Here is a 144,179-nt window from a genome sequence, read left to right as displayed (position 1 = left end):
AGTTCATGATCTGAGCCACAGTCAGCTCCTGGTCTTGTTTTTGTCAACTATATAGAGCTTCTCCATCTTTGGCTGCAAACAATATAATCAATCTGATTTCGGTGTTGACCATTTGGTGATGTCCATGTGTAGAGTTCTCTTGTGTTGTTGGAAGAGGGTGTTTGCTATGACCAGTGCAATCTCTCAGCAGAACTCTGTTAGTCTTTGCCCTGCTTCATTCCGCATTCCAAGGCCAAATTTGCCTGTTACTCCAGGTGTTTCTTGACTTCCTACTTTTGCATTCCAGTCCCCTAGAATGAAAAGGACATCTTTTTGGGGTATTAGTTCTAAAAGGTCTTGTAGGTCTTCATAGACCCGTTCAACTTCAGCTTCTTCAGCATTACTGGTTGGGGCATAGGCTTGGATTATGGTGATATTGAATGGTTTGCCTTGGAAACGAACAGAGATCATTCTGTTGTTTTTGAGAGTGCATCCAAGTATTGCATTTCAGACTCTTTTGTTGACCGTGATGGCTACTCCATTTCTTCTGAGGGATTCCTGCCCACAGTAGTAGATATAATGGTCATCTGAGTTAAATTCACCCATTCCAGTCCATTTTAGTTCGCTGATTCCTAGAATGTCGACGTTCACTCTTGCCATCTCTTGTTTGACCACTTCCAATTTGCCTTGATTCATGGACCTGACATTCCAGGTTCCTGTGCAATATTGCTCTTTACAGCATCGGACCTTGCTTCTATCACCAGTCACATCCACAGCTGGGTATTGTTTTTGCTTTGGCTCCATCCCTTCATTCTTTCTGGAGTCATTTCTCCACTGATCTCCAGTAGCATATTGGGCACCGACTGACCTGGGGAGGTCCTCTTTCAGTATCCTATCATTTTGCCTTTTCATACTGTTCATGGGTTTCTCAAGGCCCTTTGGGGTAGGCACTATTAACTATCTCCATTTTACAGATGAGGAAACAGAGGCTCACACTGTAAGTAACTTGCTTAGGTTTTACAATTAATAAGTGACGAAGCCAGGATTTGAATCTGAACAGTTTGGTACAAATCCATGTTTTATCTTCCTCAGTAGTATATCTCTTTATATAATAAATAAGTAAAACAATTTTGGAGAACGTAGATTTCTAGTATACTGGTGAAATAATTAGCTGTCTGAGATTGTTTCAAGATAGTGACAAGGCTGAGGACAAGAGTAAGTGGGGATATGAAATAAGATTGGATGTAGAAAGATGACTTAAAATTGGGTGACATGTGTATAGGACTTTGTTTTACTGGTTTCTCTACTATTTTAAAAAAATTCTGCTTTATGGAGGTACAAATGGCCATACAAAATTGTAAAATATGTATACATTGTGAAAGATTCCCCCATTTGCTTCATTAAACATCTATCACCTCATATATTTATCTTTGTGTGTGTGTACTGGCAGGGTGGTGGTGGAAATTAAAGTTCTATTCTCTTGGTAAATTTAATTATGCAATACAGTGTTATCATCTACAGTCACCATGTTTTATGTTAAAGCCTCAGAACTTATTTATTTTATATCTGAAAGTTCATACCTATTTACCAACCTCTCCCTATTTCCCTCACCCACCAGCCACTTTTCTATTTTGTTTCAATGAATTTGACTTTAAAAAAAAAAAAGATTCTATGTGAAGTAAGATCATTTTTGTTTTTCTCTGTTTAGCTTATTTCACTTAGCATATCGCCCTCAAGGTCCACCCATGTTTTTGCAAATGGCAATATTTCCTTCTTCCTCATAGCCGAATAATATTCCATTGTACACAAATGCCACATCTTTATCAGTTCATCTGTTGATGGACACTTGAGTTGTTTCTGTATCTTGCCTATTGTGAATAATGTAGCAATGAATATGAATACAGATATGTATGTTTTCAATATTCTGATTTTCTTTCTTTTGAATAAATATTCAGTAATAAGATTGCTGGATTATATGATAGTTTTGCTTTTAACTTTTTGAGGAAACTTCATTCTGTTTTCCATCTTAACTTGTCAGTTTACATTCACACAAGACAATGTACTTTATTGTCTCAGAACATTTGCTTTTAGTAACCACTTCCTATAACTTATTCTCCTATCTTCCATGGCCAGTTGGTTCTATTCTTCATCTGGTAGTCCATGACAATGAGAAAAGGACCTGTGATCCCTCACTTAGCCATTCCTCAAATATTTATTGAGGAACTATTAGGGATGGTGAAGAACTAAGAGAAAGTCCCTCTTCTGTCATGGAATTGATATTTTCAAAACAGAGTTCAAAGAAATAAGCAAAAAAAGGAACAGATGATATGCAAGCAGAACAGATGATATTCATAACAGATGTTATGCTTGAGAATTTTTGTAAAAGTAACCTTATAAAGAATAACAGATGGGTTATCCATCAATACAATTAGATGATCAGGAAAGATATTCTAGAGGAGGTAACATTTAAGTTGAGGTCTAAAATCAAAGGGCAGCCTGCCATCAGAGGTTAGCAGGAAGAACATTCCAGGCAGAAAGACCAGGCAGTACAAAAGCCCTAAGGCAGAGCAAGCATGGTGGTGTTTGAAATCCAGAAAGATGGCTGTTATGATGAGGTTGGGGGGCAAAGGAGATGGAGGCTCAAGATGAAAGCAGAACAAGAGAAACAGAGGCAGAGGACCATTCAAGGCAGACTTAGAAATCCTGGTTAGGACGCTTGACTTGTATTCCAAGCGTGAGAGAAAAACATTAGGAGGGTTCATTGCAGAGGAGCGGCATGACTTGGCTGAAGATTTGAAGCAACACTGTTGCCATGAGACAGTGATCATGGGGCAGGGGTGAATGCAGGCAGACTCATCTGGGAGCTCTTGCTTCAGTCCTGATGAGAGAAGGTCAGGACTGCAGCAGTGAGATGGTGAGAAGGGGTATTTGGGGAGTGGAGCCGACAAGTTTTGCTGGTGGCCTGGATGGAGGTTGGGGGCTGGTGAGGAAAGAGGAACAATTTTTAGATTTGGAATTTAAACATTGGGGTGTATAGAGATGCAGTATTCAAATGGGAAGACTGAAGGGAAACCAGACGTTTTTGGCATTTGGGTGGGTTGAGGGAGTGGGCGTGGAAGTCATCTGTATGCTCCAAGTGGTTAATACCAAGGAACTAACCACAGTTTTGTCATCAAACGTGGGTAGCAGCTTCTTTCGTTGACATTATATTTAGATGCATAAAGAAAACAATCACTTTTCTTTTTTAATTAATTTATTTTAATTAGAGGCTAATTACTTTATTATAGTAGTTTTTGCCATACATTGACATGAATTAGCCATGGGTGTGCATGTGTTCCTCATCCTGAACCCCCCTCCTGCCTCCCTCCCCATCCTATTCCTCAGGGTCACCCCAGTGCACCAGCCCTGAGCACCCTGTCTCATGCATTGAACCTGGACTGGTGATCTATTTCACATATGGTAATATACATGTTTCAATGCTATTTTTTCAAATTATCCCACCCACCCTTGCCTTCTCCCACAGAGTGCAAAGACTGTTCTTTACATCTGTGTCTTTTTTGCTGTCTTGCATATAGAGTCATCGTTACCATCTTTCTAAATTCCATATATATGCATTAATATACTGTATTGGTGTTTTTCTTTCTGACTTACTTCACTCTGTATAATAGGCTTCAGTTTCATCCACCAGTTTTGATTTGCATTTCTCTAATAATGAGCGATGTTGAACATTTTTTCATGTGCTTGTTAGGCATCTGTATGTCTTCTTTGGAGAAATGTCTGTTTAAGTCTTTTTCCCACTTTTTGATTCAGTTGTTTGCTTTTCTGGCATTGAGTTGTGTGAGCTGCTTGTATATTCTGGAAATTAATCCTTTGTCAGTTGTTTCATTTGCTATTATTTTCTCCCATTCTGAGGGTTGTCTTTTTACCTTGCTTACAGTTTCCTTCGCTGTGCAAAAGATTTTAAGTTAATCAGGTCCCACTTGTTTACTTTTGCTTTTATTTTCATTCCTCTAGGAAGTGGGTACAGAGGATCTTGCATTGATTTATGCCATTGAGTGTTCTGCCTATGCTTTCCTCTAAGAGTTTTATAGTTTCTGGTCTTACATTTAGGTCTTTAACCTATTTTGAGTTTATCTTTGTGTATGGTGTTAGGAAGTGTTCTAATTTCATTCTTTTACATGTAGCTGTCCAGTTTTCCTAACACCATTTATTGAAGAGGCTGTCTTTGCCCCATTGTATATTCCTGTCTCTTTTGCCAACAATAAGGTACCCATGGGTTTATTTCTGGGCTTTCTATCTTGTTCCATTGGTCTATATTTCTGTTTTTGTGCCAGTACCATAGTGTCTTGATGACCGTAGCTTTGTAGTATAATCTGAAGCCAGTAAGATTGATTCCTCCAGCTCCATTCTTCTTTCTCAAGACTGCTTTGGCTATTCAGAGTCTTTTGTGTTTCTGTATAAACCGTGAAATTTTTTGTTCTAGTGCTGTGAAAAATGCCGTTGGTAATTTGAGAGGGGTCACATTGAATATGCAGATTTCATTTGCTGGTATAGTCATTTTCACAATATTGATTCTTCCAACCCAGGAACATGGAATGTCTCTCCATCTGTTTATGTTGTCTTTGATTCCTTTCATTAGTGTCTTATAATTTTCTGTGTACAGTTCTTTTGTCTCCTTAGGTAAGTTTATTCCTAGATATTTAACTCTTTTTGTTGCAATGATGAATGGGATTGATTCCTTAATTTCTCCTTCTGATTTTTCATTGTTAGTATATAGAAATGCAAGTGATTTCTGTGTATTGATTTTGTATCCTGAAACTTTACAAATTCAATGATTAGCTCTACTTATTTTCTGATACTATCTTTAGGGTTTTCTATGTACAGTATCATGTCATCTGCAAACAGTGAGAGCTTTACTTCTTTTCCAATCTGGATTCCTTTTATTTCTTTTTCTTCTCTGATTGCTGTCACTAGGACTTCCAGAACTGTGTTGAATAACAGCAGTGAAAGTGAACACTTTTGCCTTGTTCCTGATCTTAGGGGGAATGCTTTCAGTTTTTCACCATTGAGAATAATGCTTGTTGTAGGCTTATCATATATGGCCTTTACTATGTTGAGGTAAGTTGCTTCTATGCCCATTTTTTGAAGAGTTTTAATCATAAATGGGTGCTGAATTTTGTCAAAGACCTTTTCTACATCTATTGAGATTATCATATGGCTTTTATCTTTCAGTTTGTTAATATAGTGTATCACATTGATTGATTTGTGTATATTGAAGAACCCTTGCATTTCTGGAATAAACCCAACTTGATCATGGTGTATGAGCTTTCTGAAGTGTTGCTGAATTCTGTTTCCTAAAATTTTGTTGAGGATTTTTGCATCTATGTTGATCAGTGATATTGGCCCGTAGTTTTCTTTTTGTCTGGTTTTGGTATCAGGGTGATGGTGGCCTCATAGAATGAGTTTGGAAGTGTTCCTTCCTCTGCGGTTTTTTGAAAGTGTTTTAGAAGGATAGGCATTAGCTCTTCTCTAAATGTTTGATAGAATTCTCCTGTGAAGCCATCTGGTCCTGGGCTTTTGTTTTTTTGGGAGATTTTTGATCATAGCTTCAATTTCAGTGCTTGTAATTGGGTTGTTCATAATTTCTATTTCTTCCTGGTTCAGTCTTGGAAGATTGAACTTTTCTAAGAATCTGTCCATTTCTTCCAGGTTATCCATTTTATTGCCATATAGTTGTTCATAACAGTCTCTTATAATCTATTGTATTTCTGCATTGTTTGTTGTAATCTTTCCTTTTTCATTTCTAATTTTGTTGATTTGATTCTTCTCTTTTTTCCTTGATGAGTCTGGCTAAAGGCTTGTCAATTTTGTTTTGTCTTCTCAAAGAACCAGCTTTTAGTTTTATGAATCTATTATTTCTTTCATTTCTTTTTCATTTATTTTCTGCTTGGATCTTTTTTATTTCTTTTCTTATACCAATTTTGGGTGTTTTTTGTTCTTTTTCTAGTTGTTTTAGGCATAAAGTTAGGTTGTCTATTGGATGTTTTTCTTGTGTCTTGAGGTAGGATTGTATTGGTATAAACTTCCCTCTTAGAACTGCTTTTGCTGCAGCCCATAGGTTATGAGTTGTTGTGTTTTCATTGTCATTTGTTTCTAGAAATTTTTTGATTTCCCTTTTGGTTTCTTCAGTAAACTGTTGGCTACTTAGAAATGTATGGTTTAATCTCCATGTGTTTGTATTTCTTACAGTTTTTTTTCTTGTAACTGGTATCTAGTCTCATAGTATTGTGGTCAGAGAAAGAGGATTGATACTATTTCAATTTTCTTAAATTTACTGAGGTTTTATTTGTGACCCAAGATGTGGTCTATCCTGGAGAATGTTCCATGTGCACTTGAAAAGAAGGTATATTCTTCTGTATTTGGATAGACTGTCCTGAAGATATCAATGAGATCCATGTGTTATAAATAATAATAAATAATGTGTTATTTAAGACTAGTGTTTCCTTATTAATTTTCTGTTTTGATGATCTGTCCATTGGTGTGAGTAGGGTGTTAAAGTCTTTTATGTCTGTTCGTGTTTGTCTTATGTATTGAGGTGATCCTATGTTGGATGCATAGATATTTACAATTGTTATGTCTTCCTTTTAGATTGATCCCTTGATCATTATGTAGTGTCCTTCCTTATCTCTTGCAATCTTCTTATTTTAAGGGCTATTTTGTCTGATATGAGGATTGCTACGCCAGCTTTCTTTCGCTTCCCATTTGCATGGAATATATTTTTTCATCCTCTCACTTTCAGTCTATATGTCATTAGGTCTGAAGTGAGTTTCTTGTAGACAGCATATATATGGGTCTTGTTTTTGTACCCATAAAGTCAGTCTGTGTCTTTTAGTTGGAGCATTTAATCTATTTACCTTTAAAGTAATTATTGATATATATGTTCCTATTGCCATTTTCTTAATTCTTTGGGGTGTATTTTGTAGATCTGTTTTCTTCTCTTGTATTTCTTGACTATATAAATCCCTTTAACATTTCTTGTAAAGCTAGTTTGGTGGTACTGAATTCTCTTAACTTTCACTTGTGTGAAAAGTTTTTTATTTTTCCATCGATTTTGAATGAGATCCTTGCCAGGTACAGAAATCTTGGTTGTAAATTTTTCCTTTTCAATACTTTAAATATATCCTGCCATTCCCTTCTGGCCTGAAGAGTTTCTGCTGAAAGATCAGTTGTTAAGCATATGGGGTTTCCCTTGTATGTTACTTTTTGCTTCTCCCTGGCTACTTTTAATATTCTTGATTTGTGTTTAGTCTTTGTTAGTTTGATTAGTATGTGTCTTGGCGTGTTTCTCCTTGGGTTTATCCTGTATGGGACTCTTTGTGCCTCTTGGATTTGATTGACTATTTCCTTTTCCATGTTGGGGAAATTTTCAATTGTAATCTCTTCAAAAATTTTCTCATACCTTTCCTTTTTTTCCTCTTCTTCTGGGACCCCTAAAATTTGAATGTTGGTACATTTGATATTATCCCAGAGGTCACTATGACTATCTTCAGTTCTTTTCATTCTTTTTATTTTTTTCTGCTCTTCAGAAGTTATTTCCACCACTTTATCTTCCAGCTCACTGGTTCATTCTTCTGCTTCAGATATTCTGCTATTGATTCCTTCTAGAGTATTTTTAATTTCAGTAATTGTGTTGTTTGTCTCTGTATGTTTATTCTTTAATTCTTCTAGGTCTTTGTTAATTGATTCTTGCATTTTCTCCATTTTGTTTTCAAGGTTTTTGATCATCTTTACTATCATTATTCTGAATTCTTTTTCAGGTAGTTTACCTATTTCCTCTTCATTTATTCAGACTTCTCTGTTTCTAGTTTGTTCTTTCATTTGTGTAGTATTTCTCTGCCTTTTCATTAATTTTTTAAAATTTAATGTGTTTGAGGTCTCCTTTTCCTAGGCTTCAAGTTGAATTCTTTCTTCCTATTGGTTTCTTCCTTCCTAAGTTTGGTCCAGAGGTTGTGTAAGCTTATAGGGTGAGATTTGTGCTGAGTTTTTCTTTGTTTGTTTGTTTTTCCTCTGATGGGCAAGGCTGAGTGAGGTGGTAATCCTGTCTGCTGATGATTGGGTTTGTATTTTTGTTTTGTTTGTTGTTTAGATGAGGCATTCTGCACAGGGTGCTACTGGTGGCTGGGTGATGCTGGATCTTGTATTTGAGTGGTTTCCTTTGTGTGAGTTCTCACTATTTGATACTCCCTAGGGTTAGTTCTCTAGTAGTCTAGGGTCTTGGAGTCAGTGCTCCCACTTCAAAGGCTCAGGGCTTGATCCCTCTCCAAAAACCAGCCTAGGTACAATCTACCAATTTCACCCAAAATGAAAGGGCCTTATCCAAGAATCTTTTTCTTAGCCCTAGAATCAGAAAATTTTCTCCAATTTTTTTCTAAAAGTTTTACGGTTCTACATTAAGTCCATAGTCCATTTTGAGTTAATTTTTGTGTAAGGTGTCCACTTTGAGATTTATATTTTTTGCTTGTTGATGTCCAGTTGCTCGAGGGCCATTTGAACTGTTTTTGCACCCCTATGTCAAAAGTCAGTTAGACATGCCTGTGTAGTTTTGTTTCTGGATTGTTTACTGTATTTGTCTGCTAAGGCACTAAGTATTTAATTCTTTTTTAAGATAATGAAAATGGTATTGTATTTCTAATTTCAGTGTTTGCATATTCATTGCTAGTATATGGAAATACAATTAATTTGTATATACTTATCTTGTATCGTGTGTCCCTGCAGAACTCACTAATTAGTTCTAGGAGATTTGGGCAATTCTCCATAAAGGTCCATCTAGTCAAAACTATGGTTTTTCCAGCAGTCATGCATGGATGTGAGAGTTGGACTATAAAGAAAGCTGAGCACCAAAGAATTGATGCTTTTGAAATGTGGTGTTGAAGGAGCCTCTTGAGAGTCTCTTGGACTGCAAGGAGATCAAACCAGTCAATCATAAAGGAAATCAGTCCTGAATATTCATTGGAAGGACTGACACTAAAGCTGAAGCTCCAATTCTTTGGCCACCTAATGTGAAGAACTGACTCCTTCGAAAAGACCCTGATACTGGAAAGACTGAAGGCAGGAGGAGAAGAGGATGACAATGAGATAGTCGGATGGCATCACTGACTCGATAGACCTGAGTTTGAGCAAGCTCTGGGAGTTGGTGATGGACAGAGAAGCCTGGCATGCTGCAGTCCATGGGGTTGAAAAGAGTCAGACACAATTGAGTGACTGAACTTAACTGAACTGGGATTTCCTACATTGACAGTTATGTTATTTGCAAGCAGGAATAATTTTATTTCTTCCTTTTCAATTTGTATGCCTTTTATTTCCTTTTTTAACTGGTTAGAACTTCCAGACTATGTTGAATTAGAGTGTTGGTCAAACATCTTTGCCTTGTTCTTGATCTAGGAGAAATATGTGCAGCATTCATCATTAAGTATCATCATTAATGATATCGTTCATCAATGATACCTAACACATCATTGCTGCTGCTGCTGCTAAGTCGCTTTAATTGTGTCTGACTCTGTGTGACCCCATAGATGGCAGCCCATCAGGCTCCACCATTCCTGGGATTCTCCAGGCAAGAACACTGGAGTGGGTGCCATTTCCTTCTCCAATGCTTGAAAGTGAAAAGTGAAAGTGAAGTCGCTCAGTCGTGTCCGACCCTTAGCGACCCCCTGGACTGCAGCCTACCAGGCTCCTCCATCCATGGGATTTTCCAGGCGAGAGTACTGGAGTGGGGTGCCATTGCCTTCTCCAAACACATCATTATGTGTTAAATAATCTTTATCAAGCTGAGGAAGTTCCTCTGAGCTGTTCTTTTTTCTGAGAGTTCTTATCATGAATGGATGTTGAATTATGTGAAATGCTTCTTTTGATTAATATAATCCATGTAATTTTTCTTCTTTAGCTTGTTAATATGGTATATTATTGGAGATATGTCTGTATATTGGAGATATGTATATTATATTGATTGATTTTCAAATAGTGAATCAGCCTTGCATCCTTGGGATAGATTCTACTAAGTCATAATGCATAATTCTTTTTATATTTTTCTTTTAAAAAATATCTATTTACTTGACTGTGCCAGGTCTTTAGTTACATCACACAGGATCTTCAGTCTTTGTTGTGGCATGTGGGGTCTTCAGCAGTGGCATGTGGGGTCTTCAGCTGTGGCATGTGGGGTCTTCAGCTGTGGCATGTGGGGTCTTCAGCTGTGGCATGTGGGATCTAGTTCCCTGAATAGGAACAGAAAGAACCCCAGGCCCCCTGCATTGAGAGCACAGAGTCTTAGCCACTAGACCACCAGGGAAGTACCCTTTTTATATTATTTTGAGTTCTTTATCGTAATATTTTGTTAAGGACTTTTGTATCTGTAACTATGAGTAATATTGGTTTTTTTTTTTTTCTTTTTGGTACTGATTTTGCTATCAAGGTAGTATTAACTTTATACAATGAATCATGACATATTCATTCCTGTTCTGTTTCCTGGAAGAGCCTGTATAGAATTGATGTTAATTTTTTAGACCCTGAAATTTCTTTTTAAAATTATGAATTCAATTTACTTGATGGTTGTAGGGCTCTTCAAATTTGGGTGGAGTTTGAAGTCCAGGCTTTCCACTCACTCCATGGACACCCAAGAAAATAGTGGTGGAGGGTCTTGTTACTGCTGTGGGATTCCAGCTCCATTTGTGGTCTTCACCAACTCTGAGGCAGGGGCGGCCTCATTACTTCTGGTAAATCTTGAAAGTCCTGGTATCTCCCCACCCATCTTCCCTAAGGGATAGATGCCTCATCACTGTGGGTGAGGAGGAAAGGCCAGGCTCCCCATGTGGTCTCCATCTGATGCCACAGGCAGGTCTCATTGCAGGCTTTCTATTCGGCTTTTACTGACACTGCCTCTAAGAGGGGTGTTAAGGCAACTTGTGTCAGCCTTGCATGGGTGGAAATCCAGGCTTTCCACTCAACTATATTGCCATGGGTGGGGAGGGGGCAGGTCACAGCTTTTTCTGAATTATTTAGCTAATGAAGAGTAGTTATTATACACAAGTTTTCTGTCTTGTAAGGTTTCACCTTTCCTTTGGGGAAAAGGAAAGGAGACACCTTCTCGTAGTCTTGGGCTAAAGAGAGTAGGCTTTTGTTGAGTTTCTTTTATCTACATTCTTGGGCATTTCTGGTTTATTCGCGTCTTCAGCTCCTTGTCTGTGATATAGGAAGACAAAAGAGAACTCACCACTGTGTTGTTCCTTATGACCTGGGTCTCCCTAACTTCTCTGCCTTCATTTCCCCACCTTCAGAGTCTTCTTATGCTTGTTTTACTTGCACTTAGCAGAAGCAATAAGGAAGAGACATCTATTTCCTATTCCTGAAAGTGGAATTCTCTGTGCTACCTTACTTTTTAAAAGGTATAAAAATTTTTTTAATTGAAATATGATTGATTTACAATGTTTTGTTAGTTTCAAGTGCACATCAAAGTAATTAAGTTATATGTATGTGTATATATATACACAGGTCTTCCCTGTACCTCAAACAGTAAAGAATCTGCCTGCAACGCAGGAGACCTGGGTTCAGTCCCTGGGTCAGGAAGATCCTCTGGAGAAGGGAATTGCAATCCACTCCAGTATTCTTGCCTGGAGAATCCCATGGACAGAGGATATTGGTGGGCCACAATCTACGGGATCAGAAAGACTTGGGCATGATTGAGCAACTTACTACTATATATATATATATATATATTCTTCTATAGATTCTTTTCCATTTTAGGTTATCACAGGGCATTGAGTGTAATTCCTGTGCTGTGCAATAGGTCTTTTTTGGTTATATATTTTATATATAGTAATATATATATTTTAATCCCAAACTCCTAATTTATCCCTCCACACCACCCTCTTTGGTAAATGTAAATTTGTTTTCTATGTCCATGAATCTATTTCTGCTTTGTAAATAAGTTTGCTTGTATCATATTTTTAGATTCCACAGATAAGTGATACCATGTGATATTTGTCTTTCTCTGTCTGATTTACTTCACTTAGTATGATAATCTCTAGGTCCATCCATGTAGCTGCCTTTCTTAATAGTCAAAACCAGAATACCTCTTTAAAGATATTTTAAGCTTTTGTTCATTTATTTATTTAACAAATATTTACTGAGCATCCACAATGTGCCAAGCAAGTCCCTGCCTCTGAGGAGTGTACATTCTGATGATGGGGACAGCCATTAAACCAGTAATTTTACAATTATTCTGATGTGGTTTGGAGGATAAAAGTCAGCTTGCCTCATGTGAGTTATCATCATTGCTATCCTGAAAGGACATTCATTTAGAGCTTTGTTGAAAATAGGCTGAACAAAGGAAAGAAAACCCAGTCAAATGTCTGATTCTACTAACTTAGTTAAGAAGCAATTTTAGTCTTGGTCAAGTTCAAAAAGGCTATTGGGAAAGTGATTGTTTTCCACCGAGGAAACCAGAATTGAAAGAGACACATGTACCCCAATGTTCATCGCAGCACTGTTTACAATAGCCTGGACATGGAAGCAACCTAGATGCCCATAGATAGACGAGTGGATAAGAAATCTGTGGTACATATACACAATGGAATATTACTCAGCTATTAAAAAGAATGCATTTGAATCACCTCACACCAGTCAGAATGGCTCTCATCAAAAAGTCTACAAACAATAAATGCTAGAGAGGGTGTGGAGAAAAGGGAATGCTCTTACACTCTTGGTGGGAATATAAACTGACACAGCCACTATGGAATATGGTATGGAGATTCCTTAAAAAACTAGGAAGAAAAGCACCATATGCCCCAGTAATCCCACTCCTAGGCATATACCCTGAGGAAACCAAAATTGAAAAAGACACATGTATCCCACTGTTCACTGCAGCACTATTTACAATAGCTAGAACATGGAAGCAACATAGATGTCCACTGACAGATGAATGGATAAAGAAGCTGTGGTTCATTTACACAGTGGAAGATTACTCAGCCATAGAAAGGAAGGCATTTGAGTCAGTTCTGATGAGGTCAATGAACCTAGAACCTATTATGCAGAGTGAAGTAAGTCAGAAAGAGAAAGATAAATATCATATTCTAATGCATATATATGGAATCTAGAAAAATGGTACCGAAGAATTTATTTTCAGGGCAGCAATGGAGAAATAGACATAGAGAATAGACTTATGGACATGGGGAAAGGGGAGGAGAGGGTGAGATGTGTGGAAAGAGTAACATGGAAACTTACATTACCATATGTAAAATAGATAGCCAACAGGAAATTGCTGTATGGCTCAGGAAACTCAAACAGGGGCTCTGTATCAATCTAGAGGGGTGGAATGGGGCAGGAGATGGCAGGGAGGTTCAAAAGGGAGGGAATATATGTATACCTATGGCTGATTCATGCTGAGGTTTGACAGACAACAACAAAATTCTGTAAAGCAATTGTCCTTCTAAAAAAATTTTTTAAAAAGATTCTTGGATTTGACAGCAAAAGCACAATTTCTACAAAGAAAAATTGATAAATTGGACTTTATCAAAATTTAAAACTTTGTCCTGTGAAAGTCAAGCTACAGACTGGGAGAAAATATTTGCAAGTCACATATCTGACAAAGGATTAGTGTCTAGACTATGTAAATGACTCTCAGGGTCCATCATAAAAAAAAAGAACAGCTAAAACAATTTAATTAGAAAATGGGCAAAGTGTGCGAACAGGCATTTCTCCAAAGAAAAGATAGATAGTAAACAAGCACATGAAAATATATTCATCAGCACTAGCCATTCGGGAAATGGAAACTAAAACCATAGCGAGATACCACTTCACACCTCCCAGAATGGTTAAAATTAAAAAAAAAAAAAAAAAACAGTGACAACATCAAATACTGGCACGAATGTGAAGAAACTGGATCACTCATGCACTGCTGATGGGAATGTAAAATGGTCCAGCCACTCCGGGAAACAGTTTGGCAGTTTCCTAAAAACATAAACATGCAATTACCATACTATCCAACAGTTATATTCCCTGAGCATTTATGCCAGAGATATAAAGATTTATGTTCACATAAAAGCCTATATGTGGATGTTTTATAGCTGTTTATTAGAAATCAAAAACCGGAAATGGATATACCCTTCAACAGGTGAATGGTTAAATAAACTACACTACATTCTCATTATGGACTACTACACAGCAGTAAAAAGAATGAAATATTGATACAGGCCAAAAACTGGATGAATTTCTAGAGAATTATGCTCAGTGAAAAAGTAACTGAAAGGTTATTTACTGTATGATTCTATTTACATAATTCTTGAGGTAGCAAAACTATGAAAGTAAAAAACAGATTAGTGGGTCCCAGGGCTTAAACAGGTGATGGGGTGCAAGGAAAGTGAGTATAGCTCTGAGGGATGCTTGTGGTGACAGAACATTTCCTATCTTGTCTGTATCCATATCAATATCCTGGCCGTAACATTGCACTACAGTTCCCAAGATGTTATCATTGGGGGAAACTCGGTAATGGAAGTATAGGATGTCTCTGTATTATTTATTACACCTGCATGTGAATCTATAATTACTTTGAAATAACAAGCTTAATTTTAAAAGCGAGTTATAAATATTTTTAAAACCACAACAAACAAAATGAAAGTTTAGAAACCGAGGGCTCCAAGGGCTTTTAGTGTTTTTCTTCTAATCCAAAATACCATATACCAGATGAAACTTGTTTAATCATTTTAATTTAAATTAATAGTTTCACTTATAAATACATTAGGATATATGAGTATATGAAGAAAATTCACTCAGAGACTGTTTGCTGCTGCTGCTGCTAAGCCGCTTCAGTCGTGTCTGACTCTGTAAGACCCCATAGATGGCAGCCCACCAGGCTCCCCCGTCCCTGGGATTCTCCAGGCAAGAACCCTGGAGTGGGTTGCCATCAGTCCTGGTTTAATTGATTCATGACTTGTAAGACATTTATCCAGGGTTTCTAGTCCTATTGAAATGGACTAAAATAGTCCTGGATAGCTGTGAAGGCGCCGTCAGTGTGAGCTGAGGTCTAGCTCTATTTAACAAAGTGGTCTGGCAGAAAGTGAGGCTATTTCTTTTGTGAAACCTCATATTTTATGAGTGATTTACTTTGAGGAGAACCCTAGCTTCCTTCCATGGAATGTGGACACATACCCTAGTTTCTAACACAAGGACTGACACATGGTAGATCTTTAGTAAATGCTGATTTGGCACTGACAGTTCTTACTTTACCTACTATGTTCGTTTATTGTCTTATCAACTGCAGAAATTTGCAGCAGGCCACTGAATGAAGAGATGAAGGACCAGAGGGACCATCAAAAGAGTATTGGTGATAAAACTCCTCAGTACCCAATTAAAAGGATAAGAGATATCTCACATGCCCTATCTGTATTCCTTTGCCTGTTGGTGAAGCCATTTACCAAGAAATCCACCAAAGGTACCTCTATAGGTTTTATTTCTAAAGAACTCAAATTCTTACAGATATTTTTCTAACATACTATGCTAGATTCTGGCTTCCCAGGTGGCATTAGTGGTAAAGAATCCATCTGTCAATGCAGAAACGTAATGAGATGCAGGTTCATCCCTGGGTCAGAAAGATCTCCTGAAGAAGGAAGTGGTCATCCACTCTGGTTTTCTTGCCTGGAAAATCCCATGGACAGAGGAGCCTGGCAGGCTACAGTCCATGGGGTTGCAAAGAGTCAGACACAACTGAAGTGACTTAGCATGTACACATGCATGCTACATTCTGCCACTGGCCACCCTCCTCTGATGAGATGGATGTCTTTGATGGCAAAGACCTAACCATATCACTGAATTTCTTTATCCAACATTTCTCCTGAATTCTGTTGCCAGTATAGGAAATTGGAGGCAGCAGAATCAGAGCCACAGAAGTGGAGGGGAGGCTGAAAAGGCATGTAATGACCTTCCTCGAGTTTTAGGTAGAACACGGGCATCCAGAGTTCTGTATTACCGTGAAAGAAGCAAGATGTAAATTTCTACATTTCAACCTGCTATTTTCCCTCGCGTATATTTCCCCCTCAACATTTGCTGTCTCATCTCAGGAGGAGAAAGACTGCACTATGCCTTCATGTCTGACTTATATGAGAAATATTAGATCACAAGTCCCTGGAAGGTAAAAATTCAGCTTTTTTATACATTATGTGTACCATCTAACTCAGTGCTGTGTGTAGTCATTTAATATGCTCAATTTTTGAACTGATAATTTGAGTGTTCATCCCTTCTTTCTTAACATGAGTGCTGGTTAATTTTCTTGAGCCTGAGGGCTTGTGCGGCATCTGCATCTCTCAGAAGGGAGTGGTCCCATGGCGACCCACAGTTCCTCTGCATCAGGACTGCCAGGCTGCTGTCCGACGCACTCCTGCCTGTGCTCCGGGTGTGTTTTCTTTCTCACTGTCTGCTAACCCAGGGGCCACCTGTCCTCAAAACCAAGGAGTGGCCCTGAAATGCAGCAGAAAGTCATCTTTTCCTTGTGTTAGTTGCTCAGTTGTATCTGACTCTTTGCAACCCCATGGCCTATAGCCTACCTGGCTCTTCTATTCATGGAATTTTTGTGAGTAGCCATTTCCTTCTCTACGGAATCTTCCTGACCCAGGGATTGAACCTGGGTCTCCTGCATTGCAGGCAGATTCTTCCCACCAGGGAAGGCCATCCTTTTCCTTACAGCCCACTGTTTAACACACTGGTTCAGGTCTAAACCAACTGGTAATGTGCGTCACTCACTCAGCAGTGTCTGACTCTGCAGCACCATGGACTATAGCCCACCATGGTCCTCTGTCTGTGGGATTTCCCAAGTAAGAATACTGGAGTGAGTTGCCATTTCCTACTCCAGAGGATCCCAACCCAACTTGCAATGTAGTAACTAGCAAAAAAAAATGTGGCCATGAGTGTAATGATTTTTTTCTTTTTCTTTTTCTTTTTTTTTTTTTTTTTTGTGTGTGTGTGCTTTTTACTACTTAACTTGCTTAACTCACAATGTAGTAACAAGCAAAAAAAGTCACACTCACATCCACATTTTACATATGTGCTAAGGAAAGCGTTTCAGTTAGATTTCTTCTTGGACATCCAACTGAGAGCCTTTCAGGTATTTTGACATCTACTGATACAATTCCTAATTATCTTCTTTTGTTTGAGTCATTTTTTAATTCCCTCAAAGCTGTCAGATCAGGCAACTTCTCTGAGACTTTGAAACATATTATCATCCAGGTGTGCAGAAAACCTGAGTTCAAAAGGAGGTCACTGTCCTCGCGAAACCAAATGTGTGAAGTTTCTGAATCAAAATCTCATACTGCTTTCCAGGTACCAGGAAGGAAAGAAGAAACCTGAAGGCAATTCATAGTAATCAGTTTTAGATTCTGAAAGGGCAGCTGTGGCTATCACTATTGGAGGGCTGAGCCTCTTAACTGTCTCTAACTGGGAGCATAAATTCAGAGATGCAGGCAGACACAAGTGTGAAGTGATAATTATGCTGATGATTGCCACAAGGCCAGCCTTGTTACACACGTGGCCAAAAATGCCAGAGAACAAATCTTTTAGCCCAAGAAAAACATTATGATTAGAAGCAGCTCATTGGCTGGGAAATATATTATCCTGTCACAAAACCCAAGTTCTGTCCTCATCCCTGAACCCTGGTGGGTCATCCAGCCACTTTGTCTGTTTCCTCACTGGAAGCTGGTCAAGGGAAGGAACACGGTAAGCATCAGTATTTTGCCTCATAAGCCACAGGTCAGTGGACTTCCTTTTCTACTTGGAAAGCAACCTTTTCCATCTTTTAATCTCTAAAGCTATTGTTGCTAAAGAGAGAAGTATAGTCATCCCTTGATGTCCTTGGGTGGGGGCAGTTTCCAGGACCCACCATGGACAACCAACTCACTGGATGCTCAAGCCCCATAGTCCACCTCCGTGATTCCACAATCAAGGATCCAAGCAACCATGCATCACATAGTACTGTACTTACCACTGGGGGGTGGGGGGAATCTGCCTATAAGTGAACATGTACAGTTCAATCCTGTGTTGTTCAAAGATAAACTGTGTGTATATGGAAAAGAGCTCCATCTGGGACCATAGTTCAGAGTTTACAGTCATGAATGATTGCAAGATGTTCATCTTCCAAGCTCCTGGATGATGGTGAGCTGGTGTAAGGGGAAGATGAGATCAGTGAGTTGGTGCCTGGACAGAAAATCTCGTAGAAGCGAGACTACCCTTTGTGAAGGCTCTGTGACCACTGAGTTGCCTGGAACCTGGGATGGTAGTTGGTTTTACAGTTAGATTCTTTGATGTGGTAAATAACTGTTTCTTTGAAACAACTATAGTGCATTCCATTTTTGAAGAGGAATACATAGAAGGCACGGCAAGTCCATACCCATCCCTTCTCACCAGAGGTAACATTAAGCTGAATGTTTCTGCAACCCCTCTGGGCATTACTCCTTTGACTTCTGCACAGGGCTAAGCAAGTGAGAACAAAATTTCCAAAGAAAGTTGGGGCACACACAGATCTTCTCTATGATATGTCAGAAAGGAGAGAAATCAGGTAGAATTATGCAAAAGTGGTCTAATTTTTTATTTCTGTAGATTTGTTTTTTATTGAACTACACTTTACTAATGAACTGGTATATAAGTCACAAGTGTATAAGTGCATTTTAACAAATGGACACACAGATACAACAATCCCTGGGTTACTTGGTATTTTTAAGTCCTCAGATTTCTAAAAATATTAATAAGATAATCTTATTTTTCCCTTGTTTTCAAGTAAACTTGTAATTTCTTTTCTTGTAAAGGCCAGATCTTGGGGAAGTTGATAAGCAGAGAAGATTAAGAACTTTCTTCTCCCTAGGCCAAAGTATTTGATGAGTTTGAGCTAGGTAAGAATCCATTCTTCTAAAAGAAATAAGATCTCTGGGTGAATTTTCTTTAATTTTTGTTATTATGGAAATCTTGAAGCAATTCACTGAAAAAATACTCTAATTTGTAATTGAGTTTACAATAGTCTTTATTGGACTCATTTTCCTCCTACCATCCTATTAAGGAAATAAAACAAACAAAAAAAGAGAACCTTAAAAAAAAGTTTCAAGGACTTTGAATGCTACAGATTTCATAAATAAATATTATTTTTAATTTGTCATTTTTATTCAAGATGATGCTGAATTTTAGACAGTGCTTTCAAAATCCTAAAACATCAGACTTCCTTGAAGAATCTACTGAAAATGTAGCCCTCACCTCAGGCCAGTTCAACCAGAATCTCTGAGAAGCTGCATTACAAAAATTGTTCTGAAGACAGGAGTCCTGCAACACACTTTGAGAAATCCAGATTTAAGGGAACTCAGACAACAGGTATAATGACTACCCACTATGCCTACAACGATGCAGAATTGTTCATTATTTTCCTCTTAAATTATATCAGTATCTCTCTGGTGGGCAAATTCTGAGCTGGGTCAATTGTATAGTTCACAGATGAGTTTGTACTCCCCAAAGAGTATCATGGTTATCTGGTTAACTGTGCCATCAGATATACTAGGTTTAAGCCCAGATTTTTGATACTTACTAGCTGTGTCACCTTGCCCTCCTATGACTCAGGATTTTCATCTGTTATAATGGGAGTGACATTTTTGGAATTTGCTGGTAACTTTTCCAAAGGGCATCACGATTAGGGATGATTGTGCCTACCTTGTGCTTTTGTTGTGAAGATTAGACATATTAACACAGTTCATCCTCACAATTTGAGAATTTTCCAACTTGCTAAATTCATTTTTAACCCGCAAAATCAATACTCAGGGCATTTTTGTTGTCATTCTGGCACATGTGGTGAAGAATTTTAGTCTCCCCATGTTATGTTTCCAGGTGGTGTGGAGCAAGACAATGCTCTGCCCTCTTGTTTCACCTTCAGACTGTTAAACAAGTGTCCTTTTTGAAGTTTACTTAGGGTTATGTTTTTTGTGTGTTTTTGTGCTTTTTTTAAATTAATAATTCTGTTGCACATAGTGGCCCCTAAGCAAAGTGCTTAGAAGTGCTGACTGGTGTTTGTAGTTTCAGAAAGCTGTGGAAAGATCTTTCAGAGAAAATACATGTGTTAGATAAGCTTTGTCCAGGCACGTGTGAGCATGCTGTTGGCTGTGAGCTCAATGTTAATGAGTCCACAAAATCTATTAAACAAGGTGTCTTTAAACAGAAACTCAGATAAAACAAGTTAGGTACTGATCAGTTGATGAAAATGTTGTGGTTAGAGGCTTGAAGGAGCATAACTCTGACTTTCCTCTGGGAATATGGATACAGTATTCACTAATTCAGTGTCCACTGCGACTTTAAACACACAGTTACTGCAAAAATGAGAACTGATTGCATATGTAAAGGCTTGAAGCATACCCAGTACATGCAAAAATAAGGCAACATGGCAGAGACCCTTCAGAAATGCAGCCTGCAAGGTATACGTTCAGGTTTAGAGAGACACAACTTAGCAACTAAACAACAACAACGTAGAGAGACACAGTTAAAAGGAATACAGACTGTAGGAGCAACAAAGGCTGTGGAAGAGTCTTTGATCAAAAATGACCTGGTAGAACATTTTCTCCAACAAAATTTCCACTGAAGCCAGTGCCTTAGGGTTTAACTGGAGCTCCATGGGAACTGTGACTATTTCCTGCCTTAAGAGAACTGTTGGTGGGAATGCAAACTAGTACAGCCACTATGGAGAACAGTGTGGAGATTCCTTAAAAAACTGGAAATAGAACTGCCTTATGACCCAGCGATCCCACTGCTGGGCATACACACCAAGGAAACCAGAATTGAAAGAGACACATGTACCCCCATGTTCATTGCAGCACTGTTTATAATAGCCAGGACACGGAAGCAACCTAGATGTCCATCAGCAGATTAATGGATAAGAAAGCTGTGGTACACATACACAATCGAGTATTACTCAGCCGTTAAAAAGAATACATTTGAATCAGTTCTAATGAGGTGGATGAAACTGGAGCCTATTATACAGAGTGAAGTAAGCCAGAAAGAAAAACGCCAATACGGTATACTAACGCATATATATGGAATTTAGAAAGATGGTAACGATAACCCTGTATGCGAGACAGCAAAAGAGACACAGATGTATAGAACTGTCCTTTGGACTCTGTGGGAGAGGGAGAGGGTGAGATGATTTGGGAGAATGGCATTGAAACATGTAATATCATATAAGAAACGAATTGCCAGTCCAGGTTTGATGCAGGATACAGGATGCTTGGGGCTGGTGCACTGGGATGACCCAGAGGGAGGGTACGGGGAGGGAGGAGGGAGGGGGGTTCAGGATGGGGAACACGTGTACACCGTGGTGGATTCATGTTGATGTATGTCAAAACCAATACAATATTGTAAAGTAATTAGCTTTCAATTAAAATAAATAAATTTAAATTAAAATAAATAAATAAAAGAAACGGGCATCAAAAAAAAAGAGAGAACTGAATGAAGCAGAGGAAGATCAGTGAGGAAGTAGAAAAAAGCAATTTTCTTATTGTCCTACATAATTCTGTAAACAAGAGCAATCTTTATCTGAAAACCCATCAAAATACTCAGTCTATCTCTGGGGCTTATTTGAGAGATAACATTTTACACTATACATTCATCCATATACAGACATCTTGTATAGCACTTTCCATTTAAAATGTATTTTACGTTATAGTGAAAGTGTCTGAATCTCAATTATTTGATAAACCTGAAACAATTATTCTTTAAAAGGCCTGTGCACAAATATACATACCAAAAAGAATTGCAGCTTGTAATTTTGTGGCTGAATTAGCACTGAGTTGAATATTAAATTGCTAGTGAAATCCTAAAATAAAAACCATATTGCTAAATAATAAAAAAGCAAAATATAAAGCACAGTCGGCACAGAGTTACTGCTACAGAGGTGTTTGTGAAATAAAGAAATCTCTGACTAAGTTTACAGAGATCCCCACTTCAGGGAGGCTCTATGAGGGACAGTTATGAAGCAGGTCAACCAGGTGCTGGCAGAGTCTTCCCAAAGAAAGTCAGGGGTCGGGATCAGGGGATTTTTAATGGGTCAAGGCAGGTTTGGTGATGGAACTCCCCCAGCCACAAGGCCTACTACAAGCGCAAGTGCTGCTGCGGGAAGCAGTGCTGTTCAGTGGTCTGATGTCTGGTGGAGCTGAGCATCAGAATCACCAGGAGGGCCTCCAAACATCTGCAGAGGCAGATTCCCCAGCCTCAGCTCAGAATTTCTGAATCAGAGTTTCTGGGGGGTGAGAGTGGACATGTGTAGACATAAACAGCTCCTCAAACCAGTCTAATATTTAGGAGTCACTCATATGAACTCCTCCCTTGGACTAGGACAGGTTTGGGTTCGAATCCAGCTACATGGTCTTGGGGAGTGATTGAAATCAGTCAGCCTGGGTTTCTTCACTTCTAAAAATATAATCATAACCTTAAAGCATCACTGCTGAGGATAAGCCAGAGAATACACATAAATTTCCAGATCCAGTGTTTGCGATGTTGTAGCTATTCAGTATCTGATAGGCTGACCTTCCTTCTTGTTGAGTCATCCTCAATTGCTGTGCCCACCCATGCTCTTTTCATACATGAAGGTGACACTCTCCTAGGAAGCACGGGGTTATTTTCCAGCAGGGTCGGGGATTTGAGGCAACCCCCACCCCCACTTTTTCTTCCTCCTCCCCCTCCCACTGACTAGGAACAAACAGATGCTAGGGCATCCAGGTGACAACTGGGGACACTCAGCCCAGGCTCACTTTCCTCACAGTTTCTGCAACTCAGGGGGAAGCCTGCCACAAGCTGCATGGTCAGTTACAATGCACCAGAAAGGAAGCACTGCTTCCTTGGGTCTGATGTCAGCCTTCCTTCGGAACTTGATCTGGAGCCCTGGGGCTCTGCCACTGTAATTGGTGGATTGAGTAAATGCAGACGGACCAGGTGGGTAGCGTGGGCGCCAGAGCACAGGTGGCCACCGGCCCCAGCTGCGTCTGCCACCAGCTGAAGTTTCCCCCAGAGTCATCTGTAGGCCCTCCAGATCCCATCTGTTTGCTACTGTCCAGGATGCAGGCTCCCGGGGCCTTGAGCACCGACTTCATATTGCAAAACAAGCGTGCTTACTGAGCAGATCCATGCAGCCTCCTTCACCTCTTCCCCTCCGATCCCTAACATTTTGCCCAAGCCTGTCTCCTTTTCCTGTTCCTTTCTGCCCTCTCCCCCAACTCTCACTCTGTCTCCAAAATGAAAATTCCTCTCTGCTCTGCTTTGGAACACTCCCAGTTTTTGTCATGCTTGTTTTTGCTGGATCTTGGTTAAGGGTTCAGCAAGAAGGAAAAACTTTTTAGTGGCAAAGGCATAATCCTCCAACAAAAGCAATTTCCCTTTGACTCTTTGGTTGTTAACTTGCAAAGAGGCATCCATTCCTTGGCAGAGTGAGATGAAGCCCCACATGGTTTCCCTTCTGTTCCCCTTGACTGGATTTCACTCCAGTCAGGGTCCAGGGTTTGCTGAAGTTCAGTCCTGTCCATCAGAAGGCAGGAATTACATGATTGTTCATTAAAGTACTTTGAAGTCGAGTGGAATTTTCCTAAACTTTCAAGTGCGTTCCACTGACATCATCCACTCTGATCGATGAATGAGAAGAGTATGTAGGACAGTGGGGAGTCCAAGGGTAATTCACAAGCTCATAAATTCTATCACCTGACATTTCTGAGTGCTAACTGTGTTAGACACTTTTGTGAATGAATGAATTCATTTAATCTCTATACCCCAGGAGTTAGGAATTGTTAGAATTAGGTACCACTTTGATTTTATTGATGAGGATATTGAAACACAAAGGGATTAAGCAATTTGAAGAGGAGACCAACCCTAGGAAGCAGCAATGTCGGGTTTAGAAGCCAAGCAGAACGTCCTCAGAGTCAGGACTTGTGGCCTCTGTACTAAGCTGGGCTCTAAAATAGCCTTTTTCAAGCTCAATAGTTGAGTCTTGGGGTTCCTGGTCATCCTGGGGACTGTCAGGGGTTGGGAGGTATCTAGATCAGGAATCACTTTGTTTCTCAGTCTCCACCCCTCTTCCCACCCCACCTGCCCTCCTTCTGCTTTTCTTTGCTATATACAGTGGACTGGAAGTCTTAGCTTGAAAGAAGGGCTCTGAAAGGAGTACATAGCTCACTAGGCTGAGTCCCATTGGTCTGGGGCAAATTGGTTGGTGTCCAGCACCTGGCAGGAGATCTGGCTTGTGGCAACTGCCCAACAACTGTTTGTTGAATGAGCAAATGATGCTTCCCACCCCCTCTTTCCTCTTTGAAGATGAGGAAATGAGCACAGGGAGGGGAACTGTGTGACCCAGTTCTCCAGGGCCACAAGCCTGGCCTGGGAGTGACACTGACTTTGCCACTCATCAGAGAACTCAGCAGCTCTTGAGGGTTGAAAACTGAAAACTCTGTTTTCTGAAAACTCTAAGAGTTGGACTATACAACTTCAGTTGCTACTGCAGATCTATGAGTCAACAGTAAGGATGCCAAAACTGGAAGCCAGTCATGCATCAGAAATGTCAATCACATCTCTTATCTTCAGCAAGTGAATCTTCCTCCTTCCACAGGGAGTGCACCTGGCATTTTGCTCCCTGTTATCCCTGGGAGCTCCCCTGGGGAAAAGTTAATACCAAACCTCTCAAGGAAAGACACAGATGTGTATTAATAGTGATTTTTTTTTAAAGCATATGTGAATCAAGGATGCTTCCAAAGAATGGGACCCTTAAGAAGGTTTTATCCACAGAAATTATGTCAAAGAAAGAATGACAGAGGTCAGAAAGTGACAAAGCACCTGCAGAAAGCTGCCCCAGCCCCTTGATCAGAGGCAATAACAAATGCGGAGACATCCCTGTCCAATCATATCCCTCAGGCTGATTCATATTCATTAAAAGTCAAATATATCAACATGACCAGCAAAAGGGATAAGCAGCCCCTTTCAGAGGCATTAGGCTTCCCTTGTAGCTCAGTTGGTGAAGAATCTGCCCGCAGTCACAAGTCCGCCTGCCATGCGGGAAACCCATGTCTCAGAAGCACTGAGACCCAGATTGAACCAGGTTTCAATGGTTGGACTGGGGATGTCTCCACATTTGTTATTTCTCTGACTAAGGGGCTGGGGCAGCTTTCTGCAGGTGCTTTGTCACTTTCTGACCTCTGTCATTCTTTCTTTAACATAATCTCTGGGGATAAAACCTTCTTAAGGGTCCCATTCTTAGGCAGCATCCTTGATCCACACATGCTTGAAAAAAAAATCACTGTTAATACACATCTGTAGCTTTCCTTGAGAGGTTTAGTATTAATTTTTCCCCAGGGGAGCTCCTAGGGATAACAGGGAGCAACATGCTGGGTATACTCCCTGTGGAGGGAGGAGGAGACCTGGGTCTCAAGAGGCATTGAGATAATTTTTTTTTAATTACTTCTTTTACAATATAATTTAAAGTGGAGTTCTACCCCAAGTTGGGTGGCTTAAAACACAGAAATTTACTCTCTCCAAGTTCTGGAGGCCAAAAGTCCCAAGTCAGTATCACTGGGCTGAGATCAAGGCACTGCAGGGCTAGGCTCCCTCAGGAGGCTCTGGGGAGGATGGGCTCCTTGCCTCTCCAGTTCCTGGGGGTCACTGGCACTCCTTGGCTTGTGGCTACAGCTCTCTCCTCTCTGCCTCCATGATCATCTTGCCTCCTAATCCTCTACGTGTCAAATCTCCCTCTGCCTCTCTTGTAGATGAATGCTTATGGTTGCATTGAGCCCACCCAGATAATCCACGATAGTATTATCTCAGGATTCTTAGTTTAACCATGTCTGTTGGCATGTAAGGTAATATTCTCAGGTTGTGGGGCTCAGGACTTGATATCTTTGGGGGACATTTTTCAGCTCTGACAGCTTCCATAGGCCAAGAACAAACCAGTAGGTGTCAGGTCAATGTAGGACTCAGAAAGCATCCAAAAAAGGCAAATACCATCACCCACCTAGATACCCAGAGATGGATGCTGTGGAGGCCAGAGAGATGCTGTAGAATCCAGAGAGGGGGATGCTGCAGACACTGCTCACTTCCTCCCACCCTAGCGGAGGAGAGAGGACCTTCCCCTCTTCAAGGCCATGGAAGGTGCTGCCAGGATAGAATGGAGCATGGTGACAGAGTTTGTAATGTGACTGCATCCCCCTGGAGTGTGTGCAGAACACAAACACTGGCCCCTTATACCTGCCTGGGAAACCTTAGGGCAGAAGTTGTGACCACAGGCTTGGGCGGGAAGAACTGAGGGAAAAGGAAGTGGGTCTGGGCTGAGTGGGGAAGAGCTGCTCACAGGCCGTGAAAGATCCCCTTCCCACCATAGAGCTTCCTGGAGGAGCATGGCCGTTCAACAGAAGCATCGCCATGCAGAGATTCCCAAGACTGAAGGAGGAGTCATCATAAGGACCATCCAGAGGAACAGCTCTGTCCTCATCATCTTGTCCACAGTCAGCAAGGGCCTCCGTGAGAGAGAAACAGTCACATAAGACCATGTCTGATCCACTGTCTGACGACACCCGGGCCAGTCAAGAAACACCTCTGGTCTCTTCCCACACCTCCCTTATGTCAACTCCAGCTTCAGAGAAGCCAGGAGCAGTGTCAGCAAGAAGAAATAGGAGGAAAAATCCCAGTGTCAGATTGTGAACCCTAACCAGACACAAAGAAGAAGAAAAGCTTTAACTTTGGATGAAGTTTTGAGTTTTGATGTCTACATTCAATTGTTAAAATGCTTAATTTCTGAAATGAGACTTATCTTGATATCTAGAGGACCCAGAGACATTTTACTGCTAGCAGTGACAAGATCAGTAGACCTGCCTGAGTTTTTCCCCAAGCAATAGGGATGAACTTGCCTTCAGAATTACAGCAGGGATTCAAACACACCAGAAAAAGATAAAATAATGCAGCTTTCTTTTTGCACCTTATGAAGCCTAGCCCACTCATCATAATACTTAGATTTCTTTTTATTAATACCATTTAGTCCACTTTTATTTTTTAGGCCAAACAGCTGGATGTTGCCAGTGATCCTTAGCTTCAGGAGAAAGCCAGCATAGGCAAGTGCATTAGATGGGGCTGCCCTGGTCTTCCTGTTTTCATAGATCAACCAGCACACATTGCCTTCAAAGTATATGTCTTCAGCCATGGATCACAAGGATTGCTGGGTCAGTGGGGAATCCCCCCATTTCCACAATTAGCTGAGCCATTGACCTCACCACTTAAAGTGCTACAGTTCATTTGGCTTCCAAATGTCATCCAGAGGGCCAATTTCAGTTTCAGTACAGTATCTTTCTTCAGCCTGGGAACAAATTCACTGTTTGACTCATTCTTCCGCTGCCTGGGAAGCCCCATGCCTTTTTAGCATCCTTTGTAGCTCTTCCAAATGTGGTCATCTCTGCATTTATCTGCTCCTAAATAACAAGCAGCCTGAGCAGTTGGAACAGATAAAGAAAGGCAAGAATGGAATAAAGAAAGGCAAGAATGGAATAAAGAAAGGCAAGCGTGGAATAAAAGAGTTCTACAACCTGCTTCCCTCTCCTATTTCTCTTCTTTGTAAACTCAGGCAGTGAACCTGAAATTTGAATCAAGGTGATAAACGGAATCATGTTTTCCCAGGATCACTGATGGGACCTGAGAGCATCATCCTTCCTAATGGCAGATGGTCTCCTCAATATAGGCCAGGATACAATATGAAAATGCGGAAATGGCACTGGATAGAAGTCAGAAGGCCTGCAGTGTGGTCTTGGCACAGTCCCTTACTGTTTCTATGTCATCCTTTATCTGTGCTATGGACATATGACAGCCTCGTGACCTGTCTGATTAGGTTGAGAAAAGCAAAAATTGTGAAAGTGCTAAGACATTACTCAGGAGCATGAAGATAGCTGATTGTCTATCATTCAGTGGAGCTGGTGATTAAGGGTTCTGGCCCCTCCGTAAATATGATGGTTGAACACACTCATCTAACTCTACTCCTGTCTGTATCCTCAGCAAAATGAGAATTTGGCATAAGGTTACTAGCACAAGAGAAGAGGCAGAAGCTAATATAACAAATACATGCGCAAACATCTGTGGGGGTATGTGCACATGCTCAGTGTTTATGGAAAGCAGAAGGACGGTTGGTAACTGGGTCAGGTTTTCTGGGCAGAATCACCCGAAGTCAGCAGTGGGGAATCTGAGAAACAACTCAGCTTGCATCCAGAACCTTCAAAAGCCTCAGGAATTGGTAGCACAGGTTCCTTTAGAAGTGAGGATATACAAGGGACAGGAAAGAAGGCAGTTGGTTAAAAGTCTATTTCCAAGGCAGTAATGTGTACAGACCCCCTCCCCAGCCAGGCACAGACGGACGGATGTCTCTTCTGGCCTCACTCCTTCCCAATAGACTGGAGTCCTAGTCTCTGAAGAGGATCTACAGACACCGGACGAGTTGTGTACTCAGGCCAGAGGACTTGGTTGAAAATAGAAGGACTAACTAAAATATCCCAGCCTCCCTCCCCGACTCTACTCCTAAATGCTGGCATCCAGGGTATCACTCTTCAGACAGGAGACTGAAAGATTCTTCTCTGGGAGATATGATCAGCCTGAGATTCAAATGCCAAATGACGTACCATAGATGCCCTTGTGCACGTGGTTCCCAGTCTGACTTTTAGCTCCCCTCTAGCACCTGGATACAAACAGCCAAGGATCATAGGTCATCTGAGCCAAGTCTCAGATATGAAAGGCAAGCTTCAGAAGAGTCAAACAGAAAAAAGTGATGTGAAGTAAACAGAAACTACAAGGATGTGAAACTTACTCCCTACCCTTGTCAGAAACAAATAGGAAGCTGTCACTGTTACTCTCAGAGAGGCAGCAACAGAGGTTACAACTTAGAACAAGAATAGAATTGTTTAAGAAATGAAAAAATAACAATGTAGTAAGTGTACTACCTAGTAGTCATGTAATCCCAATGATGTAATCTGCTGTTTTATTATCAAAGTGTGATGCAGCCACACTAGGAGAAGTGAGAAGCGATGTGCAGTAAAGTCTCTGCCTTCATCTTCCACGTGGGGAGGTAGAAGTTAATGCTTAAAACTGAAAGAAGCATAAGATCACATGGCAGTGGTGGTGTTTTGTTGCTCAGTCGTGTCTGACTCTTTTGCTACTCCATGGACGGTGTAGCCCACCAGGCTCCTCTGTTTACGAAATTCTCCAGGCAAGAACACTGGAGTGCATTACCATTTCCTTCTCCAGGGGATCTTCTCGAGCCAGGGACTGAACCTGCATCTCCTGCACTGCAGGCAGGTTTTTACCTCTGAGCCACCAGTGAACAATAATAAGGAGAGACCCCTGCATAAATATGAAAGGAAAAAGTAAAATAGCTGAAAGCGACAGCATTGAGAATGAGGAAGCAGGACAGCTGGGTGTGGCGCTAGGGGACTGATAGGCTGATATTTTTAGTAATGAGCTTTGAGAACTATTTGATTCAAAACTATGTGTACTGATTCAAATGAATTCTTTTTAATGGCCGAGTAATACTCCATTGTGTATATGTACCACAGCTTTCTTATCCATTCATCTGCTGATGGACATCATGGATGAAACTGGAGCCGATTATACAGAGTGAAGTAAGCCAGAAAGAAAAACACCAATACAGTATACTAACACATACATATGGAATTTAGAAAGATGGCAATGACTACCCTGTATGCAGGACAGCAAAGGAGACACAGATGTGTATAGCGGACTTTTGGACTCAGAGGGAGAGGGAGAGGGTGGGATGATTTGGGAGAATGGCATTCTAACATGTATACTATCATGTAAGAATTGAATCACCAGTCTATGTCTGACGCAGGATACAGCATGCTTGGGGCTGGTGCATGGGGATGACCCAGAGAGATGTTATGGGGAGGGAGGTGGGAGGGGGGTTCATGTTTGGGAGTGCATGTAAGAATTAAAGATTTTAAAATTATAAAAAAAATAAATTAATTTTAAAAAACTATGTGTACTGAATTTTTATAAAAATAAAAACCAAATTATAAAAAATCTTAGGCACTGGCATCAGATTGCCTGGATTAGTAACTGGTTCTTATCACTGGCTCCCTGTAAGACACTAGGTAATCTGCTTAAGCTCTTTGTACCTCAATTTATTTCCTCAAATATTTAGAGGAGATTGCAGCAGTGCTACCTGATTGAACGATTGTTAGGATGAAATGAGGCAACGTGTGTGAAACCATGTAGCATGCAATCTGGCATGTGGTATGCGTTCAAAAAATGTTACCTACTATTGCTTCCATTATTGTTGCTTTCTCAGCCCTAGATATCTGATTTAAGTTTTGTCTGGGGTGCAGCCAAGGTATACAGAATGGTTCTGTGGGGACGTGGTTCAACAAATGGCATCTTTAGAGCACTTAGTTTGAACCAACGTCAGAAACTTGCAGAAAGCTCCATTTATCTCATCTTTAGCAACATACAGGTCTCCCCCAAATCTCAAGGTTTAAAAATTTCCAACACAACTCAAACTAGCTTAAACAAAAAAAGGAAATGTGTAGGCTCAGGTGGCTGGGAAGAGTTTGGGGACAGAATGAAGGCAAGAGCAGAGGGAACCAGCGCTTTGGAGCCCAGCCCTGGAATTCATGGTACTCACTGTGTTCCAGGGTTCACTGGACATACAGGATACAGCAATGAAAGCAACAATAAAAACCAGAGAGATAAATATATAGTGCACAAAAATTAAAAGATAGCCACATCAGAGAGTGGAGAATTGATCAGGAGCAGAGGAGGCTGATGAGCTCTAAGGAGGAGAGGACAGAGGTTGCAGAAAAAACCACTGGCTGTCCTCGGAGTGAGGTGAGAATCCTTTGAAGGGATTGAGCAGAGGAGTGACAGGCTGTAATTAATGTTTCAAAACTCCGTGCAAGCAGGCAACCAAATGGCCTCCTTGCTGTATGGAAAATGGACTGCATCAAGGCAAAGCAGGAGCAGGAAGAGAGGGAAAAGTTCACTGTCATTTTCCAGGGCAGACACACTGAAGGTTGAACCTAAAGCCATCATGATGGAGATAAGACCTTGTCACATTATCAGGATTAGGTTCTAGTTCAAAGGTGGGAATGAGGGCTCTCCTGGTGACTCAGTGGTAAAGAATCCACCTGTAAATGCAGGAGATACGGGTTCCATCCCAGATCTGGGAAGAGCCCACATGCTGTGGAGTAACCAAGCCTGTGCACCACAACTCCTGAGCCTGTGCTTTAGAGTCTGGGAACTGCAACTATTGAGCCCATGTGCTGCAAAAACTGCCTAAGCACATGCTTGAGAGCTGATGTTCCATAGCAAGAGAAGCTACTGCGATGAGAAACACCACAACTAGAGAGTAGCCCCCATTCGCTGCAACTAGAGAAAAGCAACAAAGACCTAGCACAGCCAACAATAAGTAAATTAATTAAATTATATATATCCAGTGCATATATAAAGGTAAGGATGAAAGGATGCTGATGGATCCCACCTGGGCTGCAAGATTCTAGAGAGTCATGGTCAATGCCTTGCTACCAGGGCTCTCTCCCTCCCCAGCCATCCTCATATGTCCATCCATCCATCTTCCATCTCTGCCTGTCTTGGCTTCACTCTAATTCTCCACATGGCAGGTGATAACATGATGTCCAAGAGCCTCAAATTTACACCCTCCCATTTAGTGGCCATGGAAGCTACTTCATATTTACATATCAGACCTCAGCAAAGCCCTGTCTGAGTCATGGACCCAACTTTTGCACCAATCACTGTTGTCAGGAAGGCAGCATATAATGATTGTCCAGGCCTGGGATACACACTTAACCTATCACCAGGGCAGCAGGGAGAATTACTAGAATTGAGGAGTTAGAAAAACTTTCCAGACAAACAAAGGCCAATTGTTACCACAGTCTAACCTCCCCCGCCCTGGACTGCTGACTAAAACCCAAATTATACTTCCTTTGAGTTTTATCCAATTCCTATGGACCCTGAAGACTGCCTCCTCTAAACTCAGAGAAGTTTCCAATCTGGGACACCTACCACAAAATAAATATTTTTCTTTCAATATCAAATGGTAAGAACTCAAATTAAAAGTTGCAATAATTTTAAATCTGGTCTCAGTGTCTGATTTAGTTTGCCATTCAAAAGCAGGTGAATAGGGGAGGGGGAAGAGAGAAAGTTCATCTTGAATTCTAGAAAGATTTGATTCTACCCACACACACCCAGTTTAATTATTGAGAGAGATTTTCTTTCAAATGGTTTTGCAAAAAGCTGCCTGGATAAGTGTTTCCATTTGGTTCTCTGAGCACCCTGAGATGTTTTAGAACCAACTCAGCCTGCATTTTTTTCTCCCCCAGGCCTTTCTGCACCCTTGCTTGGCTAAGGATTCTTGGCCCCAAACCAGCTCCACCGCTAGCATCTGTGTGCTTTGGAAAAACTCTGCTGAAGAACTGAGGAAACAGTTCATTTGCAGAATCTTGAAAAGTGAGTTTTATAGATGGCAGGGGGCCCTGCGTGCTCTTCACATTAACATCCAGGGACCTCTGAGCAGGCAGGGAACCTACTACGGCTACCGGGCTCATTCATCCTTCCTTGGGAACACCTGCCCCCACAGTTGCTAAGAAAGAAGTGATCCATGTCAAAGATTTTGCTTACCCCAAACAACCTTGGGCTGTTTACAGTCAATATCGCACACTAGTCAGGTTTCCTTGATCTCTTTTTTCCCAGACACCCCTCCAGCTCCTCCTTGCCTGCTTTTGTTCTTGTGTGTCTGCCACCTGGAAGCCGCAAATGCAGCCACTCTTGCTCTTCTGCATACCAGAGGCAACCAGAATATTTACCATGGCTGTGACAGCCTTCCTGCTGTCCACACAGCTCACACTGCAGTGAGATCCAGAGAGAGCCAAGTGCGGAACAAGGGCTCTTTCCCAGAGAAGTGTTGAGCTCTGACCAAAACGCCTTGTGTAATTCTGTATGGAATCTCCCATCTTGCCCACCTGGGACAGAGTATTGTTATTATTTAGCCGCTAAGTCATCTCTGACTCTGCAATCCCATGGACTGTAGCCCGCCAGGCTCTTCTGTCCACTGGATTCTCCAGGCAAGCATACTGGAGTGGGTTGCCATTTCCTTCTCCAGGGGATATTCCCAACCCAGGGATCAAATTCACTTCTCCTGCATAGCAGGCAGATTCTTTACCATCTGAGCCAACAGGGACACAGCAACCAGGGAACATATAGAAGTGTCCCCAGAATGGAATGGCCTCCCCTCCAGGTATTCAAGAGAGAGATTGATTTTTTGGAAGAGAGTTACAGAATAGATGAAAACATCTGATTGACTCTGATGAATTGTCTTTTTTTTTTTTTTTTGGTATAGGAAAATTTATTACTATCGTGCTTTCATCATCAAAATTTATGATCTTGGTCTTTCCTTCTTGCCTTTGTATAAAGCCAAAAGAGAGACATTGGCTACTTTGACAACCTTAAAGTGGACTCCAGGAATGTCACCAACAGCATGACCTTTGCGACCAAATCCAGCAACCAGAACTTCATCATTTTCCTCAATAAAATTCAAGCAACCATCATTGGGTACAAAAGCAGTGATTTTTTTGCCATTCTTGATTAGTTGAACCCTGACACACTTCCTGATAGCAGAATTTGGCTGTTTAGCTTCAACTCCTACTTTTTCCAGCACAATTCCCTTGGCGGGAGAAGCGCCGCCAAAAGGGTTGGCCTTCAGGGCTGTGCCCAGATGGGCTTTCTTGTACTGCTTATCATGCCACTTCTGGTCTCGTCGGTGGCTACGGAGCTTCCTGGCAGTATGAAGACCGCGACACTTGCCCATCCTGCCGGCGCCTGATGAATTGTCTTAAAAATGGATTTCATGTCCCCTGGGTGAAATGAAGATAATATGTTAGAGGACAGGAAGAAAATAATATAACTTGTATATATTTATTTATAAATATAATGTCTATGTAGGTTTTAAAATAAATCTATTAGTACAAAAGGCTAATATGTCATTTAAAAATGAATGAATATGCTTAAATTGAAGCTACATGCTCAAAGTATGTAGTATGCTCAAGCAAGAGAGTTTGGAAATGATTGAATGAGGAGACACTTAGGCTCTTTCCTCACACTGAAATTCTGTGGTTCTGTGGTCTTGTGTCCTAGGACACACTCTGCCTCAGTAGACCCTGTAAAGGAGATGAAGGCAGACAACTGTTTGTCGGGGCAGCCAGATTCCAGTGGCCTTTCTGCTGCCTGAGACTCAGGGCTCATCCCCACTCTGGAAGGAGTGAGAGCCAAACCAGCTCTTGGGGAAGAGGTGAAGAAGATTTCAGGCCCAGGGGACAATGGCCTTGCTGCTGCTCTGTGATCCGACCTGGGGGGTCCCACTCTTGTGTGGGTTCAGCTCCACCAGACTTGGGGACTAGGCTTCTGCTCTTTAGAGAATGTGTCACCAACTGGCACCATCTTCTAGTTCTATTTAGGAGGTTTTCCATCCGATGCAGACTGTGTCATCTCAGCTTTAAACTGGAAAAGCTATCTCTTGATCACCTGCTCCAATTCTGACCACTCTGTCATTGTTCATTTGGAGTTTAATGTATGATTTTTAAAAATCTTTTTCTCTTTTCTTTACTTCTTTCCCATTTGATTTTCCTCATGTACTCTTTCATTTTCCTTCTTTCCACTATTCAGTTTCCCCTTTATCTTCTCTTGTAAGGATCTGTGGCCAGTAGCAAAGTTAATATTTATTCCATGTGCTTTCAGTGAGAAACTGATGAGATATAACTGGTTGAGTGGAGACCACAATACCTGTTCATTGCCTACTCTGTTCATGAAGAAGCAGCCCCTTCTCCCTACACATCCAGCTAAGTGACAGCATCCCGCTTGCTGGGCTCTATTGTTAGACTGTTTCTTAAGTTCACTCTGTCTTTTAACCACAGTTTATGCATGACTATTCCTGGACTTTGAGGATTCAGACCTTGCACCAAGAATGCTATCATTTTCTTGTTCCTGGAAATTCACTGGAAATTTTCCAGCCGCCAAAAGGTTGAATCTGACTGAAACACAACTCTCTATGAATACAATTTTCTTCTATTTTCTTCTCCAACCAAAATATCATTTTAAAAAATATCACCAAATTGCAAAAAAGAATTGAATTTACTAACTTTGATGACTCACTTTGTCATCTGATCCCTCATTTACAGCCAGGAAAAATTACACGTTTTCTCTTCATCTTTTGTATCTGAATTCCACCTGGCTTTCTCTCTTTGTGTGTCTCTCTGTCACTCACAAACACACGCATATGCAGCCTGGATCATGGAGGTTTCATTCCAAGACCAGGAAAAACCTTTTTGTACCTGCAAGCATTCTTCTCTCGGCCTTATAATTAGATTAGCTCTTTGCACCGACAGTTCTCTATTAGCAGCTGCCCAGAACCTGACAGAACCTGAGAACCTCCTCCTAAACCCCAACTCTGCCAGAGTATCCCTGACCCCAGTTCCCACTCCCACAATGATACGCCTATCCCAACAACTTGTCCATGAAGAAAACTTTTCCCTTGAGGCAGGGCGAGCCTACACTATCGTCTAACTTCCCTCTCTGGTTAATGCTGTCATCCCAGTCTTAGACTTCTTTGATAGCTCAGTTGGTAAAGAATCCACCTGCAATGCAGGAGACCCCAGTTCAATTCCTAGGTCAGGAGGATCCCCTGGAGAAGGGATACGCTACCCACTCCAGTATTCTTGGGTTTCCCTTGTGGCTCAGCTGGTAAAGAATCTGCCTGCAATGCAGAAGACCTGGGTTTAATCCCTGGGTTGGAAACATCCCCTGGAAAAGGGAAAGGCTACCTACTCCTGTATTCTGGCCTGTTAAGTAAACACACTTTGTGAAAACAAGCACTCATTTGTGAGGCTTCCCTCATAGCTCAGTTAGTAAAGAATCTGCCTGCAATGCAGGAGACCTGGGTTTGATTCCTGGGTGGGGTAGATCCTCTGAAGAAGGAAATGGCAACCCACTCCAGTATTCTTACCTGGAGAATCCCATAGACAGAGGAGCCTGGCAGGCTACAGTCCATGGGATCACAAGAGTCAGACATGACTTAGCGATTAAACCACCACAGTCATAGAAAACTGAAAACAGACTGAAAGGCACATATCCAAGTTCTAAGATCCTCAGCTACCTGAAAACCAAGAGAACCTGGGTGATCCATTGAGTCTCTGTGAGTCAAAGGGAAATTGAGCAGACCTGCATATCCCCTGGGTCTCTTTCCTCCTTTCAGCCTGATCTGTCTGCTCTCCTATTTCTCTGCTTCTTGATCTGTCTGCTTCTATATAAGGTCGTCACAAGGATGGACAAGGCAATGTTTGTGAAATGCCTTAAATTTCTACAATGGAGGTTTATAAATTCAAAACAGTATTGCTTTTGGAGATGCCATTTTTAGTGTTGTGTGAAGATTGTTAACATATTTTTGTAGATAAACAGAGTTCCTGGCTGGATGGTGGTGCTAGTGGCCCAAAATGTGAATGTACTTAATGCCCCTGAACTGAACTCTTTATAGTGGTTAAGACGGTAAATTTTATGTTATGAGTATCTGACCACAATTTTAACATCAAACATATAAAGAGTCAACAACAACAACAAAATCTTTGCATTATTTGCCTGTTTAGAAAGCAGGTTTCCTGGCATCTACCTGCTCTGTACCCTCCAATCTGTGATGGAATCTCACAGGGCCTGGGAGGGCACTTGATCAGTGGCCCATCTTGCTGCTTTCTCGCACATTACAGATGAAAGATGACACTCATTTAAACAAAATGATCAACTCTGATTAAGGTTCCTCCCTCCTACAGTATTGCTAGGAACGTAAGCTGGTGTGGCCACCATGGAAAACAGTATAGAGGCTCCTCAGAAAATGAAAAACAGAATTACTATATGACCCAGCAATCGCACTCCTGAGCATGTATCCAGACAAAACTATAAATCAAAAAGATACATGCACCCCTATGTCCGTACAGCACTATTAACAATAGCCAAGATATGGAAGTAAGCAAACTAAATGTCCACTTACAGATGAATTGATAAAGAGGGTGTGTAACACATATATATAACAGAATACTGCTGCTGCTGCTGCTGCTAAGTCACTTCAGTTGTGTCCGACTCTGTGCTACCCCATAGACGGCAGCCCACCAGGCTCCCCCGTCCCTGGGATACTACTCAGCCATAAAAAGAATGAAACAATGCCCTTTTCGGCAACATGGATTAACTAGAGATTATCATATTAAGTGAAGAAAGTTAGAAAGAAAAATACAAATACCATATGATATCACTTATATTTGAAATCTAAAATATGACACAAATGAACTTATCTATGAAACAGAAATAGACTGACAGATACAGAGAATGGACTCTGGTTGTCAAGATGCAGGGGGTAAGGGGAGGGATGGAGGAGGACATTGGGGTTAGCAGATATAAGCTTCTATAAGCAGAAAAGATAGCACAGGAAACTGTATTCAATATCCTGTGACAAACCATAATGGAACAGAATATATTAGAAAAAGGATGCATATGTATGTATAACTGAATCACTTTGCTGTACAGCAATAATTAACACAACACTGTAAATCAACTACACTTTAATAAAAAACATATGAATGAATAATTTAGGGTTCCTAATTTTAGGTCACATTTCATTTTCCAGGAGGAAAGTAGCACATCATTCTATGTACTATTAGTAGCAACAACCATAATTTTGGAACAATTAATAATACCATAATAAAAAGCTATAAGACCAGTATCCTTCCACATGCTTGCCTTTGCAGGCCCTGGAAGAAGGGCTACAGAAAGTGGAGCCCACCATGCACCTCCCTGGCCTCCTGTGGGTGACAGGCACGCGCAGGGCCAACAGGCAAGGGGATACAGAATGGAGTGTGTCTGATTCCTGTCCTCCTCTCCCTCAGGTTTTAGGTTACCAGCTTTCAGTCTAGTACCAACTCAGATAACTGACTGCCAAGTGTCACCAGAGAGTGGATGGGACATTCAATAAGTGGGTTATAAACTGTCATCAGGGGCTCTCAGACAGATTGACATATCTCCCACTACCTTGGCTGAGTGGTGCCACCGTAACTCAACCTGGGCCTTTAGAAGGTGCTCTCTCTGGAAACAGATCTGCTGCATATATGATGTGGTCACCAAGCAGGGCGGAGCCCCAGGAAAGGATGCACAATTTCATTAGTCTCAGAGACAATGTTAGAAAGTAAGAGTGGGAGGAACAGTAGCCATCTGGTTAAACCCCTTATTGCACAGATAAGGATCTGAGGACAGAGGCACTGGGGGTGGGGCTACAACCTTTCCAAGGCTGCCCAGCTGCTTAGCAGTATCTGGGAATGGAGGCCAGACCATTTACCAGCCAGGGTTCCCTGCTCTTTCTGTCACCCTAGTCTACCTGTGCCTGGTAGGCCGAAGAGTAAGGGGAAAGCATGGACTTTGGAGCCAGACCAACCACACATCTCATCTCTCCTTTAATGGCCCTAAGGCTTTTCTGTCATACTTTTTGAGCCTCAATTTCCTCATCTATAAAATGGTCATAATTATTCTAGTTTTTCAAGGTTGGCATGAAGGTTAAGTTAAGTGATGTGTATGAAGTGCCAGCACAGTTTTTGGCAAAACAAATGACCCCCACAAACAGTACCTATGATTTAGTACTATTCTTTGGGCCACCAAGGTTCTCTGGGCACAATGGGGCAGGACTCCAAATGCACTGTGGGTCCTGCTTGTTGGATGAAGGCAGGCACAGAGTGGCGGTTCCAAGGTAGAATGGAGGGGTACACAGAAGGAGGACTGCCTGGCTAGTTGGGATGCCATTAGATCAGTGACTCCATGGAGCTGGCTGGCAAATGCCCAGACACCTATGATGATAATTTTATGGCTCCCCCTCCAATCAACAAGGTCAGCAAAGATCAAAGCCCTTCCACTTACAGGCTTGAAAAAGGAGGGGCTTCCTCCCATTGGCTGGAGTGAATGGGGCAAATCAATTCAGATGTGCCCTCTAAACATACTTAAATGAGGGTCCACAGAACTCTCAGGGGTACCGCAAGGCATTATGAATGGGTTAGTTGTCTCCAGACAGTAACAGAAGATCCACTCAGGCCAGCATCCTCACAATGCAATCCTTGGCCCAGAAGCAGCAGCAGCACTGGGGAGCTTGTTAGAAATGCATAATCTCCAGGCCCCACCCTGACCTACTGAATCCTCTGAAGATGGGCCCCAGGAGATATTACCAGTCCCTCCAGGCCATTCTTAGGCACATACAGTTTGGAAACTACTGGCCTGGGCCTTTTCTCCTGATTTCCTGATTGACAGCATAGGGGCTATCAATCTTGGTTACGCACATGCAGTCCAGCACCAAGGCTGGGATTGGACCCAAGGATCAGGTATTTTAAGGCTCCCCAGGTAATTTCAATGTGCAGCCAAGCCTGAGACCCACTGATTTGCAGCAAGAATTTGAATGAAGCAGTAAGTCATTCATAGCATTTGTGCGTGAGAGTATCAATCAACTCGGAATGCTGGGAGTTTCTACATTTTCCTTTGTTCAAAGCTTTTGTGTTGTTTTTCCCACCACTACTTCCTCAGTTGCCCTCTGTAGGTTCTGCTCCCTCAGGAGAAGTTCTGAACACACTTGTCCCTCGTACCCATTCACCTACTGCTACCACCATACAATCATTAACGTTGCTGAAATCACTGACTAAAGGTAAAACCCAAGAAAAAGCCCCATTCATTCCAGGTTCTTAGGATCCAAAATCAATTTGCAAATTAAAGACAATTATGTTTCTGTCATATATGTGTTTCTTCTCTGTTGAGAATTGTCTAGAGTGTTCTTGGTGTGTTTATTCATTTTATTCAGCTTTTGGTTCAGATCAGCACCAAAACAGGTCCCATCTGGTTTATGTTTTGTTTGGCCTTTGAAACATGCAAGCATCTCACCTGCTATTTAACATTGGAAACAGCATGGTGTTTCTTCAGCTAGGCGAGGGTGGAGAGGAAAAAAGAATCTATTCTTTCCCCCAGTATCCTACAAACTGTACTTCAAGAAAGCTGGTGAGTAACCTCAAATGACACTTTCAGGTTCTAATAAAAATACTATGTTTTAAAATAGGTAATAAGACAGTTTATCTAAGACGTCATCATAAAGGCCCAGCTTACACTTTTAGCTTCAGATCAATTACTTGGAAGTTTTAGAAATCTTCAGGAAGCCCAATTTAGAAACATGTTCAGTTCATGGAGTTAACACTCTTTAGTCTGTCGATACAAATAAAACGTTCCTTCTCAGGGGGTTCACAGAGTGACCTCTCCAGGAATTCTGAAACTACTCTATTTTAAAGAGAAATGGATAATTAATATATTTTTTCATGTTTCTCTGCACACAGTAAGCTGACCAAATATCCTGATCACTCTGGAACTTTCCCATTTTAGTATAAAAAGTCTCATGGTCACCTTCCATCTTGGGCAACTGGGATAGTTGGTCACCCTGTATCCTGCCCAGATCTCCTTGCTCATCAATTTCTTTATAAAACCTCCCGTTCTGTGTGACTCACACACTGCCTCATCTCAAGCCATCAGTACTTGTGCTTGGAACATACACAATCACACCCAGTTCCTTCCTCACAATAGGAATGCAAATACATTCATTTATTTTTCTCAAATTTCTACTTCCCATTTTTCTCATGGCCCCATCACCACCCTCTCTCTCCACAGGGATGATTCCAAAAACATCTTGTACTTTCTAATCAAACTGGCAGAACAAATGTGGAGAAGAAAGGAAGGTGATTCCTGTGTTTCAGAGCTGCAACTAGATGAAAGCGTGCAGCATAAAAGTTAACGAGTGCCTTTTTATTCAATGGCGTAAATCTTTATTGCATCTCCCTTAGGTGCGGGATACTGTGCTGCACGCCATGCACAGGAAGACAAGTCCCTGACAGCAAGCGAGTAAGTGAGGCAAACCTGCCCTCTTCACTCAGTGAGGCTCCCTGGCATCCTAGATTTCCTTGTTCCCTAACTTTCCACTGAACCAGGCAAATGTATCTTTGGGTTTTGCCATTCCTTATCTTGGGCTGCTAGTGGAAATTGACTGAATACAATACCCTGCCAAATTATTCTTTCTAATCTCAGTGATACCCTAAAATTATTGTAATAAACTCAATTAATTTCTTGTAGTGGTTCTAAATTCTGTCCACACTGAAGCTCCAATCAAGCAGCACATGACCTTGTCATCCACCTTCTTGGCTTCAACATCCTGGGATGGAGTTCTACCTAGCATTCACCTCCTACCTTCAATTCTTCCAAGCTCACTGTGCTCTTTTTCTCTTGCCCTGATGTCTTAAATAAAGAAATAGTTTTTTCTCTCTGAGACATCTTCTTTTACCCTCTACCCCTTCCTCTTTTAATGTGCTTTTTCCATTTGTATCCATCTGATGTATTTTTTCTGCCCTTTGATTTCTCTTCATCCTGTAGATGTGCTTAAATCACAATTACTCAAGAAAAAAAAGAGGTGATCTGACTACACTGAGACTATGGAATGCCCACACCTTTCCCTCTTCTGACCTCCCCCATCCATTTCTCCCACCCATTTCTCAATCCTGTGCTCCTACTAAACTGAAATTTTCTCTCAAGTGGTACAAATAAGCTCCCTGTAGCCTGTGATGCCTTTTCTGAGTTTTCACCCACCCAAGCCTCTTGGCATCATGTGAGGGTGTTGTTAGGATTATCCTCTTTGACATCTCTCCTGTCCTCTCACTGGACCACATTACCTCCCATTGTCTGTTCCTTCTCCCGTGTCTCTTTCAGTCCTGCTCTGGACCCATTCGGACTTCCCTGGTAGCTCAGACAGTAAAGCATCTGCCTACAACGTGGAAGACCCAGGTTCAATCCCTGGGTTGGGAAGATCCTTTGGAGAAGAAAATGGCAACCCACTCCAGTACTCTTGCCTGAAAAACCCCATGCACAGAGGAGCATGTTGGGCTACAGTCCATGGGGTCACAAAGAGTCAGACACGACTGAGCGACTTCACTCACTCACTCACTGGACCCATTCAGGGTCATGGGCTCCAGTTTCAGCTCCATTCTGTTGACCACACATCTATATCCCCACCTCTGAACTCTCTCCTGAGCTTTCTATCCTTATTTCTAAACACCTAATGGACAGCTCCACGTGGCAAAATTCAAAGATCTTCAAACTTAATACATCCAAAGTTAAGTTCATGACCATCCCTCAACTCTGTCTGCCTACATTTTCTGTCTTATTCCCTGAGTCCGTACTACTAGAAATGCCTGCATCAATCTTCACTTTTTTTCTAGTCCAAACTTCCAAGCATCTGCTAAATAACACCAAGTTGTGTTCATCATCAGAACTTTTTATTACAAATGGCAGAATCCCAAATAAAATTAAAGAAGAAAAAGAAACGTATTAGCTCATGGGACCAAACCATAAAAAAAGGATGGATTTGTGTGAATCGTACCAGATTTCTCTCTCCACCTTTCACCTCAGCTTTTGTTTTGTTTGCCCTCATTCTTCCAGGTTCCTTCATGTGGAGGGGGCCATGGCTACTAGCAGCCCCAAAGGCACACCCTGTTAACAATAATGAGAAGAGACACTTAACCTGTATCAGGCACAATTCTAGGCACTTCAGAACCTGTGAGGCAAGAAGAAAGAGAGAACATGCTCTCCACTTCAAATTTGGAAAATCCATAGACAAGCTCTAAATTGAGCCAGCTTGGGTCACGTATCCACCTGCTAAAATAATCACTGGGTCTGAACCATGAAGTAAAGTAACTGCAAGGTTCGGACCATCCACCAGCCTCTTAGCTTGAGTGATTCAAGTAGGAGGAAGTCTGATGAACCACACCAGGTGGGAAAACACACAAGGTTAGACTTTGAGGCAAGAAATGGAAATGCAGAAACTCTACAGTGCTGATTCAAGTTCATGGGTCTTTGTATCATCTTTTGAAAACTGAGAAACCTATCAGGAATTGTATCTGAATAGACATCTTGCCCACCAAAAAAATGTAAAGAAAACCACAACATTCCTCAAGAGACAATTTTAACAATACACTAAAAACACAAATAAAGGGTCATCAGAGATCAAAAATGTATGCCAAGAGTTCCTAGCCTCTGAAAGCATAGAATATCTTTAAAAAAAAAAAAACTCTCAAACTTCTGAATAATAGTGGTTGTAATGATAAAAAGTATAATGATGAGACAGAATGGCATGCCTTTTTATAACGTTACCTGTTCAGCCTGCAGGTGCTGTTTCATCTCTTGCACTGACTTTGAGGCCCCAGGGAGGTCTGTGGTTGTGGGTGACATTTAGCTGTCCTTTCTCACATAACTTCAGAAAGAGTTCTGCCTGAAAAATTTCCAGAAACAGTATTGAAATTGACCACTGAAATTAATAACTTCTTACAGAAGAATCTCCACAATGTATCTGTAATTTAACTTTTTAAGATAAATAGTTGGAAATTTTATCCTGAAGTAACTTGACATTCATCATTGTTTCAGACCCCAAACACTGCATCTATGGGCTGGCACTTACTGTCATGCACAGTAAACTCTATTTTTCTTCTATTTCTACATCTACAATTCCTCAGATTATTGATTTCTCATTCATCAGAAGATTTATAAACATAATAAAGCCTAAATGGAGCGCACATGAATATGAATTTGTGATGGGTATAAATTAAGCCTCCCACTACAGCATTCGGGAAAGATATTTCTCCCAAGAGCCAACGACAGGTGTGTAATAAGATGCTATTTTCATTCCCCATCATCTAAGGTTTTGGATGTAACTGGAAACACTCTTGGAAGCAGGGGGAGGGGATTGTCTGAGTCATTGTTGTGAAAGCCATTATTCTGCATCATGCTCAGTTGGACTTGGGAATGAATTAGAACAAATGTTCAAGAATGTTCTGTTTCTACATGAAGCTATTTCATCTGTTATCTCTTCCTCTTGCACTTAAATGTGACCAAAAGATCTTCCAAAATGAAATGCAGTCTTGTATAAAATCAAATTGATTTCTCTTATTTTTAATCTACCAGAGGATATTTGTCTTGAGTATTAGGGGGCAGCAGAGCTATTGTTTTTATTTTTAAAAAGGAAAAGAAAAAGGAAAAAAAATTTGGTGTTGTTGTTAAAAAGAAAAAACTATACAGTGTGTTCTATATTTGAAATTCCACGAACTGTTGATAAACTGGGTTTTTCCTATAAAGAGAGACATGCAAAAGTCTGATTTTTCCACCTCAGTGTTCACTTTTACCATCCCCAGCACCCCTTGTTCAGTCAAATGGTGTCTAAGAAATGCCCCTCTCCATCCAGAATCAAACAAAATGCTTCTGGAATGGAACATCAGCAGAACTCCCTTTGTTCACCTTTTTCCCTCCAGTTTTTTTATTGTTGGCAGTGACTGCAGTTCAGAAAAAAGGTCATCTGATTTCAAACAGAAAAGAGGAAAGGCTAAGCCTGTGTGTGCTTGTACACAAGTGTGTGTGTGTGTGTGTGTGTGTGTTCGCATGCACACGCACACGCGCTGGGATGGGATGGGGGACATCCAATGCGTTCTGCACAGAAGTTATTTACTGTGTTGAGTCTGTCTTCAGATGCTCATAAAATATTCAGCAGGCTGGAAGGAACCTCTCTAGAGGGTGCTAAGCCCCAGATGGACAGGTTAGGGACTAAGTACTCAGTCATCTCTTCATAGGAAGGCTCAGGAGTCCCCAGGAAGGTGCTTGTACTGAGATGCCTCTAGGCTGCCAGAGCCAGCACTGACCTAGGGGGGCAGAAGAACCATGACTCCTTAACTGTGAAAAATCAGGGCACCTGACATTGCCTTCAGGAGCCTCAGTTTTTTATCTATGAAATGAAAAGCTTGAACTAAGTCAGGGATCTTCCACTCTGGCCACACAGTAGCCTCATTTGATTTTCTTGTTTTTAATAATGATAAAGGGCCTTACCCCAGACAACTTGAATTAAACCTTCAAGGATGGAACCCAGACACAATTATTTTCTTTTAAGCTCCCGGGTGCGTTTAGGTGCAGCCAGGGTAGCGGCTGGGTGATTGCCAAGGTCTTCCCAGTGCAGGCTCTACAGGACTTGCTCCAGTTAGATCAAGTATCTGCTGGGTCAGCTTTCTCTCCTCAGCACTGGTCCACACTGCCCAGTCATTCTCTGTCCAATGGAACTTTCCATATTCATAAGACACCAGGGCCAAAGCTCCTATAGGATCTGCGAAAACAGTCAATGTCATTAATTGGACTAACCCATCTAAAGAGTGAGGAGTTGGAGGGAGGAGGGGAAGGATCCACTGTTTAAAGGGAATCATTGTTGTTCCTAAGAAAACTGCAGGACAGCACTGAAGCTGCAGGGAACCCTGCATGGCGAGCTCATTTCCCTGTTCACCTCCAGCTACGACATCTCTTTTGCAGCCCAGCACTGTGCTGCAGAGATAAACTAATTTAATCGGTAGCAAGAGCTGCATTTTGATCTTGCAATCAAGTCACATAATTTGCTTTTCCAGGACAGCCCTGCACTTCTCTCTGTTCTGTTCTCTTGCCTCTCAGAGTTTTCTTTCCCACTTGCTCCCGTTTAACCCATCCATCCCCGCTTCCCATCCTCCAAGATCTGCCTACTGCCTTGTGCACCCCCACCCCAACCCTCCACATACTTTTTTTTTTTTTTGGTCATTTCCCATTTGTCCTACTTTGTATGCTCTGGCCCTCCTTTCCCACTTCTCCATTTCCCATCCAAGATCGCTGGGCCACTGATGGCTATGAGGATGTGAAAATCTGAGCCACAGGCATGAATAATGAATTGGGAGCAGCAGACTGAAGCCAGTCGGACCTGAGAACACTATTTCTGAAATGCAGCCAAATGATTTAGCAAGAGGCAATATGAAGTTACTGCAATCCCCAGAAGTCCTGGACACACTGGTAATTACAAAAATGCAGTTTTGACAAAGTACGAGTCTGATGGCAGTTCCAAGGCTGATGGACGCGTCATAGCCTGCTTTGGGCTGAAGTGAGAGCTGTGGAAGGTATGGTGACACCTGCTGACCCCACTGGACTGAGGGATTAGTGCAATCACTGGCAGGATGGCCTGCCTCCTTATTCCAAGAATAGCATCACCACCCTGAGTCCAGTGCAGCTGGACAGGATGGCTAGACGGGCTGGTGCTGGAAACTCCATCTGGCTGTAAGGTCAGGGAAGTGGAGGAATCTGGAACTCGAGGTTGCCAGGATGGGTACAGGCAGAGTCGTCTGCTGCTCTTCTAACTCGTTAGAAACCAGCCTAAGTACCAGCCCTCAGCTCTCCTATATCTGATCCTCTACTGTTTCCATTTAGTCAGAAACCTCCTTTGGACCTTCCCTTTACAAGCAAGACTTGATGGATGGGCCTATGGAGTCTGTGGTTCAGTGCAGGGACTTGCTGGAACTGGTTAGTGAATGAGGGCCTCCAGACAATGTTCATTAACATTCTGGCCACCCCTCCAGTCCTTTCCCATTTGCCTTCCAAATGCTGCCAGACACATCTTTGTGAAATACAAACCTGGTTATTGGACTATCTACCTAGAAACCCTGTTAGCGGCTACTCATGGGCTCCAGAATGGAGGCTAAATTCCTGATCATAGCATCCAAGGCTGTCTGTGACTTGACCCAAACTTTCATCTCCCACCCCTTGTCTCCCTACAGCCCAGAGCTTTCTGCTTTGTGTCCTCTGCTGCTCCTTACCTGCACATCTGTGATCAGCCTGTGTCCCCAGCATCTCTGTCTCCTGCATGAACACCCATTTACTCCCCCAAGACTCAATGTAGGAGCCCTGCTTGCTCTGGAGCGCTCATATCAGAGGAACTCTCCTCCCCTTCTATTCCCATCTTATCTGCTGCCTACTACTTAAGGCGGGAAGGATCTCTTTGGGAGCGGAAAACGTCTTATCCAGCCTAAAATCATTCTGCTCATTGCATAACAGGCCAGTATCAGGAGAGGAGTTGTTGGGGCGAGGGGAAAGCTAGCAGACCTATAAGACAGCAGACTAGTGTCTCAAAAACCGATCTTCCCTCAGTCCAAAATTCAGTTCCTTTTATATAGAGGAGGGGGAGGGGGAGTGGCCCATGAGATGCCAACCAGTGGCTGAAGCATGTCCTAAGGGTTGCTTCTTGACAGCTGCTCCCAAAGGTCGCTAATTTAGGGGAGGGTCCCACTCTAACACTGACCAATGGCTGAGCAGGACTGTTAACGGTCACTCACTGACAGTTGCTCCTAACGGTCTCTCACTAACGGTCGCTTGCTTGGGGGAGGGGTCCACTGCCAGGCGGACCAATGGCTGAGCTGGAACACTAACAAGAGGCCCGCTATCAGCTGTGCATCTACCCTGCCCCTATTACAAACACACACTCCAGAGGCAGAGACTCTGTCCCATTCACCCAGGAATGCTCCCTGCATCCCACATGATGCCAGTAGACATGTATTAATGCTTATGCAGAGAATCCCGGCTGGGACAGAACAGGAAACGAGGCTCTCAGGACTCCCATCTTACAAGAATGGACGTTCCCACAGTCCCTGCCTTGAACAGAGGTCCAGCCTTCTGAGCCACGCTCCGCTTCCCATCCCTCTCAATGGAGAGCTCCCAGCACCTGCTTCTCAGATACCCCCAGCCCCAGCCTAACGTGCTGTGATTGTCATCTCAGGGGGTGCGCAGCTCCCAAGTTCCCAGTTCTTGTCATCATTATGCAACCTTGACAGGCAGTGGAGACGCACCCTGGTGACTCTCATATTGCCAGCTGTGAGCTGAAGCTTTCGAGCCAAAACTTAGTTCACTTTCCCCAAATGAAGGCAATAACTGAGTCAGGAAGGAACTAGGTAGAGCAGGCACAAATCTCTGTCTGAAAATACAAACATGCAGAAAAGGTATCTTGAACTTTTCACAACTCGATTTAATTTCTATTTCAAGTCCCACTTTTCCCCTAAGAATGTGAAGTCAGTCTCCCCTCCTTTCCCTTTTCCATAGTGTAGCATCTGAGCACATGGGAGGGTTAAGGTGGTATTCAGGTGAGGGCGGACCTGGTCTTCATCCTCGGTGTCTTCTTTTCATCCTGGTTCCTGTTGGGAAGCCCCCATCTCATCTAATACAGTCTGGCCCCGTAGTCGCTGAGGCTTCTTCATTCCTGTCCTTTCTGCCATGCTTGGAGACCAAGAAACCATGCTGGGGTTGTAATGGGGCCTGGAGAACTCTGGAAGGCTGTAATAGCAGCAGGGGAAGGCTCCAGCTGTAGTGGCCCTGGTCAGAAGGCCCCTCCCACAAGCCAGCAGCCGATTAGGGAGAAACTGTCAACCAGCAACCGTTAGTGGTCCTGCTCACCTGTTGGTTGGTGCCTCAGTGTGCCCCTCCCCCAAGCTAGTGACTGTTAGAGAGCAACTCTCAACCAGTGACCATTAGTCAGCCATTGGTCAATGTCACATTGAGCCCCTCCCCCTCCTTCTCTTCTGTATAAAAGGATCCCAATTTGGGACTAAGAGTAAATGGTTCTCTGAGATGCTAGCCTGCCATCTTCTTGGTCTGCTAGCTTTCCCATGAAAAATCATTATTCCTTGTTCTAACAACTTGTCTTTCAATTTATTGGTCTGTTGGGCAGTGTGCAGAATGAACTGGGCTCAGTAACAAGGCCACATCTGCCAAGTCACACTATAGAGTCATTCCCCAAAACCTTAAAGAAATAGGACATGGGTTCACTCTATTGTTCTCTTTCTGTGGGGTTGGTTTTAGATTCCAGCATCACTCACACCTGACACGGAACCAGAGTTCATGGCCTCTTTTTTTAGGGATATTGAGGTCAGGAAGCAACAGTTAGAACTGGACATGGAACAACAGACTGGTTCCAAATAGGGAAAGGAGTATGTCAAGGCTGTATATTGTCACCCTGCTTATTTAACTTATATGCAGAGTACATCATGAGAAATGCTGGGCTGGAAGAAGCACAAGCTGGAATCAAGATTGCTGGGAGAAATACCAATAACCTCAGATATGCAGATGACACCACCCTTATGGCAGAAAGTGAAGAGGAACTACAAAGCCTCCTGATGAAAGTGAAAGAGGAGAGTGAAAACGTTGGCTTAAAGCTCAACATTCAGAAAACGAAGATCATGCCATCTGGTCCCATCACTTCATGGGAAATAGATGGGGAAACAGTGGAAACAGTGTCAGACTTTTTTTGGGGGGGGCTCCAAAATCACTGCAGATGGTGACTTCAGCCATAAAATTAAAAGACGCTTACTCCTTGGAAGGAAAGTCATGACCAACCTAGATAGCATATTGAAAAGCAGAGACATTACTTTGCTGACTAAGGTCTGTCTAGTCAAGGCTATGGTTTTTCCAGTAGTCATGTATGGATGTGAGAGTTGGACTGTGAAGAAGGCTGAGTGCCGAAGAATTGATGCTTTTGAACTGTGGTGTTGGAGAAGACTCTTGAGAGTCCCATGGACTGTAAGGAGATCCAACCAGTCCATTCTGAAGGAGATCAGTCCTGGGTGTTCTTTGGAAGGAATGATGCTAAAGCTGAAACTCCAGTACTTTGGCCACCTCATGTGAAGAGTTAACTCATTGGAAAAGACCCTGATGCTGGGAGGGATTGGGGGCAGGAGGAAAAGGGGATGACAGAGGATGAGATGGCTGGATGGCATCACAGACTCGATGGACGTGAGTCTGAGTGAACTCTGGGAGTTGGTGTGGACAGGGAGGCCTGGCATGCTGTGATTCGTGGGGTCGCAGAGTCGGACACAACAGAGTGACTGAACTGATATGAAATGAACCAGCATCTAAGCTGTCATGCCCTCATTCCAATTCACTCTCCCTCCAATCTGCAGCATCCTTTTCTAGCCAGTGTGTGGGGAGGTAGAGGAGAGGGCACTTCCACCTACTCGCCTGAGTCCACAGTCTATTACCTTTGTCCTGTTTCCATTTCCTCAAAGCCTGTTCTTTTGAAATTCACAAGGAGACTTTTTCCTCTTTCCTTTCACATCATTTCCTTATGACAGTGATCACCTACCACCATCTAGTTCCTGAATGGAGAACAGGGGTAGGGTTTAGGGGGATTGGAGTGGGTGTTATTAAGATTGTGAGCAAACACTAAGGTAGCATTTACAATCAGTCAGGCACTGCTCTAAAGTCTTTACATACATTAACTCATCAAATCACTACCACTCAGTGAAGCAGATAATAATATTTCCAGTTTACAGATGAGGAAATGGATGTTAAGTAGTGACAAGTTGGGCTTCCCAGGTGACTCAGACAGTAAAGAATCTGCCTGCAAAGCAGGGGACTTGGGTCTGATCCCTGGGTTTGAAAAATCCCCAGGAGGAGGAAATGGCAACCAACTCCAGTATTCTTGCCTGGGAAATTTCATGGACAGAGGAGCCTGGTGAGCTACAGTCCATGGGTCGCAAAGAGTCAGACACGACTGAGCAACTAACACTTTCACTTTCAGTGACAACTTGGAGGAGCTGGGACTTGAACCCAGGCAGTCTGGCTCCCGAGTCTGCACCCTTAACCACTAAAATGATAGCTTCTCGCTAATCAACACCCTGCCACAGACATTATCCTTATTGTAGATTTGAACTCCTTGAAGATATATAGGAAAAGAAAAGTTTAAAAAATACTATAATGAAAACATCTCCTTCTACTCAAAGTGCTTATGCTGAGATCTAGCAAATTTTTATTTTGATGGGAAATTTTTTCATCATCCAAGTGAATATAAAAAAAAAAAAAAGATAAAAGCCTAGAAATCCTTAAAACATAGAATCTCCTACCACTACTGCCACCAACCAACACTTTCAGCTCCAGCTTCCTAGAAGTGTTTTATCAGGCCCCTCAGCAGCAGAGTAGGAGTTAGAAGGCATGACCTCCGAAAAGGTGCTGCCGACTCTCTATGTGTTCCTCTGTGTGCCCTGAATGCTTCTACCTAATTCTAAGCACCAACATCCCCTTTGAGGAAAAGATGCCCAAGAAAAAAACATTTGAGTAGAACAATCATTCTTAACATTCTGAGGAGTCACAGACCTTTTTGCAATCTATGAAGTTACCTCCCCAGGAAAAACAACTACTTATATCCAAAAGCACATATAATTTGGCATAAAATTTTAGGCAAATTACTGAGCCTTATACTGTGTATGAATTATTCCTAGAAGGGAAGTTGTTTTATTCATTTCTGCAACCTTCAACACCTAACAGAGAATAAACTCACCAAGCTATACGCATCCTGTCTCCACTCTGGCCCGAACATGCACACTGATTCTCTGTGGTACCATGAGAGACGGAAAATCTTCCCTTCCCCTTTATCCAGCCCAGATTTTCTGCAAATGCCTGGTGCCAACAAGGGCATTTGTTCTTTGTGCATTGATGCTTGTGTTTTTGCCTCCAAGAGACAAACGCTGACTGTGGGATCTGAGTGGAAGTGGCCACTCTGATTTTCAGGCAATTTGGGGGTTGTACATAAAATTCTATATCCTCTTGGAGGCTAGGGAGGAAAAGACCAAAGCTCCAGGCCTCTTTATAAGCCCACAGAGGATAGGATTCCTCACCCATTACAGCAGGGTAACCAATTCCCTGACTAGTTTTTCCCTTTTCAGAAGGGAATGCAAGACATCAAGTTTTAAAATACCTTCTCAAAGAAAACAATTTAATGGATTTTCCTGCACCTCAAGAGTATCAGGGAAGTGCAGTTAACTCTGCTTTTCAATTCTCAAATCAAGCAGCAGAGAGGATGTTTGGGTCAGGGCCAAATACTATTTTTTTTCTATGAAGAAAACAGAGATGGTTCAGATAAATTCAGTCAGCAGCTCAGAGCCCTCTGCAAGAAATCATGGTACTCTCTGAGGCAAACACTTACATGATTACTATTTGTGGTTAACTGGAATCACACCACCAAGGGGATTATTAAAAACAAGTAGATCAAACATGGCAGAGACAGTTAAAAGCTACTGAAAAATAAAAATACTTTGTTCCTTTTCATTTTTCTTTTCTTTTCCTCCTATGTTGGGGTGACATGGTTTATCCTTTCTATCCCTTCTATCAACAGTCTTTACTTCTTTGATGATGATTTCTTGTGATCTATTCTTGTTATCAAGTTTTATATCTTAACTGTGTTCATGGATTCCTATACTCCAATACTTTGACCACCTCATGCAAAGACTTGACTCATTGGAAAAGACCCTGATGCTGGGAGGGATTGGAGGCAGGAGGAGAAGGGGATTACAGAGGATGACATGGCTGGATGGCATCACCAACTCGATGGACATGAGTTTGAGTGAACTCCGGAAGTTGGTGATAGACAGGGAGGCCTGTAGTGCTGCAATTCATGCGGTCGCAAAGAGTCAGACATGACTGAGCGACTGAACTGAACTGAATACCTTGAAAAGGGCCATCTTCCTTCCTTACAAGTGACTCCTAAGCCTTTGTGGCTCCATACCACTCAGTAATTATTCTAGACTATTCCTTGTTATGAGTATATTTATGATTATATAAATTACATACATGTAAAAGTGTAGTAAAATTCCATATGTACCTAAAACACAAAAATAAATTGTTAACAGATGAGATGAAATATTATAAATAGGGCTCTAACATTTTATTATTTCTCCTAATGGATTGTCCATTCCCCTTTGAGATTTGAACATCCTGCTTTGAAACACAGATCAAATGTATCATCAGGCAGGTAAACATCAGGGGAAAGCCCTCCAAGGGCTAAAACTGGTTGTCTGTTGTAACCTGTTCAGCCTTGGGTTGTAAACTGTAATAGTCCCCTTACATCTGTCATTCATATAAGTGAGTTCATAAGAGATGCTCTGTTATAGACTGAATGTGTTCCCCTCTCAATTCATATGCAGAAGCCCTAACTCCCTAGAGTGACATATTTGGCTAAGGAAGTAATTAAGGTTAAATGAGGTCATAAGAGAAGGGCCCTAATCCAATTGGATTAGATAGGTTCAGTGGCCTTACACAAAGAGACTGAGAGACCTCCCCCTGCATATATGCATACGTCAGTCTCTCTCCCAGTAAGCTTGCATCTAGGAAAGACCATGTGAGCACACAGCAAGATGGCAGCCATCTGAAAACTGGGGAAAGAGCCCCCAACCCTGCCAGACCTTGATTGTGACTTCCAGCCTCCAGAACTATGAGAAAATAAATTTCTGTTTAAGCCACTTTGTATTTTGTCATGGTATCAGAACAGAGAAATCTACTCTCAGAAAACTCACTAGATTATTCCTGTAAACACAGATATACTCATTCAACTTCAGGTCAATATTTTCTTCAAAATTGGTCATGGTATTAGGTGGGAAACTTCAGTGGTGCCAGCAATGTTTGGAGGTATGAGGAACTCCCACAACATCCCTTTGACCTGGGTGAGCAGAGGAATGTAGGGCCTGTGCAGTCCTGCTGCTACAGCAGAGGTGCAAGCCTCACCTTTCCATCAGAAAGGCAGCAGCACCCCCACTGCTCTGCACTGTAACTGCCCATCACCACACTCTTAGTGTGTGGCTTAGAGAGACAAGAATTGAAGTGTCTGTGGGAAATAATTAAAGACTGAAGCTCAGTTCTTGAGAATTTTTTGGACTGCTGTTTCTGGACATAATTTAGGAAAGATAGTTTGATCTGCTCTTCCACTGAAAACAACAAAGATAGACCCTGCTTTTACTTATTTATTAAACAAACAAACAAACAAACACCTCTTTAAAAATGCATCCATGAACAAGCAAGAAAAGAAAATCAGTGGAGGGTAAAAGTTAATTAAAAGGAGAAATATATATAGGTAACTAAGCACTGAATCTGGTTTTTGCTCTGGGGGAATCTTTTAAATCTTGATTACTTTGAGCTTCTGCTTCTGACAACTGTACAAAGTGTGAGGCATACGACAAATCCTCACTCTCAACCAAAGCAGGAGTCTGAAAGGAAAACCCATGAGTTTTCCTGATGTAACTAGGAACATCAGACAAAGCTAAGAACCCTCAGTAGAGACCATTAAAAAGTGCTAGTTTCTCTCAACTGTGGAGCTGGGTTGAAGGGGAAAATATCTCTCCTGAGAATTCATAGCGAAATATAATTTTCATGGGAATTTTCAACCCAAATTCACATTCCGTCAAATCTGGAACTGATTTTAAAACAGTCCCTGCTGGGCCAGGTAGAAGTAAATGTATATTATCATTGAAGGAAATTACTTTCAACTTAGGCCTCAAAAATTACTACAAGTAAAGTTTCAAGGAACATGAGTCTATAGTAAATATTACAACAAACACATAAACAAAACACATCATGAATGAGAGATTATAAAATTAATCAAGAACATTCAAAAGAGAACCCCAAAGAATGCCCAAAACAAAAATATAGTGATTGAAAGTCAAAGCTCAATAATCAGGCTATACAACAGGCACAGTTTAAGACTTGATTACTGAAATCTCAAGAATGGTTAGGCAGAAATTACCAGGAATGTAATATAGAGAGAAAATGAAGTGCAAAAAATTAGAAAGACATTAAGAATCTTGTAGTATAGAGTGAATTTGAGAATTCGCAAATCACAACAAGGTTTTATGAGGGATGCAATAAAAAGAATGGAGAAGAGTCAATATTCAAATTGAAAATGGCTAAGAATTTTCTGTTACTGCCAAAACATTCAAATTATCTTATCTCAAAGATCAATACATTCAAAGATTAAAGTTTTAAAAATATATAACTATACACATTATAATCAAATCACGGAAACAAATACTAAGAAGGCAGCACACACATATACATACACAAATATAGCAAGGAACCCATGGCAAAATGTTCCATATTTTAAAAATATACCTCACCTTTGTGAAAGTAAAACAGCTTAAAAGAAGCACTCAGAGTTGTCCTTCTCTCATATATAATAACAGAACTCTAATCCTTGCATTCACTACAGTCTTATATGAGCATTACTCCTCTCCTTTACACCCAGTTCAACTGTACACTCTTTGAAGGCCTGAATCAATATATTATTCCCTTTGAAGTTCTCACAAAATATATAGAATGGAGCTTTGTATATAGTAGATACTTAATAAACATCTGAGTTACTATGTACTGTATTTTATGGATTTGAGGGTTTTGACACTACCAGACTTATCTGAATCATATTAATAAATTTTTATAACATGTGATAAATAAGCAGGGTGACAATATACAGCCTTGACATACTCCTTTTCCTATTTGGAACCAGTCTGTTGTTCCATGTCCAGTTCTAACTGTTGCTTCCTGACCTGCATACAGATTTCTCAAGAGGCAGGCCAGGTGGTCTGGTATTCCCATCTCTTTCAGAATTTTCCACAGTTTATTGTGATCCACACAGTCAAAGCCTTTGGCATAGTCAATAAAGCAGAAATAGATGTTTTTCTGGAACTCTCTTGCTTTCTCCATGATCCACTGAATGTTGGCAATTTGATCTCTGGTTCCTCTGCCTTTTCTAAAACCAGCTTGAACATCAGGGAGTTCACGGTTCATGTATTGCTAAAGCCTGGCTTGGAGAATTTTGAGCATTACTTTACTAGCATGTGAGATGAGTGCAATTGTGTGGTAGTTTGAGCATTCTTTGGCATTGCCTTTCTTTGGAATTAGAATGAAAACTGACCTTCTCTAGTCCTGTGACCACTGCTGAGTTTTCCAAATTTGCTGGCACATTGAGTGCAGCACTTTCACAGCATCATCTTTCAGGATTTGAAACAGCTCAACTGGAATGCCATCACCTCCATTAGCTTTGTTCATAGTGATGCTTTCTAAGGCCCACTTGGCTTCACTTTCCAAGATGTCTAGCTCTAGATGAGTGATCACATCATCACGATTATCTGGGTCGTGAAGATCTTTTTTGTACAGTTCTTCCCTGGATTCTTGCCACCTCTCCTTAATATCTTCTGCTTCTGATAGGTCCAGACCATTTCTGTCCTTTATTGAGCCCATCTTTGCATCAAATGTTCCCTTGGTATCTCTAATTTTCTTGAAGAGATCTCTAGTCTGTCCCATTCTGTTCTTTTCCTCTATTTCTTTGCATTGATCACTGAAGAAGTCTTTCTTATCTCTTGCTATTCCTTGGAGCTCTGCATTCAGATGCTTGTATCTTTCCTTTTCTCCTTTGCTTTTCGCTTCTCTTCTTTTCACAGCTATTTGTAAGGCCTCCCCAGACAGCCATTTTGCTTTTCTGCATTTCTTTTCCATGGGGATGGTCTTGATCCCTGTCTCCCGCACAATGTCACAAACTTCATTCCATGGTTCATCAGGCACTCTATCTATCAGATCTAGGCCCTTAAATCTATTTCTCACTTCCACTGTATAATCATAAAGGATTTGATTAAGGTCATACCTGAATGGTCTAGCGGTTTTCCCTGCTTTCTTCAATTTAAGTCTGAATTTGGTAATAAGGAGTTCATGATCTGAGCCACAGTCAGCTCCTGGTCTTCTTTTTGTTGACTGTATAGAGCTTCTCCATCTTTGGCTGCATAGAATATAATCAATCTGATTTTGGTGTTGACCATCTGGTGATGTCCATGTGTAGAGTCTTCTCTTGTGTTGTTGGAAGAAGGTGTTTGCTATGACAAGTGCATTTTCTTGGCAAAACTCTATTAGTCTTTGCCCTGCTTCATTCCACATTCCAAGGCCAAATTTGCCTGTTACTCCAGGTGTTTCTTGACTTCCTACTTTTGCATTCTGGTCCCCTATAATGAAAAAGGACATCTTTTTTGGGTGTTAGTCCTAAAAGGTCTTGTAGGTCTTCATAGAACCATTCAACTTCAGCTTCTTCAGCATTACTGGTTGGGGCATAGACTTGGATAACTGTGATATTGAATGGTTTGCCTTGGAGACGAACAGAGATCATTCTGTCGTTTTTGAGATTGCATCCAAGTACTGCATTTCGGACTCTTTGTTGACCGTGATGGCTACTCCATTTCTTCTGAGGGATTCCTGCCCACAGTAGTAGATATAATGGTCATCTGAGTTAAATTCACCCATTCCAGTCCATTTTAGTCCTCTGATTCCTAGAATGTTGATGTTCACCCTTGCCATCTCTTGTTTGACCACTTCCAATTTGCCTTGATTCATGGACCTGACATTCCAGGTTCCTATGCAATATTGATCTTTACAGCATCGGATCTTGCTTCTATCACCAGTCACATCCACAGCTGGGTATTGTTTTTGCTTTGGCTCCATGCCTTCATTCTTTCTGGAGTTATTTCTCCACTGATCTCCAGTAGCATATTGGGCACCTAATGACCTGGGGAGTTCCTCTTTTGGTATCCTATCATATTGCCTTTTCATACTGTGCATGGGGTTCTCAAGGTAAGAATACTGACATGGCTTGCCATTCCCTTCACGTTGGACTGGAAGAAACACAAGCTGGAATCAAGATTGCCGGGAGAAATATTAATAACCTCAGATATGCCGATGACACCACCGTTATGGCAGAAAGTGAAGAGGAGCTAAAAAGCCTCTTGATGAAAGTGAAACAGGAGAGTGAAAAAGTTGGCTTAAAGCTCAACATTCAGAAAACGAAGATCATGCCATCTGGTCCCATCACTTCATGGGAAATAGATGGGGAAATAGTGGAAACAGTGTCAGACTTTATTTTTGGGGGGCTCCAAAATCACTGCAGATGGTGATTGCAGCCATGAAATTAAAAGATGCTTACTCCTTGGAAGAAAAGTTATGACCAACCTAGATAGTATATTCAAAAGCAGAGACATTACTTTGCCAACTAAGGTCTGTCTAGTCAAGGCTATGGTTTTTCCAGTAGTCATGTATGGATGTGAGAGTTGGACTGTGAAGAAGGCTGAGCACCGAAGAATTGATGCTTTTGAACTGTGGTGTTGGAGAAGACTCTCGAGAGTCCCTTGGACTGCAAGGAGATCCAACCAGTCCATTCTGAAGGAGATCAGTCCTGGGATTTCTTTGGAAGGAATGATGCTAAAGCTGAAACTCCAGTACTTTGGCTACCTCAGGTGAAGAGTTGACTCATTGGAAAAGACTCTGATGCTGGGAGGGATTGGGGGCAGGAGGAGAAGGGAACGACAGAGGATGAGATGGCTGGATGGCATCACGGACTCAATGGACGTGAGTTTGAGTGAACTCTGGGAGATGGTGATGAACAGGGAGGCCTGGCGTGCTGCGATTCATGGGGTGGCAAAGAGTCAGACACGACTGAGCGACTGAACTGAACTGATAACATGTGAAATTCAATGGTATATTATATGAGTTAAAATTTGAATGTTTTAGTTCCACTACCTCCTTTGACTATCTAGATTCTTGCTAAATTTGGCACAATAAGAAAGACTTCAGGCATTTAGGAAAGCAAAAACCACAATACAAAATTGTCTTAAAAGCAACATGTTCTTAACATCTCCATTCTGTGTGACCCAAAAGCCAGCATATGGAGTGCATTCTGTGATCATGTTTGTATATGTCACATTCTTAAACTTTGCAATGAGAAGCTCTTGGGCTAAAGGCCAAATCTGAGAAGTGGATGGAGGAGTAGGGTTCTGGATGTGTAATGGGGGTCAACCATTAATCCCAGATACCCCGGTCAACACTCCTGGGAGTCTTCCAAATCTTACAGATCAGTTGCAGCTGGAGATGCAGAATTGGGTCCTCTTGGTAGACAAAGTAAATGGCTTTCTATATCCTGAATTTATCTGGACAAAATCACTTTTTAATGCCTTCATTCTTATTCTCACTAGAAAGAAGTCATCAGTGAAGTTAAGCCATGAGAAAGTCTTTTTCAGAAGTTCATGGTGAAATAGTTGCTTCTAACTTTAAAAATTTTTGGCCACAGAAGTGTTTCTTCCAATGTTGAAAGAAGATGAATGTGAAATAAAGGTGGAGCAGCTCAGAACCCCAATTTCCTGCTCTTAAATCTATGAACTCCTAGTCAGCAGTGATTCTCAAGCTTTTGCATGTATAAGAGCCACCTGGGAGTTCATAAAATACACAGGTTATTGGATCTAACTCCTGAGGAGTCTGATCAGAAGATCTGGCTGGAGTCTGAGAGTTTAAATCTTAACCAGCACCCCAGAGCATGTAGAGGCTGTGACCCGCTCTACTATATCTCACAGTCTCTCATCCTTTACAGAGATGCTCAGCAGAGACCAGTGTGAAAACTACTTGGCAAGTCCCTCCCCAGTGGGGCTCCTTCTTTGACCCACTCACAAAGTGGTGATAGAGGCCCAAGATTCTCAACTCACTGTAGCTGATTTTTCCCATTTCCTAAGTTGCTCATACCTGAGGCAGCAACCAGATTTTCTCTGGCTGGTGGAATGAATTCTAAGAACTTGTTTATTTTAAAGCAGCAATAATGATAGATGCAGAGATTGAAATTCTACCTACTACTCATCTCCCAAATTATCTCAATAGAAGGACATGAAGCCTAGATCACGTGGAACTTGGTAGGACACCAGCTGAAACCCTAAAAATAGCTGAATCATGATCCGGGAATTCCTTCCCAACAAATGACTTCAATGGATTCCCATGAATGCACAGCTGCCTGGGGGGATGCAAAACCGCCACTGAGGGCTGAAACAAAGGGTCTTAGATTTTTAGAAACACTGGCCACCAGTGACTCTACATTGGACCCGCTATTTTCTTGTTTAAGAAATAGGACATTGGTGAAATCTGTATTCCAGAACAGCAGAGGTGTGCTGGGCAGAAAAAAATTGCTCTTTCTGTTTGGGGCGTGGTAATACATCACACTTGGGTGCCCATCCTGCCCCTCAGATTAGACAGTAGAAAAACTACAGAGTAGGAGTTGGCATATGTGTCTTTCTTTATCCACATTCTATCACAATGTTCTTTAGTGTGGTTGATAACACCAGCTGATTCCCTCAGAGCAGGAAAAGCCTGAAGGAGGGGTTCCGAGATCCACTTTCATTCAGAAGAATCATGAGCTCACTTAGATATGTCACTAGAAGTTCCAGAATCATAGACTTATAGTGCCTGGGACCATATATTGGCTAAAAATACTAAAAACAGCTCAGTTCAGTCGCTCAATTGTGTCCAACTCTTTGCAACCCCATGGACTGCAGCACACCAGGCCTCCCTGTCCATCACCAACTCCTGGAGTTTACTCAAACTCATGTCCATTGAGTTGGTGATGCCATCCAACCATCTCATCCTCTGTTGTCCCCTTCTCCTCCTGCCTTCAATCTTTCCCAGCATCTGGGTCTTTTCCAATGAGTCAGTTCTTCATATCAGGTGGCCAAAGTATTGGAGTTCCAGCTTCAACATCAGTCCTTCCAGTGAACATTCGGACTGATTTCCTTCAGGATGGACTGGTTGGATCTCCTTTGCAGTCCAAGGGACTCTCAAGAGTCTTCTCCAACACCACAGTTCAAAAGCATCAATTCTTCGCTGCTCAGCTTTCTTTGTAGTCCAACTCTCACATCCATACATGACTACTGGTCATGTACAGCCAAAAAAAGCAGCTAAACTGTGGTAAATTACATTTGGTATTTCTTTGAAACTTGAAATTTCACAGAATCTGAGAACCTATATAAAGAGACATTATATAATTTTCTATTTTTTCATAAGGATTGTGGAAAATTGTGTCTCAAATCTGCAAAGCCCTTCAAGTCTTGGGGGAGACAGATAAATAAGAAAGGTGATTATCAAGCATTAATCTAATTTTTAAGTGATTTTACTAGAACTTCATTAAAATATCATTAACCTTCAAAATTCAGCCAAAGAAGGTTATACCTGTATTTCAGTGCAGAGGCTATTTCTCAAAATATTTTGGTGGCCTATTTTGTGAATTGTTTTTAAAGTCAAGTTGGAAACCACACAAAAGAAGTCTTATTACAGCATTTTTAAAGTTTTCATACATCTTTTTGGACATATGAGTAAAAATTTTGAAAACTGTTAGCTCTTCTTTGTCCTAAACCCCATTACACTGATCATGCTATTCAAGAAAGTTTAAGTTAAAATTTATTTTTGTTGTTTACTTAATGAAATCATGACTTCATTTTTCTTTTTTCATAAAAATCACCATCCCCAGAATTTTTACTTATGCACTCAGAATTACTGTATTACATTTTAGTAAAAGCTTGTTTTTAACCAAAAAACAAAAAACAATCTGTCATACCCAGTGTGATTATTCCCTTTATTCAATAGCTTCCCTCTGAATGAGGCCTTTTTCAAAATTCAAATCCATTTTGAACAGGGAGGATTTGCTATCATAAAATAAGGGATGTCACAGGTTTTGACAGCAGTTTCAGATGGATTCTTAACAGATTAATACATCTAGAAAAGGACAATATCTGTTTGTGTGCACAATATCTAATTGGTTGATTAAGAAAATTAACCTTAGTCTTATCTAATTGTTATAGTTTTTAAACAGGGATTCTGCTCATAACACAGGTCACTATAGATTAGAAGCTACATGTACAGAGAGCAAAGTCTGATTCCCAGTTTATTAGTCATGAAGTGTGTTAATCTAGGACCTCAAAAGACAGGTGGTGAGAGGGACATTCATATTTGTATAACACAAATTCATAAGGAAGAGTGAAATGTTATTATAGAATTACATGAGTGTGTGTGTGTGTTTTGGGATGTGTGAGGAAAATAAGTCAGGAAAAGCATATATTCAAACTTACTTCAAAGACATTTTTGAAGGCTGACCACTTTCCAATAAACAATGAAAAGAATTTGATCAAAGAGAGAAATTTGTAAACAACCTCTGCCATCAATGCAGATTGACTATTTACTTTTACTGAATAAAAGTCTGTATCCTGCCAAAGCCATGTTTAAATGTTTGAGGTCTGAATAGGCTTGGATAGTGATAGGTTATAACTTTTTAGTGAAAGGAAAATCATAAATGTGATATTCACATGAGGAGGAGAAATTGACCACTTCTGTCCTAAGAAAATGTGATGATGGTGGGGATGATCACCACAGTGGTGGTGATCTTGTTGGTGGTGGGCTGGTGGCGATGATTATGCTGTTGATTTTGCTGCTGGTGATGAAATTATTAGTGGGAGTGAGCCTCTAATTTTTATCACACCTTTTCCCCAAATGGTTCCAGTGAATGAATAATGTGGTTTCCTGAAGTTTCATATTACCTTATAAGCAAAAACACAGATAACTGAGTTGCTTATGTTTTGAAAGAGTAGAAGAAAGTGAGAGACCATCTATTGTATCAGAATTATTTTCAATCCATAGTGAACCTGGGACCAGAGACTTAATTTCCAAGTGACAGCACTTCAGTCACTCACCGTGACAGTCAGTGGTGTATTTATGCTTTGTTTTTTCCTTGTAAAGATGAAAAATGTTCATTTTCAAGTGCCACTGTGGGTTTCTCATGAAATACATTTATTTTTTATCAGCACCAGGATTAATAAGAATGCTCCAGAAGTTAACCAGACAAAACAATAGACAATGTGGTATTACAGGATTAAAATCTGGGGAATTCAGTTCAAATCCCAGCTCTCACACTCTCAGGATGTGTGAAATTAGACAAGTGTGTCTCTCGGAGTCTCTATAAACTATTTTTACTCATAACAGTTTGTGATACCAAGTGTGGGTTTTCCACCCAAGCAATTCTCCAACTCTCTGGACACCAACTGTGTCCTACAACTTACCTCAGTTATGACACTGGCTTCCCAGAGTGAGCATCAGACTCCACAAGTTGAGGTTCAGTCTCACAAAACTGCCCCTGCTTCAGACACCCAATGCAGGTTCTGGACCTCCCATACTTCTGACCTATTGGCTATAAATTAGGGATTCCCACAGTCCTCTCCTTGGATTTGCTAATTTGCTAGATCAACTCACAGAACTCAGGAAGACACTTTAGTATTATCAGCTTCTTATAAAGGATACATCTCAGGAATAGCCAGTGGAAGGGATTCTCAGGGCAAATTATGTGGGCATACCACCTCCCAGGACCTCGATGTGTTTGCCAACCAGGAAGCTCTTTAAAGTACTCCCAACTACCCCCTGACATGTTTAGGGCATTTTATGGCCGTTACATTACATAGGCATGAGTGATTAAATCATAGTCATTGGTGATTACCTCAATCTCTACTTCCTCCCCTCCACCTGGCAGTCAGAGGGTGGGGATGAAACTTCCTAGCCTCTATTCATGGACTTTCTGGTGACCAGTCCCCACCCTGAGCTCTCTAGAGGACCCCAGCCTCCAGTCAACTCATTAGCATACAGAACGACATTCTTACACTCCAAAGATCCCAAATGTTTAGAAGCTTCTGTGTCGGGAACCAAGGACTAAGAACACATATGATAACAAAAGATGCTTTTATCACCTTTTACAAAGATTACAAGGATTATGATAATTGAGGACAAACACCAAATATATATATTTCTTATTACATAACAATATCACAGCCTCATTTTTTCACCTGTGAAATAGTATTATAATCAATACATCACATGGTAGTTAAGAGGATTTAATCTGTCATTTGTTAGCAAATGCCTGGGACTGAAGGAGTGGTCCCTTGGTGGCAATTATCTTATCTTTTTCTGTTCAATAATGGTACCCACGCCCTTTGTGCCTATCTCTGACTGGAGCACTATGAGGGTGCCCCCCAAAAAAAGCAGACAGGTCACAGTCTACCAGGAACTTCAGCAGGGCTGTGTGGGCCCCTTAAGGAGAAAATGCTTCACAAGAATAGAAACTTAGTTTGCAGAGTGGCTGAGCATTTTTTGCTTAAGTGTGTCAAGTAGTAAAGTGTCTCGAATGTCAATGATTAGCTTACTTCCATTCAGAGTTTAGAGACCCACTTCATGTATTTGTTTAGAAATCAGGGATGTGATACCAACCAAAAAATAGGAAACTGAACATTGTTCTCCTGTGTGGTGAATCTAAAAAGCTAGTGGGAACTTCTGTCTGCCCAGTCTTTAAAAATGAGCTGTTGCTTAAAAAAAAAAAAAAAATGTAAGAGGGTTCCCTTTTCTCCACACCCTCTCCAGCATTTATTGCTTGTAGACTTTTGGATCGCTGCCATTCTGACTGGTGTGAAATGGTACCTCATTGTGGTTTTGATTTGCATTTCTCTGATAATGAGTGATGTTGAGCATCTTTTCATGTGTTTGTTAGCCATCCATATGTCTTCTTTGGAGAAATGTCTATTTAATTCTTTGGCCCATTTTTTGATTGGGTCATTTATTTTTCTGGAATTGCGCTACATAAGTTGCTTATATATTTTTGAGATTAGTTGTTTGTCAGTTGCTTCATTTGCTATTATTTTCTCCAATTTAGAAGGCTGTCTTTTCACCTTGCTTATAGTTCCCTTTGTTGTGCAGAAGCTTTTAATTTTAATTAGATCCCATTTGTTTATTTTTGCTTTTATTTCCAGTATTCTGGGAGGTGGATCATAGAGGATCCTGCTGTGATTTATGTCAGAGAGTGTTTTGCCTATGCTCTCCTCTAGGAGTTTTATAGTTTCTGGTCTTACGTTTAGATCTTTAATCCATTTTGAGTTTATTTTTGTGTATGGTGTTAGAAAGTGATCTAGTTTCACTCTTACAAGTGGTTGACCAGTTTTCCCAGCACCACTTGTTAAAGAGATTGTCTTTAATCCAATGTATATTCTTGCCTCCTTTGTCGAAGATAAGGTGTCCATAGGTGTGTGGATTTATCTCTGGGCTTTCTATTTTGTTCCATTGATCTATATTTCTGTCTTTGTGCCAGTACCATACTGTCTTGATGACAGTGGCTTTGTAGTAGAGCCTGAAGTCAGGCAGGTTGATTCCTCCAGTTCCATTCTTCTTTCTCAAGATTGCTTTGGCTCTTTGAGGTTTTTTGCATTTCCATACAAATTGTGAAATTATTTGTTCTAGCTCTGTGAAAAATACTGCTGGTGGCTTGATAGGGATTGCATTGAATCTGTAGATTGCTTTGGGTAGTATACTCATTTTCACTATACTGATTCTTCTGATCCATGAACATGGTATATTTCTCCATCTGTTAGTGTCCTCTTTGATTTCTTTCATCAGTGTTTTATAATTTTCTATATATAGGTCTTTAGTTTCTTTAGGTAGATATATTCCTAAGTATTTTATTCTTTTCATTGCAATGGTGAATGGAATTGTTTCCTTAATTTCTTTTTCTACTTTCTCATTATTAGTGTATAGGAATGCAAGGGATTTCTGTGTGTTGATTTTATATCCTGCAACTTTACTATATTCATTGATTAGCTCTAGTAATTTTCTAGTACAGCCACTATGGAGAACAGTGTGGAGATTCCTTAAAAAATTGCAAATAGAACTACCTTATGACCCAGCAATCCCACTTCTGGGCATACACACCAAGGAAACCAGAATTGAAAGAGACACGTGTACCCCAATGTTCATCACAGCACTGTTTAGCCAGGACATGGAAACAACCTAGATGTCCATCAGCAGATGAATGGATAAGAAAGCTGTGGTACATATACACAATGGAGTATTACTCAGACATTAAAAAGAACAGTTTTGAGTCAGTTCTAATGAGGTGGGTGAAAATGGAGCCTATTATACAGAGTGAAGTAAGCCAGAAAGAAAAACACCAGTACAGTATACTAACACATATATATGGAATTTAGAAAGATGGTAATGATAACCCTGTATGCGAGACAGCAAAAGAGACACAGATGTATAGAACGGACTTTTGGACTCTGTGGGAGAGGGAGAGGGTGGGATGATTTGGGAGAATGGCATTGAAACATGTATACTATCATGTAAGAAACAAATCACCATTCTATGTTTGATACAGGATACAGGATGCTTAGGGCTGGTGCACGGGGATGATCCAGAGTGGTGATATGGGGTGGGAGGTGGGAACGGGGTTCAGGATTGGGAACTCATATACACCCGTGGCTGATTCATATCAATGTATGGCAAAACCAATACAGTATTGTAAAGCAAAATAAAGTAAAAATAAAGACACCTACACAGTTACACTGGCAAGAAAGTGTTGTTCCAATGAGATCAAATTTTTTGAAGTTCTTTGTGAATGGCATGGTACTATACAAATGTTTGGCAAGCTTCCACATTTTATTACCTTTTTATGTAAGTGTGGGTTATAATCAAAGGTTTTAAGATTGTAAAGAGCCTTAAGTCCTCCACTTGCACTGAGGATGCTTGAGAGAGAAGAGTGAACTTGTGTGCATAGGAAATCACATATATCCTGGGATATGGGAAGAAGAGACAGCGGGCAGCATGACTCCTACATTGCTCTATTTTTAAATGTCTGTTTTTCAAATTAGCTACTGAATTTGTTTCTGATGTGCAGTAGCATTCCTTTCATGGTAGAAAATTCAAAGACACAAGCTTAGGAGCTGAAGAAAAATGAGTGTGACTTCTGTGTCCCTGGTGTCTCCAAGCTGTGACCTTGAACTGAAATTAGGTTATCATCTTTGCTCTCCCAAGATATTATTGCATGAACCCCTCCTGGCTTAGTTAATCGGATGTGGCCCTCACTTCCCAACATTCACATACACCTTCACCCCATGCCTCCCAGATAATCTGAGGTTTTTCAGGGTGTCATCACATATGTTCTCAGGGGCAAGTTTTGGGGGTTGGCTTTTATTCTTGCTTTTTTGAACTGCAGCCTTTGTTACTGCTGCTGCTCCTTCTTATATTAGAGTATAGTTCTACTGGGCCAGGCATCTCTGTTGTCATAAGCATCTTTTTCTCCAGCCTCCAAGAAGGGCCCTGGTTTTCCTTAACCCCCAAAGTACACTGGCATATAGTACATCTGAGATCAGGCTTTTCATAAAACTTTACAGAAGACAGGGTCATAAACTAAGTGAAATTCACAACTGCTTCTAGGGTTGGATACTCTTAGGATTTCAGGCTCAGATCCAACCTCTGCATCCAGGTCTAGGTTCCATGGGGCTCCCCATACTTCAGAGTCCAAGCCCAACTCAGTTCCCAGAAAAAAAGTGAAGAATCCTTCCAGCCTGGTTCAAACCCAGCCTCCTCCTTCCCTGGGATAAGTGTTAGTCACTCAGTTGAGTCCAATTCTTTGCGATCCCATGAACTGTAGCCTGCCAGGCTCTTCTGTCCATGGAATTATCCAGGCAAGAATACTGGAGTGGGTAGCCATTCCCTTCTCCAGAGGATCTTCCTGACCCAGGGATTGAATCTGGATCTCCTGAATTATAAGCAGACCCTGCATTACCATCTGAGCCATCAGGGAAGCCCTTGCCCTGGGATAAGTGATCACTATTTCTTCCCTTTGGGTGAAATCCCACCCTTCTCTTAAGATGATAATAGTTTGACCCTCAGAGCTCAGGCATGGTAATCACCAGAGTCCTGAGAACCCTACCAAAGCCAGGCACATTTCACCTGCAATCACACTCATGGGGGCAGTGACAACAGTCCAGGCTGCATGACCCAGCCCAGCCATTCCTTTCTCAGAGGTTCCTCCAGCCTGATGTGAACAGAATTTCAAGTAATCTTGTCATTTCTGAAAAGGCTGGTTCTTCCTCTCAATTATTCAAAAGCAAATGTTTGTATGACAAACTATGCCTGCCTCCCACGATCAAAAATAACATTCTGGAAAACTTGGGGGAAAATCATTTTCTGTCTCTTCAAATATGCAGTTCTGTTATTTCACTTGGTCAACATTGCTAAGTGTCAAAGGACAATTCAACCTAAAGCATCTGATCCTGGGTTCCTTCTCTGGGTTCCAGGTTTCCCTTTGCACAAGGGGTGGCTGTTTGCTCTATAACTAACATTTGGGAAAGTCCCACCCAGCAGTACACCCTACCACAGTTCAGGGAGGGGGGCCCACCCCCAGGAATGCTTGCATATCTCAATGTGGCAGTATTTTGCACATCAAAAGATACAGTCCAGTATCTTATTACATAAATGTTATGATTTTGAGTATATTTTTCTTAAACTTCTCAAGTCATACAACTCCAGAGCATCTCTCCCACCTGTCAACCTGTCATGGCAGCAGTAGAAATAGTCCCCACTGGGGACTATCTTATATCACCATGTGGTAGATGATCATCCTGGGAGTTAGGCAAGATGAAGTTGGAAAGATTTACAAAGCTCAAATGTCCTTAAGGAAGACAATTTATTTGTTTATTTGCTAATTCCAGCCAGTCCTTTCCCCCACCCACACCCAACAATAACAGCAACAAACAACCATTGCCTTTCCTTCCTTTACTGGCATAATTTTGCACTATATAAAATCACTAGTGTGATTTCACTAGTTTAGATAATGTGGTTAGTGCAACAAATAAAGCCCATAAAAAAACAACATAGCAGATCACTTACCAGTGTAGAGCAACTTAATTTTGTTTTAAACAAACCCTGATTGACAAAGGGGATTGTATTTAAGTTGTGATGATGGCATTTGTTCTAGACAAAAGATAGTATTGACTTTAGTAGTTATTATTCTCCCCTGCAGTTTACTTTTTTTTTTACTAAGAGCAAAAGAGCAGTAAGGAAAAAACAACAACAACAACAATTCCAACCTTATGCAAATGCAGTTCTCCAAATAGGTCATGTTTTGCAGATTCTGGAATCATTAAGAGAGATATGGTTACACAAATCTAAAGAATTCCAGAATTTTAGAGATAGGGCCCTAAATATCACAAGTCAGTTTCTGTAGTCTGTGCTTCTGAAACTGGGATGCCTATGGCTTAATTAAGTAGGGACAAACCAAGGCTGTTCCAAGTAAACTACAAGATAAAACCCCACAGAATGACATTGTTATGGGGCCTGACACAAGGTAGGCCATAGTTTATTAGTTTTGCTAGATGTTAAATAGTTTAAAACATTATTATTAAAGCATGAACCTTAATGTATACAAATAAAAAAAAAATCATCTCGGAGATTTAGGACCCCAGGGATGGAATGAGAATGTGGTGAAACAAGTTAACCATGTTGTTAATGAATTAAACAACCTATCAAGAGGTTTCTGGGGTTGGGGAAAATTGCTGTTGATCCTGGTAACTTTGGAAATGAGTGGAGTCTGTAAGGCCAAAGACAAAAGAAACTAAGCAATATTTATACATGTTTTCCCTTGAGAAGATGTATGTGTGGGTATGAGCAGAGGTGATGGTGCAGACCCATTAGCTGTGAGAAGGAGGAATGGGTGAAAAAAAAAAAAAAGAAACCATAAGCAAGCTTTGTGCTTGAGTTGATAAATTTGTTTCCAATGGGGATACAGATGAAAAAATTTAGATTTGCTATACCTATATGCTAAAATAAATGAATGACCAACAGTGGGAGTCAGATGTCCTACTGTTGGTATAAGAATTTACAGATAAGCCAAAGGGAGAAGGCTATAGAATGAGCCATGTATTAATGAATCTACATTGGGAACATTGTATGTTTAGCTGAATATCAGTATCTATGTGTCTATGTACACTTTGGTTACATATATGAATATTTGTGGACATGCATAGAAATATAAGCTAATATACACAGGTGAATTTCCTTGCTGTGTCAGGAACTGGAGGCAAGGACACCAAGCATACCCAGACCTCAGATCTTGGTTTCTTATAGCACACTCCAATAAAAGGAACCAGGACAATCTGGAGACATGGCTGATTCTAGAACTGGGGCAGGAAACACCCAAGTTGAGTCTGGAATATCTTACAGTGCCAGAAAGTCTTTTTCTTTTTAAGTGACTTTAAAAAAAGAGAAAGAAAACTCCACAATGACAGAAGTATATCAAAGGGATTCAAGAGTCAAATAAAAGAGCTCCTAATAGACAAAACTGGAACAATTTGAGCAAAAAAATAAAGTAGAATTAGATTATTGTTGTTGTTCAATCACTAAGTTGTGTCTGACTCTTTGTGACCCCATGGACTGCAGCATGCCAGGCTCCTCTGTCCTCCACTAACTCCCAGAGTTTGCTCAAATTCATGTCCATTGAATTGGTGATGCTATTTGAAAGTAAAAACAAATATCCACAAGTCTGTGTGTATATAAATAAGTGACTGAATAAATAAATAAATGGCGAAGAAGAGACAAAGTGCTTGTGCAGAAAAATTCCAAATAATTTCTGTACTCTGCCCTCCAGGAGGTGGAGGATAACTGTCCACTTCTTTTTTAAAACTTTGTATTGAGTATAGTTGATTTACAACATTGTGTTAGTTTCAGGTGTACAACAAAGTGAATCAGTTATACATATACATACATCCATTCTTTTTTAGATTCTTTTCCAAACCTAGATAGCTACATGTAAAAGAATGAAATGAGAACACTCCCTGATACCATACAAAAAAATGAACTCATAATGGATTAAAGACCTAAATCTAAGGCTGAGTACTATAAAACTTTTGGAGGAAAACAGGCAGAACACTCTTTGACATAAATCACAGCAAGATCTTTTTTCACCCTAGAGTAATGAAAATATAAAAACAAAAATAAACAAATGGGACCTAAATAAACTTAAACGATTTTCACAGCAAAAGAAACCATAAACAAAGCTAAAAGACAGCCTTCAGAATGGCAGAAAATACTTGCAAACAAAGCAACTGAAACAGGATTACCCTCCACTTCCTAAGTGTGGGTTGTGTCTAGTGGCTTCCTTCCTCCTATGGAACTAGGAGAAGAGGAGTGACTCTGCTGTAGGGGAAACTGACAGATACTACCTTAGCCAGAAGCTCAAGGTCAACACCATCAGTGACAGGTCATATTGGTAGTACGTTCTCTAGATATGATGTGATGAGAGGTGCCCTTCATGTGGGGTCTTCCTCCCCCAAACCTATAACCCCAGTCTAATCGTGAGAAAAACATCCCAACTGAGGGGCATTCTACAAAATACCTAACCACTAGTCCGAACAGTTAGCCTACCTGATGTGAAGAGCCAACTCATTCAACTCATTGGAAAAGACGCTGATGCTAGGAAAGACTGAGGGCAGAAATGGAAGAGGGTGACAGAGGATGAGATGGTTGGACATCATCACTGACTCAATGGGCATGAGTTTGAGCAAACTCCAAGAAACAGCAAAAGACATGAAAGCCTGGCATGCTGTAGTCCACGGGGTCCTAAAGGATTGGACATGACTTAGTGACTGAAAAATAACAAGTTCTTCAAAACTGTCAACTTCATCAAAGACATGGCAACTCAGATAACTGTTACAGTCAAGAGGAGCCTAAGAAAATTTGACAGAAAAAAGAAAGGTGGTACCCAGGACAGGATCCTGGAACAGAAAAAGAATATTAGGTTAAAACTAAGGAAATCCGCATGAACTATGGTGTTAATAAATAAGAATGTGTCAATATTGGTTCATTAATTGTAGCAAGTGTAACTTACTAATAATAGGGGAAATTTGCTATAAAATATATGGGAATTCTCCGTACTATCGTGATTTTTCTATAAATCAAAACTGTTCTAAAATAAAAAAAGTTTATTTTAAAGACAATCTGGAGAAGGCATGGGTGAAAGCCCAAGTATGATGAATCTTTAGAGAAACAGGTTGAAGGCAGGCTGAGTAAGGACTAAGCCAGAATACTGATTACCCTTTGTCCCTTCTCTGCATTAGGGGACTTTGGTGGTGAGGTTTATGGTTTATTGAACACTACCTTAAACTTTGGACTTTACTTAAGATAACTCCAAGGAAACTTCAAGGATTTACAATCTGCTGGTGGTTTAAGAAGTAGAATAAAGAAGAAGACTGGCAGTCCTCCAATGATTAACCAATATATTTACATTATCCAGGTTAAGAAAAAAAAAAGACTTTATATACAAAGAATTAAGTCAACCACTTATCAGTAGGACTCACTAAAATATTTTGGTTTAAGTTGTACAGACAATAAGTTGAGCTAGTTTCTTTTAGCAATATTTCCTTAGGTCCTTTTTAAATTCCTTTGGAAGTTTATAACGACTGTACATATTTATGCCAAGAATCCACCTAACCTCATTTCAGTACTTTCCCTCTTTTTTTTTTTTTTTTGCCTTTTACACTTTCCAAAGCTAATATCCAAGTAATTCTTGAGAATGAAAAATCTCATCTGCTCAGTTTATATTTAGGACTTGAAAACTTTTTAAAATGTATTGCACTTATTTTTCATTATGTCAGACCCAGAGTACCTGTTAAATTATAACTTGTATTTGAATCTTAAATACATCATACTTTATTATTAATAAAATGATTCATCAAATTAAGTACATGTTCTACTTTGCTCAATATCTTTGTAAACATTATAGATAAACTTTTTCCTCTTCCTCCCTCTCTCCCTCCCTCCCTGGCTTCCTACTTTCCTTCCTTTCTTTCATCCAAAATGCTCATTGAGCATCTACTCTACCCAGGATTTAGGAAAACAATATAAAGAACATATGCGTGGTATCAAGGGGGCTCACAGTCCAGTAACAGCAGATGAATGGACATATCGTGAAACCTCCTGATATAAATATTAGACAGGCATGTGCAAAGGATGCTTGTGATGAGAACACAGAGCATAAGGCTGTTACTCAGATGGGAGGTGGGGGAAGGCCTCTCTCTGCAAACCCCTCCCTTACCCAGCACTGGGCTATCAGTTTCAGGAAATTGCTTCCTATGTCCTAGGTACTTCTGAAATCTGATCTTTTCAATCAATTGACAAATGCATCAGACATAATCGTATCAGCCAGGCTCTTCTTATCATGTCCCAACTTGCCATTATAATGTCTCCTAGAAGTAAAAAACAAGGTGTTTGTGATTAAATCCTAGAAGGAGCCATGAAATTCCTTCTGTCCTCCAGTCCTCTTTACATTAAATACATAAAATAGAAGGGATCACTTTAAAAAGTGATCAAATTTAACTGCTTTGTGTATTATTTAAATATTTGCATGGAAAGTCAGATTTCTGTAAGGGTTTAGAAAGTTTGTGACTTACTGTTTAAAATATTTCTTTAAAACTTTCTTTTCTGATAACATTATGGTCTTTTAAAGTTGTGAGTGATTAGAGATTCGTGGTTTCTACATCAAACCAAAGTGATAAATAGCTATCAAGCCATAATCTGATAGTGCTGGTCTCAATGACTGTCTTGGAAAAAGAATGTCCCCATTGTAATGCTGTACAGGGCAAAGTAGAAGCCTGTCAGAAGGGTCTTAGTGTCATGCTTTTGCTCCAAAATGTGCTGGATATCAAGGATCATGTCACATTACTGTGTAAGGCAGTGCCCACATCGCTACATAAAACCATATTATGTAGGCAAGGCACGGACCACCAGCAAATATCAACACTGACATACCAGCTCCATCTTCCAACCATCAAAGTCAGCAGTAGATTTTCTAAAGTTTTTATTCAGGGAGTGCTTTATTAAAAGTCTTACTATTTAATTCAGAAAAGAGATATGTCTACATTTGTGAACATTAGAGGAAAAAATTCAGGAAAGAATTAAACATGTAAATTTCACATGCCCCACTGTGTTTAATCGAAAGTTTAAATCAGATCCTGCCGACACTTTCTCAACACTGAAGCTTAACAGAAGATGTTTATAAAACCACTAGACTGACATCTGAGCCCATGACTTCTGTCAAGAAAGAATCTGTTACTTACACAATGCACTTAGCATACTACCTGGCTTGAATAAACCATGGGTATGACTCTGCATGCATTTTTGGTTAGTCAACAATAATTTCGATAAATAAGGAAAGTCCTAAAAGTAGTTCTTTGGTTAAATGGCATTACTGGCAGATCAAAAGTGAAAGTGAAGTTGCTCAGTCGTGTCCGACTCTTTGCAACACCATGGACTGTAGCCTATCAGGCTTCTCCATCCATAGAATTTTCCAGGCAAGAGTACGGGAGTGGGTTGCCATTTCCTTCTCCAGCAGATCTTCCTGACCCAGGGATCAAACCCAGATCTCCTGCATTGCAGGCAGATACTTTACCCTCTCAGCCACCAGGGAAGCCCCTGGCAGATCAAGCTTCTCATCTAATCCAGATAAAGAGTATTCTGTGGAAAAGCTACAATGGAAGCATGCCTGCCATGCAAGCCATGTGGAGGAGTGAACTGGAAGTGGTGCTTCCTACCATGAGACTATTACAGACGGAGAAACAGACAGAGAAGTTAGGGTTTAACAGAGACCAGAGGTTAGAAGCCACTCCCTTCCTCAATTACAGCGTTGATTTCACTCATCTTCCCCTGGAAACATCCAGGGTGGCAGTGAGCAGTAGAGAGAGGCAGGAATTTAAACAGGAGTGGTGGTGGGGGTGGTGGTGGGGGGGGCAGCTATGTTTTATTGAGCCAATGACCAGTGCCTGCCAGGGACTTCTGACCATTTGCACCCTTCGGCTCAAACTCTTTCCTTCTCTTCCCCTGATGTTCTTCTTTACTTTCTTAGAAATAGCCACTGCTCACCTTGTAAGATTCTAATCAGAAATCACATCTGCCAGGAAACACCCCTTATGTCAGGGTAACTAGTCTTCCCCATCCCTATCACCCTGTTCTTATCACAACCTGTGGCAGGTACCCTTCTTGGGTGGATGGGTACCCCCTGACTCTTCCTTATGATGTCATTCTCCAAGCAGTGGAAGAGTCTCCCAGTCACTGCTTAGGCATTTGCCCTGGGAAGAAATTTAAAGGGAAGTGAGCATAGTGATAATGAACGGTGATGGGAAATTGTCCGTGAGGACGACCTGCAAGGCTGAATGCAACCTATTTTGACATCGCTAATGTGGTCACCTTTGCAGTCAGTCTAACACAGTTAGGACCAAAAGAGGCACAGAATGAAGACAGGGCTACCTCTGTCTCTTGGAAGCAATAGAAAAACTATAACAAAGTAAATCTCAACAGGAAGAAGATTGGTGTGCCTGAAATACATACATGTGCTTATGTGTATTTTTGACATATGTGTAGATGCGTGTCTATATCTATAGCTATCCATCATTTAGTAAATGAGTGTACCAGCCACCCTAGGCATGTATCCTTTTGGTCTTAAGAGAAATGTTCTTGGCATGCCTTGACTAACACTCATTCAGATGAGATAATCCCAACAGAATTCCTTACCTTATCACTCCCAGACCCAGCTAATGTTCCATGTTTTAAAGTAATTATTTCTGTCCTTTTCTCCAAGGTGGTTAGGGCAAATTACTAATTCCAAAACTAATCAGAAATGAGATCTTTGAGAAGTCTGCTATTCGTGATATTGGCACTTTTAACAGATTCAGAAGGCGCCTACTCAAGAAAACGTAAGGATGACTAGTTTCTGCTCAAACATGATAAACTGCATGGCACAGACTCAACAAGATTGTCTGATGCCTCTAAAAATTTTTTAAATCAAATATAAACAGACCAGCTTCAAGATAGATTTGCAAGAATGTGGTTCCTAGTTTAAAAAGAACATTATCTAGTCAAATTATTGTGAAGTGTTTCTGTCAGATTTTCCCATATCATACTTCAGAGGTCAGCACACTTTTTCAAGAATGGGCAGGATAGTAAACATTTTCAGCTTTGCAAGCCACACAGTGTCTTTTTCAACTCTGTCATTGGAGTAGGGGAGCAGATCTAGAAAACAGGTGCCAGTAGGATTCAGATATTAATTGAAATGATCATTGCAGCTGAGTTCCCAGAGCCCTGACTCCTTCATACTCATAGCTATGGTAAGTAGAATTGCTTCCCAGATAAGGAGATTGAGCAAACAGCTAATGATTGCATGCTGGATTGCTTTAGTCGTGTCTGACTCTTTGTGACCCTCTGGACTGTAGCCCGTCAGGCTCCTCTGTCCATGCAGATTCTCCAGGCAAGAATACTGGAGTGGGTTGCCATACCCTCCTCCAGGGGATCTTCCCAACCCAGGAATTGAACTCGGGTCTCTTACATTTCTTACATTGGCATGTGGGTTCTTTACCACTAGCACCACTGAGAAGCCCAGTTAATGATTGGCAGAGCCTTTATTTGAAGTTGGTTAACTGGCTCCAGGGCCTCCACCATTAACCCACTGGACTCTCCCATCTCCATCCAGATAACTGTTCTCATTTTGCCGCTGACATGTACAAATCTGTAAAGGTTCTTTGGAGAAATAGAATCAAGAGGATGTGTGAGTGTATCTATACATCTGTATCTATTTATTTTAAAAAATTGGTTCATGTAATCATGGACACTTGATAAATCCCAAGTTGGCAGGGTAGGCTGACAATCTGGAGACCCACCAAAGAATTGCAATTCAAGTCCCAAGGCAGTGGACTGGCAAAATTCCCTCTTGCTCCAGAGATCAACTATTTGTTCTATTCAGCCCTTCAACTGACGAGATGAAGCCCACTCCTATTATGGAAAGAATCTGCTTTACTCAAATTTACCAATTTAAATGTTTATCTCCTCCAAAACACACTTTCACCAGAAACATCCAGAATAAGGTTGAACCAAATATCCAGGTGCCCATGGTCCAAGCCAAGTTGACACATGAAATTCATCATTGCCCAGTGGTTCTCTGCAAAAACCCATTCCAGTTCCTGCCTGGTTTCCCTGATCCTGACAGTCAGGTAGTGTCAAGTGAGTTGATTTTGGAAACAACTTTTGAAATTCTAACATCAAAGGTGCTATATAATTACCCAAGGTTTCTACTTCCTTCTTCTCACCCCTTACCCCCTTTTCCTTCCTTCATCTCCTCCTCCCCCCGTCTCCTTTTTGTCTGGGAAAAGAAGGTGAGAGAGAAAGAGACGTTTTAACAGTCAGAGTTTTGAAATGTGATGCCACGGCATGTTGCAACACTGTGATGCCTGAGGCAAATGAATCTAAAAGACAAATTCCATTTTAAGTGAATACACTGTATAATAAATCTGCACTCACCTATCTTAGAACCTTGATGTCTTTATATGTACTTTTCTTCTTATTCCTCAGATAAGTAATTTTCAAAATGGAACAGAGTTTGAAGATTTGAAGTTCAGCTCCTAATTTCCCACGGGTAATGTTGAAAACCTATTCACATATGATTATTTACAACATAGCCTGATTGCAAAAGGGAAGCTACTGGACCTCAAGCAGCTACAGCCACAACCTTCTGAGTCCCTTCATTCTGAGAGCAGGATACTCTCCTGTTCAGATACAGAGAAGTGGTGTTTTCTCCACATGGAAAGTCAAAGGCCTAGAATGACAAGTACAGGAAAAAGGCTACCTTTTGGAGCATCTACGCTAAGTTGCCATAACCAGCCTACCCTCAGTTCAGTTCAGTCGCTCAGTTGTGTCCAACTCTTTGCGACCCCATGAATCGCAGCACACCAGGCCTCCCTGTCCATCACCAACTCCCAGAGTTCACTCAGACTCATGTCCATCGAGTCATTGATGCCATCCAGTCATCTCATCCTCTGTTGTCCCCTTCTCCTCCTGCCCGCAATCCCTCCCAGCATCACAGTCTTTTCCAATGAATCCACTCTTCGCATGAGGTGGCCAAAGTTACCATTATATTTCAGAATGAATGCTTCAGTTGAAAAGGCAAAAAATAATCCCTTAATATCAAATAAAATTAAAAATACAGACCCTGGTGCTTTGGTGGTTTCAACTCAGGAGTTCCAGGAGGTTGTGGATTTGATCCTTGGTTAGAACCCATGCGCCATGTGGCATGGCTAAAAATCAGTCAATCAATAAATAGCTTGGATAACTAAATACTGGAGATGATTAAAGGTTTAAAAAAAAAAAAAACCTTTCAAAGTGAATTTTTATTCAAAACCACCAAAACTCAGAAAGAAATGAAATGTCCATCAATTGATGAGTGGGTCATTAAATGTGGTATATCCATATAATGGAATACTATTCAGCAATTAAAAAGAACATATCATTATGTGGAGCAACAGGGATGAATATCAAACCATTATGCTAGATGAAAGAAGCCAGATTTAAAATGTGACATCTTTTATGGTGGTGGTGGTTTAGTTGTTAAGTCATGTCTAACTCTTATGACCCCATGGACTGTAGCCCACCAGGCTCCTCTATCTATGAGATTCTCCAGGCAAGAATACTGGAGTGGGTTCCCATTTCCTTCTCCAGGGGATCTTCCTGACACAGGGATCAAACCCAGCTCTCCTGCATTGCAGGCAGATTCTTTACCAACTGAGCTATGAGGGAAGCCCCACTTTATAAGTCTAATACAATTTTCTGGAAAAGCCAACATGATAGGGACAGAAATTAGACCAGTGATTGCCAGGGGCTAGAGATGACAGAATGGCCACAAAGGGGTATGAGGGAAATTTGGGGAGTGATGGAACTACTATATCTTGAAATGTTAAGAAAATCCCTCATAAGGAAGAGTATTTACACACAGTATTTACAATACTGTATCATATTCATCGATATTTCTAGGCTACATAGGCCTTCCCTGGTGGCTCAGACAGTAAAGCGTCTGTGTGCAATGCAGGAGACCCAGGTTCAACTCCTGGGTCAGGGAAGATCCCCTGGAGAAGGAAATGGCAACCCACTCCAGTACTTTTACCTGGAAAATTTCCATGGACTGAGGAGCCTAGTAAGCTACAGTCCATGAGGGTCACAAAGAGTCGGACATGACTGAGCGACTTCACTTTTTCTTCTTTATTTCACTATGCTACATGGTTCATCTACAAGTTTTTCAAATTGTTGCAAATCTCCAAAAACTTTTCCAATATATTTATTGAAAAAAGTTCACATAAAAGTGGACCAGTGCTGTTTAAACCTGTACATTTAAGGGCCAACTGTATATTCCTCACAATGGCTAAAACTTACCATGTTCACACTCTGCTAGGTGCTTTCCAAGTATTATTTCATTTTCTGTTAAAAACAGCCTTATGAAGAAGGTACTATTAGCACTCTCATTTTTCAGATAAGGGTAGAGACATAATTATTTGGTACTCTAAGTCATTGTCAATCAACATGAAAAAGCAAACAAACATAATTTTTCAAACTTTTGAAGGTTTTAGAATGCCTGAAATCCTGGTGTACTTATAGTCAAAATTCAACCAAGGTTGGCTGAATTCACAAATGCAGGATACATGGATACAGAAGGCTGACAGTACTACTGAGTTTTACTTAGATGACTTGAGCATCTGAGGATTTTCATATCTGTGGGGGTCCTGGAACCAATCCCCCACGAATAGCGAAGGGGGAATGTGCGGAGTTATGTACCAGTTGTGAAGGAGGGAACAAAATTAGTACTGCCTTGTGAAAAACAGTTGTTTTCAAGATGGACCTACTAAAAGGAAACCATCCAGATTGATATTGGACAAACCTTCCCCTTTTCCATTCTCCCCCTCCCATCCCTCCCCTTGCATCAAAGCTTTTCATCTGTACACATGAAATCAGAATCTTACTTGTTTTCTAGGTGCTATGTCTCTTGAAAGTCTTAAGTAAATTGCAAACCATCATAGATTAAAAGAAGGCTGGATTTGCAATTGATTTGCGTCTCTCTAGCTCCATGTAATGCAGGCATCTCTTTCATTATAACTCGATTAATCATCTGAACGCAAGTCCTTAAATCTGACAAGTGTTAAAAGAGTGTGCTCACCAGTTACAAAGCAATTCCTTCCATTTTTAAATGTAGAGAGTCTCCCTGTAAGTTAACCTCACTAGTCATAGCTTTCATACAAGCAAAGCCCCACTTCCACATCACTTCCCAACTCGTATAGACAAAAATAGAATCCTATTGCTCCCTCTCTGCATCACGTCCTCTTTTCTGGGTGATACAGCTTCCAGTCTTTCAAGCTGTTTCTTATCAACAGTGTCCAGGCTCTTGGCTCTGCTAGAACTTAGCTCTGCCCAGCATGCCACCACCCGAAGTTGCAACGAGACTATGCTTGTACTGACCTTTTTGAGTAACACATCACCTTGTTGTTGGCTTCCCTTCAGCTTGTAATGATAGAAATTGCATCAGGAAAAGATGAGGTCCCTGGCTCAGAAAAGTGGTGATGAGACCTGGGTATGCATGGAAGGTTTGACCAGGGCGGAGAACTCAGACTGCATCAGCACCGTGAAGATCAGTCCTGTTGCTTGTGACAGGACAAGCTTGTGAGACTGTATAGTATATAAAATCCAGAAGGCCAGTGAGTTAATTCAGAATGAGTATCAACCGCTTCTAGGATCCAGATATGGCTCAGAATCAACACAATTTACTTCCCTTCTTTCACCCAAAAATACCATAATATTCTTAGTCAAACATCTGCATGAAGTCTGTAGATGCTGCAAGTTCTTTATCCGCCAGCATGATAATGCACTAAATCCCCTGAATCCCATCTCCACTTCTCCATATTGAGATAACCAGTGTCCATGGTTATCATAGGTGCCCTTGTGTGTATAGATGTAACAAAAGTGATCCAGGTGGAGAATAAACTAGGTAAGAGGACAAACAGACTAAATATTTTTTGACAAACACTGACAGGGAAACCATCAAAGACTCTAAAATATGGTTTATGACTCTTCTTAGAGGCAAAGCTCACTCCTTCAGGTTAAGAGAGAGTACAGAGCAAGTGTAAATCAGGGTATCTGGGTTTTAATCTCTCACTGTTGAGGCAAGAGCAAAAGAGAAAACTCTAAAATAATTAAGAACAATGAAGGGGCATGAAAGGGGAACAATAGGAATGGTATAGGAGTTCCAAGGGGACTGGATTAAGAGAGAAAGGGCTTGGTGGGGGGAGTGGGGGAATGACCTAAAAATTAACTTGGAGAATGAATAGAATGTAGATAGTGGGGATGGGGTGAGAAAGAGCTTTATAGGTAGAACTGATTAGAAAAGAAAATATGGAAGGAAAAATTCTTTGGAAGGGTAAACACATTCCAACAATGATGACAGATTTAAGGGAGTGTGTCTAAGATAAATTTGTGCACTGAATCTTAGGGGGAGACAAAGAGATATTTAAGGAAAACTTCCAAGAGTAGTGAAAGAATATGAACAGATTCCCTGGAGCCCAAAGTGGACATAGGGTCACCCTTTGGAGACAGAAAATGACAGCATTTGGAGAAAGTAAAATAAAATTTTACTTTGCAAAGTAGTTGGAAACTGTACAGAATTTGCTAGCCTTGAAGGATACAGACTATGTGTGTGTGTGTGTTTGTACATATATATTCAAAAATGTGAATATAAATGTACAGTCTATACACACATCATAGGTTATTAAGAGGAACTAGGGATATGTCTGTATTCTGAACAAGGGGTTAGCATCGCAAATGGCAATAATGCCTCTTCTTAAAGGGAGGTTACTCCCCACCAACATAACTGACATGACCCAATGTACCCAGTCTTGAGTCATATCTTAGACTGGGGATTCCATGACACACAGATGAGATTTCTGAATAGAACCATATTCTGATAACCTAGTCCCCGAAAGACAGTCTGCTCCTCCTTAAAAGGTGTTCAGTTTCCTTTGAAGTAGTTTGTATTCTAGTAAGAACTGACCTTGTTTTCTCTCTTAACTCTCTTATAAATCCACTATACTTTCTGATCTGTACATTTCTAGGTATTCCTTCAGCACTTGGAAATACTTAAATGATGGAATTTGGGATAAGTGTTGAAAAGATCCTTCTGTTTTACTGTAACTTTGGTTTAAAATAAGTGCACTATTAATACGCTGTTTTTAGAGACAATTTATTTTTATATGTAGTATCACGTCAGAATATCTCAATTTTAGTTATTAGCTTGCTCTTTCTACACCACAGAGAGCCTGGGAGCTGTTGCTATATATTACAGACAACAAGTTTCAATGTCATTCCTGAGTCTCTATACCCAGGAAAAAAAAAAAAAACAGACTCAACTTTTTTAAACATTTGTTTTATGAAATGAGGGTGTGGGGTTTTTTTTGTTTTTTTTTTTTTGTTTTTTTTTTTTTGGTGAGGAAGAGATAGATGCCTCTTATCAACAATTTGTTTAAAAAATATTTAAATTCGGACTTCTGTGACAGTCCAATGGTTAAGATGCCACACTTTCACTGCAGGGGCATGGGTTCAGCCCCTGGTTGGGAAACTAAGACCCAAGTGTTGCACAGCATGGCCGAAAAATAAATAATAAACAGAATAGAATAGCTGGCATAGCATTCAAAAAAATATTTAAATTCTATTATACCGCAAAGCACAATTTTTATCATGACTCCTTTTTTCTAACAGAGAAACAGAAATAAACAACTTGGGGCCCTTGATTTTGTATTTAACGGGCAACACATCCAAATTTTTTACAAAAGTATAAATGAAAAAGTGTGTGTGGGGGTGACAGGGGAGGGCAGTGAGGCAGACATTGGCCTGAAGAGCAGTGTCTGGTCGCCGTGGCTTCGGGAAAAGGGAAATGCCTAAAAGGTTTTGAGGAGAAGCATATTTGCCTTCTACCAAGAGTAGCCAAAAGGAGGTTTGCTGCCAAAAATAAAAGGACAAAGAGGGCGGGGAGGGCTGCTGGAGGGGTGTTCAGAATGGAGGGGATACATGTATACCTATGGACATGTATATAATAACTGGCACAACATTTTAAAAAAATACTTAAATTCCATTAGAACCATAAAGCACAGTTTTTATCATGATTCCTTTCTTCTAACAGAGAAACAGAAATAAACAACATAGGACATATACACCTATGACTAATTCATATTGATGTATGGTAGAAACCATCCCAACATAAAGTAATTATCCTCCAATTAAAAAAAATAAAAGGACAAGGCATCACCTACACTCAAGACGCTAATATTGGCCAGGTGATTAACTTGCTATCTGCCCCAGTGCAAAGTAAACTGTTTCTTTGCCATGTGTTATGTTTCATTTCTGAACCTATAGGCTCAACACAATAGCACAGGAGCAGTTAATGAAATGAAACACAGCAGAAGCCTCCACCCTGGCTGCTTTTGGAGCTTCGAGGATATTGGAGGTAATGACTCAGAACCGTGATGAACTCTCTCAGGGGTTCGTGCCTCCACAGCTTGCCCTGCATTTGGCACCGATAATCAAGCACTGGCTGGAATAACCATTATGATAATACAGCAGGGATGTCTAGCATCTCTTCTAGTGAGTGCCCTGACAGAAGGCTGGAATATTCAACTGGTGAGCACTCTGATGTGGTTGTTAATGGCTCTGTAAATGATTAAGTTGGACATACTCCAAAGTAGAAAAATCACAGATAAAATTTACGATTTTTTTTCTTTTCTCTTATCCTCTCTCTTCTTCTTTTTTCTTTCTATCTCTGTGTGTCTTTATTGCTTCTCTCTCTCTTTCTTTCCTTCCTTCCATCCTTATTTACCTTACCTTTCCTTCTTTTCTTTCTTTTCCTTTTTATTACTAAAGAGGCACTGTGAGGATCATTCATAATAGTGAAATTAAGATACAGAAGGGACCTCAGCAATTATTTTCTCAAATCCTTCCATTTGTGGTATAGGCAAGAGACCTGGAATAAAGAGGTCTGGATTTTAGTCTTAGTAGCTCAGACAGTAAAGAATCTGCCTGCAGTGTGGGAGACCAGGGTTCGATCCCTGGGTTGGGAAGATCTGGAGAAGGGAATGGCTATCCACTCCAGTACTCTTGCCTGGAAAACCACAGGGACAGAGGAGCCTGATGGGCTCCAGTCCTTGGGGTCACATACAGCTGGACATGACTGAGCAACTTTCACTTCACTTTACCAGCTACCAGGTGTTATTTCCTGGGTAAATACACAATCTTCTTGAAGTCCAGTTTTCTCATCTGTAAACTAGGACTGCTAGCTGGGGCCAACATGGAGCTCCACTGCCTCTCAGTCTCTTTGTGTTAACTCCACGATCGCCTTGGATCCTTCCTATTTGCCTCTGTAATCCCCACTCACGCCGCTTCCCCACAGACCCCTAAACCATCTCTTCCTTGCATTGTCTGTGTTCCCCCCATACCCATCCCTGAGATACCAGAGGATGGCAACTGATGCCAGAAAAGGCACTGGAGGAACTTACTCTGCTAAGTTCACACCAGCAAGTCTCCTGCTCCTTCTAGAGTATGAAATTAAACCATAACAGAACAGACATCCTTTCCCACATCCTGCTCCTGTCTCATGTCCTACCTCCCACATCCACATTTATCTCTGCAAACTCAACAACAATGTCAGTTCAAAAGGAAGACTTGTTTTACTTCCTAGATGATAGCATTTTCCTGCACTGGGAACTTACAAAGCATGGTCCCTTTGGAGTACCTGCCACAATATAAGTACATGATCCTGTTTCACTCTGTCGTCACCTCCCCTCCTCCCCTCCATTTATACTGTCTAATTCAGAAAGTCAGGAAGCTGGACTGTTTGGCTCAGTGCTGCATCATCAAGGCCTTGCTTAGAGTTTAGTATAGGCAGTGTCCTCAAACAAAGTGCCAAATGGATAAATGAATGGATTTAGCTTCTGATGGACTTCCCAGATGGCGCTAGTGGTAGAGAACCTGCCTGCCAATGTAGGAGACATAAGAGATGCAGGTTCAATCCCTGGGTTGGGAAGATCCTCTGGAGAAGGGCATGGCAACCCACTCCAGTATCCTTGCCTGGAGAAACCCATGGACAGAGGAGCCTGGTGGGCTATGGTCCATAGCATTGCAAAGAGTCGGATACAACTGAAGTGATTTCACACACACGCATGTACATGCTCTAATATTACCCATCAATTACTGAGAGTGTATGCAAGGTGCTATAGGTTGATTGTTTGGGTCCCCCCAAAATTCATGTATTAAAACCTAACCCACAAAGTGATAGTACCAGGAGATGTGGGCTTTGAGGGGATGATTAGGTCATGAAAGTGGAGCCCTCATGAGCAGGAATTATTGCCTTTATAAAACAGAATCCCAGAGAGCTCCTTTACCCCTTTTACAGCAAAGAGACAGCCTTCTCTGACCCAGGAAGTGGGCTCTCACCAGACCCTGGATCTGCTGGTATCTTTCTCATGGATTTCCCAGTCTTCAGAACAGTGAGAAATACTTACAAATACTTACAAGTCACTGGTCTATGGTACTTTGTGATAGCAACCTGAATGGACTGAGACACCAGGTTCTCAACTAGGCATTTCACATAACTTAGCTTATTTAATTTTCAAAACAACCTTTCGGGGAAGATATCACTAACTGTGTTTTACAGACAAAGAAATTGAAGCCAAGAAGAGACATCCAACTCAGCTTCCACAGTCAGGGAAGGTTTTCCAAAAGTGACTATGATGACACCACACTTACTTCCTTCCAAGTCCTGATAAAATCAGTTTTAAGTGGATGACCTGATTGGATGACTGAGCACTTTAACAGGGAGAGACAGATAGATAGATTGACAGATGAGAGACATCTCACATATATGATCACACAATTGGTATTTATCAAGGCTTGACTAGCTATGGAAAATGTCAACAAATATGAGAAATAACCATCTGGAATAGATCTGAGCTAAGCTGGTTGACCGTATAATGCATGGGGATTTTTTTCTTTTGCTTCTCCTCACTCCCCAAAGTATAGCTCTTTGGACACCAAAGACTGTCTGCTCTGGCTCTCTTAAGATAACTGATTCCAACCTAAGCACAGGTTTAGCTGAATTTCAGCCTGGAAGATGTGGAATCTCTTTATTATCTCCTCTGTCATACAAGAGCATTGTAATGCCTGTTCTTTAATTGAATTACGAACAAAGCAACACTATGCCCTGATATGAAAAGTCACATTTATTTTCATTCTGGACGCTTGCTCTGCGGGATCACGCCAGTGAATGCTGCTGTCATCCCCACTCAGACTTAGTCAGCTGAGTTGGAAGAGATTTTGTGTTTGTTTTATTTATTTATTTTTTTAAAGAAAAGAGATTAGTGAATACATGTCTGTTTGAAAGCAAACTCCTTTTTGAGCAAAACACCAGCTTGGAGCCCTGGTAATGAGTCCTCTCTCTCTCTCGTCATCTGGTGAGCCCTGACCTATGGATGAGAATATGAGATAATAAAAGGTTTATTTAAAGGAGAATCAGAGATAAAACTCTACAATTCCCTCATCTCACAAATGCACAGTTTTCTTTTCCTTTTATGCTCTTGTGTTACATCTTTTTGGAAGCTGTTTTCTCATTCAAACCACCCCTACTGGGCAGGCATGTCTGGGAGAGCTGCAGGTGTCCCCTGGCCACGGCTCACAAAGCCCACTTGTAATCAGCGCCATCACGTGTCTTCTGACCCCCTTCCTACCCTGCTCTCTCCACATCTCTCCCAGCCAACCACCACTGCTACTTCTAAAAGGGAAAAAAACCAACGGCCAGTCAAAAGAGTTATTATCTTAAAGATTCCTTAACAAGGCCTGGGGCTTTCTAGAAAACTAGTTCAAGCTTTTGCGCTGCTGTCTCTTCTAGCCATTGGGTCCCTCTTCCCTCAGACACTAGTCACTGCAAACTTGTTGATTCTGCTACATTCTGTGGTCCCTGGGCACTCCACCAGTGTCCCTCCAGGAGCCTCACGGCCACTACTCTTATACGCCAGCCCCAGTCAGGAATGTAAATCCACACGCAGATCATCCTGACTCCACAAAGTGCAGCACTGGTGACACTGTGTGCGATGCTAACTGGTAGTTTTAACACCAAGGATCCAGAAGACAAATAAGTCGTTGTTATTGTTGTTTTTTCCCTCCAATCTTCTATACTTGATTATTAACTGGTCTGCCTAGGCAAGTCTTTCCCCCACTACTTGACTGAGATGAAAAATGAAAACGTTCATTCTGTGACATTATGACTTGGGAAGAAGTAATTTACTAGTAAGAGTCAGTGTTTGTAGAAGGTGCAGGGTTGGCATAGACAGATACTCTGTCAATTACGTTCTCTGGACCTGAAATAGAAGGAGGCGGCTCACAACCTAGGAGAAGGCAATGGCACCCCACTCCAGTACTCTTGCCTGGAGAATCCCATGGATGGAGGAGCCTGGTGGGCTGCAGTCCATGGGGTCGCAAGGACACGACTGAGCGACTTCCCTTTCACTTTTCACTTTCATGCATTGGAGAAGGAAATGGCAACCCACTCCAGTGTTCTTGCCTGGAGAATCCCAGGGACGGGGGAGCCTGGTGGGCTGCCGTCTATTGGGTCGCAGAGTCGGACACGACTGAAGCGACTTATATAGCAGCAGCAGCAGCAGTAGCTTGCAACCTGAAGGCCCTAGATGGGAAAGTTTATTTTGCTCCCCCACATCACCACACCCCACCCCATGCAGCAATCAAGCAACATCTGTCTCTTGACACAGTGCTTGCACTCAGAAACCTGAAAGGAGGAAGCAGGTTAGTTGTGGGTTTTTTTTTTTTTTCAGTTTCACCATGTGGTATACCAAGGAGAGAAATAAGACCTCCCCTCGGAGTCCCTTGTATCAAAACAGGGTTTTACTCCTGCAAAGTGCCAAAGCTGGTTATTGGTAAAATGCTCTGTGCCCAAAAAATTGTCCTGAGATCCTTTTGTGATATATTTCCTATGAGAAAAATGAAAAAAAAAAAAAGGAAAAGGGACAAGGGACAAGGGACAAGGGACAAGTCCACCTCACTTCAGGGGTGAATATGCAAAGGAAACACTTTTTCAACAGGTTTAGATGGCAAACGCCATGTTCTTTTTAAATAAATGGAAAAAACCCTCCCCACCTTTTCTTCTCCCTATCATTGAAAAGTACTCAGGAAAAATTGATTTAGAGCACTGGCTTACCTTGTAAGTAAAAACCTCTAAGATATGGTCCATGGGATGACATCCTTATGGTTGGGTTTTGGCAACTGGTCTCAGAGGTAATGTTCCACAGAAGGCTTTCTGTAAAAGTCAACAACAACACAGAGGTTGGACACTCAGAAGCCTACTGACCTAGTAAAACCGAAACCGAAGCTGCCTTGGGGAAGACAAGGGGAAAGTCGCAGTGATGGGGCTATTGAACCATGGTAAAGCATTCGATGTTTTCTCAACCCTGATTTATCTGGCAGCAAACAGCCTGGAGTTTCTGTGATGGTATAGAATTATGGATCCATCTATCTCTTACGGGAGTTTAAAAACCGATGGCCTTTTGAATGACTAAGCCCTTTGACCTAAAGACACATGAGATTTCTCAGACCTGCTGTATCTTTCACACACTGGCAGTTCTCTCAGAGTGACACAGGTGATCTCTCTCTATGTGTGATAAAATACATGTAACATGAAATGGACAGTTCTGACTTTTTTTCAGTGTGCAACTCTGCGGCATTAATCACATTCATGTCGCTGTACAACCAGCACCACCATCCATCTCCAGAACTCCTTCATCTTCCCAAACTGAAACTGTACCCATTAAACAACAATTCCCCACTCCCCCTTCCCAAAGGTCCTGGCAACCAGCATTCTCCTTTCTGTCCCTAGGAATCTGACTACTCTAGGTACCTCATGTAGGTAAAATCATACAGCAATTGTCCTTTATTGACTGGCTTACTTGACTTGGCATAATACCCTTGAGGTAGCATGTATCAGAATTTCTTTCCTTTTAAAGACTAAGTATTATTTCATCTTTCTCTTTTTATAAACAGCTTTATTGAGTATAATTTACTGAGTGTAAATTTCAACCATTTTTAGCATGCGATTCATCAAGTCGTCCAATCATCATCACAATCCGGTTTTAGAACATTTTCATCATCTCAGTAAGATCACCTCCCTGCCCATGTACAGTTCATCATCACTCTAAATCTTTTTCCACTTTCCACCATAGGCAACCACTACTTTCTGTCTCTGAAAAGTTGCCTTCTCTGGACATTTCCTGTATCTAGAATCATACACTTAGTCTTCTTTTGTGTCTGGCTTCTTTCACTTAGCACTTTGCATAATGTTTCTGAAGTCCGTCCATGCTGCCATACCTATCGGTATTTCACTCCTTTTTATTACTGAATAGTATTCCATCGTATGGATATGTCACCTGTTGTTTATCCATTGACCTGCTAATGGATATTTGGGTTGTTTCCACCTTTTAACTGTTACGAATAATGTATGAATATTGGTGTGCAAGTTGTTGTATGGACATACTTTCATTCCTCTTGGGTAGATATCTGGAAATGGATTAGCTGGGCCTTATGACAACTTTACAGTTAACGTTTTAAGAAATTGTCTACTGTCTTCCAAAGTGGATGTGCCATGAGGAACTTTTCTTTCGGGTAACTAAACAGATCTTTCCAATGGGTTTGTTTTTATTTTGTGACCCTTCCCAATGTAAAATATTCTGCTGCTTTTCAACTCTGACCCCAGCTCAGTCAGAAAGTCAGGCAGTGGGCGGGATGAATTAATTCTTCAAATAGTTCTCATTTTCACATCCTTAACTCACAGCTGAGTTCACATTAAAACTAAACAACCTTTAAAGCTCAGAAGAAGTGTTGTAAAACAGTCTATGAGACCTCTGGCAAGTTATGCTGGTCATTTAGGGCCTCAGGGTCCCACTTGTCAGAGAAGATGAGACCAAGGTGACTTCTAATGTCCGTTAATGGCATCTATGGAGGTATCTATGGACTCACAACAATCCTTTGTTGGCTTTGAGATACTTAGTTTACACTGTCTGGGTGTGGAGGTGAAGAGTTTCTCAACCATGCATATGCAAACTCAGGGAACTGGGACTTTCCCCTAAATGTGGCCCCTAAAATTGGAGAAACAGGGAGCAACAGATGAAAGAATGACCCTTTCTCTTCCTAAGGTGAGCTGAATGAAGCGACATTATGACCTTCTTATTCCAGGGAACTGCCTGGCATAACATGCATGGTGGACATTAATTAACATGCCTCTGAGGTCATATTTCTTTTGAGTTGATTTTTAAAAATCTTAATCATCTGTCTGGAAGTGGTAGCATATATTACTCATTGGAACTTGTTTATCTTAGAAACTGTCTTAATTTCCTAGGGCTGCTCTAATAAAGTACAGTCATTCTTAAGGGGGCTGGTTCCAGGAGTGCCCCACATACTCAGACTCATGGATGTTCAGGTCCCTTATAAAATGACATAGTTCAACGAATACATTTGGCCCTCTGTATCCCTAGGTTTCACTTTCTTGGATTTAACCAAACTGCAGATAGAAAGTCCTGGAAACAGAAGGCTGGCTGTACCAAAAACTGGGTAGCTTAAAACAACAGAAATTTATCGTCTCACACTGCTGGAGGCTGTAAGCCCCAAATCAGGCATTGCAGGGAACATGCTCTCTCTGACAGCTCCAGGGAAGGATCTTTCCTCCTGTCTTCCAACTCCTGGCATGCACTGGCAATCCTTGGCCTCACTTGACTTACACGGCCTTTCTCCCACCTTGTCTTCATACTGTATTCCCTCTGTGAGTCTGTCTTTTGATCCAAAATTGCCCCGTTTTATAAGGACCCCAGTCATCTTGGGTGGTGCGTGTTGTTCAGTCGTGCAGTCGTGTGTCCGACTTTGCAACCCCATGGACTGCAGTTGCACCAGGCTTCCCTGTCCTTCACCATCTCCCAGGGCTTGCTCAAACTCATGTCCATTGAGTGATGCCATCAGGACCCACCCTAGTGACTTCATTTAAATTTGGTCACGTCTGTAAAGATCCTACTTCCAAATAAGGTCACATCTGAAGTACTGGGGGTTAAGAGTTAAACATATCTTTTGGGGGACTGGGTAGTATGGGAACAAGTTCAACTCATAACAGTAACAGTTGGGGAAAAAATGAGGTTTACAATAGGGTATCTGTCACTGAATGCACATCTAACTGTAATTATATTATAAAAGGGGGGGAAAGTGTTTTCCTTCTTCAACACCTGACATCTGAGTTCTATAGCTGCTGCTGCTACTGCTAAGTCGCTTCAGTCGTGTCCAACTCTATGCAACTCCGGAGACGGCAGCCCACCAGGCTCCCCTGTCCCTGGGATTCTCCAGGCAAGAACACTGGAGTGGGTTGCCATGTCGAAACATAATGATCCTGAGCCCTTGACTCTCAGTCCCATGTGGGTTGAGATTCTGACATCTGCAGTCATTTAAACAACTGCCTTCAGTCTGAGGAGGGAGAGGATCTATTCAGTGCTTGGGATAAAATATTGCAAATTATTTAACATGGTTTATCCTGGGTAGTGCTTCCTAGGACTAAAGACAGGGAAGAATGGGATGTTGGGAATGGTTTTTTAAAAAATTGCAACACAAGGATATGATTCCATAATCACAGGACGGGGATTAACCCATCAGATTACTTGAATTTCCACACCTTCGAGAAGGAAGAGAGAATTTCAGGTTGGCAATTGAAAGACCTGATTATCACTCAGGAGGAAAAAGAGAGACAGGTGTGGGGCCGTGTTCCCTTGCCAGAGTGAACTTTAACTGGCTTGCAGAGAGTATCATCTTCTAGCAGAAGGACAGAGAGAACCCAGAGGGGCTCCTCACAGCAGATTTTCAAAAGACCTTTTTCCCTTCTCTCCTTACACTCGCAGTCCCCTCCATGAGGGCTTGGGGACTCCAGCTGCCTCCCAGGCAGACCCAGCACAGCCCATGGCTCTCAGGAATTTCATCCTGTCTCACCAGCCATCACCCTTCTCCCCCTTCTAAATTCGCCTTTTCCCTCCCTGCACCCTGGTCAAGCCTATCTTTCCCACTCCATCTGTGCTCCCATTTGATTTACTTCTTCCATGGGGTCTGCTGTAAACCTCTGCTGTTAGAAGAAAAGTAACGGAAGAATTTAAGCTGGTCTCAAATACGCAATGCAATGCCCCACATGCAATACTCCACCATGTGCAATTAGCAGAAACCTGGAATTGTCTCGATAATGCTTCTCCCTTCCCTCTAAGAGACCTCTTTTCACATGGCTCTGGGTTACACACGGTCTGGAAGAGAGTTCCTCTGCTTCATAGACCACCATGTTTCCAATCTTTCCCCTCTTTGTCTTGTCTTTGCTCCTTCCTCACCGTGCCCCTCCAAGTTCTTTCATTTCTCCTGTGGCTCCAGACACCACTCTACCAGGAGAACCTCATCCAACAGATGGCTATCCCACGCTTCAGACTCCAGAGACCACAAATGAAGTCCTTTGACCTCCTTATTTGTACTAATGACACCAACCTTCTACCAGTCTCTTGAGGCAGAACTTCTGTTGATTTTCTTTGATTTTCCTCCTCTCCCTCAGCCACAGCACTAATCAGGAAGCATCCAGTCCCCGTATCTCCCTCCCGATGTCTTTCCAAACCATCCATCCAACACCCACACTTTCCATTCCTCCGGCCACATTCCTTATCAAGTCCTGACCTCCCACCTGAACCAGGGTTACACACTCTAAGCCTGTCTCCTTGTCTCCAATTTCTTCTTCCATTTTCTGATCCACTTGAGATACAAGATCCAGATAACGCTAATAAAAAATTAACTTGGAGAGCGTCATTCAGTTGTTCAGAAATGTCAATCCTCTCCTGCTGGTTTACTTGAAAAGCGAGTCTTTCCTGTCCAGTGCCCCACGCCATCTCCAGGCTTGTCTCCAATAATTATGTTCCAGTCAGATTGGATAAGAAATCTCTCAAAGCCTTCTGTCTCGCCCACGTCCATTCCTTGGCAGATGCCATTCCCTTGGTCTGGAAAGTCCCCACTGTTCACAAACTGTAATCCTTATCCTGCAAAGCCTCTTCCTCCCTGAAGCCACTTTGTGTTTTTGTCTTTTCTTCCTTTGAATTCTCACCACCCCTAGCTTATCTTCCTCTCCTAGAGCTTATATTTGCCTCTCTTTCATCTTTCTTTTTTCCCCTATATGCCCTCATCCTGTGCCACATAAGGAGAAGGCACTTAGTAAGTGTTTCTATTATTTGAGGTCACTTCTCCGGTTGGGAAGATGCAGGTTTGGATTACTTTGGTCCAATCTTGACACTAACCCCTCCAGTACCCTTGTTAGCATTATTTTCTCTGTATAACTTAATGATGTGCACTTCCTCATTTTACCTTTTCTCCTTTCTAATTTCAAATTACTTCACCTTATCCACACCAAAGCACACCACCTGCCCCAGCCTTTGTCCTAATTTCCCCAAATTTAACTGCTCTTATGCAGACTGGTGCTCCAGGATGAAAGCCCTGAAGGGAATCGCTCTTCTTTGAGGTCTGATGTGTATCAGGGAAGCCAAACCCTGCAGTTAAAAATGTCGTGAAAATGAACTGATAAGTAGCTAGAAGCAAAATGCTGAGTATACACAAATTCCACTGCAGTGCAGAGCGCAGTTTGGAAGTTCAAGCAAGAATTGTTTATTAAAATGCATGAGCTTCCATAGCTTCACCGAGGAGGAGATAACATACTTAACAGTTACTGGTGGAGCACTGCATAAGAGAATGGGTATTTTGTGTGGATCTAAGCAACTCTTGAAGTATTTTTTTAAATTCTTTTCATTAGGCTAGAAGAAGCCAGCTTTAAGGCCATGTCACTGGCATTAAAAGATGTATATTATACGTCAGCAACTACAGCATTTACTTCATGTGAGCACAGCAAGAGGCTTGAAAACACAGTTTCTTTTGCAGAGACTGAATTAATCCTTCAATTGCTGTCCCATGCCACAGAACTGCCAATTCTGCCATACTATATAGCCTTTGCAGTGAAGTGAAAGTCGCTCAGTCATGTCCAGCTCTTTGCAACCCCATGGACTATACAGTCCATGGAATTTTCCAGGTCAGAATTCTGGAGTGGGTAGCCATTGCCTTCTCCAGGAGATCTTCCCAACCCAGGGATTAAACCCAGGTTTCTCACGTTGCAGGCGAATTCTTTGCCAGCTAAGCCATAAGGGAAGCCCAAGAATATGGGAGTGGGTAGCCTATCCCTTCTCCAACGGATCTTCCTGGTCTAGGAATTGAACTGGGGTCTCCTGCATCGCAGGCGGATTCTTTACCAACTGAGCTATCAGGGAAGCCTTTACTTCTTATAATTAAGTATTTTAACCTGTTAATATACTAGAGACAAATTAAGTAAACAGAAGGAAAAAAGTGGGAACAAGAGGTCCTCCTGTGTGCTCCCTTCTTGGGGTGGATGTCCTCAATGGGGCTTTACAGAGGAAGAATGTAAAACCTTTACAGAAGAAATATCCAACCTGAATCATGGGGACTAGGAACTTCTCAAACACAGGGGTTTTCCCTCTTCCATTTTAATGGAATGGAAGCTTCCCAGATGGCACAGTGGCAAAGAATTCACCTGCCAATGCAGGAGATTCAAGAGACGCGAGTTCGATCGCTGGGTGGGGAAAGTCCCCTGGAGTAGAAAATGGCAACCCGCTCCAGTATTCTTGTCTGGGAAATCCCGTGGACTGAGAAGCCTGGTGGGCTATAGTCCATGGGGTTCCAGAGTCGGACACGACTGAGCACACTCATGCACACCTTCTAACAGAACTGCAAGCACCTCCTGATGTCATTTTTATATTTCTCCAGCGACTTTGTCTCTACTTGCTTTTCAACACCTTTCCCCTCCTGGTTTCTCTGTAAACAAATGGGACTGACCCTTCAATTTTGCTGGCTGCTGTTGGAGCCTAAACTGAGTTTTCTTTCCATGTTTGTTCAAATGGTTTCCCATCATTTCGAGAAGAAAGAAAAACAGAGCTGGATGACCAGTACTAGGGGAGGGTAGTGTGGCAGAATGGAACTGCCCATCAGAGGAGCCAGACTGCCTTTGGTTCCAATCCCAGGACCAAGGCCTGTCAGCCCATGGGTCCTGGCAAATCATACGGCCTGTGCACCTTAGTCCTCTCTTTGAAATGAGGATGATGCCCCTCTCATGGGATTGCTTGGCATAGGGTAGGTATTTGACAAATGTTAGTTCTACTTCACTAAACCTTAACCCCCCAGTTCTATTCATACTCAGCAGAAATTAGTGACATTGGAGCAAAGGAAGTTTTTGTTTATTTACTTTTTAATATCCCTGCTAACATTCTCCATTTCTCACACAGAAGCCAAATCTCAAATACATGTCTTCTCTCCGCCCTCACCCCACCTGCCCTGCCATGTCAATGCCACGTCACTAGGTAAGCCCAGGAATCTCAAGGAGAACCAGCCTCCTCATCAGGGATGGGTGGAGGCTCACAAGCGAATCCTGATGGGCTCCCTGGAGGAGGAGGACCTGCTGGAGTTACTGGACTCACTGCCTCTCTGGGGAGGAGGAAGGAGCACCCAGAAAGCCACAGGTGTTCTTCGAGGTCTTTTCTTCCTATTCCAGTCCCCAGTTTCTCCCTACCAGGCAGGCACAAGGTGGTGACCTGAATGCCGCTTCCCTGAAGAAACACCCAGGTCAAGGTTCAAGCCTGTTGCAGGCGGCGGGAGGAAGGGAGAGGACTGACTGGGTCATTAGGCTGTCATACTCTTTGTTAAACGATTTCTAGCCCTAGGACTATCTAGAACTCATTCTATCCCGGTGAATGAGTCACTAACCGGAAACGGTGTAAACACAGGTGTCATACTGGCCTAAGAAGCCCTGGCTCTCCGAGGTTGGAGGAAGACCAGCTTTTCCTACAACAACCCTTGCCTTCCACTTTCAGAAAACTGAAGTTCAAGGCGTTACGCCAGGTGCCTGAAGCTTCAGTCGAGGGACTGAGGACTCCCAGTCAGGCTGGGTGGTGCGTCAGCCTCCTCCTACCCGCAACAAGTCATTGACAATTTCGGGGCTCACGCCACTTTCGGGACGCGTCTGGGTTCCTGATTTCATCATTCCCCTGCGCACCCCCAGATCTGGGGCTGCACCCTCCACCGCCTCTCCCTCGTCCTCTCCGGGTCTGGCAGAGCAGGCTGGACGAAGGGATGCAGGACACCTACACACCTACGCGCACGTTATGGGAAAGGGAAGGCTGCAGACACCGAAACTCGTCCCTGCAGAGCCCCGTGGGGCCATCCTTGGAAAAGGGTGCAAAGGGGCGCTCACTCCCGGGTCGGACGGCGCCAAGTATCGGGCTGGGGGCGGAGCCTCAGTCAGGAGCCGGAGGGAGGGGCGGGGCGGGGATCGCCAGGAGGCGTCGGGGGTCGGGGAGCGAGCCCGCCGGCTGGGGGCGCGGGGCGGCGGCCGGGGCCGCGGAGGTGCGGCGGAGCCCGGCGGGCGGCGCCACCGGAGGCGGGAGGGGGCGGAGCCGCGCTCGCAGCTGCCACCCGGCCGCCGGGCCCGGGCAGAAGACGCCGCCCGCGGCCGGGCACGCACCGCGCGCACACTCTCCAAACAATGCTCCGAGGCGCCCAGCAGGGCGGCTGGCGGCTCGGAGACCCGCGGCGAGGCCGGGGGAGCGCGGCCCCGAGGTGAGCCCGCGGCGCCTTCTCCCAAGTCGGCCTCTTTTTTTGTCTGGCAAACGTGGCCGCAGAGGGGAGCTCCGGGGGAGCGCGGCGGTTGTGGAGCAGGCGACCCCCGTCGGCGTCCCCCGGGGGTGACAGGCGGTCGCTGGAGGAGGGTGGAGCGTTCGGACCGCGTGCGCCCGGGGTTGCGCCCGAGGTGGAAGCGCCGAGCCCGGGCTAGGGGGTGGAGGGGCGGAGGGGAAGGACCGGGGAGCCAGAGGTATGTTTTCGATTCATTCGAGAATCGCGCTCTTTCGGAAGGGGAAACTTTCCTCGAGTTCCGGCAGCGGAACCGACTGCTCTGGTCTAGCTGGTCTGGCTGCTGGACTTGGGGCAGGAGACCGGAGCGCTTTGGGGATTGCTATTGTGGAGACTGCCGTTCCGCGGCTGCAGGATTGTCACAGGAACAGAGAGGGAGAGACCGCTCGGCGGCTCGGATCGGAACCCCGGGCGTGATGCTTTGGGACGCCAGGTTAGTAGCTGCCTCTTAGGCAGCCCGCAGTTGGATGCCAGCCTGGGGGTCTCCAGGGGGAACTAGATGATACCTTTTTCCTGAGCGGTGGCGGAGCCCTCTGAGAGGCTACCGTGGGCACGTTTTTAACCTTTGCTTGTGTTGCCTCCTCCTCCCCCGCCACAGATACACAAAATAGAATCACACACACACACAGACAGAAAACAGAATCCACTTTCCGGTCCTCAGTGAGAACGCGAGGAGGCAGGGCCGGCTGACTGTGTATTTCTCTCAGGTGAAGCTCAGCCAGCGAGCACATGGCTTTGCAGAGCCCACAGCAAAGCCCAAAGGTCTAGGAGGGAGGAGTTTTGCAGGGCATCCAGCCCAGAATCAGGTTGGGAAGGCGCTATTGATCACTGGCCTGAAAAACCCCTTCCCCTTTTGAGCCGGAAATTTTACAGGAAGCACTGGGGGATTCTGCGGTTATTTCGCTATCTTGGGGTCTTGTGGAATGCGGGTATCTTCCTTACTGGTTTAGATTGTAGTGGGTCTAACCCACAAAAACCACATTCCTGCTGCTGAGATTAGATTACATAGCGCTGGAGAAGGAAAAAAGAAAATAAAAAGTTGGGTGAGTAGCATGACTTACCCTCTGTGCCTGTGGGTGGTGGGGGGAGACAGGAGGTAAGGCCGGTTACTTACTCCTTTCTGCCTGGGCAACCCCTGTCAATGTTGAAATCCAGACAAATTTCCATAAATATACCTTTTTTGCATTCATTTAATTGTATTTAAATGTATTTAATTGTAAAAAATAGATAGATTTTTTTTTAGATGACTGTTTTCCGGAATTCTCTCACTTCAGGGTAAGGCATGAGCAACTTTCAGTGCAAGTGTGAAGGGCATTTGGAGCCCAGAGGTTTGATTTTGTGGATCTGGTCACCATTGTTTGGATTCTTTTTCCTATGATGTGGGTGTGTATCTGACAGCTTCAGTCTTGCACGTTTTAGCCACGACTGGTGCAGAAGTTTGCAGAGGCAAAGATTTTATCATGACTTGGATCAGAAAGAATGTTAAGATCTTTTTCTAATCTTACACTGCTGCCTCCCACTGAAATGGGGGAATTTGCATAATTCTGAGGGCTGCCTGCCCTTGGAGGTAAGGAATGTGGGCTGGGAAGGTGCCATTCGCAGGCGGTGGAGAGCTGGCACCACGAGGCAGGCAACGCTCATGCTTGGTGAGCGCCACTTGAGTTTTTCCACTGTCTTTTGACTTAAAATAAATAGATAGTTCCAAGCCCAGAACCTCTCTAGACAGAGAGAATCCTTTCTGGCTTGATGTAGTGATAAATTCTGTTTGCTGTGACTGAGGAACCAGTTTTAACAGGATGTGTAGTGAGTCAGTGATGGTAAGGAGCCCAGGGCTTCATTTCATTCTTTTTCCCTGAAAAACGTTTTCCAGTCTCTGAGCGGTTGGTGTAGTGAAAGTTGTACCCACCATCGGAGAATTTCAGAGCTGAGGATGGGAGCAAGGAGGGTGTTTAGGAACTGGTGAGGGGTTTTGAAGGAAGCTTCCTGAATGTTGGTAATCCAACCAGAAGTCCCAGGGCTGGAGTGAGCCATCTGCTCACAGGAGGGGACCTTTGGCACCAAGCAACCATGACACGTTTGGGTCGGTTATCTGAGCAGGAAATGATGTGTGGCCACCCCATGTGGCTTTCTTTGCCCCCTCTTTGGATGTCTCACTCCTCAGACAGCCCAGCCCTGTAAGGAGCTGCAGGAAGGAGGTGAGCCCACTCAGACCAGATTCCCAAGCCCTCTCCCTCCATCCTGTCTGGGGTGTGGAATCCTCTGCCTGCAGTAGAGGGGGCCAGGATTCCCAGGAAAGGACCTCTCCCTGCCTCAGGGCAAGGGTATGGAGCTTTGTCTTACTGAACAACAAAATACCTCCTCTACTTTTTCCTCTTTCCAAAATCCTCCCTGGCGTGGGATTGTGAGAGAAAGAAAAACCCTTGCTTTCATCCTCTGCTTGTTGAAGCTTAGTGACCTCTTCTGGGGAACTTGGCAAGGAACAAACCTGCCACTTGGGTATATTTATAGGAGGAGGAGAACCCAACTTGTAATCATCTTGATACAGAAGATCCTCACAATGGTCACGAAAGACAGATACTTGTCTTTATTTCAGAGAGTTCATTTAGCTTAAAGATACAGTGGGCTTCCTGGTTAGCTTTGGAGGGAAAAAGAGGCCCAATGTAGCTTCAGCTCTCATTGAATAGGCACCCTGGTCTGCGAGTGTGGGAGACCAGAAAGAGAGCTCTTCCCATAGAGATTCTGGAATGATCTTTGGGGCTCCTGGCTCATTCCACCTGGTTAGTCCTGTTGATGGTAGGGAAAGCAGCAACCTCAGAGCCAGTTCTCACGAGAGGAAAGCAGAAAGCAGACCCTGGGGCCAAACCCTCTCTATTTAATGAGTCTGTTCACTGTCGATTCTTCAGGATGATTTTCTTCTGAACACTGTCCTTCTGAGGAAGTCCTTTCATTTAAGTGAAAAAAGGAGAGCAAAAAGCAGTAAACAGATAATGGCAAGGGACTCAGTGTAACATGTGAGGTGATGACATGAGGGGCTGCCAGCAAAGTTGGCTTCTCTCCAAGGAACCCTTGCGCACTCTGCGCCTGCGGACGTGCTTCAGTTATGTTCTTGGGTTTGTTTTCCCATCTGTAGAATGGAGGTGACAACTACCTGAACGGGTCTCATTCAGGTGAACTGGTTAAAGTCTGCAATCCTTCGAGTTTTCCCCCTCAGTGGTGAATTTACTGAGTGAATTCTGTGGTGCAAACTCTCCGCCTTCAGTTTTACTCTCAGAGGAAGTAAACTCTTTCAGCAAGCTGACTGCCTCCCCTCCAGGGTTCTCATTGTCACTCAGTCGTGTCCTACTCTTTGCGACCCCATGGACTGCACACCAGCCTTCCCTGTCCATCACCAACTCCCAGAATTTGCTCAGACTCATGTCCATTGAGTCGGTGAGGTGATGCCATCCAACCATCTCATCTTCTGTCATCCCCTTCTCTTCCTGCCTTCAATTTTTCCCTTCATCAGGGTCTTTTCCAGTGAGTCGGCTCTTTGTATCAGGTAGCCCAAGTATTGGAGCTTCGGCTTCAGCATCAGTCCATCCAATGAATATTCAGGACTGATTTCCTTTAGGATTCCTTAGGGTTCTCATAGGGAAAATCATTGTGAGCAATGACTCTTCTAGTACAGTCTACTGTACAACTACTTCTAGTACAGTCTATCCAGACCTAGACCACAGGGCTACATGACCATGAGTCTCTCTTTCTGTTTCCCCCAGGCCTGAAGCTCTAGGTCTATTGATTTTCACTAAGCCCTGGGCTGAATAAGGCATATTAAGTAGAGGGGTTGGAGAATTCCCAAGATGCCAGACCTCCCAACCAGGACCCCCTGGGGAACAGCTGAGACCACACCTCTCCGCTTTCTCACCCCTTCTGCCTCCACCTCCTCACAAGTATGTGTTGCAGTGTCGATCTCAGAGCCCAGAGCTCAGAGCTTGCCTCCCCTCTCATATCATTCTCAGTTAAAAATTGTGGCTTATTTTCCAGAAGCCATGACTTCTACCTGCTGTCCTGTTTGGAAGTTCTCATTTCTCTGGGGCCAAGTCCCAGGCTCTAGACCCCACAGCAGCAGGGGATGCACAGATCAGTCACAAGCGTCTCACCTCCAGCCCTGTGTGATTTCTTCCTGTGAACTGCCTCCAGAACCTCCAGGTGCTCAGGATTTTAGGGGATTGAAGTATCTTTTACACTCTCTACTCATGCATCAGGGGCTTCCCTGGTGGCTTATATATAGAATCTTCCTGCAATGTGGGAGACCCAGGTTCAATCCCTGGGTCAGGAAGATCCCCTGGAGAAGAAAATGGCACCCCACTCCAGTATTCTTGTCTAAAGAATCCCATGAACAGAGGAGCCTGGTGGGCTACAGTCCTTGGAGTCACACAGAGTTAGACGCAGCTGAGCAACTCATGCACACACACCCACACGTGCAACAGAGCTGTGTTTAGATTTTACAGCCTTTTAAGGCCACCCCACTAGAAAGGGATTAAGAGCCTCATGACAAATGGGTGAGGGCCTTGGAATAAATAGAATAGTCATCTTCACCTCTTTTCTTCTTCCCCTTCTGCTCCATAGTCATATCATCAGACACTGATTGATCATGCCCCATCTTCCCCAGGGGCTCAGCAGTTAAAGAATCCCCCTGCAATGCAGGAGACCAAAGAGATGGGCATTGGATCCCTGGGTGAAGAAGATCCCCTGAAATAGGAAGTGGCAACCCACCCCAGTATTCTTGCCTGAAAAATCCCATGGACAGAGGAGCCTTGCGGGCTACAGTTTATGGGGTCGCAAAGAGTCGAACAGGACTGAGCATACACTAAGGGGAGATCTGGCAGGGGAGATCTCTGATCAGGCAAGTGTTCTGCTTTTCCAGGAAGCTGCCCAGTGAGCCCCTTCCACCTTCCCCGAGACCACACCAGCAAGCTGAGTGCAAGATGAACCAGTACCCCATCTGCTGCTCAAGATGCTTGAGACCATTCCACTGAACCCCGAGAGCCCGAAGATGTCTGCGTGCAGCGACTTTGTGGAGCACATCTGGAAGCCCGGGTCCTGCAAAAACTGCTTCTGCCTGCGCAGTGACCATCAGCTGGTGCCTGGCCGCCCCCAGCCCCGAGCTGGCTGCCTGCCCCCTCCGCCTCGCCTGCACCCCAGGCCGGAGAGCGGCCGCCCGGAAGATGACAGCCTGAGCGGCTCACCCTACTCCAAGCCCACCATCGCCGTGAAGCCCACCATGATGAGCTCTGAGGCTTCTGATGGGTGGACAGAGGCCGGCGTGAGTGCCGACGTCGCACAGGTGAGGCTGACTCAGCCCCATGGTATTTTTACAGGGGCTGCTCCTGTTGTAAGGCCGCTGTGACTGGCGGGCAGCCAGGGTGAGCTGTCCCGGCAGGACTCCTGCGGGTTGGCTTCCCGGGCAGCTTGCCCTAGACTGCTCCTTCCTGACTGCTACCCTCTCTTCTCTCTCTGCCCTCCTTTCTCTCGGTCCCTTCAGGCCAAGAACCATGAATGCAATCCCTCCGAGTTTATTTGGAGATTGTATCAGGACATAGCCACTAAAATGAAGCATTTTTCTAAAAAGTTAAAATATTTTTTTAAGAGATCATCTTAAATATATACAAAACTAGCAAGAATTGCTTAACAAACCCCATGCATCTACCACCCTGCCTCAAGAGCTTGAACAGTCATCAACTCATGATCACTCTCCTTCCATCTTTATCCCTGCCCCTACTCTCCCTTCCCCTCTTTTCCCCTAAAGCAAACCCCAGATATTGCATCATGATTGTACCTCCTTAAAAAATTAAGTCTTTATACAAAATATGATTATCACACTTAAAAATGTCAGCAGTAGTTCCGTGATATCATCCAGTTCCCAGCCAGTGTTCATATTTCCAATTTGGAAGCTTGGATTTTTCCACCTTTGATCTGGGATTACTAAAGACAATTACATCCTTAGAGAGTAGACCATTCTGCTCATCCCCCGCCCACCTCCCCCACCCCCCACCTCCCCCACCCCCCACCCTACCGTTGACCCTGACCAAGGTCTAATTATTTAGAGGGTGTATGAAGCCTGCTGCCTCTAGACATGTCTTCTAAGAAGCTGCATGTCTAAAACATATTCTTGGGACTTCTTGTAACCTCTTTACCTGTTCTAGTTTTCTTAAACTATCACGGTGAGTAGGTCAGGAAGGCTTTGTGAGCTTATGTGAAATCAAAAGTCAGTTTTAAATCAAGGGAGGCTTGAATGAGGCAAGCCACCTCCTGGGGTTGCTCTCAGCTTCAAGTCGCCTGCAAAGCTGCTGCTCCATTTTCCAGAAGCTGGTTACACTCATTCCCCAGGCCTTTCTTGGCATCTTCAACCTTCACAGATGTAAACCAGGAACTCTTTCTAGTGTGGATCATGTTGGAAAGGAGCCAGAGGCCGGCCCTGCCTTGAGGCTTCTTTGAAAGTGGGGGTAGGGGAGATTTTAGAAGGAAAGGAGGAGGGGACTGTGATTTCAGTGACGGGAATGACTAGCCTACATCACTGTCTCAGGCTCAACTAGTCCAGCCACTTATGCAGGTTTGGGCTGAGGTCACTGCCTGTCACTGGGAGAAGGACTGTGGCTCAGAGTGAGTGATGCAAGGGAACCAGGGCCCAGCTCAGAAGGCACCCCTCACCCTCTTGCCCTCTAACCCCACCCCCCAACCCAAGGTGTTTTTAAAAGCCTTATGACTTTGTTTTCTTATCAAAAGACTAATGAACACTAAGCAAAAATTAAAACTCAAATTCTTATTTTCAAAGCCCATGGGAGAATTCATCTCATTTAGCAGTTTCAAGGGAAAAGGCAAAATGTTCTTCTTTAGCGTTTTTCCCCTCAGCCAAAAGCGCCGTGTCTGGGAAGACTGCCCGCTCCAGGGGAGCCCCGCGATGATGAGAATGCCGTGGGGAGATCAGAGGGTAGGCAGGCAGCCTGGCTCCTTAACTGTGGCTCCGAAGACGGTTTCCAGTGTCATGGCCCTGCCCTCTCACTTTCTCTCTCTTCCTTTTTTCTCTGGCAAGGTCTAATGTAAGTCTTTTAACCTTGGGGCTGTGTAGGTCATCTGGAGACGAGCCCCCGGCAAGCTCCCCGTCCCGAAGCAGGAAGACGCGCCAGTAGTTTATCTGGGCAGCTTCCGAGGCGTCCAGAAGCCTGCCGGGCCCTCGGGTCCCACAGACAGGGGTCACCCCCGCAACCCCCCTGCCTATGCCATGGTCGGCCTGCACAGCCTAGAGCCCCGGGGGGACCGAAGTGCTGCCTTCCACCCGGTGAGCTTTCCTGACGAGAAGCTTGGACGAGACGATAAACCAGTGATCCCCTATCAAGAGCTAAACTCCCCGCAGGAGAGCTTCCGCCACAAGCTGGCCGCCTTCTCCGGGATGACTTCCGGCTGCCACAAGGGCCTGGGGCCCTACCCGTCTGCTCAGCCCCTGCGGGAGTCCCTGCCCTCGGAGGATGACAGCGATCAAAGGTGCTCGCCCTCGGGGGACAGCGAAGGGGGAGAATACTGCTCCATCTTGGACTGCTGTCCCGGGAGCCCAGGCGCGGAGGACGCCGCCCGGGCCGGCGGTTCCCGACACAGACAGGGCGGTAGGAACTGCTCGGCAGCCTGCTGGGAGCCGCGGGTGTGTGCCAGGCCACCTGAGGAGGAGAAGCGGGCTTTGAGTTTCCCCAGGGACTGCTGCAGCCAGGGCCCGACGGAGAGCCCACCCCACTTGGGCCCCAAGAAGCAGTCCCTCGCTTCAGAGGCTGCCAGCTCTTCGGATGGCCTCTCGTGCGGGAGCGCCAACAGCCGTGCCAGCAGCCCCCTGGCCCCTCATCCTGAGAGCGATTACTGCTCCCTTAGGAAGGAGCCTGGGCCGGGGAAGCAGCAGGACTCCAGCTGCCACGCCGTGGCCTCCAGCAGGTGCCCTGGGCAGACTGGGGAGCCCCAGCCCCCAGCCCACTCCAGGGAGGCTGCACAGTCTGAACCCATCTATGCTGAGAGTACCAAGAGGAAGAAGGCCGTTCCAGTGCCTTCCAGGCTGCAGGCCAAGGCAGAACAGGGGGCAGGCACCCCAGGCCAGGCCCAGGTGCGGACGGTTAACACCTGGGCTCAGAAAGCCGCATCTGGCTGCGGCCAGGACAGGGAAGGCCCGGAGGTGGCCCCCAAGATGGCAGCCACCATCACAGTCATGGCGGCCCACCCAGAAGAGGACCACCGGACAATTTACCTGAGCAGCCCTGACTCCTCCGTGGGGGTGCAGTGGCCACATGGGCCCCTGAGCCAGCAGGCTCCTGAGGCAGGCGGAGAGGAGCCTTCAGCTGGGCAGGGGCTCGGCTCCAGGGAAAGCCGGCATCGCAGTGCCAGTGAGACCACGGCCAAGGGGAGACCTGCCATCCCCCCCAAGATGTCCAGGAGCAGCCCTGGAGGGTCCCCGGTATCCCCCTCCGCCTCCCCGCTGTCCGACCTCAGTGAAGGGAACTCGGGCATCCCTAGGCCCCAGCCTCCATCCAGGGCCCCCACTGACCCCACTTCTTCCTGCCAGGCCAACGGCATCCCCGCCAGTGACTCTGCCAGGGGCCCCCCGCCTGCCACCAGCACGTCAGTCTTGGAGCAGAGGCGGCCCCGGCCCCAGGCCAGTGCCTGGAGTCGCCAGTGCCGGATCGAGGAGGAGGATGAGGTGGAGCAGGACTTGCTGAGTCAAAGTTGGGGGAGAGAGGTGGAAAATGGCCCCTTGGACCCAGCCAGCTCCTCCGCCTGGCACCGTCTTTGCCCCACAGATGGCTCCTCTGGGCAGAACAGCAAAGCTGGGACTGGGATGAGCAAGTCAGCCTCATTTGCCTTTGAGTTCCCCAAGGACAGAAGTGGGATTGAGGCGTTCTCACCTCCCCCGCCACCTCCAAAGTCACGGTAAGTACGACTCAGTGTGCGTGCAACTTGGTGTCTGGGTGGACCTGGAGAGGGTGTTCGTCCAGCAAGACGGAGGCGTCTTCCAGAAACCAAGGTCTTTGCTGCCTGCAAGACATGAGGCCGAGGTTTGGGGCCTGTAGGCACGTGTGCCTTAGTGTGAATTTCTCCTCAGTGCTCAGCACACAAACCTAGGAGCAGTGCCCTGCTTGGGATTGGCTGTTGGGAAGGCGTCTTTCTGAGAAGCACTGAGAGGCTGTCACTCTTGGCTGGTGCCTACCCTCTTATCATTGGGTGTCCTTGTTTTCTCCATTTCTCTGAAGTGTCTTCAGCAGGCTTCCCCCCACCCAAATCCTAAAGTTCCTGATTTATTTAAACATGCAGACGAAGGCTCCAGGAGGCTATGCTACAGAATCTTGCGAGGCAAAGAGATGGGCAGGCAAAGGAGCAATGCCAATGTGCTCCATAAATTGTAGCCATGATGGTGATTAGACTTTGGGGGCAAAAGCAGGTTGTAGGAGGCACTGCACATGTTTTAGAACTCTCAGATGTGGGTTTTTAAAGAAAAAAACACATATATATAGTTTCACGGTAGCGCGCTGAAACTCAGTTTTCTCACCGTTTTCTCCTGCCAGTTTAAAGTTCCTCTCAAAGGTCTGAGAAAAATAAATTCTTTTTTTTTTGAAGTATTGAGTTGTGCACGGAATTCAGATTCGGAGGTGGGGAGAGGGAAGGGGGAATGGCCCTCAATTAGAGCAAAACCGATTCCTGTCAGGGAAAGGAACAGCCTGCTGTTTTTCAAAAGATTACAGCCCTTCCGAACATTTTCTTTAGTCGTGTCATCTCCAGTGGTTCTGTTTCAACTCATGTGCCTCCAGGTTGATGTCAGAAGCAGGGAATTGGCCACAGAGGGAAGCAGCTGTGACACTTGACTTTGAACATCAAGGTGTCTTGGGCAGTGAAGCGTCCTAACGTGGGCTTTTTCTGGAACCACTGCTTTGTTCTGGTGTTGAGTTGGCCTCCTGCCATGCGTAGTAGATAGCCATCCTCCAGATCTTTGGAGGAGCACAGACTCTGGGCTTCGGTTTTTGCTCACTGACTGAATAGGGGGTTCCTCAGCTCAGAAGAGCTCCCACTTTATATAGCACTTAGTATGGACCAGGCATGGAGCTAAGGGACTTAAACATATTAACTTATATGATGCTCAGAGCAGATCTAGGAAGTAGGAATTACCATCCCCAATTACAGATGACAAAACAGAGAGAGAGCTGAGTAACCTGTGCCAGGGTCACACGGCATACGTGGCAGGCTGCCTCCATAGTGTGTGCTTCCAAACACCTTAGACACATCAGTGTATGGAGGAGTGGGCAGGGCATTCAAATAAAACATAGGCATCATGTCTGTCTGCCTCAGGCCTGGAGGGCTTAGTAGGAAGCACGGGCTTTGGAGCCAGAAAACTGAGTTCATGTTGGTTCTGTCTCACCTACATGTTAAGTGATCTCGAGCAAGCCACTCACTGTGACAGAGCAGCTTCAAGTTCCTCTCCAAAATGGGCTAATAATAACAATACATTTGTAACACCCTGTTGTTGAAAGGCTCAAATGGATGAACAGAATCTAATGCAGAGATTAATTCTGTAGGCAAAAGCCACCCCGATCTGTCAACAGTAGCAGAGATACCCACACCTTATAGAAATGGGACTGGCCTGATCCGAGGAACACCACCTGAGCCTTGGAGAAGGAACTAGAACTTTCTTGATTAAGACTCACAGGGTTTGGAATAACACCAGTCACCATAGCAATGTGACTCAAGTAGAATCCTTCTCATCTAGGGTGAGATCAGAGTTTTGGAGGCCAGTTTATTAAAAAACAAAACCATTGGATTATATACAGTTCACACCAGGTGGGAATCTCAGAGGTTCTAGGTGCTAGCTCTTTAAAAAAAAAAAGAAAGAAAGAAAAGTTTTTATTTTCAGAACTTTGGGGAGAAAAATCTAGGAAATAAAATTAGTTTAAGAGAACACAGAAAAAAAGGAAAGAGCATCTGGTACTATTTAAAATAAATTGAACTAGTGTATGTATATATATATATTCATTTGGGGAAGATTTTTCAAGCATTACCAGCATTATCTTTTGAATCATCGCACATCTCCCATGAGGATATAAGAGGGCAGGCCCAGGACCATAAGTTCAGTTCAGTCACTCAGTTGTGTCTGACTCTTTGTGACCCCATGGACTGCAGCACACCAGGCCTCCCTGTCCATCACCAACTCCCGGAGTTTACTCAAACTCATGCCCATTAAGTCGGTGATGCCATCCAACCATCTCATCCTCTGTCATCCCCTTCTCCTCCTGCCTTCAATCTTTCCCAGCATCAGTGTCTTTTCAAATGAGTCAGCTGTTCGCATCAGGTGGCCAAAAGTATTGGAGTTTCAGCTTCAGCATCAGTCCTTCCAATGAATATTTAGGACTGATTTCCTTTAGAATGGACTGGTTGGATCCTCTTTGCAGTCCAAGGGACTCTCAAGAGTCTTTTCCAACACCACAGTTCAAAAGCATCAATTCTTCAGTGCTCAGCTTTCTATGTAGTCCAATTCTCACATCCATACCATAAACTGACCATAAACTGACTTTTGATTCTGGAACTTGGTACTGTACTTACTGAGGTGGGTGCCAGGAACCCACAGCCTTCAAACCTAGTTGGTCTGGGTGATGGCAAATCAGAGTATTGACCAGAGTATAGCCCATGGTTGATCCAGCACCATTGGTGGCTGTGACAGGCTAATGTCAGTTTTCCAAGATGGGAAAATGTTGGAAGGTCTTTGAGCAACATTCAAGGTTAACTTCATTTCTTCACATGGGTCATCTGTTCAATGGGTTTTATTTCTATGGCTCAACCTCACCTATGAACAAAGATAACAACTGTCATGATGGGTATGAGGTCCACTCAGGACTCCAGAGAGAGGGGCTGTTCCATGCAGAGTAGTGTTACTTTTTAGTAACAGGCACTTACGCAGGTAAGTTAGTGCTCTCTCGGGCCACTATAGAACCGAGAAATCGTATGCTGGCTTTCCTATGGTCCCATTTTACAAAACAGACCGACTCGGAGGGGGAAAAATAGACGTGGAGAGTGACCTGGCTTTCCTGTGGTCTTGTTTTGAATGTTTGGCAGTAGCTTTTCTGTTTTCTGAGATACTGTCCTCTGCAAACTCCCATCAGGGTTCCTAAGAAAACTCTTGCTGCAATACCATGTAGGATGAAGATTCTCAATACTCATTTAATGCCTGAAAGCCATGCAGAGGTGTTCAAGTACATGTTCAGCCTTCCTCCCAGGCAGGTGAGGAGATCTGGGTCTCTTACCTGCTGCTGCCAAGGCAGCCTCCTACCTGTGTAAGCTCACACCTGCTCAACCTGACCAATCCCACTGAGTCTCTGGATCACCCCTGCTCCAATATAGAGCAGACTTAGAAGGTAAGGAGCAACCCATACTGTTGGTTAGAAAACAAAAACCCACAGGAAAGAGGTGTGTACGTCTTAGTTTAAACGTCACGTTTGAGACAAGGCAGTTCAATGAGAGCAGCCAGTGCCTGGGGGAGTAATTAAGATGTGAAAAAAATCAAATTTATTTCTGCCTTTTATTTCCTCACAGATGCAAACCTGGTTTTAAATGACTTATGGCTTTTCAGTGACAAGGTCAGTTAAGGGAATATCATCTGATCAGTGCCAAACAGGCATTTCACAAAGAAACCCCAAAATAGGAATTAGGCTGGTAGACCTGAACTCAGAGGTAGAATTAGAAGACAACAGATGAATGAGAAATAAGACAGGTTTATATGGTTTTAGTTTCCAGATGACCTGGCCCCAGATGAGACTAATCAAAAAGAAAGAAACATTTCCCCAAGAAAGTGAGGGATGATTTTGTTTAAAGTTATCACTCATGCTTATAATTTTAACCCAATACTTATGCTAAGTTCTCCTCCTTCTCTGCAAGGATTCTGGGGAGCAGAGATTGAGTCTGTCCTAAGCTTTTGTTCATTCTTAATTCTCATCCTTCTCACATGGCTTCTTACAGACAGGTGGTGATGGTGTCAGAGATGGAGGTCTTTTCTGCATGCTAAAGTGGCCTCATTACTCCCCAGAGGAACCAAAAGAACTTCATTGTGCGATCTCTCAATCACATGCTCTCTTAGCATGACTTTGAGGATTGGAATTGGATGAGTGAGATGGGTCACTGTCTCTAGATCCTATATCCAATCTGATTAAATCTCTAGGGGCTTCCCTGGCTGCTGCTGCTGCTGCTAAGTCGCTTCAGTCGTGTCTGACTCTGTGCGACCCCATAGATGGCAGCCCACCAGGCTCCCCTGTCCCTGGGATTCTCCAGGCAAGAACACTGGAGTGGGTTGCCGTTTCCTTTTCCAGTGCATGAAAGTGAAAAGTGAAAGTGAAGATGCTCAGTCGTATCTGACTCTTAGCGACCCCACGGACTGCAGCCTACCAGACTCCTCCATCCATGGGATTTTCCAGGCAAGAGTACAGTCCAGTGGTTGAGATTTCCCCTTCCAAAGCAGGGGGTGCAGGTTCAATCCCTGGTCAGAGCGCTAAGATCCCATATGCCTTGTGGCCAAAAAGCCAAATCATTAAACAGAAGCAATACTGTGATAAATTCAATAAAGACTTTAAAAATGGGCCACATCAAAAAAAAAAAAAAAAAAAGTCTTTCAAATGCTTTATTCTTGAGGCACCTCTTACTGTAGTGGATTGTGATGGGATGGCAACAATTGACCAGGAAATCCCACAATCTTCATGTATAACATGCTTTTCTCAGTGGCATTTTGAAAATCACAGTTTGTATCAGAAAGCATTATACGCGCTTCAGGAATCTTCTCTGTGTTTACCTTTTTGACAAAACTGAAATAAGTCTGCTGGAGATTGAGTTGGTTTGGTGAAGACTGAATACTGGGCATACTTCAGGGGAGAAACCGCCCCGCCTGCCCCACCACACACACACACAAAGTTTGGCAAACAAAGCACGTATATCAACAATACAGTTTTATATCCTGCTCCGTGCCAGGAAATTTATAGTTGGCGTCTTCCCATGAGTTTGTGGATAGAATCTGATGTGGGACATCTAGTGATGCTGAAGCAGGGAGAACTAACATTGATTCCTATCTTATTCTGTAATTTCTTTTTTAATCACTAAGTGGAACAGTAGCATATGTAAAATATTTACAGCATTCTCTCCATTTTTGAGAAGGCATCCATGGTGAAGGCTTAGGGATTAGAGATTCTTTAATTCATCAGATATCTACTAATTGCCTACTTTCTGTGCAAGGTGCTAAAAAACGCCAGTTACTGGAGTTCCACCCCTTAAGGCCCCTGAGGGTTGACTTGGTAGGAATTAAATTAGCAGATGTGCAAAAGGACCGCCAAAAGTGCACTCCTGCTTTGATTGCTTTTGTTGAGACTGGTTATCACAGCATCTGGATTCTCACTGAATTTCTTGTTCTGCCCAGTAAAGCCAAGATAAGCTCAGCTTGGTGTCCAGGAGTAGTGAAATAACAATCCTTCCTTTAAGGTCTTTTGACCTAATACAAATCACACTTAGTACAGGCATGTAGATAGCCATGTATTAAAAAAAAAAAAAAAGATGTTCCTTGAAGGTAAAAGACATTCTTAGCCATCATTTCAGAATATCCTGTTTAATGCCTGGCATATGTAGATGCTCAAGAAACTTTTATTCAGTTGACAGTAGTAGGCAGAGGCCATACCCTATTTATTTCATTTTGGCCAGAAGCACCTAACTCTATGTTTTACACATGAAAAAATACTGAGAAAGGAGCAAGGAGCAAGTAGCATCATTAAATACTTATATCAAAGTGTCTTTCTGATACCCAAGTTTCAGATTGCCCCGTGCTCTGTTCTTGCCTCTCTTTTGGCAGTTAACACAGCATTTTGAATTAAACTCCATTCATAAGTCATATCTTTCTAAGAGCTTGTAAACTCTTGAGAGTACAGGAAACATTTTATATACTTTTGTTAACTTTTCCATAGGATGCCTTAAGACAGTAGGTATTCAATGAAAGGTTATTGAATTAGAGGGGAATAAAGGCCAGAAGGAACTACAAATCTTGGCCTTATTTTTCACTGGACACCCCATTATAATTCTGTGGCTTGAGTTAAAGAAACTGAAGTTAATAATTATTAATGCTATTAATGCTTCAAGGTGGGCAAACACTAAGAGAGCACAATGCACCCTTTCATGGATTAATTACTCTCCAACGATTGTACATTTGCTTTTTTTTTTTTTAAGCTGAGCAGGTGTTTGGAGCCCAGCCCTCTCTCGCCACAAGAATGTTCTTTTCAGGCAGTAATCACCTAAGGACTTTTTTTCCCCACCCATAAATTGCAAGGAATTCTAGGGTGTGGTTTCATTTTTCTGAGAATAGATTTTCCATGCTTTCTGAAGTGGGTTGGGAGATACAGGCATGGGCCACATGATCAAGCCCCCTCTGCCATCACGTGATCAAAAGCACTTTGTTCCTAGAATAGCCAGCCTACCTTTGAGGTGTGGAACTCACCAATTGCTGAGACATTTTCTCTATTTGTAGTGCAGGCAAATTTGCTGTTTGATTATCATTGATGTGCTCACAAGAAGACTTGCATTTCCATTTACCAGGGTAGACAGACCAACTTTAAAGAATCATTAGCAACCATTTCTTAACTAATAATTTTCCCTTTAAGAGCAGCGTCTTCAGCCTCTGTGCTAAAATCACTTACTTGTTTCTTTAAACTGGCTTTTGGGCAGATCCCTAAAAATGTGGGCATTAACACTGTTTGTTCTTTCCCCATACAACTCTGTAAAATCCTCTGCTTCCATCAGCTTTTGTCTGGTACTCTGCACATTTATTCTCTGTACTTTTCTAACAGGAAGACTTATGTAAACAAGTGTCCTTCACTGGGGGAAAAGGGGAACTTCCAGATTAAAGACTGCTTTAAAAAAAAAACAAAACTCTTCCCTTCTTACTCAGATATTTTACTCTCCAGTTAATTTTAGTATCTTTCTCTACCAGATGATCCCCGTGACTTCCTGGCAGTTTGGTTTTAGCCATTTCATGCCCATTTATACATGTGCTATAAACAGTTTAAAACTTGTCTTTTAGGCAAATGATTGGCAGTGTTTCCGCTGTATGTCCCTTCACAATGTCTCCTGATTCCCGGAGCTCCATAGACAGTCAAAATGAATGAAAATTCAGATACCCTGGATAAAGACAAGAATAGTTGAGATAAATTGACATATTAAATAGTAATAAGACTTTGAAGATTATGAAGAAAGGGAAGAAGAATCTTTGGAATTTTAAAATCAGTCATGGTGGGGAGGTCACTTAAAATAATCCTTATGAATGTGTGATCAAAGGGAGGGTTTTGTGCCTGCATGTTCTTGCAACACCAGGGCAATTAGGTTGCATCCTCCACACTAGCTACAATCAGTTGGAGTAGCATTCTGGAGTTTCACATGGAAAACTGTGACAGCTTGCCATACTCCCATCAATACTGTCTACAGGTTTTGGGAGGGGGGAGCAGTGTACAGCCACAGGTGCCAGCTGTTTGCCTGTCCAGCTTAAGAATCCAAAATTTACCATCAGTAATTGCAAAATCATTGGGGATCAATAACTGTTTCCTATCAGATGGTAAAGAATCTGCCTATAATACAGGAGACCCAGGTTTGATACCTGGGTTGGGAAGATCCCCTGGAGAAGGAAATGGCAACCCAGTCTAATATTCTTGCCTGGGAAATCCCATGGACAGAGGGGCCTGGCAGGCTACAATCCATGGGGTCACAAAGAGTCGGACATGACTGAGCAACTTAACACTTCACTGTACTAATTTGAAAGTTCTACACCTGGGAGAGGATCTGTGGTCCGTCTAGCCCATGTAGCCCTAAGCAAAGTGTTTGCAGAAGAGGGTCTTCTGATTACAACCTCCATTTTGTGCCAAAATGTTTTGTTTCCTCTTAATGAGTGATTATGAATATTTTCTGACTTTTAATGAGTGACTATGAATATTTTGTGAATTATAATGAGTGATTATGAATATTCCATGAATTTTTGGAAGTTTGTATTTTAGTAAAGAACAGTTATCATTAAATCTAGTATCCAATATATAACGTATTATTTCTCTTTAAAGACCTTAAATTTATGTTTTCATTCCTTAAATCATGTTAAACAAGAAATGTTAGCCTCACCCTCTTTAACTTTTAGCACTGACTTTCTGTGCCCCAGGTGGTTGGGGTAAGGGAGTCGAGGCAGGAGGTATATGTCAGAATCTTTTGGAGGAGTAGTTTGAAATTGTAAATATTAAATATATAATATATAAATTAATATTAAATATTATGATATAAATTTATATTTTAGAAATTAAAAACTATTGTTTTCATAATTACTTACATATAATTTTTCCAAGTCTTTTTGACTGGTGGTAAGTGAGGTCATCTTTTTTTATGAAAATATTCAACATGAGGAGAAAGTAGAAGAAAACCCAGACAGGAATATTTGCTGATCTATTATATTTACTTGGTGACTTTCCTTTAGATCTTTCAAAATACCTCCTTGATATTTGTGTCTTCTCCAGAGCTTGACGCAGGGAATTGTCTGCACAGTAAATAGTAAATCCTAAATCCAGCCCCTCAATCCTTTTCCTTTGCCTCCTTCAGTGTTGATCTGCCCTTCCTCCTGCTTGTGAAAGTCATTTAATCACTAACTGTTGAGGTCTAGGTGTAAAGGAAGCTAAAATGAATTACCCAGGAAAATAAAATATAAGAATACACTGGCCCTTTCCATTCCTGAGTGATGCCTTCGAGTAAAATAGAATGAGGATCAGTACAATATTGTTTATAGTAGCTGGGAGTTGGAGAAAACCCAGGCTTACTTGAGAGAGGTGAAGATAGTGACTAAGAATACCAAATAATGGGATGAAAGTTTGGAATAGCTGCTTTGGAGAATGGGAGGTCCCATGTAAGGATGGCCCAGGAGCCACAAGAGCTAGCTGTCAGGAAGTTTGAGTTCATTGTGGTACCAGTCGGCATGGTTGTGTGCTTTCCTAGAGAAGCACTAGTGCAGAAGTCAGATGGGAGATGTTTGTTTCATCTTTGGGTCTCTTTAAAATATGAAAGTGAAATCTCTAGCCTATCTATTAAAAAAATATCTAGGTATCTTCTATCCAGGTAGCAAGATACTGGATTTGCTGGAGGCTGCTGAAGTCTTCTGTCTGTCTGTCCCCATCTATCCATCCATCCATCCTCCCATCTTTCTGTATAACTAGTACTTTCTTTGTACCTGGTGCTGTTTTTAGCACTTATTAAATATTGAGTCATCAACTCCTCCTAACCACCACCTACCCCCCCCCCCACCCCCCAATGAGGTAAATAGTAGTATTATCTCCATTTTGTGCATGGGATGCCCCAGGGCCCACTCTTAAGAGTGAAACTCATCTGGGAAGCTTTTCAAATGTTTTCGTTGCTATTGTTTCCAAAGGCTCCAGAGGTTTCTTCCACACTATGCTGACCTGTGGGCAGGGCAGCTGGTGGGAGGGCCCCATCTGTGGATTGTAGTTCAGTCTTTACTTTCCATTGGTCATTCATTGCCCTTTCACCTCTTCCCATCTGCCCCTGTGTGAACAGATGATCAAGCTCTTGAACATGTAGCGTTTCTTCCTTAACAGGCCAGGAGTTGGAGACTCACTGTACTTAGGTGATGAGATTGGAGATGCAAGTGTAGTGGACCAGGTTTTGGGGTCCAGCCACCGAGTTCTTCTGCACCCTCTTACCTGCTTTCCATAGCTGGTTTCCTGTCCTCAGCCTGGGCTTAAACCTTCCCACACTAGGGAGTTGCTGCCTTCCTCTCTCCTGCACCAGAAATTCTTTGGGAAAGGACATAGCCATGCAGACTGGGGGCCACAAATATAAGACTTTGATTTTCTGAGACAGGAAAGGTCATCTTTTAAAGCCATTTGTATCTCTCAGTGCCAAAGTATATCTGTGTATAGTTAGGACAAATGGCTGCAAATTTCCATTTGACCGATCGAAGCGTTTTTATCTGTTTTTATACCAGCTAACTAGTAACCTAAAGATGTGTATGTAGGTGCAGGTTTTCGTGCATGCATGCGCATACCGCTGTCTTTAAAAATAAGCATGGCTTTATTCCTGTTTTTAAATGGTTTCCACTGAATGCAAAGTGCTTTCGTTTTGGGGTTAAACCAAAGGCTTTTTTCAACTTGAGGTGCCCCAGCAGTCACCAGTGCATTAACTGCAAATGCAAATTAAAAAGCCTGCACTGTGGGGACCGTAAAGGTCATCTGACCCAAAATGAAACTGATTTCCTATCTTTATATGTACTGATAAGTCAGCGGGGAAGCCTGTCGCCAGAGCAGACTGGGTCCATTAGTTCCTTCATTTGGCACTTAGACACTTTGCAGAATAACTCCCATAGCATCTTCATCAAACAGCACTAAGGATAAAAACAATAAAAACCTTTCCAGCTTAGCGATCTTACTTTCTCATCCCATCTCTTGAAAAAAAAAAATTTTTTTTTTAATTATAAGATTGTTAGATTGTATAAATTCAGGATATTTGGGAACTGTGGTATTTTGTAGATATGAAAAAGCCTCAGCTGTTGAGTCCAGCTTTCTGGAGGGCTGTTGTTTACTCAGTGTTCCTGCCTTTTGCAAGTTTTGCTGGGCAAGTGTAGCCGGGCAAGTGTGATTCTTTTCTTAAAGGAAACATTTATCCTCCTAGATGCCTCCCAGTTATTGAAACAGAGGCAGATAAACTTAATCAAGAAGTATTTAATAATGACTCTGTGTTCCAGCATGTCCTGACTAGGACACAGCTCCTCAAAACAGTTTATAATTGTGGTGGTAACAAGCCTGTTTCACATGAAACAGAATCATCTAACCAGGATTATAACCAAATGCTCAGTGATGTGAATCAGACTCAGTTTGGTATGAGTTCCAGAGGGCACAGACCAGTCAGAGAAGACTGAGATGGCTTGGGAAGGGTTTGTAGGTAAGTGATGCTGCTGCTGCTAGGTCTTGGGTATCGAAAAGGTTTGGAGGGGAGAGAGAATGTTTCCCTCTCTGCCAAGATGGGGCAGGGACAGGAATGCAGGGTGCTTTGGGGACAATGAGAGACTTGCCCCACCGGAGCAGAGTATATATGAGCAGAAGTAGTGGATATTGATTAACCAAAATGGTGATAATTTTTTTCCAAACAGAATGCTAGGCATATGTTCTAATGTATACACGGTGCAGGGGTGGGGTGAGGGGGATATTTGAAATCAAAGACAATCTGGAGGTGTGTTTCTGTTACCGTGCGAGACCAGAGCTGATTCGGTATGGCGGCAGAGGTCAAGAATACTTGCACGAGCTCTGTGTAGGATTCTTGAAGGTTGACCATCATTATGCGAGAAGGATTTTGGAGAGATTTTGAGTCAGAATGACTAAGGCTGCAGATGTTTTCTGACAACCGTGGCTCAAGCCCTCTGCATACTTTTTTAGAGGCGATTGATCAGTATTTATCTACCAGGTTGTTGAAGCAAGGATAGTATCACCTCTCCTCGCTGTTGCACCCACAAATCTTGACACAGTGCCTGGCACAGAGCAGGCAGTCAGTATTTATTTACTGGAAAATATGAGAATGGTATTCAAAAAGGACAGGGTTGGGGAATGCACTGCTGGTCATACAGGCATAAGATAAATAAAAACGGGGTGCTTGTATTCACCAAGCTAACCCAGTGTTTCAGCTCCAGTCATTGAATGATTTTGACTTTAGGATCTGGCCAAATAGTAGAGAATGAAATAGGGTGAAATTGAGTGTATTTGAGAGGGTATTTGAATGGCTTCTGATGATGCAGCCCAACAGGACAATTGGAGATCGAAAGCCGCAGGTCGCAGAGGCAGAGCCGTCCCTATTTTCCTGTGCTTTCGCAGGAAGTGCATTTTATAGAAAAGTCAGAGAGGAACTGAGGGGAAACGGAGAGCTCTGAGCTGGTGAATTCACAGCAGGCTGACAGGGCACACTCGGTCGCCTTTGAAGCTGGCCCTTCATCCTCAGGGCTGCTCCACAGGACCCCGCCGGCACCGGCCCAGCCCAGCCCTGGGCTCTGGGAGGCCATGCGGGTGATCACAGCACCGAGGGCTGGAGTCTGGGATGGTAAGAGGCTCTCATTCTTTGATTAAGGCATGACTTGATTTAGTTGCATCTAAGCCAGTTTGTTTTCCCTTCTTGGTAACTTAAGTTATTGAGTTTTCAAACATGTTTGTGCTTTCTGAGCTACCTGAACGGGCTTCCCCAAAACATTAGACATAGCAGTGAACTTGATTCATCCGAAGACTGGGTGGTATAACTGTGTACAGGGGTCTGGAGAACTAGTGTCAAACTGCACACTGGTGCTGTGCGACTTTCCTTACCTTCCGCCCCAGAGGCAAAAATTTCTCAACCAGATAGATGTGAACTAACCCAGACTCAGAGCTGTGAGAATGAACGTTTGCCTCGGTCACGCTTTCAGTTGTGCTGCGTATGAGGATTCTAGCCACCGTGTCTGAGAAACAGTCTCTGCCCCCACTGGGGTCTGGTATCTGTTCAGAATATTGGGCATTCTGAAAACTCGGGGGTATTTTTAGACTTGGTATTTTTTTTTTTCCTATGAATGAGGAAGTCTGGCAGATGGCTCTTCCGGCTGGATTATTATTATTTTTTCGCAGCTTTCTACCAATACGGTAGGGAGAAAACTCTGGCAAGGCTTCTTTCTCTAAGGACAATGGGGGGAAAAGCCATTCTGCAAACACTGAGCAGCAGCTGCAGGGCTCAGATCTCTAAAGACACTGTGCCACTGGCTGCGTATCTCACACTGCTCTCCTGTGACTGTGTCTAATCACGGGGGGAGGTAGGGAAGGAAGTCTGAGCAAGAACAAGTCATTTTTCACAGTGCAGAGCAACGACATCTGTGCAGGCAGTGCTCTCACTGCGGCTGATAAGAGTGTTAGTCGCCACCCAGAGAGGAAAGACTAGAGCATGTGGCTTTGGCCTCATGAAGCCACTTCCTTAAATCACGTGACATCAGAGTTCATCGCGTAGATGGTTTGCACCAGTTTTTTGAAAGGCAAGTCAAACTATCATTAATGAAGGAAAAGAGCCTTTAAAAGAGAAAAAGTATAGTATGGCTGTGTATTGCTGAGTGCCTTTGGATTCTCATCCGGCCTTGCATCTGATGAAACAATCTATTAGGGCCCAGAAAAGTTACCTTTGGAATCTTAAGCCTTTTGCAAGGATTCTTGAGAAATCTATTGCACACACAGACTGGAGACACAAAAACGACGTGATTGTCTGTCCCCGCTTTGATGGCCAGCTTCCCCCTTTGCATTTTCAAGTCTGGTGTGGTTGTGTTTCTTCGATAATTGAAGTGGCCATTCTCTAAGACAACAGATCATACAGGTTTCCAAGGTGGATGATATTTGATGCAGTTCATATGAAAGATTTTTAAAAAGGTTACCCCTTTCCTCCTTATTTACATCTAAGCATCCCAGCTACCTATGGGGTTTTAGTTACTGGTTGGGAATCTGGACTTCTTGAGGGTTTTTTGGTAGAAAAACAGTAGTAAAATCCCCAGAAGCCTTGAAAATTCCACTTGTGGCTTGGCTACTAAGATTTACCAAAGTCTACATTTGGAGGCTTCCCACTTCCCTAAACACACACACACACACACACACGCACACACACACACACAGAATTTATCCTGCAGCCACTAGAATAGTCTGATTTTGTCTGCGTTCACTTGGTGGGGCTTTAAAACTGTGACTTCTCATATTGAGTAGATGTAGAAAAATTAACCCTCACAGTCTCAGATGAGTTGTTAGGACTGAAAAATAACTTCCATCCATGAGGCTTTTCTGTGGTGAAATCAACCCTCATAGAGCCTGTCTATCCCATGAGGACTGATTGAAATCTCACTGGGTCATCTCTGTGTTCCTCGCCCTTCAGAGGCTCAGCAGCAGGTCAATAGAAGTGGCCATCCTTGGGCTTAGTCAGACCCTAGTGATTTATTTCTTTCTAAGAATGTTCATTTCCAAGTTTTTCAAGCATGCAGTGAAGTTCAAAGAATGATTAAACTCACTTTCATGTGTCCAAGGGCTTCCCTTGTAGCTCAGCTGGTAAAGAATCCACCTCCAATGAGGGAGACCTGAGTTCAATCCCTGGCTTGGGAAGATCCCCTGGAGAAGGGAAAGGCTTCCCACTCCAGTATTTTGGCCTGGAGAATTCCATGGACTGTATAGTCCATGGGGTTGCAGGGTCGGACACAACTGAGTAACTTTCACACACGCACGTGTCCAAGGTTTTTCAAATGATTACCATTTTGTTCTCTGTTTGGTGTTTTTTTAAAAGGAAATATTACAGATATAGTGGAATATCCTTCCCTATACAATTTCCATTTCAATTTCCCCTTGCTACCCAGAGTCATCACTGTCTTGGAGTGTCATTTCCATTTTACCAGTTATATGTGGCAAAATGTATAAAAATTACATAGAATCATAATGTGTTTTAAAATTGTATATAAATGGTGTCACACTTGAGCCTTTTGCAAGCTACTTTTAATAGTCAGCATTTTAAGAATCCTTTTCATCCTAGTACCTTAAAGTCAAGTTTATTTATTTTTGTTTGCTATATGGTACTCTGATACAAGACTATACCACAGTGTACCCATTCCTTTCCTGATGGCCACTGGACTGCCTGTGATTTTGTTTCTGCTGTTAGTAACACTGTGAACAGTCTTCCCATGTATGAGTTTTTCTAAATCTGCCCTACACAGTGCAGTAGCCACTAGCTAAAACGTGGGAGCCTAAATTGCAATGTGCTATAAATATAAAATACAAACCAGATTTTGAAGACTTAGAATAAAAAAACTATAAAATTTCTCATTAGTTTTATATTTGTTACATAGTGAAATGACAATGTTTTATGTATTTTGTGAAGTAAAATATATTGTTAAAATTAATTTTACCTTTAATTTGGCTACTAATCTTTTTAAATTTTGTATGTATATAATAACTTGTGTTATATTTCTATTGATCAAGACTGTTCTAGATCGGGAGTCATCATCTACCACCCACAGGTCACCCATCTATCTGTGTTGTAAAAAGTTTTACTAGAAAACATGCCCATTTGTTTACGTATTGTCAATGGCTCCTTCCCTGCTACAAAAGCAGAGCTGATACTTGCAAGAGAGACTGTATGAGCCTAAAATATTTACCATCTGGCCTTTAAGGAAAGGTTTGTCCATCCCTATTCTAGAGCGATGACTTTTAACCTTTTTAAAACTAAGTTTCTAAAATATATTTTAAGAATTATATTTAATACTGTGATCCAATACACACACACAGACACACACACACAGACACCTGAAACAAAAGTTTCATAAATACTTACTCTTTTCATTTTCCTCCTTTTTTTTTTTTGTTTCCTGGTCTGTTCCGTTAAACTGCCTTGACTCACAAAATTGAGCTGGCCATTCATTCACTACCAGTCATTTAATATCTTTGTTCCCTTTGCATCTGGCAACTGAACATTTTTCTTTCTTTTAATGCTTCACTTTATACTAAATAATCATGTGTATGTTCTCACACATACCACATTTACTTTTTGTTTTGTTTTCTCTATTTATATACATTTCTTCTGGTGTTTTTCTGCAGCAGCTCAGCAGCTGTAGTGCTGGAATTTCTCCCATGGCAATTTTCTGAGCCTGAAGACCAAGAGACTGTAGGGCCACTCTGATGTGGTTGAATTGCCAGAGAGACCTAGCTTTTTTTTTCCCTAGACTGAGGACTTGTCATTATTCACAACTTCATATCTTGGCCTCATCTGCAAAACCACTGTTGTTGGATCTGATGAGGATGGATAAAAATATTTTATGAAAACTTCTGATGATATTTTGCCAGAGGATAAAATAAAGATAATCTACTACCATAGCACTTTCTAAGATTTGATATCCCCAAGGCCCCTAGGGAGAAGGCACTGGCAACCCACTGCTGTACTGTTGCCTGGAGAATCCCATGGGCGGAGGAGCCTGGTAGGCTGCAGTCCATGGGGTCGCTAAAAGTCGGACACGACTGAGCAACTTCACTTTCATTTTTCACTTTCATGCATTGGGGAAGGAAATGGCAACCCATTCCAGTATTCTTGCCTGGAGAATCCCAGGGACGGTGGAGCCTGGTGGGCTGCTGTCTATGGGGTCGCACAGAGTCAGACACGACTGAAGCGACTTAGCAGCAGCAAGGCCCCTAGAGCGACTTTGGAATGTAAAGAATATTATTACTTGTAACATTGCCATCACTGTCATATTTCGTTTTAATAGATTTAAAACTTTTAAAAATGCAGTCCTAGGAGTAGGAGGTGGGGAGAGAAGCATATTTTTGGAGAACATGTTTCATGGAAGCAAACTTTCTCTAAACTTTTCTGTTAATGAACAAGAGATTCCACTGCCTGTGAGGACCATACGGGGCTGGGCAATGCTGAACACAAAGAACAATCAATACATTCTTGGCTGTAAGGTCATATGCATTAAATAAGGCAGTTCTGATACCAAATCAATACTGTTTTGTGTATTTTCTACAGCAGATATTGAGATATAGATCCACTGTGGTGGGAGAGAGTGTCATCAGGAGATATCAGTTCAGACAAATCTAGGTTACCACCAACAGGGAAAGGGCTGGATTGATTGTGGTCTGTCCCACTGTGTGGGGAAATGTCAGGTCAGAGTGAATATTCATGTGGTCCTCGGAAAGAGGGAAATCAATCAGCTAAACCTTCTACTTAATAAGGGAACCATTTTCTCCAAGGCGAGGTTCTTTTCTTGAACTTGATATTCCTGTCCCCAATGCGACAGTCATTCTATCTTAGAGACACAATCAAAGATTTCATAGAAAGCCTAAGGGCAGATTCATTCCATAGTTTTGGTATAAGGTTTAATATGGTTCTATCTAAGCATTGCACTACAAATCTAGTTAAAATTGAAATAATGTTTCCTTTAACTCCATGGAACAAGCTAGATCCTTTGAAGCTATATCAAGAGAGTACCAGGCACAGGAGAAATCTTTTGTTTTTGGTCCACAGTTCATTTGTCCTGTGATCTTGCAAAACCTCCCCAATCTCTGTATATCTCTGTGCGTTGGCTTGTATGATAATGTTCAATTTTTCTTTGTAGAGATGACACGTGGTATAATAGCTGACATACATGTTTTGGCAGAGAGGGCCAGAGTATGAAGGCAGTTCCTCCCAAATCATGGTTTGGGGGCTTTTCCAAATTTAGTAGACTCACTTATCTTTAATCACACTCAAGAAATCACCTGCCATTCATGTGTATAAGGTTTCAAAAGAGCCCCTGTTCTGTCTTCCCCCAAATTATTTTTTCAGAACTTGCCAGCACTGGTCAGGCTTCAAGAGCATAGTAGGTTCATACTCCATTGGCTGTTTTGTTTTTTTTTTTTTTAACAGAAACCAAATTAATTACTTTTATCATTTGTTTCTACATTTTCCAGGCACCTTTTAAAAATGAATAAGAGCAGCTCTGATTTAGAGAAAGTGAGCCAGGGCTCTGCCGAGAGCCTGAGGGGCGTCCACGTCAGCTTCACCACGGGCTCCACGGACAGCCTGGCCTCTGACTCCAGGACCTGCAGCGACGGAGGTAATACACTTGACCTTGATGGAGAGGCTTAGGTTCTCCTGAGCCTGGAGGGCCAGGCCTGGGTTAATTGCCAAGATTCGGAAGCATTGAGCTAGACCTACTGTCTCGGACCCACTTTCCCCACAAAATAGACTCTACCGAGGAGGGTTTTTTTTTTTTTTTTGTAAGAGTTCTCTTTATTTTTATTTATTTATTTGTTTGGCTGCACTGCACAGCATATGCTATGCTGTGCTTAGTCACTCAGTCATGTCCAACTCTTTGCAACCCCATGAACTATAGCCCACCAGGCTCCTCTATCCATGGGGATTCTCCAGGCAAGAATACTAGAGTGGGTTGCCGTGCCCTCCTCCAGGGGGTTTTCCCAACCCAGGGATCAAACCTATGTCACCCACATTGCAGGTGGATTCTTTACTGTCTGAACCACCAGAGAAGCCCATGAATACTGGAGTGGGTAGCCTATCCCTTCTCCATGGGGTCTTCCTGATCCAGGAATTGAACTGGGATCTCCTGCATTGCAGGTGGATTCTTTACCAGCTGAGCTACCAGGGAAGCCCACTGCATGGCATGTGGGATCTTAATTCCTCAACCAGAAATGGAACCCACACCCCCACACTGGAAGGTGGCATCTTAACCGCTGGACCACCAGAGAAATTCTTACTCCCTGTTGAATTTATGGCAAGGTGCTTCACCCCATAGCTCCCTCTCCAATCACACATAGTACATCCACATGGCAATACGGTGGGAGGTCGGAAGCATATCGAAAGACTCCTGACTCCTGGGCAATGAGTCATTATATATATAGGTCTGCACTTGATTTCTATCCTCAGGATTGGTTCACAATGGCAATCCCAAGTTCCCTCTCCCTCCACCCTCTGTCTCTCCTTTTCTTTCACAGGCATGCACACACACATATGCACACACTTACTTGGATGCACAGCAGGTGTTTGTATCAGTGTTTGTTGAATCAAACCATGGAGGCTTCATTAGACCACCACTAATCCCAGAGCTTCTGGATAAAGCTCTAAGGCTTCATATGTGGGTATGTCCTGATTGGGCTTCCCAGGTGGTACTAGTGGTAAAGAACCCACCTGCCAATGCAAGAGAAGCAAGAGGTATGGGTTCGATCCCTAGGTTGGGAAGATCCCTTGGAGGAGGGCACAGCAACCCACTCCAGTGTTCTTGCCTGGAGAATCTCATGGACAGAGGAGCCTGGCGGGCTGCAGTCCATAGGGTCGCAAAGAGTTGGAAGCAATTTATCACACATGTACACACGTCCTGATTGGGTATACAGTTGCCTCCCCACCCCCCACCCCCAACCCCCCCCATATCTGCAGGCTCTGAATTCACAGATTCGAACAGGTTCCCCAGGTTAAATCTTTGGTTTAATCGATGGATGCAGAACCTGCAGATACAGCAGGCTGACAGTACTCTGATGCTGTTTTGTATAAGATAGTTGAACATCTATGGATTTTGGTATCCCAGGGGACTCCTGGAAACAATTCCCCCAGGGAAAATGAGGGATAACTGTATTCCAAAAAAAAGAACTCTCGCTTCCTGGTAGTTTTGATGGGTAGTATTAGAACCTTCAGCCTTTAACATTTGTGTGAGTGTGTGTGTGTGTGTGTTGACTCCTGTATTTCTCATTGACTTGCCCTAGCACGATAGATTTGAACATGTGCTATCATGACCCTCTCAGTCCTAAGGAAATATTTATTCTCCGTAGGTATTTTTAGAGTAGAAAGTTCCAGTGTGAATTTATTGTCACCAACATTTTTCTATCTAAAAGATTAGTGCCACTCAGACAGAAGCATAGAAGTCAGTCTGTGGTGTGTTCTGATGGGAAACTTCCGATAGCTCTGACTTAAAAACAGGAAATATCTTAGCCTTGATTTGGGTGGGATGTGGCAAAAGAACATTTTCTTTCTCTACAGGTTGTCCTGAGCGTCTATCTTTTTCCTTTCCCCCTTCGATTGTGCAGAAATTTCTACACAGCACATTATTCTGTGGAGGGCTGGGCTGGGCATGTGAACCATTAGACCCTGTGCTGGTCCGCAGGGACCTGCTCTTTTGGGATTTTGAGCAATTCTGTGGGAGGGGCTTCCATCTGCCACCCACCAGCTCATGTTGGTGAGAACTGGACTAAATTGCTCCAGCACTTTTCTTCTCAGAACCAGCAAATCATGACGTTTGCTCTTGGGCTCTTACCGTCTAGCCAGGAAGGTAAGATTAAAATTCCTGACCTGTGGGTGGATGGAGTAAGCAAGCAAATTGGGCTGCTCAGAACAAGAGTGTTTATGAAAGCGTCCGGAGAGAGAAGAATCAGTGAGGGCTGGTGGAGGGTTCAGAGAAGGCTTCCTGAGGAGATGAGACTTCAGCTCTTGTATCAAGAGTGGTTAAACTTGAGGAGGTAGTGGGAGGAAGGGGGGATTTTGTAGGTTAAGGAGTCAGTTCAGGAGGGAAAAAGGCACAAGGTTAGCAATGCACAGGGCAGAAGGGTGAGACCAGCCTGACACACTTCAGTGGAAGCGAATGAGGGGCACTAGTCTACGAGGTGGTGGGAGGCCGGGGGCAGGCTGGTGCAAAGCTCTCCAAACCAGTCTGTGGAATTTGGAAGTAGGGAGCCACTTGGGGGTTTATGAGTATGTTGGTGACACCTAACTCTGACTTTTAGAATTAAAATGAACACTTGTCCGTCTGACACTGAGATGACACTGTAAAACCAGCTATGCTTCGATTTTTTAAAAAGGATGCATTTTCATGGTTATCCTTTTACTATGAGCTAGTCAGTGGAAATGCCCCTCAAAATCTAGATTCCTGGAATAACAAAAAGGTATATATTGCACTGGCCGAAAAGTTCGTTCAAGTTTTTCTGTAACACATTATGGAAAAACCCAAACGAACTTTTTGGCCAACCCAATACCTTCTCAACCAGACTCTGGCTCGTCAGAGCAAACCAGTTTCTATCTGCTGCTCCTACGTATGGCTCTGTACCCAGAACCCTGCTTTGAAACTGGCAAGAGACCACAGGAATTCTCTCTCTCTTTTCTCCTTTTTAATGTCTCTTAAACATTAATCTGGAGACTATCCAGAACCACCAGTCATGAAATGTAAGAAACCCTTCATTTAGCCACTCATCATTAGCCAAGGCAGCTGGCTTCAATCTGTTGTTGAACAGTGAGCTTTTCGTCCCATGGATCCTTACTCACTTTTACCTTGGAGCAGAAATACTTACCCATCGTGCCTTTTGTTACTATTTGGCATCCAGTGCTGAAGCTGAGACAGGGAACCAAGACAGGAGAGGTAGAATTAATTCAAGAATGTAGCATCAACCTCTTTAATATTATATTCCAAATCAAAAGAGACCATTCGATTATTGATTTTGTCAGTAAGAATTCAACTCATGAAAATGACGCATTTTGCGGACTCTGAGTCTGTGGTATGAGCAAGCCCGAGTGAGTTGAGGACAAAGTCATTCCAGGGCATGTACATAGTAGTAGTTTTTAGAAACTTCTTGGAAACTCATCTGGGTTCATGGTGAAAGTTAGTTTTCTTCTATCCAGGTTTTGGGCCCCACCCCCTGCAAAAGTTTTTAATTTTATAAGAAAAATAAACATAATTGCAAGCTGTAATTTTGTTGCATTTTTTAAAAAACGAGTCTGTCTAAACTTGACAAAATATTTTTATATCAATGTTAATTCAGCTCTTTGTGCTTGTGTTGCATTTCTTACTCCTCTGAGCACATCTGTTATCCCATTTGTCCATGTGGGCAGTTCCATTGAACAGTGGGTCAACTCGGTGAAAGGAAAAATCCATCTAAGCAGTTGTCAGGTTTATGCTTGGGTAGGGAGGGACAAACTGCATGTGTAAGGACAGATCTATGAACGCTGCCAAGGGGAAGGTCATGTGGAGTGAATGCATGGATGGGGTTGGGAGGAATGGTCATCAGGAGACTCATGTGCTTTTAAATGGTTGCTTTTAAATATTGCAAACCTCATAACTGCATTAAGATCATTTTCCGTTTTGATGTAGGATAACATTTAAATTAAGAGTTCCACAGTTAAACAAACATCATGGACGCCAGGCTCCCATCTCTGATTGAACTGAAAATGTGGTCACAAGGGATAGATGAGAGGTCTAAATAACCAGACAGTAGTGACTATAAACTCCCACGAAGAAATATACCCAGGCAGTGTTTCTGTTCTGATTTTTGTCACTGGCAAACCAGAGGCACAGAAAGTTCATTAACTATCTTGACAGTAGTGAGCTTGCATTTCTCGATAATAATGCCAAGAGGATTTTTAAAATATAGACATTAACGCAGTCACGATATGCTTAGTTGCTCAGTTGTGTCGGACTCTGTGACCCCATGGACCGTAGCCTGCCCAGCTCCTCTGTCCATGGGATTTCCCAGGCAAGAATACTGGAGGGGGTTGCTATTTCCTTCCCCAGGGGATCTTCCTGACCCAGGGATCTAACCTGGGTCTCCTGCGTCTCATGCATTGGCAGGCAGATTCTAAAGAATCAGTTAAAACTGAGCCACCTGGGAAGTCCCACGCAAACTATGGATTGAGTACAATTTTAGATGTTGAAGACACAGCAGGGAGAGAAGGTGCTGCATCCCTTCTTCCATAGAGCTCACAGTCTAGTGTGGAGACATGGATAGCGAGGAAGATAAAGAACTCAAGTGGCCAGTGTGTCAGACAGCAGTAAGTGCTACAGGGAAAAGTCAGCCAGCAAGGGGGTGGGACGCACCTGTCAAGGGGAGACAGTAAGTCCACAAAGAGCATACATCAGCCTCACCCTCACTGAGCCCTTGCTCACCCACTTAGGCTATCACCCAAGCCTTTGTAAGAAGAAATAGTATTTTCAAAAAGGTAGTCCTGGGAGTTCCCTGACAGTGTAGTAGTTAGCATTCTGGGCTTTGCCATGGCCTGGGTTTAATCCCTGTTTCAGGGAACTGAGATCCTGCAAGCTACATGAAGCAACCAAAAAAAAAAAAAAAAAAAAATGGTGGTCCTGAAAAAGACATCTAAAACTTCTAAACCAAAAATAGTGTGTTTTCTATTAAGCAGGCTTGTTAGAACACTTGATCCTAACTGGATGGGTTCAGTCTAATATATTCCATCCGTGTTTTGCTCTAACACTGTATCTCTCCTCCCAGCCCTCCATGGAGATAGACTGAGCCCTCACAATATCACCGCACGTAAAGCTTCATCTTAGATTGAGCTATTCCCTTTAAACTAAATTTAAAAACGTATGTTATTTCAGTAAAGTCCATACATGTCTATGATACAAATCTAAACAGTGGAGAAAGATATAAAATGAAAAACCAGTCTTCAGACACTCCCACCCCAGCTCCCACCTCCACTTGGAACATTTTTTCTATATCATCCCACGAATTTGTATCCATATTCCAAATATCATAAGCTTCAGTTCTACACACTTTTGTACTTACTGTATCTTGAAGTCCTTCAAATCAGAACCTCTAGGTCAACGTCATTTTCTTTTCATGGTGCATATTTTTTCATTGTCTGAATGAGTTAAACCCTCCTCTTGTCAATGCATATGTAGGTTCCTTTCATTAGAAGTCTACAGTAGCATCCTGGGACACACACTGAGATAATTTGCTGAGCATATCTGTAAGATAACTTCTTAGAAGTGGAATTGACATATTAAAACATATATGCATTTTAAAATAGATGTTACCAAATTAACCTCTAAAAATGTCAATTTATGCTTCCATTAGCAGCATGCAAAAGTGCCTTGAACATTTAATTTTACTGTTAATTTGGAAGCAAACCCTTAGTGATTGTGTTATAATGGGAGAAATCATGATTCTGGAAACACACACGGGCTGTAGACATGAAATATTTTCCATGAGCCTGTTTTCCAAACAGACAGTGCTTCCCCATTTTGCGTGTCAGTGGCCTACCCATCTTGATCACTGTTTCTTGGGATGCTTAAGCAGTCCAGAGAAACATCTCACAAATGCTGCATTTTCCATATAACTGTAAAATGCTAATAATGTGTTTCCATTTTCAGACCACGTTTGCCTTCTTGAAAAAGTAAGCATTCCTCTTGAAGGAATGCCATATGCCTTCCTTTAACAAAATAACAACAACAAAATAGAGCTTAGTCTGTTTTGATTGTGGAACCAAACAAGAGCTTGTATAGTTCTTCTTTGGAGGAAAAAATTACTCTCTGTGAGTCTAAAACATACCCTCCACCCTGACCCTTAACATCTTCTGGAGGGGTGGGGAGGGGTTTTGGCCAAAATCTGCAAGACTGCCACTTCCTGTGTGATGCCGGCCTTCACCCATGGCTTCAGTTTCTCACCTTGAACGTGTAGGGATCGAAGCAGGCCATGGTGCGGACGAGGTTTCTCCATCTGCTTTGTTCCCTCTGCCTTGCCTGTAGTAGGTGCTCAGGAAATATGAGTGAATGAATGGATTAATCTATACAGTCATTTCCAGCCAGCCAGTCATTTCCTCTTGCCCTCATTTTAAAAAAGATCCAAAAAACACTGAAGTGTTTTGAACAAAAGAAAATTCCATTTACTTTCCTTTACAAGGTGGAGAACAGTCAGATGCCGAAGCTAAAGTTTGGAGCTGGGCGGGGGGGCTCTTAGCTGGGACCCTGCCCTTTGTCCCCACATTTGCTCTGGCCTCCCTGCTGTCAAGGTCTGTGTCATTCAGTCCTTTACATCCGCCGTCAGAAGGCAGAGCCGGGCGCCAGGGGAGCCGCACGGGCTTATTTATACGTTTCAAAACTGGACTGACCACTTCCTCCTGCAGCCCAGCTCTCATTTTGGCTGTAGAGAACAATGAAAGTACCTATCAAAACCCAGCCAGAAGAGAGGACTCTATAATAAGAAAACCTCACAGTGCTGGGGTTGAACTTTTGGCCTGCGTTTCTGCATAGGAGTTAAGCTCTTTTTCCGGACCGTTGAAATCCTGGTTCCTCTTCTCTGCTTTCTAAATAGGATGGCACCAAATGAGTTCACCTTCCCATCGGCTGCTCTGAGATCCCACCCCGTGCACCACACGATAGTTTTGTCCGAGGAAACGTTTTCCTCTGAAGCACAGGCACTAAAGAGAGGCGGAGCTGTTCTGCTGTATAGCTAGCTACCGGCTTGATATGCAGAACTGAAAACTGGAAGGAAAACTTAGGAAATGGGGTTGGTAGCTCTCTGGCCCTATTAGTACCCAAAGTCATTTTTAAAAAACTACCAATGATGTAACTGTGATGTAGGCAGACGTCCCAGGAAAGTATTTTCCATTCTTACCCTTTTTATACCCTTAATTGTAAGCCAGAATTTGGAAACCGAGTGACCTAACACCGGCCTAAAACCCCAGGATATATTTGACTCTGTCTCATGCGCCTTTGGATCCAAGTCCTGAGAATATGGGCTGTTGGCCAAAGTGTTTCATGATTTTTTTAGGCACATTTTTCTAAACCAGTGGCTTGCCTGGGAGTTTTGAGACTATTTTAGGTGTCAAGGCATGTTTGTTCCTTCTTCTTTCTGGCTCTTCTAAATGCAGAGAGTGGCAGCTGCCACACATAGTAAGAGTCTAGCCTCTGCAAGGTCACAGCCATGTTTCTGAGGAGGTGCCCCAAGGAAGAGTCAAGAGCATGACAGAGCCAGAGTGGGCTTTCGGGGGCTCCCTGTGATTCCAGAGAAGACGGCTGCTGCCTGTCTTGCGGTGGAGAAATCACACTTTCATTGAGAAGGGTCACACATGGACATCTCTTTCTGAGAAGCCCTAAGAATATTAACAGCTGAGATGTTATTTATTCAGTCCCATGGTGCCTGGGAGCCATCAGAGAGAATTACGGTCTTCTCATCAGTCATGGATCCAAGTCTGAAGCGTGGATTAAGAATGCCTCAGGACAGAAGGTGGGGTGCCTGTTACCAAACTAGGTGATATTTTTCATTTGAAAAAAATGACAATATGTGTATGTAAAGGGCTTCCCAGGTGGAGGTGGTGATAAAGAACCCGCCTGCCAATGCAGGAGATGTAAGAGACACAAGTTTAATCCCTGGGTCAGGAAGATCCCCAGGAGGAGAGCATGGCAGCCCACTCCAATATTCTTTCCTGGAGACTCCCATGGATGGAGGAGCCTGGCAGGCTACAGGCCATAGGGTCGCAAAGAGTCAGACACGACTGAAGAGAGTTGGCATGCACGCACGCACACACACACACACACACACGTATGTAATGCCCAGTTATACAGGGAAAGGGCACGTTTCTGGTGAACCTCACTTCACTGGATGAGGTCTGTGTCATGTAGTCCTGTGCCTCCCCCGGGCAAGTGCCTGGCTGGGAGCCTTCCTGCGCAGTGCCATCATCTGACCGCTCAGCGCTTTAGGTGGTGCTTGCTGGGTGACAAACACCTAACATCTAAGAAATACAGAAAAACGAACCAGCCTACACACTAATCCTTGAAGCCACGCCTCCTAATATCCAGTACTCCTGGCCCAACTTAGTTCAGAGGTTGCAGGATATAGATCTCATCAAAGCCACTGACTCACAGTTCCCACAAGAAAGCAAGGGAACACCTACAGGGCAAAGGAGAAAAAAATCACTTCCTTCCAACTGCCTGAACACACACGTTATTTTTTGTGCTAAAGCACAACCTCTTGGTTTTCTTTGGTAATCCAGGGTAAGAAGTGTCGCTGATTTTATATATATATATATAAATTTTTTTTTTTTTTAAGATTCCTGCTATTCTTAAAGACTGAAAAGTTTTCCAGCCACAGCATAGGAGAGCTAGAGCTAGAGGGACAGAGGAAGCCAGATAACCATCAGTATAGAGGTATTTTCTTTCGGGGGCAGCTTTGAGACAGAATACACATGAGGAGCTGTTGAAAATGGAAACAGTGGCTGAAATTGTAGACTATTAGTTTTGGAAGGGGCCTTCGTGGGGATGCAGTCTGGTCAGCTTTAAATGAGGAAGCTCAGCTGAGTAAGATTGACAGCTGACATCTCTCTGTGCACCCTCAGATCAGGGTAGAGGCAGAAAGGGATGTGGTGAGAGCCGTACAAAGAAGGCAAGAAAAGCACACCAGATAAGGGGGTGGGTATAAGCATGAGGCTAAAAGAGGGGACTAGTCTACAAACTGACTTGTCACAGACCTCCCGGGCCAGTTGAACTGGGGATCAGGAGTCATAGGCAGGGTGTCCCTGTTGCTGGTCGTTGTTGTTCAGTTGCTCAGTCGTGTCCAACTCTTTGTGACCCCATGGGCTGACTGCAGCATGCCAGGCTCCCCTGTCCTTCACCATGTCCCAGAGTTTGCTCAAACTCATGTCCACTGAGTCGGTGATGCCATCCAACCATCTCATCCTCTGTCATCCCTTTCTCCTCCTGCCCTCAATCTTTCCCAGCATTGGGGTCTTTTCTAATGAGTTGGCTCTTCGCATCAGGTGGCCAAAGTATTAGAGTTTCAGCCTCAGCATCCGTCCTTCCAGCGAACATCAGGGCTGACTGACCGGAATTCTGATCACACGCCACTCCTCTCCCACCCTTATCTTCTGAGTGTCGATAATACATCTCTTTGCCTGAACCTGGTCCCCAGCTCCTGGGTTCAGTGAGCTGCGTGTACTAACTCTGTCCTTCTGGGGGCTTCGCACTGGGCTTGCTCTGCTGTCGCTCACGGATGCTGGTCAGAGAGGCTGGGGCACGGATATCAATGCCTGAGGACGTGGTCATCCACCTTGCTCTCTCTTGCCTATGGAGAAGCATCTTAAGTAAGGAAACCACCCCCGACCCCGCACCCTGCCCCATGTGGATATGAGAGGCTTGGTGCCGGCCACTTCTGTCCCACTTTGGCTGGAGAAAGCAGAGAGAGACTCAGGCATGAACAGCTATCGCATATGCACAAACAGCCCTACAAAGGCCTTGAGTGAAGTGACTCAAAACTAACAGTGGCCTTCCTGTGGGGGCTCTCTCCACGTGTCCCAGGCCTCTGTGTTTGTTGTGCATCTTTCATTCTAGTCGTCCTGCTGAGAGGAGAGGAGTTCAGAGAGGTACTGCATGCCCTGCCCTTAGGAGGGGACATGCACAGTCACAGCGGTCCCCAACGTTTTTGGCACCAGGGCCTGATTTCCTGCAGGACAGTTTTCCCACAGACTGTGGGTGGTGGGGGGTGAGATGGTTTGGGGATGATTCAAGCAAATCACATTGATTGTGCACTTTATTATTATTACATCAGCTTCACCTCAGGTCATCAGCCATTAGATCCTGGAGGTTGGGGCCCCCTGAAAATGATGGGTGCACATCATAAGTGTCCATTTCCTTAAATCTGAGACCCCTGTTTCTTTCACATTTTAACCTTCAGGATAATAGCATGCATTTTACCACATATGGATATAGTTAATGGGTTTCTTTTAATCCCCCTAAAAGCTTTTATTAAAATAATGGCTACATCTTTGAATCAGTTCTTAGAATGAAATAAATGAGTATTATTTCAGTTGATACTTCCTTGTCTCCAATGTCAGTACCTTTTCTTAAACGTTTTTTTACCTGAACTCTTATTTCATTGTGAACTCTCCGTTTCATGCAGTGACACGAAGACTAAGTCCAGTCTTCGCTCTGCCTAGACTGGCCATCCATCTCACCTTCTGTGATGTTTCTGGACGTACCTGTGTGCTGTGGAGATCTGGGGCAGTGACGGAACTTTCCCAGAATCATATCAGTATCCATGTGCACCACTCTGGGAACTCAGGGGCCTAGGAACCACTCGCTTTTCTGCTTCTTCTATAAAATCACCTTCTTTTGCCCTCTGGGCTTCCCTGGTGACTCAGTGGTTAAAAAAAAAAAAAATCTGCCCACAATGGAGGAGACTCGTGTTCAATCCCTGGGTTGGGAAGATCCCCAGAGAAGAAAATGGCAACCCACTCCAACATTCTTACATGGAAAATACCATGGACAGGGGAGCCTGGCGGGCTACAGTCCATGGGGTCGTAAGAGATGCACAGAGCTTAATGACTAAACCACCACCACCATTGTCTGCTTTCTAAAATGTCTGTGGGTCTGCCCTGTCCCCCAGGCTATCAGGGAGTTTGTCAAAACTCATAGAATTACACATTAAAAGGAGGCATTTTACTGCAGCTAAACACTACCCTCTATATACTGACTTTTTGAAAAAATCCAGCCAAGCCACACATGTTCAAGTTTGTTGTTGCTGTTGCAACATTGTTTGCCACATATTGGAAGCAACCTAAGTAGCCATCCAGCAAATTATGATACTTGCATAAAATGATATAATATGGGGCACCTGTTAAAAGGAATGAAATACACCTGGACATCATCCGATGTGGACTATCTCCAATCCATAGTGGCAAATGAAGAAGAGGAATATTGGGATCAGTGGGCACTGTTTGCTCTCCTCTGTGTAAACGTGTGTATGTTGCGTGTGTGTTTGTTTTGGTTGTTTGGCGGATCTCCAGAAGGATGCATGAGAAATTGCCAGCAGTGGTTTCCTTTAGATTAGAGGGACTGGATGCTGAGGGACCAGATAGGAAGAAGACTCATTGGCATTGTATACCTTTTTTGCACTTTTAATTTGTTCATATGCATATGTTGTCTTTTCAAGAAATAGATAAAAACAATATAAATTACTTTGATGGGGAAAAAAAAAAAAAGCCCACAGGATCCTGGAACTGAGCAACATGGATTTCTAGCCTGAGAATTTCTGTTTCTCTCTCTCAGGTCCATCATCTGAGCCAGCTCACTCGCCCACCAACAGCAGGAAGAAGCTCTTTGCCCCCGTCCCCTTCCCTTCGGGCTCCACCGAGGATGTGTCCCCCGGCGATCCCCTGCAGCCCCCGCCTCTTCCCCAGAAGAAGCTCGTGAGTCGGGCGGCCTCTTCCCCCGATGGCTTCTTCTGGCCCCAGGGCTCCCCCAAGCCCAGAACAGCAAGTCCCAAGCTGAACCTCAGCCACTCAGAGACTAACGTCTGTGCCCATGAGGACTCCCACTTCAGCTACGCCTCAGGCCCCGGCGGCCGCCACCAGCACGTCTTCTCCGCTTCCGAGCCGCTGGAGAAAACTTCCAAAGGCAGTGGCCACCGGGGCCCCACGCCAGGGCTAGGGGGCAGCAAAGGCCTGCAGGGCAAAGGGGTCTCCTCCGCCTCGTCCTCCCAGCTGAGCGTATCCAGCCAGGCCTCGGCGGGCAGCACCCAGCTGCAGCTCCACAGCCTCCTGAACAGCATCAGCAGCAAGGAGGGCACCTACGCCAAGCTGGGGGGCCTGTATGCCCAGTCCCTGGTCCGCCTCGTGGCCAGGTGCGAGGACCTCTTCATGGGCGGCCAGAAGAAGGAGCTGCACTTCAGCGAGAATAACTGGTCCCTGTTCAAGCTGACCTGTAACAAGCCCTGCTGTGACTCGGGGGATGCCATTTACTATTGCGCCACCTGCTCCGAGGACCCCGGCAGCACCTACGCCGTGAAGGTAGGTCTCACCCCCACCTCCCGCTCCCCCGCCATGTGGCTGGTGATCCTGACTGGCAGCCCTGTGGCTTGAGAATTCCTGTCCCCTCGGCCACCTCCCAGAGGAAGGTCGTTTCCTGGAAATGCTCGGTGAGTTCACTTTGCCTGGCCCAGGACATGGTGCAGTGTGATTTGTATGCACGTGTTCAGTGGAGGAAAGAGCGAGCTGAATGTGGTCAGCCTGGTCATCACTGGCAGCCCAGAGCCCGGGATCTGTACCTATCCAATGAAGGGATGTAAATTTGAGCTCCTTGAAAGTCAAGGGGGTAGAGGTGCCTTTAGGAAGTTCTTTGCTTCTGCTGACCCAGTGGACCTGAGAAAATGATCTTTGAATCATCTCTCTGCTTCCACCCTGAACATTTTCTTGTGTTCAGGTGCATCAGTTACTGTCCCCTGCCTCCTGGGGCTGGACCTGGGGGCTCCTTCACTGTCAAGAGACAGCTGACCTCTCCATTTTGAGGAGGAACAAGCCTGGTGGGACAGGCTTTTAATCCTTCTTGCCCATGGGGCAGAAAGTGATGTGGACCAAGGGGTCACTTAGCACAAGGTCTAGTTCAAGTTCAAACCCCTTGAACTTCTGGATCAAGGGGTTTGGTTTTTTAGATTCATGATTGTGATATGCAGCTTGGATTCTAATACCTCCTGTAATAATGTAGAGTTAGCCAATTCTGAAGAACAGTACAGAAAATTCGCATTCCCAGAGAAGATTAGAAGGCAGTGTTGTTCATTTCATCTGAAATCTAAACCATAAGGAGGGACTTCCCTGACAGTCCAGTGGTTAAGGCGTCGCCTTCCAATGCTGGGGGTGCTGGTTTGATCCCTGGTCAGGAAGCTGAGGTCCCACGTGCCTCCCAACCAAAAAACCCAAAACAGAAGCAATATTGAAACCAAGTCAGTAAAAACTTTAAAAATGGTCCATATCAAAAAATAATAATAATAAGGAAACCAGCAGATAGACCTTGGGCCTGTTAAGAAAGAGAGTCCCAGTGTTCTCTGTGATTCTGCTGGAGCCTTGGTAGATGAGGGTATATCTCTGTAGCGTGTGAAAAGAAAATTTCTTTTTAAAATTTTAACTTTTTCTTTTAATATTGGAGCTCAATATTTTATGAAAAGGAAATTTGAAAAAGAATTTCAAGTATTCAGAGTCTAGGGAACAGCAGCATCGATTTGGAGATGTGCCTGGCCTGGTGATGGGGTGGAGGCGGGGTGCAGAGCATACTCCTGCACGCGCCGCCGTTCCACTTCATTAGTGCTGGTTCTGGATGAAATAGTCATCTGAATCCTCTGGGTCCCCAGGAGGGGAGCAGGCTCCTTCCCGAGCCGCCTGTCTATGGCCGAGCTCATCCATATCTGGGATGCAGGAGCTTCGGTTGCAGGCTTGCACCTGCTCGGGCTCGTGTTGGTTCCTCTGTTTGCGGGCTTTGCCTCCTGTGGCAGTGAGGGAGTGAAGCCAGCTTGTGTAGCCCTGCTCCACGAATACAGGGTAGGAGAAAAAGCCTTTGTTACGTGTGCTGTCGAAGCTGGTTTCATGGCCTCAGTCAGCCAGAACTCCAGTAATTAGGGACCTGGGTTAAGTTGGCTGGGCCTTTTTTATTTCGCAGACATGACTTAGCCCAGATTTTCAACCACGAAGCAGGCCAAGGCACCAAAGTTTAAAGCGAGACTTGGCTCAATGAAACCTTTGAAATTGGAGCTGAACCAGTCTGTGTGAAGGTCTTGAGCCAAAACCTGAGCACAGACCCCTGAAAGTGATCTTGTGGGATGGTGAGGGGAGGTGGGGGTGGAAGAGAAGCCTTTCACCCACCTCCTCTACCTTCACTCCTAATTTGACTCTGTAGAATGATCTTGAGGGGCCCTGCCCAGGGCTGCCCCACTGGTTAACATGCACCCCGTCTTTTGTTCGAGGCAGTGAGGTCTTGCCAGAAGACCAGCTCACTGATTTTGAATCCCATCCAGGCCAGTTGTCATTGACTCTGCTCCTTCATTTACATCTCTGTGCAAACTGCCTGGACTCCCAAGGAGAGTTTTTGCTGGGCTCAAGCCTTTGATACCCTGGAGAAAAGGATCCTTGGAAACGCATCCCAGGCCCACAGCTGCGCCCTCTGGGTTTGTACAATTACCTGCCAGCCACCTCTGGATTGCCTGGCTCCACCACCAGGTTACCATCAGACCCACAAGAGCAGTCACCATAGCAACCTTTCCCAGTGAATGCTCACCTGGGCTAGGCCTTGTGTTGAAAGCTGCGTCTGTGTTGTGTCTTTTAATGCTCCCAGTGGCCCTGTGAGGAGGGACACTGCCCTTGAGATACAGAGAAGAAACAGACTTTGAGATAAATACAGTCAATTCTCAATATTTGGGGATTTCATATTTGTGAATTTGGTGCTGAAATTTTTTTGTAACCCGGGGTGCTTTAGTGGTCATTCCTGGCCATGTGCAGAGTTGGGGAGATCTGAGTTATTCAACACAGAAATCCCTAGCTGAGGTGCTACACAGGGACTCTCCACCTTCTTTCTCAGCTCTCATACTATAAACAAGTGCCTCATATTCACACTTTTTTTTTAAAGGGTGATTTCACCCTTTAAAATGGCCATGCCAAGCAATGAAGTCCTGTCTCATGATCCTAAGGTCAGGAAGACTGTGATGCAGTTTTGAGAGGGTGTTAGATCAGCTTCTTTTCAGGCATGAGCTACACTGCTGTCAGCCATGAGTCACTGTTAGCACAGTTGAAATACTCAACAGTATCTATGAATAAGGAGTCTTTAAACAGAAACACATATACAGCAGGGTTATACATTGGCCAGTTGATGAACCTCTTGTGACCAGAGATTTGTAAGAACTTCACGTTGCATTTCCCTAGGAGCAGTGGCTCAGCATTCATGTAGTTTGTGACTACTTAATAGAACATAACGACCAACCGAAAAGAATAAGAATCAAGGGTAACTTGCCAGTGTTTGCAGAGTTCATATTTAAACTAAGGTCCTTTTCACCCTAAAGCTCATACTCTTCACCTCCAGAACACTTCTCAGCTGTACAATCTTGGGCAAAATACCTTAACTTTTTAAAGTTTCAGCTTTCTGCTCTGTAGTAACATCTATCTCATTGAGTTGTTCAATGAGATTTAAAGAGACACTACAGGAAATATGCTTTATAGACACCATGTGAAAGTTTTCTGGGTATGTTGTAGTTGAGAAGCTCTCACTTCTATCCATGGATGGATGGCCCTGCAAACAGGTCCATACACAGTGGTTGTTGGTATTTATACACTAGACTGTTTTTTGAGGACCACCCAAGCCGACGATGTTGCAGAAAACTGCCATTTAAAAATGGAATATAGCTGGCTGGGCTCAGATAAGAAAGAACCTATAGCAGTGCCTTTTCGACATGTATCCTGAAATCACTTTGTTAATGGAAGAGGAAACACTGTCTGGGATAAAATGAGCTTCCCTTTTATTTCTATTCTACTTTTCTAATACGAGAGATCACTAAATTAATGTGTTCCCTCCCCCTGAGCCCCCAACCCTCCGCTTATCTTTTAAAAAGTTTTCTTAGTAGCTGAGCTCCTTTATGCCAGGTTTCATGCTGAGGTTTGTAGAGCTGCAATATAAATAAATCTCTTTGAAAAGGCGCTTGCAACAGAACTTCTAAAAACGTCACCTCTAAGCATTGTGGCACTCCATAAACACTGCCGTGACCATTCAGATGTAGCCATGCAGCAGCCGAAGGGTTGTTTTGAGATTGTTTGCTGGGTGATATTTTGTAGATGGGGCAGATGCCTTTCTTCTCAGGATTACATACTGATCCTTACCCTTCTACAAAGCACAGCTGGGGCTGCACCATCTCCTTTGCAGAGGAGTGCCCACAGACCATGTGCAGTCTCTTTCAGTATAATTAATTAGAGGGGATCAGGCCTGATGGGAGGCCATTGTGTGTGACTCAAGACTGTCAGTTGTGCGGCCACCAGAAGAAGATTCCTGTTGCTCAGGATCCTTAGGTGGCTGACGCTGTCATTAGTACAAAAAGATGTAGAAGAAGAGGGAAAGGCACAGCGTAGGAACTCCCCAGAGAACCTGAGATCCTCCACTTGTTTGTTTCCATCTTCAGTTCAGAGGGTGCCTTTGGGCCCTTGGGCTTCCCTATTCCCTGGAGAGCTTTCTGTTTTCTTTCAGCTGCTATGACTCACCCTTGGAGGAGTGGCTTGCACTTAGCAGCTCCACTAAAATCAGCCCCATGGATTGTGCCAATTGGTAGGCATGGCATATTAACCTGGATCTAGAAAACCAGGGCAGCCTAAGAGAATTTGACCAAGTCCTAGAGGTGTAGGGCCTGCATCTCTGCCCCTGAGATTCCCCAAAAAGGGAACATCCCAGCGATCAAACATATCTGCTGTTAGGTAGCTGCCAAGTCAGGTGCAGGGGCTGGGGAGTGAGGCTGGTTGCCTGAGGAAGCTCTTTTCTGGCTTCCTGAGAATTTGTCCAGTCCACGTTGTGGGCAGAGAGATGTCTTCCTATCAAGGGAACTCATTCTGGCTGGATTGTATGATCATTTTAGGTTTAACTTTTGAAGAAATTGACCATCTGTATTCCAAAGGGGTGGTACCATTTTACATCCTACTAGCTGTATCTGTGGAGAAGGAAATGGCAACCCACTCCAGTGTTCTTGCCTGGGGAATCCCAGGGATGGCAGAGCCTCGTGGGCTGCTGTCTATTGGGTCGCACAGAGTTGGACACGACTAAAGCGACTTAGCAGCAGCTGTATCTGAGACTTCCCATTTCTGTACATCCTCATAGACGCTTGGTATTACCAATTTATTACAGCCATTCTGGTGGGCATCACCTGGGCTCTCATTGTGTTTTTGACTTGCCTTTCCCTTATGACTCATGATGTTGAATATCTTTTCATGTGCTTACGGCCATTTACATAGTTCTTGGGTGAAATGCTTGTGAATATCTTTTGCTGACTTTTTGATTGGATAATTTATCGTACGACAGCTTTGTAAGAATTCTGGGTACATTCTGGATGGATAGGTGTTTTGCAAATATTTCCTCCCACTCTAATACTTGTCTTCCCAATTTTCTTAATACTTTTTGAACTACACAACTTTTAAGATTTGATAAGGTCAGGTTTGTCCACCTTTTTCTCTTTTGGACCATGGTTCTGGTGTGGTCGCTGAGAAATCTTGGCTTAGCTTAAGGCCTCAAAGATTCTGCCCTGTGTATTCTTCAAAAGTGTGTATGTTTTGGCTCTCACACCTAAGCCTCCCCATTGTGACCTAGGTCTCTGTGACCCATTTTGAGTTAAATGGTGTGTGCGCAGTGGGCAGTGGGGGTGTAAGTTCACCATTTGCGTGTGGATGTCTAAATGTCCCAGCACTATTTACTGAACAGAATGAAGGCTCTGGCTTTTGACCTCACTTCTGCTCTCCCCCACAGATCTGCAAGACCCCCGAGCCCAAAGCAGCCTCCTACTGCAGCCCTTCAGTGCCCGTGCACTTCAATATCCAGCAGGACTGTGGCCACTTTGTGGCCTCCGTGCCCTCCAGCATGCTCACCTCTCCCGACGCACACAAGGACCCTCTGTCTGCCCTGCCCTCACATCCCCCCGCGCAGGAGCAGGACTGCGTGGTGGTCATCACTCGGGAGGTGCCCCACCAAACCGCCTCGGACTTTGTGCGGGACTTGGCCACCAGCCACCAGTCTGAGCCCGAGGTCTACGAACGGCGGGTGTGCTTCCTGCTCCTGCAGCTCTGCAACGGGCTGGAGCACCTGAAGGAGCACGGGATCATCCACCGAGACCTGTGCCTGGAGAACCTGCTCCTGGTGCACTGCGCCCCCCAGGCCTCCCCCGAGCCCTCCCCCGCCGCCTCCATTCCTCCCACCACCACATCCCCCGCCCCCGCGACCACCCCGTCCTCTGGCCCCTCGGCCACTGTCCCTTCCAGCGTCACCCCCACCCCTCCAGCCGCCCCCACCCTTCAAGGAGGGTTCAGTGAGAAACACTTGCCCCGGCTTATCATCAGCAATTTCTTAAAGGCCAAGCAGAAGCCGGGTGGCACCACCAACCTGCAGCAGAAGAAGAGCCAGGCACGCTTGGCTCCCGAGATCGTGTCTGCCTCTCAGTACCGCAAGTTCGACGAATTCCAAACGGGCATCCTCATCTATGAGCTGCTCCACCAGCCCAACCCGTTCGAGGTGCGGGCACAGCTCCGGGAGCAGGACTACCGGCAGGAGGACTTGCCCCCGCTGCCCACGCTGTCCCTCTACTCGCCGGGCCTGCAGCGGCTCGCCCACCTGCTGCTGGAGGCCGACCCCATCAAGCGCATCCGCATCGGCGAGGCCAAGCGCGTGCTGCAGTGCCTGCTGTGGGGGCCCCGGCGCGAGCTGGTGGAGCCGCCGGGCACCTCGGAGGAGGCGCTGTGCGCCACGCTCCATAACTGGATCGACATGAAGCGAGCCCTGATGATGATGAAGTTCGCCGAGAAGGCGGTGGACCGCCGGCGCGGGGTGGAGCTGGAGGACTGGCTCTGCTGCCAGTATCTGGCGTCGGCCGAGCCTGCAGCCCTCTTACAATCGCTGAAGCTCCTACAGCTTCTGTGAGGCAGCTCCCGGCCCCCTCCTCTGGGCTGGACCCCCATCCTACCCCTTTCCCCGTGCCCTGCCTTGCCTTGGAAACATCCATGTCTCTTGGGAAATGGTACAAATGACTGTCATACTTGGATGTAATATATATATATAAGATATAAATATGAAAGACTGTGGATGTCATTCCCCACCGTGGTCTAGCCTCCTTTTCTCCTGTAGTCTTGCAGTTTCCTCTGCAATTATGTACATTTCTAGCTTCTTGCAAGGTCCTGAGGATAGTGCCGCCCACAGAATGAAGCCTGGACTCTGGTCTCACTACCCCATTAAGGGGTCTCTTTACCTTCTTGTCAAGTGGCTATTTAAAACCAAAAAGAACCCTCCATTTTAAATTAAAATTGCTGGTCGAGTCGTGAGCAAAGCTCTTTTATCCCCAAGTGCATTAATACCTTTGGTAGGTAAAATCGTTTTAAGCCCTTGAAACAGTGGCTTCAAGACCACTTGAACTGTCCCTGTTCTTCCACTTCTCATCAGAAGGAACATCAGGCCACAAGAGCCCAGGCATGTGGGGACCAGTTCATCTTCCCTGCTTCTCTCTCCAACTAACAGCCTCTTAGGAAGAAGCCAGACACAGCTGGTGTGACCCAGAGTTTCAGAATTTAATCCCACTGCTCGAAATCCATTTCCAGTTTGCTAAAGCTGGTTATCATTTGCATCAGAAGCCTGGCTGAAAGCGGAAGCCACCCCAGATGGTTCAAATGACAAGAACTTAGCAGGGGACCACTTAGAGAGTTTCAGGCTGGATTAAGAGAAAAACAACGGATGGTGAGACAAAAAGCAAGGGCTGGAATGGGGAGGGTTCACTCAATCTGTTCCCCACCTGTCATCCCCAGGCCAAGACCAGTGAGACGCCAGAGAGCAAGGGGGCCTGGGTGATACAGCCGGCAAGACTGACTTCCCTGGCAGGGTTGGGAAGAAAGAGTGGAGTGCCCGGTGTGAAACAGCCCGCTGTTAATGCTGTCCTAGATAAGGGCAGTGCAAGAACTCAGTGTTTCCACTCTCAGACCACTCAACCACCTGCTGTTCAAAGCTCCTTTGGGTTTCCATTTTTTAAAACTCATTCAGTTGACACGTTTATTGGCACCTACTAGAGTCAGCATTTGTTACCATGCCTTTAAAAAGTGCTTCAAAGAAAATTCAGAAGCACCAGATCTTTCTTCCTCAAAACTAGACACAGAAAAAAATCAATAAACACCCATTTGAAGGGAAATAGCCCAAGAGCCTTGTATTGCTACCTAAAGGGTTATCTTTGAAGTTGTGAACGAATTTCTCAAACCTTGTTAATAACAATGGACAAGTTTAAAATAAAGTTGAAGATCTTAATGGATGTCCTAGGAATCTAGGAAAGTGGCCAGCAACCAGGATGGCAAAATCTCCCAGGTCCCCTTCTGCATATTTTAAAAATAATTTTATTGATTTATTATTGGCTGTGCTGGGTCTTCATTGCCACGAGGGCATTTCTCTAGTTGTGATGAGTAGGGGCTACACTCAAGTTGCAGTGTGTGGGCGTTTCATTGCGGTGACTTCTCTTGTTGCAGAGCTTGGGCTCTAGGGCGCACCGGCTCAGTAGTGGCGGCTTCCGGGCTCTGGGGCACACGGGCTCAGTAGTGGTGGCTTCCGGGCTCTAGGGCGCACGGGCTCAATTGCTCCATGGCATGTGGGACCATCCCAGACCAGGGATCGAACCCCTGCCTCTTACATTGGCTGGAGGATTCTTCACCACTGAGCCACTGGCAAGTGCTCCTTCTGCGTATTAATTTCACTCTTTTTGCAGCCGTTCCAGCCTGGGACTCCAGGTAAACACACCCACACTTCCAGGCATCTAAAGTGAACCCTGGAGCTTCAAGGCACCTATGTCATTTCAGTGGTTGCTTGAGCATTGAGGGAAAAACCAGCTAAAACCAGCTTCCAGCTACGTTTGTACAAAGAGTTTTGAACATGGAAATCATAATTCTCCGTAGGACCCATCTGTTTCAGAGGGTATTATTTTGTCAGTTGTTTCTTCCTGGGAATTTTCCAGGCAAACCCTCCACCCTCAGTTTGCTGTCTTTGCTTTCTTGTTCTTTCTCACATCAAATAAATAAACAATGGAGAGGGAGGAAGCAAATATTCTGCCAGGGGGAATGCAGCGCTATTTGGAAATAACTGTCACAAGAGGCACATTTTAAACCTCTGAATTAATTGCACCTTTTTTATATGCCACCCACTTCAGGGGAGAAAAAAACAACAACAACACTGAGAT

General features: G+C 43.4%; 2 protein-coding genes across 4 annotated transcripts; one reads left to right on the top strand and one right to left on the bottom strand.

Moving 5' to 3' along the window:
* Nucleotides 1-33,386: 33,386 nt before the first annotated feature.
* LOC138929828 (small ribosomal subunit protein uS12-like) lies at nucleotides 33,387-97,421 on the bottom strand. Of its 3 annotated transcripts, XR_011445995.1 has the most exons (5): nucleotides 97,206-97,421; nucleotides 87,557-87,655; nucleotides 45,034-45,304; nucleotides 43,315-43,432; nucleotides 33,387-33,923 (listed from the first exon to the last, which is right to left on the bottom strand). XR_011445995.1 is itself a non-coding variant. In XM_070289517.1 (4 exons), the coding sequence occupies exon 4, from the start codon at nucleotides 33,875-33,877 to the stop codon at nucleotides 33,446-33,448; it is 432 nt and encodes a 143-aa protein (XP_070145618.1). In that variant the 5' UTR covers nucleotides 33,878-33,923; nucleotides 43,315-43,432; nucleotides 45,034-45,304; nucleotides 97,206-97,261; the 3' UTR covers nucleotides 33,387-33,445. The 3 variants fall into 3 exon arrangements, 1 of the variants encoding a protein (XP_070145618.1); XM_070289517.1 differs by lacking the exon at nucleotides 87,557-87,655 and having other exon boundaries at nucleotides 97,206-97,261; XR_011445996.1 differs by lacking the exons at nucleotides 33,387-33,923; nucleotides 43,315-43,432; nucleotides 45,034-45,304; nucleotides 97,206-97,421 and adding an exon at nucleotides 85,726-85,811 and having other exon boundaries at nucleotides 87,557-87,642.
* On the top strand, nucleotides 95,924-142,063 carry PRAG1 (PEAK1 related, kinase-activating pseudokinase 1). The gene is made up of 6 exons (XM_069573150.1): nucleotides 95,924-96,072; nucleotides 101,051-101,470; nucleotides 103,253-105,087; nucleotides 122,667-122,812; nucleotides 134,525-135,264; nucleotides 140,732-142,063. Exons 2-6 carry the CDS (start codon nucleotides 101,141-101,143, stop codon nucleotides 141,893-141,895), a joined length of 4,215 nt encoding a protein of 1,404 aa, XP_069429251.1. The 5' UTR covers nucleotides 95,924-96,072; nucleotides 101,051-101,140; the 3' UTR covers nucleotides 141,896-142,063.
* Nucleotides 142,064-144,179: the final 2,116 nt, after the last annotated feature.

The sequence above is a fragment of the Ovis canadensis genome, chromosome 26 (assembly GCF_042477335.2).
Source record: "Ovis canadensis isolate MfBH-ARS-UI-01 breed Bighorn chromosome 26, ARS-UI_OviCan_v2, whole genome shotgun sequence".
In the NCBI taxonomy this organism is placed as follows: domain Eukaryota; kingdom Metazoa; phylum Chordata; class Mammalia; order Artiodactyla; family Bovidae; genus Ovis; species Ovis canadensis.
This window is presented reverse-complemented; position numbering and strand designations above follow the sequence as displayed.

What these genes read in the sequence shown, in the direction of transcription:
- PRAG1 (XM_069573150.1), top strand. Translation starts at nt 101,141, where the DNA reads ATGCTTGAGACCATTCCACTGAACCCCGAGAGCCCGAAGATGTCTGCG. An exon ending in TGAGTGCCGACGTCGCACAG is followed by an intron (nt 101,471 to 103,252) that starts GTGAGGCTGACT and finishes GGGGCTGTGTAG; the next exon opens with GTCATCTGGAGACGAGCCCC. An exon ending in CAGGACCTGCAGCGACGGAG is followed by an intron (nt 122,813 to 134,524) that starts GTAATACACTTG and finishes TCTCTCTCTCAG; the next exon opens with GTCCATCATCTGAGCCAGCT.
- LOC138929828 (XM_070289517.1), bottom strand. Translation starts at nt 33,877, where the DNA reads ATGGGCAAGTGTCGCGGTCTTCATACTGCCAGGAAGCTCCGTAGCCAC.